The 103,720-nt window shown below is 36.4% G+C and overlaps 2 protein-coding genes across 3 annotated transcripts; one reads left to right on the top strand and one right to left on the bottom strand.

Annotated features, from left to right (window-relative positions):
- The first annotated feature begins 13,034 nt into the window (after positions 1-13,034).
- On the top strand, positions 13,035-69,231 carry LOC149820355 (putative serine/threonine-protein kinase SIS8). Of its 2 annotated transcripts, XM_089982904.1 has the most exons (13): positions 13,035-13,661; positions 15,397-15,837; positions 19,799-19,902; positions 21,754-22,769; positions 26,092-26,132; positions 65,017-65,085; positions 65,303-65,403; positions 65,513-65,591; positions 65,681-65,779; positions 67,466-67,534; positions 68,004-68,053; positions 68,156-68,332; positions 68,570-69,231. In XM_089982904.1, exons 1-13 carry the CDS (start codon positions 13,257-13,259, stop codon positions 68,673-68,675), a joined length of 2,757 nt encoding a protein of 918 aa, XP_089839030.1. In that variant the 5' UTR covers positions 13,035-13,256; the 3' UTR covers positions 68,676-69,231. The 2 variants fall into 2 exon arrangements, with proteins under 2 accessions (XP_089839030.1, XP_089839031.1); XM_089982905.1 differs by lacking the exon at positions 67,466-67,534.
- Positions 69,232-97,912: 28,681 nt separating this feature from the next.
- Positions 97,913-99,784, bottom strand: LOC149820354 (GATA transcription factor 21-like). The gene is made up of 3 exons (XM_089982903.1): positions 99,521-99,784; positions 98,989-99,288; positions 97,913-98,431 (listed from the first exon to the last, which is right to left on the bottom strand). Exons 1-3 carry the CDS (start codon positions 99,773-99,775, stop codon positions 98,039-98,041), a joined length of 948 nt encoding a protein of 315 aa, XP_089839029.1. The 5' UTR covers positions 99,776-99,784; the 3' UTR covers positions 97,913-98,038.
- Positions 99,785-103,720: the final 3,936 nt, after the last annotated feature.

Raw genomic sequence — 103,720 nt, 5'->3', positions numbered from 1 at the left:
TCTGTATTCGGAAAATCTTCCTAATCAAATCCGTTTGGCATATTCTTCTTCCGTACTTTTAAAAGTTGATCCTTCTGCATTGCCAAGTAGAAACGTGGATGATAGAGATGATTACTTTCAAACTTGTGCAATACTAAATCAAGTATCATGATAAATGAATATAATATATGACTTGCTATTTTCTTTTTGAGAAAGGTAAAATTCATTAAAAGAGTAAAGCATAAACAGAGTAGCCTCCTGACCATAGTGACAAATATCGTGAGATTTATGAAAATATAGCAATAATCTCGTGAGAAATTGCCTGTAAGTTTAAAATGGCAATTTCTCGTGAGATTTTCAAAATATCATGAGATTTATGAAAATACATAAATACTGCAATTTAAACATGATATTTATGTTTTAAACTGCTACAGATTTTGCCAAAAAAACACAAGATTTATGAAAAAATTTCATATTCTCACGAGTTTTTGAAAAATAAGATTTTGCCGTTTTTAACATTCGTCACTATGATCCTAACGAAGAGGTTTCATCAAGACAGCAGTAACAAACAGAAAATGAGATAAGTTACAACCAAATCTGAGTCCAATTTAAAGTCCAATAGGATCTGATACAATATACTTATATGTGATGCAATCTTGCACAAAGGTGTCAACTACTGCTTTCTTTATTTGTAAAGCTATATTTAATATTTTTCGGAATACTTTCTCAATGGCAGAAAAAGCTATTGCTGTATTTTGAAATTAAGAAATTTTTAGGAAAGACTTACTTTTTGCCTGTGGCAAGTCAAAGTTTACAACTCGTTGGTTCAAAACGGGCAAGACATTGCTCTTAAAGGAAAAGAAGGAAAACCTTCATACTATTTCAATCTCAAAAATTTTGGATGCAATGCATATTCTTTGATTCCAGAAAATCAAAGATCAAAGCTTGACTAAAAGTCAAGAAAATGCATCAAATATGAAATCTTGTCTCACTACCCAAAGGAAAGAAGACAATTTGTTGCAAATGAGTATATAGGAAGAAAGAAAGTTCTAGTGATGATGAAGTTAAATACAAGGTGCAACTTGAATAGAGACCCACTCTTGGATCATGTCTTTTAGACGTATATGTTGGACTTTTCATAGGCTGAAAAATCAATGTCCAACAATGTACCTAATTTTAACCCTTAAAAAAAATCCTTCCAATTATTAAAATATTTAGAAAGGGAAAGGCATCCATTCTAACATAGCTCGTTTCTCATATCTCCAACCTCTGAAAATAAGATAAGTGTTTTAATGAAAATTCGATCTTTGATGGCTCTAATCCACTTAGCCAGCTATTCTTTTCTTTTTATTGATGAAGTATCGTGATTACGCTCATACTATGATCTGCATTTGTTGGAAGGAAACAAGGGAGTTGCTGAAAAAATTGGATAGGAACAGTAATGCAATCTCAATTTCTTGGCTTCATCATTAAAATCGGTTTCCAATTGCATGTGTTGTTGGCTAGTAGTGGATAAAAGGAGTCTAGCAAAACCTTGGAATAGTTTTTCGGTGGTTGGTGAATAAGCATATCTTTTAAAGCCAATTTTCTATCTGAAGACATCCTTTTGGATCATGAGTAAATTAGATCTTGGATGAGATTTCTTAAACACAGTGTTTCAGGACAAAAAATAAGACATTTGATTTCAAACATGGATTTGACCTCAAAAACATCTCTTTTTTTTTGTTTCCTCCCAAATGGTCAAATGTTTCAGAATGTGTTATCTTACAAAAGACAAATTTAAACTGAATTTAACACTTGAAGAAGGATTTATGGCTAAAACAAGCAAATCTATATGTGATAGACCATGATTTTCAGCTAGAGCCCACTTCAGATGCATTTTAACCTAGAAAAATGATGTTTTGGGTCTTAAACATAAAAGGAAAATGAAATAATTTTTTTATATTTTAAATGAAAAATCTCACATTAATTGAATTTATAAATTGAGAGCTATGATTAAAACAAGCAAACCTATTTAAAACCGGCTATTTTGGACCTGTTTTGCTTAGAGAAAGGTGTTTTGACCCAAACCAACTTACCCAAACCGTGGATTTGTGTGAATCTCCCTCCTAATCCTATTACACTAACCTTCTAAGCCTTTTTTCTTAACCTCTAATTAACCGGATAGGGCAATCAGGTGCCACCTCAGATTAGTAGCAAATCATATCTAAGTAACTGCACATTTTAGCTCAGATTCCATAAGTTGAAAGTCCAAAACTATCAGAAAATCATAAATAAGGGTCTAAGCCCCCCTATTCTATTATCTAAAATCTTGAATCCTACACCTTTGAAGCTCTGACAAAATTCTATCCGGTCTAGGTCTAAATCTCTTTCCCACTCACACCTTGTTAAACTTAGCCCTTTAAAGCCTCAACCTAGTTGAAGCTATGCTAAATTTATTTCATACTGGTCATTGTTCTAAAAGGGCTACTTAAACCTGAGGTGAGATGCAATTCCTTTCTATTTGCTTGTGCTTTTATTTATTTTGATCTGTTAAGTGTAATTTTTCTTGACATTTGTGATACTTCTCTTGCTTTCATATTTTTTGAGTCTCGGTGGTGACTTCACCATCAAATTCACATTCTTTTTGGAGATTTGAATCCTCGAACGAGGAAGCCGTGATGGGACAACAAAATGTATCGCCAAAGCGAGATTCAGGTTTAACCCTTGACCTGAGTGGGGGGAACCGTACGGAATCCTCGGATGAAGAAACCGTGGTGGGACTAGAAAGGATATCTAGTCGAAACGAGACTCAGGTTTAACCCTAACCTGAATGAAAAATACGTCGTGGAGCGAGGTTCAAGGTTAACCCTTAACCTAAAATGGGCAACCATACGGAATCCTCAAGTGAAGAAACTTGTAGTCAGATACTCACAATTGTAATTTTTTAACCTTATTTATCATTTTGAAATTGATTTGGCACAAATTTCCTATCTACATTGTCCATCTGACTTATCTCGCACTTCTTCTTTGATTAAAGGGGTCTTCCAGTCCTTAAGGGGAGAGAATGTCGGCAAGTGTAGGATGTCCCTAAAGACTGATGGAGTTAGTCCTAATTAACACTAAATTACATTACTTTTGTTTTTTTAAAATGAAATTTTGGTTTGAATGGTTTTTAAGGTCTTGTAATTTAATAAGGTGATAAAAGCTCTTGAAATAAAATTTTCTACTATTTCTACCAAAAAAGTGTAAAGATATCTAATTAAGAGTTTTGGGTTCCATTTTAATTGTGCTTTTGGTTGAAGTTGTTAATATTTGGTTAATTACAACAAACACCCATTCTAGCAGAAGGCACCTATTTTTTTCTTTTTTATTTTACATTTTTTATAGATGAGAATCCATATATAAAATATTGTAGAGACCCCAATTTTGATCAAAATGGACTCCAACATAAATCCTTTTTCAAAAGCATGACTGATTCAATTAAGCTTTTGACCATTCAAACGATATCTTCAAGAGTTTTGTGAAAAAGAGAGTTTAAACTAAAGAGTTGTAGCTTTCGATCATGACAAAAATCAAGTCAATCTGACACTTAAATAGAAAGATTTATTTAATTAAAACATACTTTTTGAGGTAGGGCATACTTTGAGTGTAATTTTAACCTCCAAAATAGTGGAACTAGTTTTGTATTTAAGACAAAAATCAAGTCAAGTTGACACTCAAATAAAAAGTTATTTGTTTAATTAAAAGCTACATTTTGAGGTAGGGCATACTTTGAGTGTAATTATAACCTCCAAAATAGTGAAACTAGTTTTGTATTAAGGCTCTCTCTCTAAAAACTAGTGGTTGGGACGGGAGTTAATGCAACTGGTAAAGGTTTAGTCAAACTGCATTGGTGGTAGATATTTGGAAACTGGTAGCTGGGGTGGGTGAGGACCTGTCTCCTTTGTGTTTGCCCTAAAGAATGAAATTACTGGCTATGACCGCTTAGAGGTGGTAGCTGCCAAATCTAGGATTTGTCAGCTCCATTTTTTTTCGAATGCATAATCTACGTCCGGCTACCAGTTTCTAAATGGAGCCTAAGGAGGAATTAAAGTAGAGGATGTTAGGTTTCCAACATATCAAACTATGTTTCAATTTGACATCTGGATTTAGAAATATGGCCAAAGTAGGTTAAACGGTTAGTACCGACGGTTTCTTTTCTAGTGACAAGTGATTGGATTATTGCTAAGATTTCAACTTGTTTCATTAGAAAAATGATGAATTATCATTAGAATTAGTTGGATTGACATTAATTAGAAAGGTCTGAAAATAGCATCTTTCATTATAACCTTTTAACAAAAAGCTATCACTTGTTAGGGTTGCACACGAGTAATATTTGAGATTTGGTATGCCATCAAGTTATTTATTTAGGAGCATTCAATGAATGTGAAGTTGTTGTGAAAAAAAGCTAAAATTCATAGATCGCAGGTTCATGTCATGGTCGATCCCTGCTTCTTGAAGAAGGAAAGGCGTACAACTTGAAAATGAGGCCATATAGCTTTTAAACCAGTTTCTACTTTAAATCTATTTTCAAAATCCCCTCTTAATTCTCTTAAAAAATTTCGAACCCACTATCTGCATGGTTTAGAAAAAAAATGTTTCAACTCATATGATTGTAATATGCATGCAAGTTTTTCAAGAGTTTCATAAAAACTAGAACCTTAGTGCACCAAAATTTTACGATATAAAAAGCTGCATATGATCCAAAGCTTGAACCCTAACATATAAACTATATTAAATACATGTATGCAGTTAAATTTAGTGGATGAAGCTTGCACATATGATTTTCTATTTCCAACTAGATAGGAGGTTGTGGATTCTATCAAAGAGGTATATTACCTTTATTGCACATGTTATGTATATGTTTTATCTTTTACTTTGAAATTTTATTATAGACAGTATAATGGCTTCGCAAGTTGCTCTGTCCATAGTGAAGGCACTGTGAGTAGTTTCACTTCTTTCATTTATTCAAAATTGTTTTTGAAAGGCAAGGTTGGGTTTGGCGGACCCCTATTAATTAGTTATACAACTATACCATTGAGTTTTGAACCTGCAACGTCCCAACACAAAGTGACGTGCACCAGCTGCTTCTATGTTTCTTATTAAGCCAAGAGAAGGTGCTGACCTCTTCATCCTATGTTCGAATCTCACCAGGTGCGCGGGTTTCTCGAGTGTCAGTGAGCCCACCTAGGGATTACCTTGCAGGGGTTTAGACCCATTAAGTGACCCAGTTCTCAGCGAGAGTTACTCGTCATCCAAAAGAAGAAAAAAAAAAGGAAGGTCAGCACAACTCAATAGCTGTAGCATCATAGCAAAAGGGCAGATCAGGTAAAACGTTTTTTTGTAAAACAATCAACACAGAAGTGGCAACTTTTCTTTATAGTGGCACCCGCTAGCTCCTTGTGTGTGTCACATCTCGCGTTGGTGTTTTTTACAATAACCAAGTAAAACGCCGTTTTACCTTATCTGTTCTCTAAAAACCCTTGGGTGGGTTTCATTCAATCTTTTAGTAAAAACAAAGCACTGAGCTGGTTCTATGCAACTTGATGTCATTCACACAGTACCACTCACTAAAGCCAAAGTCATCAGGAAACCAAGTTACACTAACAAAGTCCAACCACTATTAAAGTGATGGATTGATACGCTTTCATGCTTCCTTTACTACGGGGATGTGAGAATCTATATTCTCCAGTTTTAAGGAGAGCAGATCAGGTGATCCCTTAAGAAAGTGATTCGACTTCTTCACCGTTCATTGCTTCATCCTACGAGGACCCCACGGCCTTTATGAAATTTGTGGACGGTTACGATGCCAAATCAAGTGATTTGGCAGATCACCTGATCTGCTCTCAGTTTTAGGGCTCTCCTTCCCAAACATCCCATATGTTGTGTAATCTTTTCTCACTGCATATTCTTGTACACGGTGAAGACATGAAGGGCGATATGCCAACTACTCTTAGTACGTTTAACAATGCAAGTGTGCAACCTTACCATTAAGAGGGCTGCCACAAGGACGGTTGGATCAGTGGGGATCGTACAACCTTTGCCAGGGGTCTTAATTCCCAATGTTGCCAATGAGCTAGACACGCCACCAATGTTGAATGTACGTCGGTGGCACGATAGGATATGTTATTTTCATAAAAACTAATTATATATATGAAAATATTTAAGAAGATCTCGATTCAAAATAAAGAAAACTTGCATCCTTGTATGACTATCGATGTTATGTCATAGGGGTGGCAATCGTGTCGGGTTGGCGGGTCAGCATACCTCAACCCGAACCTGACCCGTTTATTAAACTGGTCGGCTGTGGCAAACACGAACCCGGCCAGTTTAATAAACGGGTAACCCGACACGACCCGCCAACCCATTTAATAAATGGGTTGGGTCGGGTAAACGGGCTCTCAGGTTCGCGGGTCAGGTTGTCGGGTCGGGTCGACGGGTTGGCAGGTCGGGTTGGCGGGTTGACCCGCCCACCTAACCCGTTTATTAAACGGGTCAGCCGGGTTGGCGGGTTGGCATACCCCCAACCCGAACCCGAACCGTTTAATAAACGGGTTATGTGGATCAACCCGTTTATTAAACAGGTTGGCTTAAGCCCAACCTGAACCCGCCTAAGAGGCGGGTTGGCGGGTCGTGTCAAGTTTTGCCACCCCTAGTCAAAACAGCAGTCGGACAGGTTATCACACATTGACATGATTCTGACATGCATAGGGTTGCCAACGGGACAAATTTGGTTAGGACCCATGTGAAACCAGACCCAAACCTCACTTGAGATGATGGTACCAAGTTCAAATCCAGGTCTAATCGCAGCCGCCATGAGAGAAATCATACCCCAATCCTATACGGATTACATGAACCACACTCGAACCATACCCAATAAAATAGCAATTTTTATCATTTTTGCATTGAAAAGTAAGGATCTTAATCGAAACTCGGGTCGGGCCTGGGTCTCTTATGAAATTTGACTAGCCATACCCACACAAACATACACCTGACCCTTCATGTCTGACCCATATTCTAATTGGGTCTTCTTATTTATCACCAAACCTTGACCCTATAGGGTTTGGTAAGGGTCAGGACCGAGTCAAACCCAATCAATTAACACCTCTAGACATGCATGAACATTATTTTAATATTCTAAAATATTTTGGTATTTTGAATGATATTTAATAAAATAATTACTGATCAAATAATTAAAAAATCGGTAGCATCATGTCCTATTGCTCAAAAAAAGTTCTTGCACATACATGTTAAGCTCGAGAATCTTGTTTGAGTCGTACCCATATTTTTGTGACATAGGCCACAACTGCTCGACGAATCATCTACAAAATAACCTTGTAACGACCCTAACTCGTACCCCATGCAAATGCAGATTTTTTTTTAAACCAATTATGAAAATATTTCCAGAGACCTAGGGCTTTTACAGTTGGATAACCAAACACACAACAGTGGATCTTACATTTATCATTCAAACCAATAGCAATTCACCATTTATTAATTCAAAAAGCATTAAAGTTTATGCGACAAATGTAATAGATATATCAGAGTAATTAAATGACATGAAAAGAAGAGAAAAGCAGAGCCACACTATCCATCGGTAAAGTTGTCTAGCAAACGTATAGCATTCGTAACTCTTTCAAAAGTGAGTCACTTCACTGATCTTTTGCGGCTGCGAACACCAAAAAAATAGAGGTGTCAAAAATTTGAGGAATTATGCGTACGAATTCTTCTAATAAAACACGTAAGCATAAAGAATACATATAAGGTTTTATGCAATAAATTAGAAGAATATTATTACAATAAGAACATGGTTCAGATAAATATTTAGAACATTCAACATGCAACATGATATAACATTATGCATTCAACCATACAGGACAAGTAGAGAGACAAATAAATATGCATGATCTAATTCATAACAGGAAAATGCATAATATATGTGCACATGCATGAATACTTTATTATCTTTGATCAGGTTCTCTTATTATATGCATGCCCTTATTAAATGCACACAAATTTAAGTTTCTTTTTTATTACCGTTGCTCACGGATACACCAAACAAGTAAAAATTTTCGATGTCAAGTAATGTTCCTAGGTAACTTAGCACATGAGTTATTTTTTATTACTGAGTTTCAAACTTAGCCCTTGACCGAATCATCTTCAAAACATTAGACCTCCACATCTAATGTCGAAACAGTAAGGACCTCAATATCCAATAATGTGACTTTCTTGGTATAGCAAAATAACAGTTGTATTTACACACCATCCCCAGATCAAGTGACAGACTCTCCCTAAAATCATGGTTAGGAGAAAGAACCTCAATATCAGGTTCAGTGGTAATCATTAAAGCACACAAAGTTTTTGTATCCTCGTAGTTCTTCAAAACTGTAACTCTAAGATTCTTATTCTAACGACGGGAGATCTTAGAATATATATTACATTATTTTTTTTCTTTATCTTGTTATTAAAAACCAATTATTTAGTTTGCAATTCAGTATGCAAAAGCAAAGGCACAAGCTCGCATATTCTCTTGCGAGAACCATCAGGGGACTATCGCCCATGGAAAAGCATAGAACAACGCAACAACATTAATGTGATTTTTATAATACATTATAAACAAGTAAAAAAAAAAAAGCAAAACAACGCTCAAGGCTCTCTAGGTCTGCGATGATTCATTTGGACCATCGATGCACCATATGCAAAAACCTTATCAACATGCCATATATGAAATAAATCACATGCTTTCTAAATGCACCTTCATATATGCATAATTTTATTATACGTATAAAACAAGAATATTGATAAGCATGTCTTATTTCATTTCATATGCTAGTGACAAATACAAGCTTTCATTTTAATGTTCATCTCCAAGTCGGCAGCATATTTTTATATATTATGCATACTCATGTCAATTGCATACTTGCATTGCGTACACATGATCATATCAAGGCATAATTTTTCTAAGTGTACATACACCTGTCAATGCATGCTACCTTTTGAATATGCATATACATGTCAATGCATATTTTCTTTAAGTGTATACATAACTGTCAATGCATTGTTTCTCTTTAAAATAAACACATGCACTGTATCTCTTTAGAATAAACACATACACATAAATGCATATTTTTATCAAGTGTATACTTAGCTGTAAATACACTGTTTCTCTTTGGAATCAATGCATAATTTTTTTCCCAGTGTATACATAACAATAAATATAATACTTCTCTTTGGAATAACATACACACTCAGGCCAACACCTACATTGTTTTTTTTAATATATGTGACTCAGTCAACCCAATCGGCTGGGTTTAACATGCAGCCAAACCGACCCAGTTGACTTAGTCGGCTGGGTCGGTTTCTCAGCCGAGCCGACTCAGTCGACTGGGGCTGTCCCCACATGGCTCAACCGACTGCAGTTCGGCTGGGGCCCAACAGTTTTTTTTTTGAAAGGATAGGTCAGCACTTGACAGGGTGGCACACAACCCAAACTGGGCTTGTGCACCGCCTATCACATGCTGCCAAAGCCTGGCAGTCAGCTGAGACCCACTCGGCTGACTGCCAACCATAAATTTTTTTTTTTGCTGCTGAACCTGAGCCAGCTCAACCGAGTCACTCGGCAGAGCCCTGAGACTCAGTAGGCCCTGCCAGACCTGGTGGACACAGTCCAATTGGGCCTGGAAAACGTGTCAAAATAGTGAGAAGTTTGGCCCCAGTTCGGCCAAACTGTGAGGTCCCAAAAAGATTTTATGGGTCCTCTAATGGCCTGATTGCTTCAAATTTAAAACTGTGCATGAACTATATATACAACTCTGGATGAACAACGTATATGAAAACATTAATTAGATGTGTACATGCATGCATCAATGGATTTATAGCCCAAACACACAGATTTAATATGATCACATTCACATGTGATAATAATAAGATCAATCTGTGGGCATGCTTAAAAAAATTAACATAAACAATAAAGCTTACTTATGAATACTTATTCAATGATGCATATTTATTCGATGTCTTCCATTAATACACCATTACACACACGTATTCTGAAAAATATATACATACAACATGATTTCAATGCATATTTGCATGTATATACATAATTCATATCAAAATCCACCATTGAAAATCGATATCTAGTAAAGGGGTTCCTAAAGGAACTACTCCCACCCTGAATAAAAATTCCGTTATACAAGTACAAAATTTTTATTTCATAAAAATGTTAAAATACACAAAATACAACCATGGAAGACGATCCATAGATCATCCTCCAAGTGATCTTAAGAAACACATACTTTACACATTTTTCTCATGGATTTTCCAACCAAAATATTGCATAGAATCGAACCGACATTCGATTTCTCACTTGGATTCAAGAGAGGAGACCCGTACCTTTGCGTGAATCAAGAAAAAGAACCAAAATCAATGATAGAAAATATCGAACGGCTTGAGAAGATGGCTCCTCCTTCTTCCTCTCTTCCTCCCCCTCTTTCTCTTTTCCTTCTTTCCTTTCCCCTCTTTTTTTTTTATAAAGAGAGTGAGAGGGGGTGACTCCCCCCCCTTCTTCATCCCTCTTTAAAAGGGTTGGAGAAGGAGAGTTTCCTAAATGTGAAACTCTCTCTCTAGTTTTCAAAATGTTAAAAATTTCCATGTTATTTTTTTTTTTACTTTTCAATTCTTTTAGAACTCCCTCTTAATGCTTCTTAAGCCTTCTTAGGTAAGTAGGAGGACTCTTTTAAGAAGTCTTACTCAACCCTAAACAAATTTTTTGAAATTAATAAATTTTAATTTAATAATTAATTAATTAATAATTAATTAAATAAATTCGAATTTTCAAAGTTAGTTTAATTAATCTAGGAGTCTTTTTAACCCCAACTAACTTTATTTTAAAGCCTTAAAATGAATTTAAAGTTAAATTATTTTTTTGGACATGAATTTGGATTCAAATTCGGATCAAAAAATCTAAATCCATATCTAAAACGAAATTGAATCGAAATCTGGCTCAGACCTAGATTAAAGTGGGCCTTGAATCAGATCTAAACCCATATTAATTCAGACCATATGCATCGGATCCAACCTGATCCAACTCCGGCTTCAGTTCAATAAATTGCTTAATTTTTGAAAAACTGTGATTTCTAAGTCAACCGAAACTCGAATTCGAAAAACTAAAATATTGTTGCGCTTAGAATTTTGAGACGCATTCAACGACATATTACACGAATATCAAATTCTGAATTTTTGCCCAAAAGTAACTTAAATTTTGCTTGAATTTAAAAGTAAAAAAAAAAAACTCTTTATCTTGCTTCGATTGGCTTGTTACGACCTTGTCGATGGAACCTAGAACCAAGCCGTGACTTGAAGACCTTAATCTAAAAACCAAGCCTCAAACGGTTTTTCTCTCAAACTTAAACAAATTTTTGACAAAATTTAAAAATAACTAAATATGAAAACACATGATATTATTACAGACCTAAAACCACGAGACTAATAAATAAGGAATGAATATGCCTATAGTTCACAAGATTTTGGACAAAAACAAAATGGTAGAAAATGTTTGATGAACTTGAGGCAACAGTACCATTCTATCCTACCCTAGATGGAAAAAAACAGACGTGTTTCCATGTTGGTTTTTTTTTTAGAGAGAAATTTGAAAAGGTAAATTTAATTTTATAATATAGAAAGGCAAGAGGCCTAGGACGATGAGAGATCGATCCCCAGCTTAACCAGAAGGAAAAGGTGTGAAAATGGAGCGGGCCCAAGAGGCATCAGCCCCTGGAAGTAAACAGGATTTTATTTAATCAAAATAAAGAAAGAGCTGTTGGATATGTGGCAACAACAGAATTAGAAGGACAAGGGTGGAAGCCAAATATGAAATGTGAAATGAAGTCATCTCTCTCTCTCTCTCTCATGTATGCCAAAATATGTTTGCATGTAAGTGCCGTAGGGCATATGAATATAAAATTATGACCAAGTTAATAAAAGATGCCCCCCACGAGCAATACAATAATGTTTTTCCCAATGCGTAAGACAAAATGTAATCCTATCCAGAGTTTACTTGGTTTGAGTCTCCCTTCGTGTAATGCAAATGCACCTTAGATCTTATAATGTTGCCCTGAGATCATGAATGGTAGCCATGTTTGTGGTCAAGGGGCTACATGGTTGCAAGTAGATCACATAAAAACACTTATGGACCTGCATTAAAAATAAGAACAAGCTACTTTATGACATAGTTTAAGAGGTGATGGGTCTAATTCGGATTCTTTGAGGATCTAGTCAATACCAACCTCTACAAGCTGGAGTTAGTGACCTCAATAGAGCCCTAGTGTTCACAGACATGGACATGGGAGTAATTGCATACCTAATAACAGACCAACCCTTTTAATGACAGGGTTAAACACAACAAGAGATAACTGGACCCTCCTAGTGGTCCAATATATGCTTGGCTAGCTTAACATGGCAAAGGGAGCTAGTCCAACTTGACCCAAACCTCGTCCAGATGTTTTCAGCTTAGACCAAGCTTCAAGGTCCATCACAGGTTGGATAAGATTTACAAAACATTTGTGTGAAAAAAGGGGGGGGCTACATTTCATTGTATCAGGGCTGGATCAAGCTTGACTAGATCCAGATCATATAAGGTAAACCCCATCCAGTTGAGGTTCTTCTCTAATCATGGAGCAATTCATGATATTATCAGGCAGGGTCGGGGTTTGTTAAAGATCGGGTCCGGTAGAGATCCGATCGATTGAATCCCTAGACCTTCAACAAATCAATTTAATGTCCAACTTGGTTCGTGGATCACATGCCCAAATCTATTTTTTTTAAAACAAAGTTACTAATACATTTGCGTAGGCATCGAGGATGAAAACCGGAAAAGAAAAATGAGGAATTTTTGCTTATGGGAGTTTTGTGGGAGGGAAATGGAAAAGGAAAAAAACATGGATTATTTACAGCCAATCTCATGACCGTTGATTGTGATCTTTGATTGTGATTGGTAAGGTCAAAATGGTTGGCTTCAACACAAAGCTATCAATCTTTCTAGTGAGAGAAATCCTAGAGAAAGTGCCAGTGGAGAGAGAGAGAGAGAGAGAGAGAGAGAGAGAGAGAGAGAGAGAGAGAGAGAGAGGAATTCCTTGGAGCCTTGGAGGGGTCACACAGAGAACGGAAGCATATGTATAAATAATGGGTGGTGGTGGCCTCTGAGAAACTCTCGGGAGGAATTCTGGATCACCACCTTCACCTCCACCAACACCACCATGTCTAGGATGAAGCATCTCCTGAGGAAACTCCATATTGGGGGCAATTGTGAAGCCAACAATGGCCGGCACGCCTCCTTTTCCTCTGCTTCTGCCGATCATGAGAGATCACAGGACCCGCCACCCAGAGTGGGGGAGCGCCGGAACTCGGCTACCTCCCCGTCTTCGTCTTTGGGGCCGGCGAGATCCGGGGATGATGGGGCTGACCGAAGGGATGATGCCCTAAATTTCAATCTTTTGGAGGAGGAATACCAGGTACAGCTCGCGTTGGCGATCAGTGCGTCCGATCCCAACACCAATGAGGACCCTGAATCGATTCAGATTAAGGCCGTCAAGCGAATCAGTTTGGGGTGTTCGCCGTCCCCGGGGAAGACGCTCGTCGAATTCCTATCGCTTCGATACTGGGTAGGTCTTGAATTTATTTTAACTGTTCCGTTTTGGGGATGCTTCATACTTACGGAATTCTCATGAATTTTGGGGTTTTGGTAAATTTCTTGTTTGGATGTCATGACAACAAAATATGCTATTTTTCTGCTTCACTGCTTTTCTTAATATTATTTTTGTAGAATTGTCAGTTAATCAGATGTGCTGCTTTTATTTATTTATTTTTTTGCGTGAAACTTTTAATGTTTATGTTTTTTTTTTCCTTGAATTGAGAATGTCTCAAGCGAAGTTTGATCGTAGTTTAGATTTTTCCTGATGTAGAATGCGTAAATGGCAGTATTTTGAAAGACTAATGAAATTTCTACTGAATTTCCACATTTGCAAACCCTTCAATGGTTTTATTCATGGATGTTGAGCAGCTGGACTGTGATGCCTGTCTCGGTTATAAGGATTTTGGACTTGAATAAAAGCATAAGATTCTTATGATTAGTTTACTTTATTTTTTCTTATCTGCTTCTATACTATGTTCTTTTTTGGAAGTAATATTGGTTGACTATTTTATTCACTCTTTAGGGAATTGTGTAATTTTAAAGAAATTAGATGCTTGAATGTTATGGATGTCTAGTATGCTCTTTCTCATTTGTTTTCATTAACTTTAAAAAGATTGAAATCTGTTCCAGATATTATCTTGTGAAGCTGATGCAAGGCAAAATAAGCTACCGAGCCTTGCTTGATGAGAGTGCAGATCCAAGACTGTAAATGAGTCCTGAATCTATCATTTTGAGAGTTGGAAATAACACAAAGAGACCCCATGCCTTAATTTAGAAAAAGGCAGGCAATAAAAAGGATAGAAACACCAAGACAGTGAATTTCAAGCTAAAGACTTCTAAATTGGTAGAAATAACAAAATGATCTCTTAATATTGGAAAACCGTAATCTTGCTTTTTTCTTTAGGATAATTTTAATGCATATGCATTCCTATCACAACTAATGAAGTGACAGATTATAGGGTAAGACTGGACTACATTAAAATGTACGTTGGTTCATTTTTATCTTCTCATTTCTTCTCTTGACCCTTTTATGATACGAGAGCCTGTTGTGTCGACAGACAACCTTAAAAGATATCAAGCATGATACATCAGAATATCCCTTATCAACAAGTCAATTCCAAGCCATCTTGTGCATCAGAATATCCCTTATCAAGAAGTCAACTCCAAACCATCTTGTACTTACTAGTTTGCTGGTTTTCTGCTGTCCTACACCATTACTTCTTCTGATGACAAATAGTTACCATCTTGATTTATCAACTGATAAAGGACCGATTAAGACATCCTTTGTTGGACTAATACCATTTTGTCAATGTTACTTGGCTTAAATGGTCATCCCGTATACACTAGATTGATTCCTGTTCAATTCTGTTTTGGAATATCTGCATCTCTTCTTCGTACTCTTTTATATAGTTTGTGCACAGACTTCCATTCTGAATTGTGATAACATGCATCCATGATGAATTATAAGAATGTTACACCATTGTACCTTTTAATTTTTTAAATTCCGTATTGCATCCTTGTGAAAGTCCACATGACTAATAATGGTACTAAGAAATTAAGGCTGGCACATCATTGCAACTCATTTTTCTTGATAAACATTGATGCTGGTGCTTTGTGTGCCTCACAGTTTCAACTTTAGGTCTTTCTGTTTTTGAATTATCATTTTTGCCCCTAGTTAAACAAATCTGTTTCCCTTTTTTCGGCAGAAGTATAATGTTGTTAATTATGACGAGAAGGTGTCAGATGGATTCTATGATGTATTTGGTGTCATCCATGATCCAACCTTGCAAGGGAAGATTCCATCACTTATGGAACTTCAAGCAAAACCATTTGTAGATGATATGAACTATGAAGTAGTTTTAGTAAATCGGATGATTGATCCTGACTTGGCAAGGCTCGAGGAAAGAGCAGCTTGTATTGCAGTCGAGTGCCAAGCATTGGAGCTTGGTCCCGTGCTTAGTGGTCTAGTTCAAAAGATTGCTGACCTTGTCGTTGATAACATGGGTGGGCCAGTTAATGATGCAGATGATATGGCAAAAAGATGGATGGATATAAGTTATCAGCTAAAAACCTCCTTGAATTCTATTGTTCTTCCCCTTGGCTGCTTGGGAGTTGGACTTTCGCGTCATCGGGCATTACTTTTTAAGGTAAGAATATTTTTATATGCAACATTGTGGTTGTTCATACTTCATATTTCATTCACAGCACATACAACAGTACATAAGAAAATAAACCATAGATCAAATATTTCTTGAGTTACGAATGTGTGATTTCATTTGCATTGGAAATATCTATCCAAACTTACTTTCACCTGTATTCAATGAGCTGATCACATAGTCTAAGAATAGGTTAAAAGTAAGTAAATGATCTCTCTAACTCTCACTTTAATGTGTTTACACTCGTAAAAAACACCAAAATACCCTTTATTCCTGAAAAGGAATAAATGACACTATGAAAACAAGGTTTATGTACATCTTTTACACTTTTTACAAAGCAACTCAAATTTGCACTAGACTACCCTTACCTAAACATTAATGTGTTAAATGGGAAGGTGTTTCCTTATAGTAGGACGTGATCTATGAATTCTGACATTGAATTATGCACCTCTGACAAACAGTGCTACTGTTGTTTTGTCTCCTCCTCCTGTTCATATCATGTGATGTACATGTTTAAGTTTAAATTACACAACCATATTTACATAAATTTCTTCTTTGAATTGCTATTTCCGAGTACATTATGATCCTTGATTTATGAGTGTTGGACTTCAGCTAATCTAGCATTGAGAGAACTACCATATCAAGAAGGATTTAGAATTTCTGCCCATTGCAAGATGAGTTTCATGGCTCATGATTGTTACCTGAAGTTCTAGTTGTTGAAATGTATATGATTGTAAACTAGCCAACAGTTATATGCAGGGCAGGGAGTTGGAGAGGGACTGAAATGGATTGCCAGATGTTTCTGCTGCAAACTCCAAAGTCCAACTGCAGATACTTTTCTTGGAATTAAATAGGAAAAGGGATAGTGAAAACGAAAAAGTTCTAAAGATGAATTGAGTGAAAAGGATCTCCCATAAGTAAAGGAAAGCAATGGCAAAACTATAGTATTGTTTGCATCATAATACAAATCCTGCAAATTCAGTTCAATTCATGCATGACAGTTAGTCAGTCAACCACTTGGCGAAGGCATCCATGTATACATTATTCTGCAACCAAAATCCCATCTTTTGCATAATCAATGATTACTTTTTGTGTAGTCCCAAAAACCTTTGCTAGCTCAATGAGAATGGTTACATTATTTAAGTGCATACAGATGAATGTGGAAAAAGAAAATTCATGACTGATTAAAGTACAAAAGTTCAAATTATAGATGTCAACGAGAAAAGATCTAGTGGCCGTTACTTTGGCTTGCAGTCGATTAATAAGAGTTGGTGAGTAGGAAAGCAACTTTGTGGAAATTATTTCATGGGTTAGTCAATTAAAAGAATCTCATCATCATTATCATTATCATGGTCAATTGCCTTTCCTGTCTATATGTTGGTCAGATCTGCAGCCAGTTACTTCATTACTTTCAACTACAGCTAGAACAATAGTTACTGATATCATTTACTTCTTTTTTCATGGTTTCATTCATTCATCACAGTCACTGATATTTTCAAAATGTTGTGATAATATTGGTATTTTAGGGTAAGCTGAAACTATCGGCAATATATCATGATGTTTTCAAAATATCATCAGAATTCAGAATGTCATGATAATATCACGATAATATCACAATATTTTTGGAGGAATTCTTTTTTTAATATTTTAATCATATTTTTTCTATTTTTTTCTATTTTAAAACCTTTTAAAACTTATTTCTTTATATTTTTGCAAGAAAAATAATGCAAACCTTACTATTTTTTTATCCTTTCTATTATTATTTATATGTTTTCAATTTTTTCAAGTTTTCATGAATTCTCCAAAAAAAACACTTATTGGAAAAACTTTCAAGAAAAACCCTTGGCGAGAAATTGCCTTGAACAATACAGGGAAAAAGAAGGCATATTTTGTGAAAATAGCTTCATACTTGGTATATGATACATCTATTGAGATGTATTTACCCTCACAATATTATGCAATTGGAACTTCACGCAAGTGTGTATAAAATTACAACAAATCCTTAATAACTACTGGACATCTTCCAAACTAAATGAAAAATATATCCTTGATGGTCTTACCCTTGGACATCATTTACTATCAGCCTCCCTCAACCTATGTATGAAATGGATAGCTTGTTCTTGAGGAACCTATCTCTCTCCATTGGTAACTCTTTTCATGAATATATGAATCATTTAATTCTCAAAACCAATAAATCTTGCATTTACTTCTTTATCCTATCATTTTTCTAATGAAATGTTGATCAAGTTGAACATGTTTCATTTTTTATGATATAATGGGTTAAGTGCTATCTTCATTGCACTTTGATTGTTGTAGTAAATAATGGATATTTCCATACTCTGACTCATGGAGCTGAGTAAATGGTGTATTTTACATGATTTTAGCTGCTAAAGATGCCATAGATCAATACATTGCTTGTATACTAGATCTAGCTACAGTCATGTTTTTTGCTAGTCTGGGATATGATATTTCTTCTTTTGAATGCACAGTAACCTTGATATAGACCTTCTCAAGTCTGGATCTCCAACCCAATCTACATAATAGAAACTTACTATGACCAGAAGTTTTTTCTTTTCTTTTTCTTGTTATCAATATATAGTCCTTTTGATACAGCACAAAATATGTGTCATTGCTTCTATATATATCTGACACAAGGATCATGCATGACATCTGATACTTGGTCTACCACATAGCGGCTTGCACTTATCCATTAGAAAGTAGCTAAGGAGGGGAATATTCAGTCATGTAAATGCCAAGTGCTATAGTGCCCCAACAACACTTCTATAACTCTTAAGATTTATACATTTATCTCCTATATTCTATAATTCTTTATCAATAGGAAAAACATGCTGATTGCATTTGCAATGTTATACGTATTTTTAAATATATCCATTGTATATTACCTAGAGACTTCTAGATGTCTACAATATCATTGTTGGACATGGCTGGACATTGGCATTGAGACGGACATTGCTGAATGTGTTATCAACACACCGGCATTTGAGGTACAAGTGTCCAGACTCCAGACAATGTTGCATCTTGCGTGTCCGACGTAGGTCTTTTGGATACGAAGTGTCCAATTTAGGACACTTTTAGGAGTCTTGGACATAAAGTGCCCAGTTTAGGACATGAAGGTCTAGTTTGTATAGCTACATCTTCATATTTCATGTAAATTACCAGTTGTCAAAATTTAATGAAAAATTATGTGTATTTTGATAATTGATTTAATACTCTTTTTTTTCTATAGTTCTTTGCTTCTCTCTTTTTCTCCTCACACAAACACAAACACAAACACAAACACAAACACAAACACAAACACAAACACAAACACAAACACAAACACAAACACAAACACACACATATATATATAAATATAAAAAAATATATATAAATATATAATGGGCTTGACGTTCTGAATAACTCAGGTATCTTCAGCATTGAAGAGGATACCATCACTGATGCTTCCCTTGGACAAGGAAATATGTTGGGAGAGCTTGTTGCTTTCTAGGGAAGTACCAATTCTTACAAATAAAGCAATACTTTCTTGATGTTGTTCTGATAAATGCTTTTGAATTGGGAGATATCTTGAAAATATTGTGCTGTTCCTGCAAAGTCTTGATAAATATCTTGATAGTTTTGAAAATTTTGAGATGTTTACAGTGGCAAGAAGATCAATGTACACCCTTATGCTTTATCATGAAGTTCAATCCTTATTTGATTCTAATTATGCTACTATAACATATTCAATAGTATGCCACTATAAAATCTTCTTAAAATGGCACGTTGGTCCTCAAGGATTCTGTAGCCATTCATTCTGCTATTTGTTCCTGAAGTTTTCTGAATTCGCTGTGCTCATGTTCTATTTCTATATAAAAGGCTATTGCTAGTTCAAATACAAAAGTTCTTTGAGATGCATAAGTGCTGAAAATGCTTTCTCAAATTTCGGTTATAGGTGCTTGCAGACAGGATCAACCTTCCTTGTAGGTTGGTAAAAGGGAGCTATTACACTGGTACTGATGAAGGGGCTGTGAATATGATCAAAATAGATCACCAAAGGTGATTGGATCTGATTATTGCTAAGTCATAGTTGCTATGCATGCATTTTTACTTTGACCTTTGTGGTGGCTGGATCTCTGCAAATACTCATGTATATTCTTGTCAACTTATGATGGAATTCCGGTGAATTAATTTGTTTGTGGTATTCATTCTTTCTCTCTTTATATACATGGTATTGTCAAGCAATCTCAATTGCATGCCTTACTGGCATGCATTCCTGCTTATTCCTTCATGAAATCTTATTTGATTCTCATGATACATGCATTTCTTTTTGAAACCATATGTTCATGGATGGCTCTAGATACTTGCCCTTTCCTTGATAGTTCGCTCATGAGGTTTAACATGATTATATGCACCCTTGTGCATGTCAGTGAGGTGCAAAGGCCTTTGAGACATGTTCCTCATGGGCCTTGAGGTGCATGCCTCAGTCAAAGCCCTCATTTGATGAAAATAATCTTTTTTGCATGTGTGTGTCTGCACATGTGTGCGTGTGCACGTGTCGTGTGTGCATGCACACATGTGTGCGTGTGCATACGTGTGCGTGTCTCTGGGTGAAATAATAGAATTACCCTTATATTGGTAATGTTTAGCATGACCTCGAAATTGTACATCATGTTCAAACATGTATAACGTGTCATTGAGAAATCAATATCTTATTTGTATAATTGGTGTGTGTGTGTGTGTGTGTGTGTGTGTGTGTGTGTGTGTGTGTGTGTGTGTGTGTGTGTGAAATTCTAGAACTTTCCTTCTATTGATAATGTTTAGCACAACCTTGAAGTTGTACATGTTCTAACATGTATAACTTGACATTAAGAAATCAATATCTTATTTTTGGTGCGTGTGTGTGCACACATGCGTGTGCATGCATGCATGTGTGTGTGCACGTGTGTCTGGGTTAAATTATACAACTGTTCCTATATTGATAATGTTTAACATGGCCCTGAAGTTGTACATATTCAAACATGTATAACCTGCCATTGAGAAATCAATATCTTATTGCATAATTGGTGTGTGTGCGTGTTTATGCATGTGTGGGGTGTGTGTGCATGCTCACTTGCACGAGTGTGTGCATGTGTGTAGGTGAAATTGTAGAACTGCTTACTTTCAATAAAATATTAAATATCATAAATAAAGTATTTAAATGAAACATAGGTTTAGATAGAATCAAGAAATAAAACAAAAATAATCTAGTTACATTAAATTTTAAAATTCTCAATTTCATCCAATACATCATATTCTTTTAATATTAAAAATATATACAAAATTTAGTTTTTTTAAATAAGTAATTAAAATTTTGAATATCTCATACATCTCAACTTTTTATTGTAAAAAGAAATTTCTTATTTAAGGGAAACTCACACAAAATGTATGGAAAACAAGTTTCCCAAATGAGGAAAATAAGTTTCCCATTCATTTTTAAAAGTTTCCCACAAGTTTCGGAAATACTAGGTTTCTGGTTTCGGAAACAGTTTCCAAGGAAACGAGTTTCCCACATGTAAGTGGAGTTTCCGGTACCCTGCTATAAACATCCTGATTCTCTCCCTATAAATTTGTGTTAAATTTCTTTAAATATTATTTTTTGACAAACTAAAAATGTTTTGGTATATCATGAAAGGCTGGATGCAAATCTAGCACCAAAGTACACCTATTTTCACAGTAAGCTGTTGACCTTCACATTTTCATTCCTACGATATTCAATAAACCATGTACGTGCTATTATTTTAATATGATTCCTGTTTTAGCTGATTTATAATAATCAAATCGTTGCATTGTTGACTTTCCTTATCATTGTGCATTTTCAGTCTTTTTCCATATTTGCATAAAAGCTGATACACAATTTTATTTTGTCAGTGAGTTTATTATTGATCTAATGGGAGCCCCAGGGACATTAATTCCAGCAGAAATCCCCAGTAGCGATTCTCAAATATTTCAATCAGATATGATGTGCTCAGATACAATTTCACAAACCATTAGGTATTTATGTTTGGCTCTTGACACCAATGGTTGTCATTCAGGAAAGAAAAATGAAACACTCAAGACAAGCTCAATTGATTCAAATTTCTCCCCACCAGCAACAAATTCAGGTCCCTCTGAAGGTGCAAATGTTTCCATTGAATCTGTGGGTAGAGATGCAGATCTTGCTGAAACCAATCAAGCTGAGAGATTTGAACGTGAATTTGGGAAGCTTCTTCCTTACTTAAATGATTCTTGTAAAAGCTTAGCCAGAACGGAGGCAGAAACTCCTGCTCAACAGATGAAAGTTAAAGATGTTTCAAAGTATGTGATTAGTGCTGCTCAAAATCCTCAATTTGCACAAAAATTGCATGCTGTATTATTGGAGAGTGGGGCATCTCCTCCTCAAGATCTATTTTCTGATGTAAATCCATCTCAACTAGTGGGGCAAGAAGTACATCTTGAACATAGTAGGTCAACAGAAGAAAGAATACAAGATTCACATCCTTTTGCGGGATTGGATCACAATATGCTTGTTCCAGCTGTAGGCATAAAATCAGACACAGATGGCCATGGAAATGATCAAAATCAATATTTTGATGGGATGAACCCGATGATACCTCATATGGCTGATTCAAGAGCTGTTGTTCCTGCTTCCAACTTATGTCAAAGAAATACTGAAAATAACGTTACAACTGAAGACAGTGCACAAATGGGTAAAAATGATGAAACAGAAAGACATGCTTGCCTGCAAGGTAGTCTTGAAAACATAAAAGACCATATTGTGAATGGCAGAGAAATAATCAAAGGTGATCAGCGTGATGGTACCAGTTATAATCGCAAAATAAGCCCAGCATTTGCAGAATGTGAGATCCCATGGGAAAGTCTTCAGATTGGTGAAAGAATTGGGCTTGGTAAGTAATTGATAAATCCTCAAAGTTCATGATATAGTTTGCAAAACACTGGACCTTTATCTTTGGTTTGTGTAACTGTTGGTTTGTTGCAAAGCTGTCAAAACAATCTTCACCTATTTCTTTCTTGTACTTGAATTGCCTTTGTTTGTATATTATAATTACTGACCCATTGTCTGGCCCTTGCCTTTATTTTGAACTTTGATTTTCTTCAATTATCAATTTATTCATACTTGCGCAGAATCCTTGTTGGAGTTGCTTGAATAATTATTTAAAAAATGCTTTTCATTAAAGGCTTGGTTTCTTTTCTACTTCTGTTCTCTGTCTTGAATGATGGCTCTATTGCAGCATGATCTCTCATCATGGTATCATGTGAGGAACTTCTTATAACATGGTTATGATACATTTTTCACTTTTACAAACTGGTAAATTTCAGGGTAAATTAACTTTTGCACATGAGGATATTTGGTGGTGCAGAAATCCCTTTGATGGCTAATGCCACCAGGGAAGGAACTGCTGTGGAATGCGAGTCCGACGTTCCCTATCCTTTCTCCACTTAAATAGAGTAGCAGTGGTGATTGGAACCAATTGCTCTCATTTTTATGTCGAACCCACCATTGACGTGTACTCCATCTCATCTTCCATTGTAATTCTCGTTACTGTATTAGAGCAGCCATGGTCCATTCAGGCAAGCCAGTATCTGTCACTCCATTGTTTTCCATCTTTTTCCTTTTCTGTTCCTTGTCTTACCCTAATATCTCCTTTTCCTTTGCTGTTGGGTTCCTATTCTTTTTCATTTCTTATTATATAATCCTTTTCAACAGGAAAAAAAATATAGTGGTAAGGAAAAGATATTCATCAACATTTCTCTCATGCCTCATTCATCTGCATGTGTTCAACCTTACAAGTTCTATTTCTGTGTCTATGTGTGTCAAGCCACATTTTGTCATCTTTCTACTTGTTTCACACAGAGTCTTTGTTGATCTAAGCCTGCTGTTCTTTCATTTTCTCATATAATACGCCTATTTCATTTTACATGGCACTCTTACCCTTTTTCTTTATTGGTGCTATGCGTAAGCTTCCTTCATTTCTGCTCCTATCATTTTTGTAACTCCAGATATATGCCTAGGCACGTGTTCTCTTTCGCTGTATTTCTGTTGTCCAATACTTGACATCATATAACTGGGCTTGTCTTCTTGCAGCTCTATAAGAATGTACCTTCAATTGGATGAGGACCTATTCGTCATAGGATACGCCTCTACCTTGCCTCTACATCACAAAAATCCTTGTTATATATCAATCTCACACTTCTATTTTATATCCAACATATGATGTATAAGGATTAATTGTATTTGGGGGTTATAAGATTTTGTATTTACTGTAAAATTGTTTTTCACTATTTTTTCCATCCATATATTCTGGTTTAATTCTACTAACAATTAAGCCTTTATTCTTCAAAGTTTTCTTTATAAATTATAGTTCTTCTCATGGATCTTCTCTAGAATGGCCAATAAGTATTACACAACTTCCAACAGCATGCACCATGGGACCTCTTTTCGTGTACGTGTCTCTTCATTCATAATATGTTCTAACAAATATGAGCTTGAATAGAAACACATTAATATCCTATGGACAGTTATTAAACTAGATTCGACCCCATTATATATCTTTGTTAATTTTGGATGCCTCCTTAGTTTTGATGAAAAATAAAAAAACATTTAAGAGATTTTCTTTCTCTTGTTGCCTTAATTAAAAAAATTTCTGTTATTGACCTTCTTGGTATGAATCATTTGATTATCTTTCAAGATGTTACTCCATGATTCTCTTCCAGATTTTCACAGAATGACTATTGAGTTTAATGCTTAGTATGTTACACATGGATAAAGGTATTCTGGTAATCTTGTCCAAGCCTTAACACCATTTTGTATTAGTTACAAAGTGAGAGGTGTTGCATCGTATTGGAAATCTCCTTAGCTGCAAGGACTTATTTCTTGATTTATTGGTGAGATTTTTGTATCATAGGCCTTCTGTGTGCAAGGACCTGATTTATTGGAGAAGACTTACTTTTCAGAAGACGTATTGTGTAGCTGGTTTAAGGCAGGAACAGTTGCACTGCATTTCATTCTAATGTAATGTATCCTAGTTGTTTTGCTTGCTTGAGAGATTTGATAGTGCAGAGGGAGATATGGGACATATATGAACTTTTGTTAAAATTCTTAATTACAATTGTGAAGTCTCCTTTAGACATCCACATTGTACATTGTATACTATAATCTTTTTTCGTCATGTTAATTCAGTAGGAGATGGGAGATCTTGGGAAGACAAGCTTCTTGATTGGAACAGGCGTTATACTCAACCTTTTGTTTGATTAATGAAAGAAGGTGGCTTAATCTCCCCTACTTGACTATCAAAAAAAGAAGAAGAGACAAATGCATCAATGCTACACAGAGAATTCAACAGACCTAGACACCCTTAAACAGATGAAAAGATCATAAAAGTACATCATGAAAAAAGAATGTTGCAGTCCTGCATGATTTTAAGCAATTCTTAACTAGGTTCAGGCAAAGTGCAAAGTGTTAAAAAATAAGATACAACCCTGTTACCTCTGCTCTCAAAATCTTTAATGGCTGACTTTAGATTGTTGGGACCTAAAACATTTTATGAATGTCTTTAAATTGGTTTATTTCCTTTCATTGGAGTTATGGTTATGGTTGGAGTTTTAAGGTTGCTTCATCTTAGCTGATGGTCTAGGGTCTGAATCCCACATGGGTATAACTCTACTGTTATGTATATAGGGGCACGACCATATTTACAATGAGGGGCAGTTTTTCCCCATGGTTGGCGAAAATTTCCTTTTGTAGTAAGGATTTTTTTTAAACTATGATAAGCATGTGATGCCACAAGTTTTCCCCTTCAGTTTCCAAATTATTTTTACTATGATAAGCATGTAGTGCCATTGCCCATCTAGTTTCCAAACTATCTTTACTATGATTCTCTTAGATATTTTTTGATCTATTTGATTTCTAAAGCCTTTCTAGTTTCAGATGCACCTGATGTGGCATAGATTTATATAAGATCCAAGCCTTTGAGTACCCTTTGCGTTATCCAGCTTTACCCACATTTTGGAAATGTAACCCAGGGGAAAACTGTCTGTGGAAGTGTCTTCTGTTGCTTTTACTTTAGATTTGCCATCTCTTCATAAGTATCACTGCATTCTACTAATTGATTTCACTGGCTTTACAAAATTGCATTGCTTCCGCTTGATTCTGCTTATAGCGTGAATTGTTTATTTGATTATAGTTAATGTGATTTCCTGTGCATTCAGGTTCTTATGGAGAGGTTTATCATGCAGAGTGGAATGGCACTGTGAGTGATTTTCTCTATGTAGTTAAAATTTATATTTCCCACCCAAGTGTTTGTTCTGCTATCATGTGCATGCGTCTTTTTACTTCCTCTTGTTGTTTCTGATTTTGTTTTCACGAATTGCACTGTTCGTATTCGTGTAATTTTTGAAGTCTCTTTGTTTCGACATATTAACAAGCTGATGAAGTATAATTTTTCACTGCATCAATTGCTCCAATTTCTGGTATGTCTGAGGACAGAGCTTTAATTTATTATAATTGATTGAACTTCCAGCTCCAATTAGTTGATTGTATTTATGTTTGAAAACAATATCACATCGATATGCAGTACATATGGGGATATAACCATTTTGGTGAAGTTTTTCAATACAGGTATCATATAAGAGGACAATATGAGAGTAGAAATGGTGCATCCATGCGACATTGCAAACAAAAATTACATATCATTAGTAGTTTGATCTTAAATTCGAAAACTACTTCTGAATAAATTTAAATAAAATCGTTGAATGCATGCAAGATATGGAGAAAATACTTTTCATTGATCATGTATTCCTCATGCATAGCAAGCTGCACATCTTGTATGAATAGATTTCTCTTTTAACATTGTTGTGTTTTCTTTTCTCAAGGCTTCTCACTTCATTTGTTAGTCTGATTTTGTAATATCCAATGTTGTTAAAAACGCGCTTCAAGGCGCAAAAAGCACGCCTCGCCTCGAGGCAAGGGCCTTTTCGCCTTGAGGCACACTTAAAAAGCGTAAAATCATAAAAGCGTACGCCTCATGCGCCTTAAGGCGAGGCGCACCTCAAAGTGATGCGCACATTAAGAAATCGGATGGCAAGGACCCGAGTTCGACCCGGATCCGGGCCCGTATTCTCGAAAGATCGAGAACCTGTGTCTTTAAAAAAGACACAGGTGCTTCGGGGCGAGGGAAAGCCCTCGCCCCTTCTCTCTCCACTCCGTCCCCTCTCGTCCCCCGCCACTACTGTCGCCGACCACCACTCGCCGTCGGCCACCACTTGCCGCCGGCCACCACTTGCCGCCGACCACCACCCGTCACCGGTCATCGCCTCTTCCACCTTCTTCTTTCCTCTGCTGAGAAGGCATCGGCGACCCGCCAGCCACCACCGTCTTCTTTTCTTTGTTACGAGGGTGCCAGCGACTCACCGCCACCGTCGTCCATTCTGGCGACCTCTGTGTTTTCCGGTGACAGGTAAACTTCTTTGCTTCTTCTTCTCCGTGATGGGTCGACCGACAGGGGGCAAAGCCCACTGTCGTCGCCTCTCTTCGGCAGGGGGTTACCCCCACTGGCGGAGCCAGGGGTGGGCAGTCGCCCACTCCAGAATTAGAAACTAGAAAAAAATGTCTTCTGACGATGTTAAAGAAAAAATATGCCTCCATGTGTGTTTTCTTCTGACGATGGTAGTGCTAATCTTTTCTCTTAATTTTTTTCACCTCATTGAATTGTGTAAAAACCGCATAAGAGACAAGTTATTAGTTCGTGGGAGTTGGAGTTCTCTCGTGAATATTCAACGAAGATCTATGTGTTTTTCCCCAGCTTCTTCTTTTGTCATTTGTTCTTTGTGAAACCGTGTAACCTATGTTTATGGGGAACCCGACTCCACTCATCCCTATATCATCCTCTGTGGTCATAACTCCCTCTGGGATCTCATTGGTACTAAGTTGTTTTGATCAATCTGGCCCTATCGATGGGTTCAACACGGTTGATTTAATAGAAATCAATCTTTTGATAGTGTTCTTTAACAAAAAAAAACATGATTTTCAATTTATTTTGACAGTGTTCTTTAACAAAAAAACCATGTTTTTATTAATGGTTATTGATTTTTGAATCAGCAAAAAGTCTTGCACATAAGTCGGATTCTGTCTATTCAAATGTCGATCTTCACTAAATGGATGATGTAGATCACATACACAGGGTCCAATTTGATGAAAACAACTTGCATCAGTGAGGTCCTAATGACAGGAATGGCTGACTGGAACCTAAATGTGGTTATGGGTGCCATGCAAAACACTATGCTTGCTTCACTAAATGGAGGAAAAGAGGGATTGAAAGTGTGTTGTTATAGCCTGGCCACGAGCAGGCCGATGCCATGAAGGCCCTCAGAATGATGAAACCACGAGCAGGCCGATGCCATCGGCTTTTTGGATGTTAAAGAAACAAAAAATCTGTGTATGTTTTTATCTGTGAATTAGTATAAGTCTGAATTCTCTCTTCATGTTATGAATTTTCAGTTTGTAGCTAAAAATTTAAAAGTTTGTTTCTTTGATTATTGTATGACAAGCAATATACTTCTGCCATACTTGTTATGAATTGGATGTCTCTGAACTTCCAGGTGACAGATAATATTAGGGCCTTAGGGGATTTGAAGTTAAGTCGATTTTTCATCTGCTTAGCTTTTTGCTTTGTTTTACTGTTCCCCATCTTCTTCTTTCTTCTTTTTTCTTTTTTTTCTTGAAAGATTGTTTTACTCTTCCCATCACTCTTTGGTTCTCTACTATGAAAGGTTATTATGTCAACTATTTAGACCACTAGACGCACTCGGCCTAATTTAAATTAAAAAGTAGGTTCATTATATGAATATTTTACTGTTGGCTTCTGTTCCTGTTGTCTTATTAATGACTTTTTTGCAATGCTGTCACTCATGTTTTTCTTGTCACCTTTTAGCCTTGTTTGTATTTATGTATTAGTTTAGTGACTACGGATTCAAAATATTTTGGATGTTATTCCTTGCCTCTTCAAATATAGAAATACTCTAGTTAGAAATACTCTAGTCTCTGGACATGCACAAGTAGCCATCTTTTCACTTTCTTTCAACTAAAAAAACTAAAGAGATCACAATCATGGGTTTGGTTTACAAAACCTGCAACGGACCAAACCTGGTTAAGATGGCCAAAATACTTAAAGAACCTTTCAACTCATATTATATTTTGATAGATTTGCAACTTCCTGACTACTATGCCTTCAATTAGCATGTTGTATATTAGTCTGTTACATTACAGAAGAGTTATGTATGCCGTCATTGTTTTGTTTCTATTACTTTGGCATACATGAGCAACGTAGCTCCTGTTGCTCAATTATGTTTTTTCCTAGGATTCCTATATAGCTTATACACCAAGATTGTCTATTTTGCATTTGTTTTCATGTAATGTGGTCAACAGAATACATGATGTTAATATATATTTTGTGTTATGTATTTTCGCAGTTGAACAATGGCAAATGATGTAGGATGGGATCATGGAGTTAAAGTTCCAAATCCTACTAAAGATCCCAAACTCGTAGGACATGTAATTTGCAATTACTGTCATAAAGAGACTACAAGAGGCATTTATAGGCTAAAACATCACTTAGCTGACACAAAGCATGGTGTAAGCATGTGCGAAGCGGTTCCACCTGACATGAAAAGATTTTTTCAGAATCATCTAAAGGATCATAGGCTAAAGAAAGAAGAGTTAGAACAAAACAAGTTGGATATCGGGAGAAGTGTTTATTTTGGATCATCAACTAGCGAAAATGTGAATAAAGAAACTAGTGGATCAGGTAGTGATGCAAAAACAAGTACAGCTGGTCCAATGGACCTTTTTGTGAACAAAAGAAGCACGACAAACCATAATAAACACTGCTTTCAAAATGGATGAAAGAAAAAATGCATGTCGTGCCATTGGTAGATTTTTTTATGCAAATGCCTTATCATTTAATCTTTGCAACAATCCATATTTTGGTGTAATGGTAGAAGCTATTGCAAATTATGGGCGAGGGTTCAAACCGCCTTCTTATCATGAAATCAGAACGTGGATTTTGAAGGACGAGGTAGATTGTACTCATGAAATTTTGAAAGAGTTAAAAAAAGAGTGGCCAAAGGTTGGTTGCAGTATTATGGCAGATGGTTGGATATATGGAAAAGGAAGAAACTTAATTAATTTTCTTGTGAACAACTCATCTGGGACAATATTTTTGAAATCCGTTGACATCAGCGACATGGAAAAAACTGGTGCAAATTTGTGTAAGTTATTTGAAGAAGTTGTTAAAGAACTTGGTGAAAGTAACGTGGTGCAATTCATTACAGATAATGCACCAAATTATGTGGCAGCTGAAAATATGTTAACAACAGGAAAAACATGTTTTTGGACACCATGTGCAGCCCCCTGCTTGGATCTTATGTTAGAAGATATTGGAAAGATATCAATTTTTAAAGATACAGTGAAAAAGGCAAAAAAAATTACAAGATACATTTATAGTCATGCATGTGTATTAAATTTAATGAGAAAATTCACAAAGAAGAAAACTTCTGCGTCCAGCCGTCACTCGTTTTGCCACAACATATCTTACACTTCATAGTATTGGGTGTTATAAGAAAGAGTTAAAGTCGATGTTCTTATCTTTAAATTTTAGAACATCTAATTACTATAAGAAATCTGATGCTAAGAACATTTCTTATATTGTTCTTAATGATCATAAGTTTTGAGCTGCCATATCATATGCAATTAAAGCTACACTACTTCTCGTGAAAGTGTTGCGACTCGTTGATGCAAACGAACCTACTATGAGATTTTTGTATGAGGCAATTGATAGAGCGAAGGAGGAAATTGCTTCAAACCTTGACAATGTCGAAAGAAAATATAAATCTGTTTGGGATATCATTGATAGACGATGGGACTTGCAACTTCATAAGCCTTTGCATGCAACTGCCTATTATTTAAATCCACATTTTCATTATGCTGACAACTTCAACCCTGATGGAGAAGTTATGGGTGGCTTTTATGATTGTGTTGAAAAATTAGTTTCTGATGCAAATATTCAGTTGAAAATTACAACACAAATCGATGCATTTAAAAAGGCAAAGGACTTGTTTGGCAGAGAGACAACTGTTACAACAAGAAAATTAAAAAGTCCTGGTAAGTTTGCAATTATGTTGTTATTTGTCAATATTTTTTTATGTTTTTGTTAATTATGACATTCTTAATGTTTTTATCAATTTTTTATTTGAATGCAGCTGATTGATGTTCATTTGGGCACGAAAATCTTGAGTTGATGAATTTTGCAATTCGAATTTTAAGTTTGACATGCAGTGCATCAGGCTGTGAGAGGAATTAGAGTACTTTCTCATTGGTTTGTGACTTTGTATTTTATTTTTGAAATACATTTTTATATGTTTAATTATCTTATATTTGATTATCAATGATTTGAAATTATAGGTGCATACAAAACGAAGGAATAGACTTGAACAAGAGAAGATGAATGCATTGGTTTTTGTAATGTACAATATGAAATTAAGATAGAGAAATATGAAGAGGAGGGCTACCAAAGACCCTATATGTCTAGATCATATAGACTCAGACGATGAGTGGTTTGTGGAGAAGGAAGATCAAGTGTTGCCAAGTGATCCCAATTGGTTGGATCCGAACTTCGACATAAATGCCATTGAGCATGTGCCTATTGAAAAAGTCACTTCACCTCATGTTTCACAAAGTGGTTCTAGGCAAGACATGTCTTCAAGAGATCGAGGTAAAGTTATATTTCTTTTACCTAGCTATGAATATAAATATAATTTTTTAATTACATAACATAAGTATTTAATACATGATTTTTTATTGAAGGAAAAAGAAAAGCAAAAGAAGTAATTGAGGACGTGGATGAAGAAAGTGTAGATGATGAAGAGTCAGAGAATGAAGATGAAGAAAAACCTATTTATATGGATTCTTCAGATGATGATATTAAAGACTTAAATATTGATGATGACGAGACACAACAAGAGCCTAGGCCCTAATTCATATTATAGAGCTATTGGCCATTTATATGTTTTTTGGGACTTTTAGTTGTAATTGTGAATGTTAACACTCTCATTTTGAAGAATTCTGGACAAATACATTAACATTTGGTTGTTAATGTTAACATGCATTTTTTAATTATGACATGATGTTGTTAGTGCTAATATGCATTTTGTTGTTAATGTTAGTTTTTTATTGAATGAATGCTCATATTTATGCAATTAGATACTTATATAGATCAAGTTGTTGCATTAATGTTACTTTTACATGTTAATCTCATTTTTTTTCGTATTTATTTGAGATTTTTTATTTCGTGTTGGTTGGCGCTTCATCAGTAAAGCATTTCTTATTTATTTATAATTTTAGATAATTTTTATAGTTTTTTTTAAGTTTAATTTTTTTTTGAGGCTTACGCTTTGCGCCTCGAGGCTTACGCCTCGCCTCAGATTTTGGTGGAGCGCCTCGCTACGCCTCAACGCTTTTAACAACACTGGTAATATCACATATTTTCACACTTAGCTAAATTTGAGATTTTTGAAAATTTGGCTAAGTATAGAAGAAAAATCGTTTGATTCTCGATTTTAGGCCGATGCTTTGGAGTCTGGGTTTGGCTGTCTAGGCGAGCCAATCGAAGCGTAAGAAAGAGTTTTATTTTCGACCTTTATTTTTAAGCGAAATTCAAGCGAAATTTGGATTATTTTCAGGCGAAATTCGGAATTTGATATTTTTGTAATATGTCGTTGGATGCATCTCGGAATTTTGAGTGCAACAATATTTTATGTTTTTGAATTCGAGTTTCGGTTGACCCAAAAATCACATTTTTTCAAAAATTGAGCACTTTGTCGGTTCGAGTCCGGATTCAGATCAGACCGGATCTGATGGATTTGATCTAAATTAATATGGATTTGATCCAACTCAAGACCCATTTGGATTTTTGAAATAGATTTGGATCTTGGACCAGGATCCAAATCCAAATCCATGCCCAATGATTTTTCCAACTTTAAATTCATCACATACCTTTAAATTATGGTTTATTAATGTTAAGAAGCCTCCTAAATTAATTTGGTAATTTTTGGAAGCTTCTGAAAATTTATTTAATATTTAGTATTAAATAAATAAATAATTAATTAATTTAATGTAATTCTGAAATTTTATTTTGAGGTTTGCTCAAGACTCTAAGTAGAGCCCTTAAACCCATATAAAATCACTTTAGAAGTGTTCTAGTTCAATAATATAATTTTTTGGAAGCTTCTAGGTATTTATTTATTAATAAATAATAAAAAATTAATTAATTAATTAATTTTAATTAATTCTAATTAATTCCGAGATTTATTTTAAGAGTGTTTAGGACTCCTTATAAGGCCCTTGTTCATGCCTTAGAAGCTTTAAGAAAGACTTTTAAAAACACTCAAATTAGAAAAGTCAACACTTAAGAGTTTCAAAAAATTCAGGAAAGTGGGTGAGAGAGAAGAGAGTTCCAGCTGGTGCTGCAGTCTCTTCTCCAGCCCATCTAGAGCTCTATAAATAGATAAAAAAAAGTGAAAGAAAGAGAAAGGGAAAAAAAAGAGGAGAGAGGAGAGGAAAAAGGGAGAAAAAGAGGAGGAATAAGAAACTATTTTATCCGATCCATCCACGTTTTTCACCATCCACCACTGTTTTTGGCTGATCTACATCTATGGTGTTGAGAATAGGTGGTTTTAAGTTAAGTGTTTTTATATTAGAGGCTATTTGAAATTTTGTTTTCATAATGGGCTTAGATGTAATTATTATTTTTAGCCTCTCTCTATTTAACATAGAGAGAAGCCCTAATAACAGTTAATGAGTTTTCTAGTGCAGCCAACTCTCTCTCTCTCTCTACACACACAGGTGGCTGTGCATCACATCTTCCTTCTACATGGTATCAGAGCCCTCATCTCGGGAGCATGATCAATAGGGATTGATCTTCACCAACGAAAAAAAAACCCCATGACTTCTTGAAATCAGGTTTGCTGTTGTTTGTTGTGGAAGATCTGATAACAGATTTGGGATGTTACCCAGATCTGTCGTCAGATCTAAGGAGCAGATGTGGAGCCGTAACCCTTTCCTAAGTTTGGAGTTTTTTTTTCTGCCGTGATTGCCTGGACCTCCTGCCGTGACCTTTTGTTGCCGAGTTTTGTTCCTGTCGTGATGTGAGTTTTGTGTTTGTTGCCGAGTTGTGTTCCTGCTGTTTGGGAGCAGCAGAAATCTTCATTTCCTGTGCTGCCGTAATTGCCGAGGTCTTTCCTGTGCTGATTGCATGTGATCAAAATTCTGCTGTGATTGCCGAGTTTTTTCCTGTGCTGATTGCGTGTGATCAAATTTCATTTAATGTGTTGTTGCTTGTGATCGAGATATGATTGATCTGTTTAACTGTGCCCTGAAGGCTTATTGGCTGTCGTGCCTTATATGTTTGGAGAACAACAGGTGTCATGATTATTTTTTTTATTTCTCTGCGACTGCATATTATCGTTGGTCGTGATGTGTTTGGATGCAGCAGTCGTGATTCCTTGCTGTGTCGAGTTTTTTTTTTCTCTCGTGCTGTGAAAGAAGCATGTTAGCTTAAGTTATCCTTCTGTCGTGAAAAACAGCAGGCGTGATTTCCTGCTGTGTTGGATATTTCCCTGTTTGTGGGCTGTTGTTTTTTGTGGAAACAGCAAGTGTGATTCCCTGCTGTGTTGAAAATTCTTCTTGAGCACTTGCTGTTCAAGTGAGGTAATCTGATTTTTTTTTGAATTACATCTTCAATATGGCTGAAACTTCGAAATGTGATTCCAAAATGGAACATATTGGGGAGTATAAGGCTTTTACCAACCCCTTCTCGTATGGCTCTTCCGTAAGGTTGAATGAAACCAACTATGCCAGGTGGTCCAGAACTTTTATGATGTCGGTATCTGGACATCGTTGAAAACATATTTTGTTGGAAGACGAACCCATTGAGAAATTGGGAAAATATGTTACTTGGGATGAAGATAATGACATAGTTATGTCATGGATCATGAATAGTGTCGAACCCCATATTGCAGATGGATTGATCTATTATAATACAACCAAACTGATGTGGGGCAATCTTCGTGATACATACTCACAAGAAACGAATGTGAGTCGTATCTTGCAAGTCGAACAGGAGATATATAATTTGTAACAGGGAGAACAAACCTTGGCTCAATACTATGCCTCTGTTAAAGTTGCGTTTGAAAGACTTAATGCTCACAGGCCTCTTTGTTGCTCGAAGCAAAATGATCATCAAGAACAAACCATGGTTGCTCGCTTTCTTACAGGTCTCTCTTCAGAATTTTTTGTTGCAAAAGTTCAAATGTTGACTGGATCAGATGTTCCTACTCTTGCTGATGCATACAATCGTCTGAGTAAACTTGCGATCTCTCTTCCACAATCTCAGTCTGTGACTCAGTCATCTGCTCTTATTGTCTCATCTGGTTATGGGCGTGGAAATATTCAGAATATCAGAAGACGAGGTCGTGGACGTGGTATGGGAGGTAGAGGAAAGCTTCAATGTATATTCTGTGGAAAATCTGGACATTTAGAAGATCGTTGCTGGGATAAGCATGGTCGACACCCTCTTCTTCATCAAAGTCATATGCTCCTAAAGCAAATGTTACTACTATCGAGGCAACAAATGTACATGATAATATCTCTGCAAGTGACAGTAGTATCACCCTCAGTCGTGCTGAATATGATGAGTTGATAGCTCTTCGTCCTTTGAGTTCCACCCCTCTTGTAGCTGGTGTTGCCTATTCAACCAAAAATCATCTTCATCCGACTGACAGTAAGTGGATTATTGACTTTGGTGCATCCAGACATTTGTGTGGAAATTCACTTGTTTTTTCAGATATAAAGGATATTAATGCTCATCGAGGAGTCTCATTAGCCGATGGGAGTTCCTCCCCGGTTGTTGGTCAGGGAAATATTTCTATATCCTCCTCATTACAGTTGAAAAATGTTCTTCATGCTCCAAACTTTCCTCAAAGTTTACTCTCTGTTAGTTGCCTTATAAGAGAACAAAATTGTAGAGTAATATTTGATCCGATGGGTTGTCATTTTCAGGATTTGCTGACGGGGAAGAAGATTGGTGGAGGCTATGAAGAAAATGGAGTTTACTACCTATATCATCTAATGAGTAATGTTCATGATGCAGTGGAACACTTATTCAGTCCTGTTCAGTGGCATCGTTGTCTTGGTCATCCTTCATTGTCAAAGCTTCGTTCGGTCTTTCCTCAAATTCCTTCCACCACATCATTTCAGTGTGAAGCATGTCAGTTGGGAAAGCATCATCGAAGTTCGTTCCCTTCGAGTCAGAGTCAGTCTAGTAATAAAGTTTTTGAAATTCTTCCTGCAGATGTATGGGGTCCTAGTAAGATTCCTACTAGGACTCAGTGTCGTTACTATCTTGTTATTGTTGATGATCTCTCTAAGTTATCATGGGTGTTTTTAATAAATGAACAATCTGAAGTTTCAAGTATTATCAAATCCTTAATTCTTGAAATAAAAACTCAGTTTGAATCTATTGTCAAGATTGTTCGCACTGATAATGCTCTCGAGTTTAAATCAAAAGGCCTGTTACAATTTTATCAAGATAATAGCATCCAACCCCAAACTTCCTGTGCCTATTTATCTCAACAAAATGGGGTGGCTGAGCGAAAATATCGACACCTGTTTGATGTTGCTAGGACCATTATGATTCAATCTAATGTTTCTGCGTTATACTGGGGTGATGCGATTACCACTGCTTGCTATCTGATTAACCGCATGCCTTCGTCTTCTGTGGGTGATCAAATTCCATTACATATCCTAAAACCCAATACCCCACTCTTCTCCTTCTCGCCCAAAATATTTGGATGTGTTTGTTTTGTACACAAACTTGGCCCTGACCGTGATAAATTAGCTGCTCAAGCTACAAAATGCATATTTATAGGTTATCCCAAAAATCAAAAGGGATATCGATGTTATGATCCTATTTCTCGCCGAGAGTATGTTAGTGCGGATGTATCTTTCTTGGAATCCACTCCATATTACTCTAGTACCGGTTCCCCGCTGCAGGTTGATCCAACTGAGTCTTCCATTACCTATACCTCCTTTTCCTTTGGAATCCGTGCCCTCATTACCGAACCAAACTTCATCCTCTTCCAGATTTCATAATCCTCCATTGATATATGTGCGTAGAGCCTCTACCTCCGCAAGTGCCTTCATCTTCTTCTTCCCCTGAGGTAAGTTCTACTGACAATAGTGATCTTCATGCTGATGATAACAGGCCTATTGCTCTATGAAAGGGGACACGACAATGTACCTTATATCCTATATCTCATTTTGTCTCCGATGCCAGAATTGGAAATCATATGAAGTCTTTTATTTCAGCCTTATCTGCTGAAACTATTCCTCTGAACTATCAGCCGACAGAGCTTGATAATCGTTGGAAGCTGGCTATGCAAGAAGAAATGAATGCTTTAGTATCTCAGCATACATGGGATCTCGTTGATTCCCCAGCCGATGCTGATATTGTTGGATGTAAATGGGTATATACAATAAAGTACAAATCTGATGGTTCTATTGAAAGGTACAACGCCAAATTAGTAGCAAAAGGGTATACTCAGACATATGGTATTGATTTCTTTAAAACCTTTTCTCCTGTTGCACGGATGAGTACCATTCGTCTTGTTCTCTCAGTAGCTGTTCAACATGGTTGGAGCTTGTACCAATTAGATGTGAAAAATGCATTTTTATATGGGGATTTATCCGAGACCGTTTACATGCAATAACCTCCAGGATTCGAGGTTGAGGGGGAGTGTCAGAAGGTGTGCAGATTGAGAAAGACGATTTATGGCCTGAAACAAAGTCCTCGTGCATGGTTTCAAAAGTTGTTTGAAGTGATGTCACGCTTTGGCTTTAATAGGTCAACAACAGATCATACACTATTTATAAAGAAAACTAGCTCTGACATAGTTGTTATGGTGGTATATGTGGATGACATCATTCTTACAGGAGATGATGTGAAAGCTATTGAAGCCACAAAGGCTCATCTTCAAAAACACTTTGTTACAAAAGACCTTGGTTCACTCAGGTATTTTATGGGTATAGAAGTTGCCAGGAGCCGTGAAGGGATGGTTTTGTTTCAACGGAAGTATGTTCTTGACTTATTAAGGGAAACATGAATGTTGAAAGCTAATCCAGCAAATATTCCCATGGACCATAAAGTAGTTGTTTAAAGAAGGGTCAAAACCGATTGATAGCAAAAGCTATCGCTCCCTAGTAGGGAAGCTACTGTATGTAACTGTGACCAGGCCGAATATTGCTTTAGCAGTAAGCAAAGTTAGCCAGTTTATGGACAAACCAACTGAGGTACACTGGAATGCAACTATTATGATTCTCAAATATCTAAAATCTTCTCCTGGAAAGGGGTTATTGTTCAGGAAATGTGGAACTCTGGAGATAGTGGCCTATTCTGATGCTGACTATGCAGGATCTGTAGTGGATAGAAAATCTACCACAGGATTCTGTGTGTTTCTGGGAGACAACTTGATTTCTTGGAGAAGTAAGAAACAAAATGTGGTTTCTAGGTCGAGTGTAGAATCAGAATATCGGGCTATGGCCCAAACAGCTGCTGAATTGATGTGGGTTCATACTGTTCTTCATGATCTTCAGGTGAAGGTTTCCTCTCCCATGACCATGATGTGCGATAACAAAGCTGCAACATATATAGCGAACAATCCTATATTTCATGAGAGAACAAAGCACATTGAGGTTGATTGCCACTATGTAAGATATATGGTTCAAGCTGGTCATATCACTACCAAATGTTTAAAGTCGGAAGACCAAGTTGCAAATATGTTTACAAAACCTCTTACTAGACCAAATTTCTCAAATTTCTCAAAATGTTGTGACAAGCTGAGCATGATTGATATCTATGATCCAGCTTGAGGGGGAGTGTTGAGAATAGGTGGTTTTAAGTTAAGTATTTTTATATTAGAGGCTATTTGAAATTTTGTTTTCATAATGGGCTTAGATGTAATTATTCTTTTTAGCCTCTCTGTATTTAACATAGAGAGAAGCCCTAATAACAGTTAACGAGTTTTCTATTGTGCAACCAACTCTCTCTCTCTGTACACACAGGTGGCTGTGCATCACATCTTCCTTCTACATATGGTATGTGTTTTCTCTCTTGAATCAAGTGAGAAATTGATTATAGATTGGATTTTCATGCAATATTTTAATGAAAATCCATGAAAATAGAGTAAATAATGGTGTTTACTCAAGAATACATGGAAGATGATCCATGGATCTTCCTACGTGGATGTATTTTAGATTCTTTTCATTTTTTCAAAGAAATAAATTTCTGTACATGGTATCTTTTTGCTAAAACAGAATTTTATTTCATGTTAAAGATGGCTCTTAAGCACTTGTTTCGTAGTAGATTTTATTCTTACGATTTCCCAAAATGTACAAGTTGTTGGATGCATGTAGGCATGTGAAAGAAATTATGTTTATGCATACATGTCATGTTAAGGGATCTGAATATGTATACTTAAATAAAAAATAGGTATGAGTATGTTTGTAGCATACTTGTTTTGATCATGCATGAGAACGTATACCTCACACGTTGCATGATAACGTGCCTATGAAAGCACACTCGATGTACGAAATCTGTCATGCCTAAATTTGAGATTGTTCGTACATGCATACACATGCATACTTTTATTAAATTTATATATGAAAGCATTGTGTATGGACATATTCATACGATTGTTTACTTTGAATGAAAAAAAACTGTATATGTATACATTGCTTCATGTAAAGAGGAATAAATCTGCATATGTGAAGTGTGAAGTTGCATATACATGCTGTCTTAAGTTATAAAAGCTGAATATGTTTATTCGGTACCGTTTGAGGGGCAATTTGACCTATTTGAAGGGTTTTAAAACTATATTTTTGTGTAAGCATTCACTGTTTTTGACTGGGCAGTGACCTATATATATATATTGCGGTTGAAGGGAAAGTTTTATAGGATGACTATTAGACCCGCTTTACTATTTAGTACGGAATGTTGGGCTGCCAAGAGACATCATATTCAAAAAAATGAGTGTAGCTGAGATGCGTATGCTGAGATGAATGTGTGGAAATACAATAAAAGATAAGATTAAGAACGAGGAGATACATAAGAAGGTAGGCGTTGCACCCATTGAAAATAAGATGAGAGAGAATCGTTTACGGTGGTTTGGACATATTCGGCGAAGGCCTAATGATGCTCCAGTTAGAAGGATGGAGAAATGGGAAAATATATTAGTTAAAAGAGGTCGGGGTAGGCCTAGGAAGACATGGATGGAGGTGATAGGAAAGGATATGAATGCTTTGAACCTCACCGAGGACATGGCATTGGATAGAAATGAATGGAGGAGAAGGATTCATGTGGAAGACCAAGAATGATTTTCTTTGTTGGTTCATATCGCCGACCCCAATTGTTTTGGGATGAAGACGTTGTTGTTGTTGTATATATATATATATATTCGATTAGTTTGCAGTCTGGCCAACTTGAGCCAGACTGAGACTCGAGGTTGCAGGCTCTGTTGGGCCTACCAGTCTGGCAGAACCGAGCTCAGCCGGTTGGTTCTGCCAGACTTGTTGGGCAGCAGGTTAATAAAATGGCCCCGCCCTGTCAAGGCAGCCGGCCCAGCTGAGTCAGGTCAGCTAGCCCGGTCTGCCAAGCTTTTCTGGAGCCTCGGCTGGGCATGATTTATATAAAAAAAAAGTTTGTAAACAAAAAGTTTCTTTTCATATGTTAGTAAATAATAATTCAGATGAGCTTTTTATGTCCCCAATTATCCAGGGAGGGTCAGGTGGAATAAACCTATTTTGAAGGTGATCACTTTGCATTCCGAGTTGAGTCCATGCTTATGAACGATGGTCATTACCTTGTTTGTTTTTGCCTGGGTGAGGCTTTCAGGAACACACCTTAAACTAATAACCTTATGTGGGTCCCAAATTATCATGAAAAGTGGACCCCACAATAGCACTTAGTATGTCAAGTTTTGTGGTTCATGGTTAACCCAGACCAAGTAAAAGCAAGGAGTGGATTGGGTCCAGAATGTCTCAAATGGTTTGGATCAGTGACATCACACAGTCAGGCTGATCAACACCACGTGCCACTTGCAGCCTTAATTAGAATTGGTGTCGGCTCCACGTGGGGGCAGTTGGTGTGGATCATGAAAAACACAAATCTGGATCTGATCTATGCGTACAAATCATAGTTGGTGCAATAGGAATGAACTGGCCAGGATGACTAAACTGAATTTGGATCTCGACCTACCCAAACGCCCTTTCATTATGATCTCATAGTAAATGGTCCGTAAAGATGCAGGTCAAAATGAAATGCAGGATGCTTTTTTTTTTCTTCCAAATTCTGTTGTACACTTGTCCTCTATTTATTCAGAGTCTCCTCTCTCTTCTGTGTGCTGTAAAGATAGCTTCCAAGAGTTTTTTTTGTTTGCTGTCAAGGTCCATTGGATACCACTATCTTTATTTAGTTCATGTATTCATTCACATGTCTGTATGGAATTGTATTTTATGCGTGGGACTTGTCCTGAGGAACTGGTATGGGTACTCTTTTACTACCTAGACTTTTTTAGTATAAGTGCCCTTAAATGTTAAAATTGAATGAATACACAAGTTGAATGCCAAAGCCTGGATAGTTACTAATTATATGCCATTTTAAGTAATGGCCATCTTTGCATAATTTAGCTACTTGGGGCTTCTTAAAATGCTATTGTCTCTTTTGAATTTAGAAAAGGAATGCTTGGGGTGTTGAACTGCTGCACCCAGTTGATTGGGTTCAACTGGGTTGGGTTTGAACCCTAGCCGACGGGGTCGGCTAGGCTCGATTGGCCTGCCTTAAAAGGAAATTTTAACACCCTTGTGTGATTAAATATAGATTTCAAGGTTCATAATGTAAGTTTTTTGATTTTTCTAAGTATGAGTATTTTTATCCTAATATATGCTAATGAATGGAATTTTTCATATGCATTGACTTGATGTGACATATTAAAGCAATATGTTATTACAAAGTTTGTTTTAAGTGCACATGCATACATGAAATTGATGTATGCTTCACATGTATGTAAATGCATGAATGTTCACATTATCAAATTTGAGATGATTCATGAATGAAGGCATGCATGCACACAAATAGTGTCAACACATGCATATGAATGTTGTAGTTCATGCACATTGTTAAATCGACATTTATGAATGTGCATTGAAAAGCATGTTGACATTATTGCATATATGACATGTTATGATTTTTGGATATGATGCATCGATGATCAAAATGGATCATCGTGGGTCTGGTGAGCCTTGAGCTTGGATTGCTCCTTTACTTGTTTTTATATATCGCAAAAATCACATTTGACATTCTTTTCTACATTGCATTGTTCTGCATTTTTCTATGGGCTGGAGTCCCGTGATGAGCCTCACAATTGGAAATGCGATTTTGTGGTATTAATTTGGCATGCGTGGTTGTAGATAAAAAAACATGTGATATATAATGAATGCATTGACGTGTTCCTAATGATTTTTGCATATGAATGCATGGGTGATCAAAGTGGGTCATCATGGAGTGTGAGATGCCTTGAGCCAGTGTGCTCCTTGCTTTACTTGTTTATGCATTGCAAATATCATATTTGATATTGTGCTTTTAATTGCACTGTTCTATTGTTGCCACAGGTGGTAGACTGTGAAGAGTTGCACATGTTGACTTGCGAGCTTATGTTTGCATATTAATTTGCAAATTTATAGAATTGATTTTAATAACAAGATAAGAAAAAGAATAGTGTAATTAACGATCCCTTGATGTTCCTTCTATAGAAAGGTAATCTTGGGTTTAGCGGCTTGGGGACCGTGAAGATACAAAAACTTCGTGTGCGTTGTTGTTGCCCTTGAACTCGATATTGAGGTTCTTCTCCTGGTCACTGTTTTAGGGAGAATCTGCCACTTTGACTGGAGGTGGTGTGTAGACACAACTGTTATTTTGGTATACCAAGAAAAATGACACTTGCGGATGGGTGGCCCCTGGTGTCCCCGACATTAGATGAGTAGTCTAATGTTTCGAAGGCTGTTTCGGTTCATGGCTAAGTTTGAAACTCAGTAATAAAATATAAATTGTGTGCTAAGCTACCCTGAGAATCTAACTTGACCTCATGAATTTTACCCGTTTGGTGTATCTGCGGGCAACGGTAATTAAAAAAAAAAACTTAAATTGTGTGCATTTAATAGAGACATGAATATAGAAAAAAAACTTGACTAAAGATAATAATATATTCATACATGTGCATTGAAATCATGCATATTCCTGCTATCCATTAGATGATCCATATTTACTTGTTTTCTTAATTGTGATATATTGATGGATGCATGATGTTTCTTCCCTACTGTATGCTAAATGTCTATATTTCTTAACTTGTGGTCCCTGTTGATTACTAAATTGTCCCTCATGCTTAACAGTTGTTTCCTATTGCATAAATGATTAATTGAATTATGAAATTTTCATAAATGCATCATTCTAAATTATTGCATGAATCTTATCTGTATTCTTTATGCTTATTTGTTTCGCTAGAGAGATTTGTATGCAGAATTATTTGGATTCTGACATCCTACTTTTTGTGTTTTTCGCAGCCTCAGATGCCTAGTAGAGAGAACTTGCTTTTGAGAGGAGTCACGAGGGGACTACATGACTGCTTGGCAAATTCTTTTGGACGGCGTGACTCTTCTTTTGTTCTTTTTGCTTTATTTATATTTTATTTGCTTATGTCTCAGACTCTATGCATTTGAATAAATAAAGTTTAGTTTGGTTTGGTTTGATATAAAAGATAAGTATAAGATCACTTGTGGTGGTAATTGTATTTTAACTGTAAGGCCCCAGGTCTCTGGGAATGTTTCCGCACTTGTTTTAAAAAAAAATTGACACTTTTTCATGGGTATGAGTTGGGATTGTTACAAATTTACTATTTGAGTTATCATGTCCTGGTGAAATTTGTTCATTAATAATTATATTTGCTGATAATATACAAAAGATATGCCTGGTTAGATGTGTATGTTGTACCTGAGTCAATATAGATGTAGATTTGGTCCGTAAAGGGTAGCCAAATGTATACCATATTTTAATCTAGCTATAACCTGGTCTGCTTTTATGTATTTATTTAATAAAATTAAATTAAACTATATGAAACATTGATGTGTGGTATAAAGAATAAGTATGAAGATACAAGTTTCTTTTGTTTGGAACATAGAATTTCCTAAGAGTTAATTGTGTTATTCTTGTTAAATTGTATATACATATAATGTATATATATATGTGTGTGTATGTATGTATGTATATATATTTATAATATTTTTTGTGAGTGGACCCTTAGTGGCTGCTTTTGTGCTTGTCTCGCAACACCCCAAAATTCTTAACTCGAAAACTTAGCCAAAATTTTAGCCATTTTTTTAAAGCAATTAATGCGAGATCTTATTTATGACATTGATCTAATTGAACTATGCTCTAGAGAGTCAGTTTGTGCACAAGCGCTGGCGTTTAATAGCTCACTAGAACCAAGTTCGAGAAAAAGACAACCAAGAACAAATCCTAATTATAACATTGCTCTACTGGACTAAGCTCTATAGATAGGGGTGGCAATCGTGTCGGGTTGGCGGGTCAGCATACCTCAACCCGAACCGTTTATTAAACGGGTCGGTTGTGGCAAACACGAACCCGACCCGTTTAATAAACGGGTAACCCGACACGACCCGCCAACTCATTTAATAAATGGGTTGGGTTGGGTAAACGGGTTCTCAGGTTTGCGGGTCGGGTTGACGAGTTGACGGGTCGGGTTGGCGGGTTGACGGGTCGGGTTGGCGGGTTGGCAGACGGGTTGGCGGGTTGACCCGCCCGCCTAACCCGTTTATTAAACGGGTCAGCCGGGTTGGCATACCCCCAACCTGAACCCGACCCGTTTAATAAACAGGTTAGGCGGGTCAACCCGTTTATTAAACGGGTTGGCTTAAGCCCAACCCGAACCCGCCTAAGAGGCGGGTTGGCGGGTCGTGTCAGGTTTTGCCACCCCTATCTATAGAGTCAGATTGTGCGCAAGCGCTAGCATTTAATAGCCACATAGAACTTAATTTAAGAAAGAGAGAACTCAAATAAAAAACATTTTATGAAGAAACTAGAATACAACAAAATAATTCTTTTTGGCGTTTGGTTAAAAATCTTGGGCAGATTACAGGTAATTGAACACAACGTGGGATTAGATCCAAATCCCTTGGACTTGGGTCCACATCCAATTTCGTAATTTAGTTTTAATGAACAAGTTCGAATTCAAAACATACTAAATATTATATGGTCCACAAGGCATAATTCAAACCATTCAACTTAAGCAAACATAATGTCTAACTTTCAAATTAAAATATAATAGTCCTACTGCAAGACAGTAAAAATTTAAGTCAAGTCTTCGGGATCCTAAAGAAAGTGTGGTACCGTCGTTACATCCCACCATCACATTCATCACAACTATTCATCACCTGAATGATTTATATAGGGTCAGACTCATCGACTCTGACAGGTACAATAATATTGCATGTTTATACAAGTCTAATTATACATAAAATCCTCATTCATTTAGGACATATGCATTTTATTATAATAAGCTTAGTGTATGAAATTGCCAACTAACACATAACCATGATATACTTTATCAATTGCATGCTTTCAACATCCAAATTCAAAACATAAGCATGATACAATAGTTTTAATCAAAACTAATCTATAATCTCACAAATGACTTTCTCAGCAATATAGGGCATGTTTTCAATACATGTTTAACATAAAGTAAATGTGATCAATTATAAGGTCTTTGTTTCTCTTGCTTAACACAATTCGAGGTAGTTGTATAATTTTATTTACTCAATGAGTATCCTACCCATACATATTCCTCTGAGGTAGTTACATAATTTCATATAATTTATGTGTATCCTACTTTCGCTTACTGCTCTGAGGTAGTTACATAATTCTAGTTACTCATTTATGTGTATCCTACCTCCGCTTATCGCTCCGAGGTAGTTATACAATTTCAGTTGTTCATTTATGTGTATCCTATCTTCACTTACTGCTCTGAGGTAGTTACACAGTTTCAGTTTCTCATTTATGTGTATCCTATCTCCGCTTACTGTTCTGAGGTAGTTACACAGTTTCAGTTGCTTATTTATGTGTATCCTATCTCTGCTTACCGTTCTGAGGTAGTTACACAATTTCAGTTGCTCATTTATGTGAATCCTACACTCGCTTACCGCTCTACGTTTATTACACAGTTTTAGCTGCTCATCAATGATCATCCTACCCCCGTTTACCGCTTTGAGGTAGTTTTTAGAATACCCTTGCTTATCGCTCCAGGATATTGCCTTTCATGGCATGATCATCCTACCTCCGCTTGCCGTTCTGAGGTAGTTTTTAGTATACCCTCGCTTATTGTTCTAGGGTATTGCCTCTCAAGGTATGAACATCCTACCTCCACTTACCGCTCTGAGGTTCTTATTAGTATACCCTTGCTTATTGCTTCGAGGTAACTTTACATTATGTGTATATATATTCCTTTCACAATTGGATGCACTTTTAACACCCAATGTGTTCTCTCAACCCCTTGCTCATTCAAGAGTGATACCATGTATATGCATACTTTTTCATTCCTTACAATACAATATAATCACATGCCACATATACATATGTGCACTATAAGAGCATTGGTTCCTTAAACCCAAGTTCATTAATGAGCATCATAGGTACATGCATGCATTTTATGATTTATAGCACTACATAACAATTTATAATATCATGCTGCATACCAACATCATGTTACATCTCAACATATCATGCTGCATATAAACATCATGAATCCTTCTACTATCATGAGAACATATAATGGCATGCTTAACCATTGTTCATCAAAAACATGATATTTAAACATATTCTTTATGTATATAATCATAGCATCAACATATGCATCAAATATGACTTTCTATGCACATACACATGACATAAATCATATACAATAAATATGATTTTTTGTGCATATAAGCATTGCATATTCAGATACATCAAATCTGATTTTATGTGCACATAAGCATTGCATAATTCAGATACATAAAAATTGATTTTCTGTGTACATAAGCATGACATAGTCACATAAATCAAGTCTAATTTTCTGTGCACATAAGCATTACACATTCACATACATCAAATCTGATTTTCTGTGCATATCAGTAGCACACAATTCACATACATCAAAACTGATTTTCTGTGCTTGTAAGCATGACACAATTCACATACATCAAAACCTATGTCACAGGGATTCAACCAGACATGTGCCGCACCCGCGTCGACGCGACGCGACGCGGGTGCGAGTGCTGCACCCGGTGCGGTCAACCCGACCCTGGGTGCGGTCAACACACCCAGGGTCATTTTGGTCTATTTTTTGATTTTTTTTTAAAATTTTGCCCTGTGAAATGGGCTGCAAAATTTATTTTTTTTCTTAACAGAACCAATGGGCACGACTCTTCATCAAGCTTCTCAATCGAATGCAGATACGTCAACATAAATCTGACACCCTAATAAGTGCATGGGAAACCCCAAGGAGTTTTATAATAATGGTTTCTGCAGAGGTGTCAGCCCCCCGTCACATGGGAACTGAAAGCCCCTTCAAAATAGCGATCCTGTTCACGTGACCATTTAATCGAGGGCCTTTCGTGAAGGGCTCTATGTTGGCGAGGAGGAGGTGGGACGGATGAGGGATTTGACTTGAACGGTCCGAGACCCAAGGGCGCATTCATGATTGACGGGCATCCCAAGCACATTGTAAGGTCGCTTTCGCCTCCACAACTTGATGCAGACTGTCGTAAAAACATGCAAAACAGCCCTTAGGCCTTAGCCCTTAGCCCTCTCCTGTAGTTATAGAAAGACCAACATTAACCTTTTATGTATAAAGTATTACAAGGAAAAAGAATATAATAATAGTAGTACGGTAAAGCAGTAGGGGTGGGGAGGAGATTACATCAGTAAAGTATTCTTCGACAAAGAATTATTGTTTGGTGGGGGAATGTGGGAAGAGTGCGGGTGCCCTATGAAATGGACGCGCGCCGGGGGAACCCCCAGACCCCTTGATATATATATATATATATATATATATATATATATATATATATATATATATATATATTACATTTTTGCCCTTGCCGCACCCCCGCACTTGGGTTTTTTGGAAGTGCCGAATCCCCGCACCCGCACCCATGTGACATAGATCAAAACTAAATCTCTTGGCATATAAGCATGATACTATCATATATGATTTTTTGTGCACGTAAGCATTGCACATTCATATACATCAAATCTAATTTTCTATGCATATAAACATTGCAGAATTCACATACATCAAATTTGATTTCCTATGCACATAAGCATGACACAATTCGCATATATTAAAACTGATTTTCTATGCATATAAGCATGATTCAATCACATACATCAACTCTGATTGTTTGTGCACATAAACATGGCACAATCACGTGCATCAAATCTGATTTTCTCTGTACATAATCATGACACAATTATATACATCAAATCTAATTTTCTGGGATCCAAACATCCGAATGTATTAACTCAAGCGGTCGTGTAGAGACAAAGTTTCTTTCTTGAAATGGCAATCTCTTTATTTTTCCAAAAATACAATCTTCACATGTAAAATTTTCAAGATTACATTTTTTTTTTCATATTTGAAAAATGCTGAATTTTGGATACATTAGGATGACCAAGTCTTTTATACCATAAATCAAAATTTAGTTTCTAAACATTATAACAAAAGGTATTCTTGGGTATTTTCAAATAATTCATGTAGTATAAAGGTCCTTTTCTATAGCTTTTCTCAATCAATTTCTCTTAATAGCGATCTTGCACTTGCCAGAGAAGAAAACATTATACCCATGGTCAGATAATTGAGAGACATAAAAGATTTAGATTTAATTTGAGAATATATCTAATTTTGGAAATAGAAAACCTTTTTGAGTTTTGAGAAATATTTTTGAAATTTTCTATTCCTTTTATCTCAAGAGATGTCCCATCAACAATAAATATATTTGACTTGGTTGAGTTATGACATTCGAATAAAATATTACCATTTGGCCTCATATGAAATGAGGCACCTGAGTCGAGAAGTCAAAGAGATTTACCGAGATAAGAGATGCCAACAAAAGAGACCACGACTCTGATTGATGTAGTTCTTTTGAGTAAGGGTTGAAGTGCTTCAACAAGTTGAGTCAAGGACATCTTGTCAATGGTTGACTCTTGCGTAGTTTGGAATTCACTTGAGTCTTATCTAATCGAGGCGACCTTCTTCTCATAAGGTCTCTTCAACTTAGGCTAATAAGTTTTGACCTATGTCATAGGGACTCGACATAGAGGCCGCCACACTGGCATCAACACGATGCGGGTGTGGGTGTCAGTGAGGGACCCGACGCGGTCAACCTGCACCCAGGATTATTTAAAAATATTTAAAATTTTGTCCTAGCGTCTGTAATAAAATGGATAGAATCCAAAACACATGCAAGAACTCTCCTTCAATCAAGTGAAATGCTTGATTGAATCACCGAACCACCCACACAAGATTACATGGTCACTAGTGGCCTATTTATACATTAATCACCACAGGGGGGGGGGAGCCCAAAGTGGTTGTTGGGCTGCTCCCAACGGTTAGAATTATAACTGTTGGGAGCAACTCCAACAACTACTTTGGAGCTGCTCCCAAAAAGCAGAAAAAACTAACAGTAAAAAGCTGAAAAAAGAAACAGTAAAAAAAGACAGAAAAACAGGTTGTCAGCCCCTAGTGGGCTGACGCCTATTACATTAAAAAGACCAAAATACCCTCTATGGGTATTTCAGTTTATAGATATTTATATATATATATATATATATACATATACGTATATGTACATATACGTACATCTTAACACCCCCCTCAAACTCATGGTCCAACAACCGAGAGTTTGCCAAGTAAGAAGTGGAATCTGGGTGATGGTAGTGCTTTGGTGAAGAAATCCACTAGTTGATATTCAGATGAAACATAAGGCAAGGTGATAGTCTTTCGAAAGAATTCTTCACGAACGTAGTGGCAATCCATCTCAATGTGTTTTGTCCTCTCGTGAAATGTATGATTGCTTGCAATGCATACAACACTCTTGTTGTCACAACACAATTTTGAAGGTCCTTCAATGTGAATCCTCATGTCTTCAAGAAGTTGTCTCAACCATACTAATTTAGACGTAGTAGTTGCCATGACACGATACTTAGTTTCAGTGGAGGAGAGTGACACCTTATGCTGCTTTTTGCATCGCCATGAAATTAGAGAGTCACCTACAAATGCACATAACCCAGTGGTTGAACGTCTATCATTGGCATCCCCTCCCCAATCAGAATCAGAATAGGCAATGACTTCTAATGAAGAGGAGGATGATAAAAACACGCTAAGATTAATAGATTTTTTAATATATCTAACAATTCTCATTGCAACACTCATATGCACTGTAGTGGGAGCATGTTGAAATTGACTAGCAGAATGAATAGCATGAGATATATCAGGACGAGTAATGGAAAGATGAGACAAAGCCCCAATCATCTGTCTGTAGGGTGTTGGATCTTGCAAGGGTTCTTGATCATCTATCTTCATTTTGGCATATATGACTTCCACAATATCGACCAATTTTTCATCTGAGAGTCCTGATCTTTCAATGATCTCCGCTGCATATTTAGTCTGTGACAAAAAATAACTACGATGTGATTTAACAAATTCTATTCCAAGAAAATATCGTAAAAAACCAAGAGCTGTCATATCAAAGTTGGCTTTAAGCACATCTTTGATATGGTTAACTCTCTGCTTATCATCTCCTGTGATTATCATATCGTCTACGTATGGTAGTAAAATCACCATTCCTGCATTAGAAGACTTAACAAACAATGCAGTATTAGTAAAACAAGATTTAAAATGAAGTTGTGTCATCACATCATTGAACCTATTATACCAAGCTTTTGGAGCTTGCTTTAGGCCATACAAGGCCTTACGTAATCAAAGAGTTTTTCCATGTGCTAAAGACAAACCAGGAGGGGGATCCATGTATACTTCTTCATCTAGGTTGCCATTTAAAAAAGGCATTCTTAACGTCCATTTGAAATATAGGCCATTTCCTAATCGATGCTATATCAATGAGAGTTCTAACAGTAGTCATGCGAGCGACTGAAGCAAATGTCTCATCATAGTCAATCTCATATTCTTGTAGCCTTATATCTTTTTAATGTTCCGTCGTACTTGGTTTTTACCTTGTAAACCCATCTGCATCCTATAGTTTTTTTTCCTTTAGGTAATGTTTGGATGCCCCAAGTTTTTGCTCTTTCTAATGCTTTCAACTCGTCATTCATGGCCTTAATCCATTCATGACGGTGTTTAGCCTCATGGTATGATTGAAGTTCGGAATACGAGTGAATGACCATTAGGCAAGATCTAAACCTTGGTTCAAAGGAATCACATGATACAAATCTACTAGGAGCTTTTGAAATTTCTAAGGATTTTCTAAGGCTAGAAGGATCTTCTTCTTGGTTTTGGGAGTATCTTTATAGAGCACATGGTGGGTGACCTTCAATACGTCGAGCATAGGTTGGTAAATTATCGTAAGATAGGTCTATATTGACAAGACTTCTACTCACATTCTCATTTTTATCGTGTATGTCTTGGTTTTCATGAATATTTTCACTCTTATCATTGACTAGGTCAAAGAGGAACGAATAATCACAATTCTCTTGGATATTATCTTTGGTAAACCCGTTTTCTTTTTCAAGAAACGTAACATTTCTAGAAACATATAATTTGTTTCTTTTAATGTCATAACACCTATATCTTTTTTGCTTTTCGGCATAACCCCAAAACACACAAGGAATAGCTTTAGGGAAGAGTTTATCATTTTTGTTGGTAGGAACAAATATATGCTCCCGAAAACCCTCAACCTTTTGTAATCGGGAGACATTTTACAAAATTTTTCAATAGGAGAAATGTTTTCAATATTTTTTGAAGACATTCTATTTATCAAATAGATTGCCGTAAGGGCGGCTTCGGCCCAAAAATGTTTAGGAACATTTTTAGATACTAGAAGTGTTCTAGTGGTTTCAATAATGTGTCCATGCTTTCTTTGCGCAAGACCATTTTGTTGAGTGGTATATGGACATGACTTTTGATGTACAATCCCATTTAAGTCAAGATAATTTTTAAATTCTTTTGACAAAAATTCTCCTCTAAAATTAGTTCTAAAAATTTGAATATTGGTCTTAAATTGATTTTGAATATAACTGTGAAATTTTTTAAAACAATCAAATACTTCCACAAACACAACATAATAAGAAATGTCTCCTTTGGATATGACTGGTGCGTATCCCCATACATCTGAATGCATTAGTTCAAATGGATTCTTAGTTATAAGATGTTTTGTACCAAAAGGTAAATACTTCATTTTGCCAAGAATGCAATCTTCATATACAAAATTTTTCCTTTTACAATTTAAAAGAACTGAAGATAATTGTAATTTGGTCACACTAGGATGTCCTAGTCTTTTGTGCCAAATTTCTACATTTTTCTTTTTCACAAAATTACAAAATGCTTGTTTTGACAATTCAAGATTGTCCATAACATAGAGGTCCCCTCTTCTATGGCCTTGCCCAATCGGCTTTCCGGACTGGAGATCCTGTATTAAACAATTATTATATGAGAAAACTATTTTGCAACCATAGTCCGCAATTTGAGAAACCGATAGGAGGTTTAAATTTAATTTTGGTACTACTCTAATATTTGGTATGTGAAATATAGGAGGTTTTTGATAAACACAAGAACTTTTGAATTTCAAAGAGGTGTCATCGGCAGTTGAGACAAAGATTATTTGAGTTAAACTTGCATTCGGACAATATGGACTCATTAGGGGTCATATGAAATGAAACACCAGAATCTAAGATCCAAGAGGTCTCACCATAGTTGTCGCTTGTCGATATGGCCGCTCCCGAATAAGAAGATTGAGCTTTAAACATAGGTTGCAATGCCTCCATTAATTGAGCTAAAGAGAGCGAACCGATGCATTTGGAGTCGTCCATTTCACTCATTTCAACCGAAGCCACTCTTTTGTCTTCCTTATAATCATCCTTCTTTCTTTTGAGACAAAAATGTTTGGTATCCTGGTTCATAGCAATGGTAGCAAATAATTTTTCACCTTTTTTTGGCTCATGATCACCCCCCTTCTTTTCATAGTTGTTGGGGTTTTTACCATTACCCATCCTTCATTCCTTCCATCTTTTCTCATATTCAGAAACGACTTAAGCCATTTCCTCTCCTTGAAGTGCAATTTCTTTTCCATTCTCTAACTTTGTAAGAATGAGTTTAGGCTCCTTGTCGGTGCCGTCAACCAATCCCCAGAGCCCTTTTTCTCATATTTTATGTTTTACTATGGATGCCCACGTGACATAGTTGGTGTCATTTAGGCGTACGAGAACAGAGACAATCACTTCCCTCTCATTCTCCATTTACAACAAGAGGAAGTAAAAAATAAAAGAAGACAAGAAACCTTCAATCAAGTAAAATGCTTGATTGAATCACCGAACCACCCATACAAGGGTCTTAACAAATGTTGTTATTGCATATAATCACTCATAAGAGTGTTAAAGAATACATGGCCACTAGTGGCCTATTTATACAATAATCACCACAAGGGGGGGCATCCCAAAGTGGCTGTTGGGCTGCTCCCAACTGTTAGAATTATAACCATTGGGAGCAGCTCCAACAGCTACTTTGGAGATGCTCCCAAAAAGCAAAAAAAAAAGCTACAGTAAATTACATTAAAAAGACTGAAATACCCTCTATGGGTATTTCAATTTACAAATATTTATATATACATATATGTATATGTATATATATACATATACATATATGTATATGTACATATAAGTACATCTTAACGGCGTCAGTCGTGTATTTTACAAAGTTTTTGAAACGCTGTGCATTAAATGCTTTAAGCCACGTACATTCTTTTATTGCTTTTACAAGGCTTTGTCATAAAGCGCTGAGCCATGTACATTCTTTTATACTTTTTACAGAGAGTCATAAAAGATGCTTCACTTTAAAAATATTTAAAGTTTTGTCCTAACATCAGCCGAAAATGTGCATTAAATACTCAGTCATGTATATTCTTTTACTGTTTTTTTACACTTTGTTATAAAAAGTTACTTTTATATTTTTTTATAGAACTTTGTCATAAAAAGTAAAACTTGCATTGGAATGGATTTCTGCATTAGATGGGGAGATATTTGCTCTAATTTCAAGCACTTATTTTATTGTTGAATGGCTGAATCCACTGGTAACCCGATTAGGCTACATACTCGACTAACTAATCGGATCCTGATTTTGTATGAATTTTCTGCATCTGAATTTGGATCTTAATTTTTATTATTTCTAGTGAAAAACTGTTTTTTTTATTGGGAGCTTGCTTTATGTATAAGTTATATATATTAAAATATTAAAAAAATTTATATATACCCTCCCGCACTCGCACACGCACCCGCACACACACATATTGACATAGGTATTAACATGTCCTAGTTTGCGACAATAATAACAAATAATTTTTTCTTCTCAAACTCATTGCCTTGTTTTCCATAGTGATCATTGTTTGGTCTTCTATAGTGTGGTTGTTTATAAGTATGAACATGGTTTTTTGGCTTAGATACAGCTAGAACCGAGTCATCAGCATTCTTGAATGTCTTCTTTTTAAGCCTATTTTCCTCTATACTTAGCTCTTTAATATAGGTTACTGGTGTGGATTTTATGAAATAGATTTTAAAGATATATTTTTGATAAAACGTTTTGTGAAAGCCCTACACCAAATAATAAAAACCGGCTCACACTAGGGTGAGATCCGGGTCGAACACAGAGAACGGAATGAACAACTTTGTATTCCACAGAATTGCAGTTTTTATTGACTTAAAATAAAAATAATTAACTAATTAAAATGAGTTACCCTCTACAGTAGGTTCAAAAATAATAAACAGGCTTAATAATAAACAGGCTTTATTACAAATTAGCTTAAAAGTAAATGGCCCTAAAACTAAAAGAAAAGAAAAAATTAAACAAAGGGTCTTCTGTATGCAGTGGAACAAGGGTCTTCTGTTTCAAATGAATCCAAGAGCTAGTGATATTTGATGTTTAAATGTCTTGCATTAATTGCTTTATATTTTTGAGGGACCTCTGAGGGACCTTCAGTGGACTTTTGAGGGACTTGGTGGGCCTTTTGAAAGGCCTTTCTTCACTTGCAAAGCTTTTCTGAAAAACACAAAAAGACAAAAAACACAAAACAACCAAAGACACTATTCCTAAAACGAAGGTTAATCACATAAAAACAAGAATCAAACTAACTGTTCTAACCAACTTGTAACAAATATTTAACAAACTAACTACTAACAATCTAACAACTTGAAACAAACTTGAACAAACTAACTCAATTTAAGAAAAACGTTGAACCTAAAAGTAACTAATTTAGCAAAGTAATTGAATCTAACTAATTTGCAAAATAAGCTGAGATATATTCTAACTAAAATAAAACAGTAATTTAGACTGAACTAATTAAACCGTGGAACAAAAAGAATAGAACACATCCACTCTAATTAGTTAAAAAAAAAGAAACTATTCTAATGTTGATGCTGAATTATAAAACTAAATCTAGAAAAAACGTGACTAACTTATGAACTAGTGAAGAGACTAAAATTCTTACTCAAGTCTAATAAAAAAAATGTTAACAGTAAAGCAACGTAGCTACTTAACACGAATTAAAATAAATCAAAGGAGATCACGCAGACCAGTGAACGGATTAACGTCAATCACTCTGGAAAATAAAGTGGTGGACGTTAGTTTCAAAAGAAGGAACAGATCTAGCACACACGTGATTTGATTCACGTAGACCACTAAAAATAAAAATGTGTGCTGAACCAGAACATCGTGATTAAAAAGATCACAAAAATCAGATTAACGTTCGTTCAGCACGCACACTAGATCTCGAAGAAACACTGACCTGCATGTATGCGGGCCGTGCGATTCCCTTGATCCAAGGCAACACACTTTGCGCCTGACTTTTGGCACACGCTAGAAAATAGCGTGGTCTGCCAGTCACGCAGTGCAGCGTGTTTCCAGATCAAGTTATTTTTCGGGTTTATTAGTGCAGATCACGAGTAGTGCAGATCACAAAAAAAATTCGATTCTATGGCCTTAAGAATAAAACTCCACTATGCTGCGTTTTCTACAAGAAACAGATTATTATTCTAACAGAAATAAAATAAAATAACCAGCAAGACTACTCTATGATGCATTATATTCTAATCTATTATTGCAGAAAGCAAGAATCAAGAATCGACTATTCTAGAGAAAGCGATGTTGCTGAAATTAAACTACCTAATATACAATGTTAAAAACAAATCTAAACTACGTGTAAATCAACTAAAAAGGTAGGGGAGAAGAAGCAAACCTCACAGCCCCCTTCCGATGGAGGGGTTGAGAAAAAGAACGGTCGCTCCCATGGTTGAACGTGCACTCCGACGATAGGGAAGAAACACCGGCGAGAGCAGGGATTCGAAGTAAGATGAAATAAAGATCAAAGGAGGGAAGAAGTGAGGGAGAACCGGTGATCGAACGAAACTCAAGATGGAAGAATGAAGAGGAGAGGGAGAGAAAGAGCATGCATTTTTTTCAAGGGAGGACGCCCCCTCTGTCTTGAAAAATACTATTTATACTAAAAAATCTAGGTTAAAACAAAAATTTCTAAAAACTCTTATTTAATTTTCAAAAATTCTAAAAACTACCTTGCTAAAAACTGTTTTTCAGAAATGCTCAATCCTAAACTAATTAAAATATGACTCAAAAACTCCTAAACTAATTAAAACACACAATGTTGAAATTGATGTTTTTTTTTTCATTTTCGAATTTAAAGCAGTTTCCCGAAACGTTGACAAGAATGAGTTCTTAATTCATTTTTTGATAGATCTTTCATAAAAATATGTATCTAAAATGCTGAAATTATGCATGATCAGTAACTTTTCCTCTATGAAGAAGAGTCGATTTTGTAGACTCAAACTCCGGTCTCAGGCAATTGATGAATTGATAGAAATGCTTCGCATCAAATTGTCTTTGACGGAGCTCTATATCTTCGAGACAATGTCATCTAAGCTCAAGAAGAGCCAACTCCTTCCAATGATCGGACAACTCACTAAAGTATTCTTTAATACTTCTTTTTTAGTCATAGTACATATTTTGTCTTGTAAATTACATATGTATGCAATATCTTTAAGAGAATACATCATCTTAAGATAATCCCATGCCTTATTTGCATGTTCAAATTTGACAAGACTAGAGCATTTCTTGATATCAACACTACTAATGAGCCAAGACATAATCTTCGCGTGCCCCATTCTCCATTCTTTTCATTTTTTCTCATAGGTGACCATAGCACTGGTCTTTTCAACCTTCGTAAGAGGTACTTCTTTTTCACGTTCAACTTAGTAAAAATTAATTTGGGTTTCGAATAAGACCCATCCACTAATCCCCACAACCCTTTTACCCATGTGAGGTGCTTCATGATTGAGGCTTATGTTACATAATTTATGTCATTGAGCTAGATGAGTTTTGTGGTGACATTTTCATTATCATAAAGGGCTAAAGAGAATATAACAAAAGATAGCGATGAGGGATAAAAACAGAGTTACCGGAAGCGCCTAAGCAAAAGGGGAAGGGCACTTCGGAAGCGCGAAACGCCACGCTTCCGAAGCGTGAGGGGAAGCGTCCCCCTTTTTTGGGAAGCACGCTTCCCTTTTATGAGAAGCACACTTCCCCCACGCTTCCCCCTCGCTTCCCCATTTTTTCCATTTTTTTCGCTTCCCCCTCGCTTCCGGTTCGCTTCCTAGGTCGCTTCCTGTTCGCTTTCGAGACGGTTCAGAATTTTCTTCTAAGTGGTCCCCCGCTTCCCCGCTTCCTAAATTTTTGAAAGTGCCTCGCTTCCTGCTCCCGCTTCCCGCTCCTGCTTCCTCGACTTGTAACTCTGGATAAAAATAAGAGTGAGAAAGGAAAAACAAAGAGAGGATCACGAACACTCTACCACCAATAAAAAGCATGAATACTATCACGATCTCACAAGCACTTGAATGAATTTTGCAAAAGAGACTTCAACTCTTTCGAATCTTGAGTAGCATGCTTCCCAATGAACCAAAAAATAAAATCAGCTTGATCACCAAGCTCTGATACCATGTAAGAAAACAAGTTCCTCTAAAGATGTTCACCAAATCATCAAAGTGGACATTCAAAAGAGTTCCACCAAAGCACCAAAAGAATACACAAAAGCCACAAAATGGGCTCACACACCAAGTCTACCAAAGGTGGTTACCACAACAATTAAAAAATAATATTTTATTGATAATGATTCAATGCAAAAAGCATTATTAGGTGGGGGTTTTCCCCTATTTATACGCAAAGATGGAGTCCAAGAAAGAGTCATTGGGAGTCTAACAACTCTAAATAGGTCCATTGGACCTCCAACGACTCTCAAAGTTGACTAGTCCCATCTCAACAAAAAAAGAACTCTAACCTAACTAGACTAGCCCTAGTTACTAATCTAGTTACACACACACACATACACACACACACACACACATATATATATATATATATATATATATATATATATATATATATATTTACATTTTTAGCACCAATGACTCTCAAGGGCCTTGGTTGTGTATAAATAGGGGTATTCCCTTCTTGTAAAGTTAATGCTTTCTCAAATATTTTGTTATACAAAAATCCTATATTTTAAGTGTGTTCTTGGCCCTTGTGTGGCCTATATGTATGTGCTTTTGTGTTGACCCATAAATGGTCTTGGTGTGATTTGGTATTGTGTTCTTGGAAGCCCATGGGAGGCATTCTCATGCATTTTATTTCTTATTTCATCACATGGTATCAGAGCCATCAATTAAGGAACTTGTTCATGTAGTCATGAGAGCGTGGATCGTGTGCTCGTGGTGTCCAAAGAGTACTTCACTTCTATTCTACCTCTTCTCTTTCTATTTTTCTTTCTCTTTTCTTCTATTCTTTATTTATAAAAATGGAAGATGATAGAGAAGTCATCTTCATTCCCGTGAGACTCAATGATATAAACTATGTGATGTGGGCATCCATATTAAAACACAAAATATGAGAAAAAGGTCTATGGGGTTTGGTTGATGGCACCTAAAGAAAACCAAAACTCATGCTTACTAAGATCGAAAATGGCAAGTAGCACTCCAAGGACAAGATATGCCTAAAGCCATTGCTGAATATGAGAAAAAATGAAAAGAATGGAGGATAGGTCATTCCAAGATCATTGGATGACTAATCAATAGTGTTGACATAAAGAAGTGTTCGAGTTTGGTAAAATTTGATTTTGTTAGTGATGCATATAAGTATATCAAAGATATATATTGTCTAAAAGACATAGCTCATATATGTAATGTGCAAAATAAAGTTAGAACCATGACCCAAGGAGAAATAAGCATTAGAGAATATTACAAATTTCTTTCTCTTCTTTGGGATGAATTGACTCTTTTAGAGACTAAGTGACATGGCCCTTAAGATGTACTAACTCCGTGAAAATCAAATTAAAACAGAGCATTTCTACCAATTTGTTAATGAGCTTAGACCCAAATTTGAAGGGACCAAATCAACCCTTCTTCGTAGACGAGGAGTACCATTCATAATTGAAACACTTGAAGAATTAACTATGAAGGAAAATAGATTGAAAAAACCTTCCTCTACTAAAGACGAAGAATCCGTGCTTGCTATGTAAAGGTCCGAAAACCACACAAGGGCTTACAAGCCTCCTCACTTTGGGAGAAACTCCAATGATTATGGAAGATGCTCAAATAATTATGAGAGAATCTCAAATGATCATAGAAGAAATGATTATGAATACAAGAAGAGTTGTAAATTAATATGCCACTTCTTTAATGAGTCGGGTCACATCAAACCTTTTTGCCTAAAAAAGAGAAGAGAAGATCGAAGAGATGAAAAGAAAGCGGCTTCCTTGGGGCCATCTTTTGAAAGGAATGGTGTAGATGAAAGCTCTAAAGAGTTGGCTCAATGTCTCTAGCACAACTCATGAAGGAACTACAACTAATATTAAAAAATCTAGCCTCTTCTCTCTTCGGTGCGGCTGTATCCACATGTATTGATCTCGGTAAGACTTCTTGGATTCTTGATTCTGGAGCTTCTTTTTATATGATTCCAAATGAGTCCATACTATCCGAATGTCATATTAACCCAAATGATTCTTATGTTTCAACCACTGATGAAACTTCTTTAAAATTCAAAAGTTTTGAAACTTTGCAAAAACATCAAACTTTTCATATATCAAATGATAGAATAGTGCCAAAATTAAATTTAAATCTCCTATCCGTTTCTCAAATTGCGGATCATGAGTGCAAAATTTCTTTCTTATCTAATGATTGCTTGACACATGATCTCTAGTTTTGGAAGCCGATTGGGCGAGGCCATAGAAGATGGAATTTTTATGTTATGGACAATCTTGAATTATCAATACATATTTTTGTAATTTTATAAAAAAAAAGATATAAAAAATTGGCACAAAAAAATTAGGACTCCTAGCATGTCAAAATTAAATTTGTTTATATTTCTTACAAATTATAAAGAAAAAGATTTGGTTTATGAAGATTGTATTCTTGGTAAAATGAAGTCCTTGCCATAAGGACCTAGTCATTTTATATCTAAAAAACCGTTTCAGTTAGTGCATTCAGAAGTATGGGGACTGGATCCAGTTGTGTCTAAAGGAGGAGTATCATACTATGTTATTTTTGTGGATAATTATAGTACTTGGATATATTTTCTTAAGTACAAATATGAAGTATTTGATTGTTTTCAAAAATTTCATCATTACACAAGAACTCAATTCAAAGCCAACATTAAAATTTTAGATCTGATTTCGGAGGAGATTTTTTATCAAATTTAAAAAATTATCTTAATTTACATGAAATTATTCATAAAAAATCTCGTCCTTATACTCAACAAAATGGACTAGCAAAAAAAAAAACATTGACATATTATTGTGACTACTAGAACACTTCTTATATCAAGAAATGTTCTTAAAAGTTTTTGGGCCGAAGCCGCTCTTACGACGGTTTATTTGATAAACAGAACACCTTTAAATACTATTGAAAAATTTTCCCTATTAAAAAATTATTTAAAACTCCTCCCGATTATAAAAGGTTAAGAAATTTTTTGTTGTAAATGCCTTGTTCTTACCAACAAGAATGCCAAACTTTTCACTAAATCCATTCCTTGTGTTTTCTAGTGATATGCCAAAAATCAAAACAGGGTATAGATGTTATGAAATTAGAAAGGACAAGCTATATGTTTCAAGAAATGTCACTTTCCTTGAAAACAAAAATGGATTTAATAAAAACAAATTCAAAGAGCATTGTGAATATTATTTTCTTTTTTTTCTTGCTAATAAGCATGATAAAGTTATTGATTATGATAGTAATGACATTCATGATGTGCATGAGAGTGACAATGAGGACACTCATGATGCACATGAGAATGAGAATGAAAGTCTTGATGACATAGACCAATCACATAATGAAGTTCAAACTTATACTCGACATACCGAAAATAATCTTCCATGTGCCTTAAAAAGATATTCTCAAAATCATGACATAGATTCATCAAGTATTAGAAAATCCATGAGGATTTTCAAAGCTCTTAGTAGATTTGTGTCCTATGACTCCTTTGAACCCAAGTATAGAGCATGTCAGATCGCTATTCACTCATATGTGAAACCATTCTCTTATAATGATGCTAAGAATCACCAAGAATGAATTAAAGTCATGAATGATGAATGAAAAGCTTTAGAAAAGGCAAAAACTTGGAAAATTCAAACATTACCTAAATGAAAGAAATCCATAAGGTATAGATGGATTTATAAAATTAAAACAAAAAATGATAAGACATTGAAAAGATATAAAACTAGACTTGTAGCCAAAGGATATAGTCAAGAGTACGAAATAAACTATGATGAAACATTTGCTCCAATTTCTATAGCCTCGATTAGAAAATGACCATCTTTTAAATGGAAGTTAAAAATATTTTTTTGCGTGGTCATCTTAATGAGAAAGTTTACATGAAACCTCCCCCAAGATTAGGGTTGGCACATGAAAATGTATTTCATTTATGAAAGGCTTTGTATGGTCTAAAACAAGCCCCTAAGGCTTGGTATAATCGATTCGGTAGAGTGATGACACAACTTGGTTTCAAATCTTGTTATACTGATACTGCATTGTTTCTTAAGTCTTTTAATGCATGTATGGTGATATTACTTCTCTATGTTGATGACATGATATCACAGAAGGTGATAAACAAAGAGTTAGTCATATCAAAGATGTTCTCAAAGCTAACTTTGATACGACATATCTTGGTTTTTTACGGTATTTTCTTGAAATTTAAGTGACTTACTCACCTCGTGGTTATTATTTATCGCAAGCTAAGTATCTAATGATCATAGAATGACCAGGGCTTTCGGATGAAAAATGAATTGATACTCTAGAGGTCATCAATGCTAAGATGAAGAAGGATGACAGAGAACCTCTGAAGAATCTAACTCCATACAAACAAATGACTGAAACTTTAATTTATCTATCTATTACTCGCCTTGATATTGATCATGCTATTGACTCTACTAAATTTCAGCATGCTCCTACTACAATACATATGAGTGCTATAACGAAGATTATTAGATATATCAAAAATACTATTAATTATGATTTATTTTTGTCATCTTCTTCATTAGAAGTTATTACATGTTCACTCTGATTAGAGATGAGATGTGAATGATCATCATCAACTACGGGTTTTTGTGTTTTTGTAGGAGATTCATTGATTTCGTGAAAATGCAAAAAAATGTGTCCTTGTCTTCTACAGAAGCAGAGTATTGAGATATGACAACCATTACTTCTGAGTTGGTATGGTTGAAACAATTATTGAAAGACTTGAGAGTTCGCGTAGCAGAACCCTCAAGATTATGTTGTAACAAAAGTGCAATTTATATCGCCGACAATCACATATTTTATGAGCGGACCAAACACATCGAAATTGACTGTCTTTATGTCAGAGAAGAATTTTTGAAGAGCATTACATATCAATTGACAAACTTCTTCACCAAAACACTTCCGTCACCAAGATTACAATTTCTCCTTGGCAAACTCTCGGTTGTGGCACCGTGAGTTTGAGGGTGAGTGTTAGGATATGCATATACATGTATGTATATAAATATATATATGTATAATGTCTATATACATTATATACATATACTTTATCATTGTAATAGGTAAATACTCAATAAGGGTATTTTTGTCTTTTCAGAACTTTGTAATGGGTTGTGCCTATTAGGGGCACAACAATCTTTTCATTTTCATTTTTATAAACTAGGTATTTAGTTTAATGTTGAGGGCATAATTGTAATCAGCCCATAGGGTAGTTGGGTCCTCCCCAACGGCTAGCTAGAAATAGAGCCGTTGGGGAGTGTCCCATTGGCTCTCAAGGGCCTTGGATGGGTATAAATAGAGGTATTCCCCTCTTGTAAAGTTAATGCTTTCTCAAGCATTTTGTTTTACAAAATTCCTATATTTTAAGTGTGTTCTTGGCCCTTGTGTGGCCTATGTCTGTGCTTTTGTGTTGACCCATAAGTGGTCTTGGTGTTATTTGATATTGTGTTCTTAAAAGCCCATAAGAGGCATTTTCTTGCATTCTATTTTTCATTTCATTACACCGACTAGTCCTTTTTGGGATCTTCCGCCTAGGCTCTGACTAGCGCTTTTGACAACTAAGAGCTCAATGAAACAATAGCTTGGGTATGTGGAATTGGTGGATTAAAACTCTAGAAGAATTTAAGGACAAAAGTGTTATCAAATTAGGCAATGGTGGTAAGGTGCAAATTGTTGGTTTGATAAAAGTGTTTTGTCCAAAATGAGAATTCGATCATTGGAGAGTTTATCTTTTTAGGCATATACTTCTGGTTCCCTGGTTAAAGAGGAAGGGTAAGAGGTGGAATCAGGTCTGGAAATGATGGTTTTTATTGCATGATGGAAAGGAACAGAAGATCTGAAGACAAGAAGATAAATGGTTCATGTTTCAGAGAATTATGTTGTATCGTCTTGTTTGCTTGGGACAAGTGGGATTAGCTGAATTGTTAGTATTTATATTAGGGCAGTAAGACATCCTTCTTTGATCTTTTTGTTCCCTTTCTGCTATATTTGCTTCGATGACCTCTCATCACATTTCTTTCAATGAAAGTTTCACATTCATTTCTGGGAAAAAAAGGAATGACCTACCTAGTTGTGGATTCACAAATGAGTTTCATCAGTTTTGTCATTAGTAAGTTTCCTGTATTTTAACCAACCTCATCTTAGGATCAATCTAAGACCAAACTTGTGTCCGACCATGTTCAATCATTGATGCATGTGGAAGAAACCTCGAAAAAATGGGAGACAAAGATTTGGAGGGAATCACTAGGTGGATATATGAAAGATTATGCTGTGATTTACTGTCTAGTGCAATTAGATGCATGTGTGTTTGTGTGCACACACGCCCATTCGGAGACATTGTGTTTGCAAACTTTGCCAGAAGATTGGTTCCCTTAACTGATTTCAGCTTCTCTCGGTAAAATTTTAAACAAATTATAGTTCTTTTTTTTACTTCCTGTTGTGCATAGTTTAAAATTCTGCTCTCCTACTTGTGGACTTTACTTTCCCTTTTTTATCCAGATTTCTGGACCCTTGCACTGTTCTTTATCGTAGTTATCCCAAGAATTAGTTCTTACTCCTTTGTGTTGCATATTATGTACTTTTGATCAGTTGGAAATTGGAACTTTCTAAGTTTGATGTAATATGACTGTCACAGGAGGTTGCTGTTAAGAAATTCCTGGACCAAGATTTGTCAGGAGATGCAATTCAGCAATTTAAATGCGAAGTAAGGTTCCAATGGAACAATAATTCATTTGCTTTATCTGACATTATACTTATGCAACACATCAATATGATGTTCTTGTTTAATGGCTAATTATAAAAAAAGAGGCAAGACAATTAGTGCTGCAACATGGTCTATTGGTGCTGTCTTACCTTTTGATACAGCAAAAGATGCATGTGCTTCCATCTTGAGCCTTATAAGTGCAACTGGTATTTTGCAGGTGGAAATCATGCTAAGGCTGAGGCATCCAAATGTTGTACTTTTTATGGGGGCAGTAACTCATCCTCCAAATTTATCAATATTAACTGAATTTCTACCAAGGTATTTACTTTGTCTTTTGATCTGCATCAATTTTTTTGCCTTATTTTAAAATAGAGAAGTTTGAATTAATAGATTGCTTAACCATGAAAATTATGCCATTTTAATGCAGGGGGAGCTTGTTCAGGCTTTTACACCGTCCAAATGTTCAAATTGATGAGAAACGCCGGTTGAAAATGGCTCTTGATGTGGTATAATAGAGTTGTAGGATTTAGTACTTCTGATTGATTCATAGGATTATTTTAACCTCATGCCTGACTTTTAGGTATTCTTTTTGCAGGCCAAGGGAATGAATTACTTGCACACAAGCCATCCTACAATTGTGCATCGGGATCTGAAGTCACCAAATCTTCTTGTTGATAAGAATTGGGTGGTTAAAGTGGGTCCCTACCTAGGCATTGGAAGCTAAAAATTGACCTCATGTTGTACAATGATCAATATCCTATTTTATCCTTTACAATTCACAGAATGTCTTGTCTAACAGTGTTATGTATACTTAGTGTGAAATCTACAGTTTTAAGTCCCAAACTTTACTCCTAATGAATATCTTCCAAACTTTTCTGACTTTTCTAATACCTCACAAACTTTAGCCTGGGTTGAACACATATCCCCATAGAGTAACTTCCATAAATCTTTATATCGAAAGATAAAAATAAATAATATACCCATTTCAAAGTCTATCTTTTTATACGACCCTATTTTGACTTCCTGATCGTGGAGTAAACCATCAGCAAGTAAATACCTTCACCTCTATGATGCCCTTTGACACTAGGGAACAATGAAATATCAGTATGTTTTAGTGTAGAAAAATAATTTCATGTTGATATATGCAACTCTGTTGCAAAGTTAGCTTCTGTATGTTTCACATGTTAATTTTGAATGCGTTCAATCCTGAGCTTCATAATTGCCTGTTACAGAACATATATATGACAAGGGACAATTCAGCACTGGTGCTTGGATCTCTTTCGTGGTTCACACCAGGCAACTAACCAGTTATTTTTATGAAAATCTTTTGCTAGGGACACCTCATCTTGGACCCATCTGACTCAAACCCAATCTCTGGAGGGTTGTAGGCTGGTAAAAAATAAACAAGAAACATCAGGATGTTGCATGCTATATCCGGTAGTCTTATTCCATGGATAAACAAGAAACTAAATTGCCATAGATATGTCCAAACCACTAGCAGAAGGTGTAGATTGTGTGGACAACTTATCTTCAAGTCTGCATGCCAATATGGATTTCATAGAGATATCTTCTGTTTGAATGCTCTCTTGAAACGATATGTTTTCCAATTCTTGATTTTCACCTTTTTGTTTGAATTTATTTTTGATCCAACTTTAAATTTACACATTGAATCAGCTTCAAGTCACAGTTGCACTTCTTTATCAAAACAGAATGTCTGTTAGTTTTTTACCTGCAAGTCGTTTTATATCCATGTTATTTCCTGTTCATCAGTTGGTATAGATCAAACTGATGCCTTCCTAATCCATCTAGCAATTGTTCCTTGCTTTCTGCTGCACATGAATCCTAATGAGAACCTATGTCACAGGGATTCGGCTAGCAGGGTGCCGCACCCGCGTTGACTCGACTCGACGCCGATGCGGCACCGGGTGCGGTCAACGCACCCAGGGTCATTTTGGTCCAATTCTCAGACTTAAAAAAAAAATTTGCCAAGAAATTTTTTTTTGCCCTATATGTCACAGGGATTCTCCAACTAAGTGCCGCACCCGCACCCGATGCGGTCAACCTGACCCTGGGTGCAGTCAACGCACCCAGGGTCATTTATGTCCAACTTTTGGACTTTATATATATATATATATATATATATATATATATATATATATATATATATAATTTTTTATATTTTTGCCGCACCTCCGCACCCCCGCACCCAGGTTTTTTGAAAGTGCCGCATCCCCGCACCCGCACCCATGTGACATAGATGAGAACCAAGATACACATGATATCAATCAAATTGATTTGTGGAATCTAAAAGTTCGATTTTGGTGGCTGATACATTCTATGAATAACTTTATTTTCTGTTCAAATTTTTGAACATGTGCAGGTATGTGACTTTGGCTTGTCACGTCTAAAGCACCATACGTTTCTGTCCTCAAAATCTACAGCTGGAACAGTACGTGTTTCTTCAAACATTAGCATCATTTTTACTTTGATCTTCAGTATGCTCTTTGTTAGGCATCGTACTAAATTTCTGATGCTCTATGGATTAAATTTGTGCCTATTGGAGAACGATACATGGTCTGTCACCACGGTTGATTTGTTTGAATCTGTCATGGTATATAATTTTGGTTGGAAGACTAGGTTAACCATTTAATTTTGGATAGATATTTTTTTTGTTCTAAGTATCACGAGTCCTAGTCATTCAGTGCTGTATTTGTGAATGTTAACATGAACTAGATTATTCAGCGTTTTCTCACTGCAACTGTTGGAATATGAACATAAGAAACTGCACTGAGCTTTTTTTTGTGCATCTGCTTTTCTTCTCCTGCAAGTCTGCTTTATTCATTTTTAATATATTAGGATTTAACTTTTCCATAAACTTAACAATACTGGAAGTTAAATTCTTCACTGTTAAACTGCAGCCTGAGTGGATGGCACCAGAGGTGTTACGGAATGAACCATCCAATGAAAAGTGAGTGAAACAACCAGGATGATATTAAGAAATTAATTTGCTTGAGTTTGAGATTATATTTTTCTTTTTAAGGGCCATGATTGAGCCTTTCTGTCTTCTCAGATGTGATGTCTATAGCTTCGGTGTGATACTATGGGAGTTGGCTACATTACGCATTCCATGGAGTGGGATGAACCCAATGCAAGTTGTTGGTGCTGTTGGATTTCAAAACAGACGACTCAGTATTCCAGAAGATGTCCACCCAATGGTTGCGAACATAATACATGATTGTTGGCAAAGGTAGGTTAGGTTTGTGTAGATGGAATATATCACTGCCTGAATATATATATATATATATATATATATATATATATATATATATATATATATATATATATATATATATATATATATATATATATATATATATATATAGTAGAGAGAGAGAGAGTTGTGGCAATCTTTGTAAATTATTTTCAATGCTTGATCCTTTAATGGGTGTGTGATCTGTTAAATAATTTAATTCTGTTTTTGTAGTGATCCAAGTTTGCGCCCTTCCTTTGCCGAGCTTCTGGCTCCTCTTAAGCATCTCCAACGGGTAGTTGTAGAAATTAGTTTGCTGTGCACAGTGCAGTTGCCTTAGAGAAGGGGCGTGTTGCCGCTTGACTTTGCATGGATTTTGATGCAGTAAAGAATCCAAATAATCTCAGGAGGTTTTAACAGATCACATAGGAGCTGATGCTTGAAAAGCTTGTCTGCATCACCATCAAGATTCAACTGTTGCTGATGGTTCTGTTTTTTTCAGCCACTGTGCGAAGCATGGTGGAACAATGAAAAATGATTGCTAGAGTGATGTAAAAAGTGGTGGACGCAACACTAACAAAAAAAATAATAATAAATAAAATATAGTGGTGGGAGGAAAAGAGACATGGATCAAAGAAATTGAGGAAAAAAAAAACAAAGAAAAAAGTGATGGAGCCAGAGAGCTTCAAAGTGTATACAGCTCAATCGTGGGTATTGTTTTTCTTGAAAATTAGCATAGGAATGCATAAGTAGCATCCTTATGCTTCAAATATTTATGCATGTAAGGTATCAGATCACAATATGTACAGCTCAAATGTGATTATTGTTTTCATGAAAAATAGCATAGGAATGCATAAGTAGCAGTCCTATGTTATAGATATTTATTCTGTGTGTAACTCTCTCTCTCTCTCTCTCAGTCCTATGTTGCTTTCAGCATGGTGGGTCATATGGACCGAAAGAAACGACATCTTTTTCAGGGGCATCAAATTCGATTTCGGAAGGCTTCGGCAACGGGTCATGTCTGATGTGTATCTGGCTCTTAAGTTACATAGTACGGGGGAGGGGCTGATCGGCTTGTACTCTGATCTATGCACAATCACCATCTAGATTGTGGTTGTTTTGCTCTTATGTTTCTCTTTTGTCTCTCCCATCCAATATTATGTTGGATGTATTTTGGTAATGTTGAATGGTGAATGTTCTCTCTCTCTCTTTGTGACAGGAATTTCATCCAGAAAAAAAATGCATTATAATTGATGGTTGCTGGATACTTATTACATCTCAGAAGCTCACTTCTTAGAAACTTTGTTTGGGAAGCATGAAACTATGCATTTGGAAGGTTTATGAGAGGCTCTTTATAAAAAAATGAATACCTTGCTTTTTCCTGAATGAAAATTAACTCCTGATATTAAAAATGTTTTCTCACGTTAAGGAATTGTATTTTTATTTTTGTTTGAATTAATATTTTTCTAATGTTATTTTTTGAAAAAATCTTTAAATTCATTGAAGTTTCTATTGTTATTTAAAAAAAGTTTAATATTCATATAAGTAAAATTATTGAGAGAAATAGAGAGAGGAACAAAGATTTGCATATGGTTTTTATTGATTTGGAGAAGGCTTACGATAGAGTACCTAGGGACGTTCTCTGGTGGACAATAATGAAGAAAGGTGTTTCTCTCAAGTACATTAGTATAATTAAAGATATGTATGAAGGAGTAGTAACCAATGTCTGCACTTGTGGAGGGGTGACAACCAATTTTCCTATAACGGTTGGGTTACATCAAGGATCTGCTTTAAGCCCTTTCCTATTTGCTATAGTGATGGATGAACTTACGAGATCAATTCAAGAAAATGTGCCGTGGTGTATGTTGTTTGCTGATGATATTGTTTTGATTGATGAGTCTAGAGCTGGGGTTAATGCTAAGTTAGAATTATGGAGACAAACATTGGAAGCAAGAGGTTTTAAGTTGAGTAAGAGTAAGACAGAATACATGGAATGTCGATTTAGTAAGCAACGAAGTAGTGATGGGAGTGTAGTGAAGTATGGAGAAATTGATGGAGATGTAAATCATAGGATAAAGGTTGGGTGAGCACGAAATACCGGTGGATGATTCTTTCAAATATTTGGGATCTATCATTCAAAAGTATGGAGAAATTGATGGAGATGTAAATCATAGGATAAAGGTTGGGTGGATGAAATGGAAGAGTGCAAATAGAGTGTTGTGCGATCGTAGAATGCCATTGCGGTTGAAGGGAAAGTTTTATAGAACGACTATTAGGCCCGCTTTACTATATAGTACGAAATGTTGGGCTGCCAAGAGACATCATATTCAAAAAATGAGTGTAGCTGAGATGCGTATGCTGAGATGGATGTGTGGAAATACAATAAAAGATAAGATTCAGAACGAGGAAATACATAAGAGGTAGGCGTTGCACTCATTGAAAATAAGATGAGAGAGAATCGTTTACGGTGGTTTGAACATATTCGACGAAGGCCTAATGATGCTCCAGTTAGAAGGATGGAGAAATGGGAAAATATATTAGTTAAAAGAGGTCGGGGTAGGCCTAGGAAGACATAGATGGAGGTGATAAGAAAGAATATGAATGCTTTGAACCTCACCGAGGACATGGCATTGGATAGAAATGAACGGAGGAGAAGGATTCATGTGGAAGACCCATAATGATTTTCTTTGTTGGTTCATATCGCCGACCCCAATTGTTTTGGGATGAAGGCGTAGTAGTTGTTGTTGTTGTTGTCAGAATTTCTTCTAATGATTTGATCCAAATTTTTATTTATTTCAGATCTACTGTTTAAGAGTTCTATGTCAACTTTTGCATGCTGCTGTATTTTGCATAAAAATAATCATGTTTTAACTGAACTGTGCCATTTGCAGGAAGAATCTACAAATCGCTATAGCGATTTACGGAAGACACTACAAATCGCTAGCGATTTGCGGAAGACACTACAAATCACTATAGCGATTTACGGAAGACACTACAAATCGCTATAGCGATTTGCGATTTGTAGTGTCTTTCGCAAATCGCTATAGCAATTTGTAGGAAAGCCCGATAAAGTAAGCAAATCGTTGTTGGAAGGCCAAAAAAAAAATTGGTCCGGAGGGCGCTGCCCCCCGAGCCTCCCGCCAGAGGCGCCCCCCCTCGACCCTCGCCCGCTGATCGCGAAGCGGGATCCGCGTTGGGGGGGGGGGACCCCCCGGACCCCCCTTCTGTAAGGGCAAAAACTCTAAATCAGGCACAAAAGTAGAGAAAGAAAGGAGAGAGAGAGTAAGAGGGTTGATGTTCATGGCCTTCTCCAGGGGGAACTCTTTACCTCCCTTGATTTCTTCTCTAGAGAGAGAGAGAGAGAGGGTTTTACAGTGTTTTACGGAGAAGGAAGAAGAAGAAGATGGCGATGGAGCAATGTAGGATCGTCTGTTGGATGTGCACAGAAGTAGAGAGTGAGAGGGTTGATGTTCATGGCCTTCTCCAGGGAGAACTCTTTGCCTCGCTTGATTTCTTCTCTAGAGAGAGAGAGAGGGTTTTACAGTGTTTTACGGAGAAGGAAGAACAAGAAGATGGTGATGGTGATGGAGCAATGTAGGATCGTCTGTTGGATGTGCACACAAGTAGAGAGAGAAGGGAGAGAGAGTGAGAGGGTTAATGTTCATGGCCTTCTCTAGGGAGAACTCTTTGCCTCCCTTGATTTCTTCTCTAGAGAGAGAGAGGGTTTTACAGTGTTTTACGGAGAAAGAAGAAGACTTTGAAGAGTCAACATCATCCTCGACTTTCTGGATGGAGGACATGTTTGTCCTTTTTTTGAATGGAGAAAAAAGAAGAAGACTTTGAAGAGTCAACATCATCCTCGACTTTCTGGATGGAGGACATGTTTGTCCTTTTTTTGAACTGTTTGTTTTTTCTTTTTTGAATGAAGGGCATTTTTGTCATTTTCTCAAACCATCACTTTATGAGAAGAATAGCAAGAAAGGGTACTTAAGTCTTTGCAACAACACCAGAGTCTGATGCAAAGTTATGTCAACATACACGGCAATACGAGCCCCATGTGCTTGTATACGTGGTGCTCATTCAAAGCCCCGAACACAGACGTGAGATTCAGTGAATCATCGGGGGCGAACATACACCACCCTCTCCTTGATGTTCTCATGAAGAGTACAAGAGGGGTTTATATAGGATTTCTCATGACTAAAAAAAAAAGAAATAAAGGAGAGGAGGCACAAGCTTTCAAGAGCCTCTCACGTTTCTCTAAGGCCCCTCTAACTATAGAAAGATGATACAAACTAGAGCCAAATTAGAATGCTAAAAATAAAATAGAAGGATTCCAAAGAGTGCTCCTACTAGATCCTTCTTTCACCACAACCAAGGCATTTATCATGGCTACAAGAAGAACCGACTAACATGAGGCACCCCTATTTGGATTATGGATCCGAATATGGTCCGAATCTAATTACAAATTAATATTTCAACATCTCCCATTAATTTGTAATTTCCAAAAAAGATCTGAAATTCTCAAACTTATTTGCATGCAATGGTTTGGTGAACATATCTGCTGCTTGTTCATTGCTTGGCACAAACTTTGGAAAAATTTCTTTTTTCTCAACCAATTCTCTAATGAAATAGTGGCGAATCTCAATGTGCTTCTATCAGATGTGAAAGACTGGATTCTTTGTTATTGCAATAGTAGACTTGTTGTCACAATTGATAATGGTTTCTCCTTCTAGCTTCTGATGCAAGTCCAAAAGAATTCTCTTAGCCATACTGCTTAACTTGTTGATAATACAACAATATTCTACTTTTTTGATGACCAAGAGATTGTTTTTGTTTCCAAGCAAAAAACATAGCCTAAAGTGTTTTTTCTGTCATTGATCGATCCTGCCTAATCACTATTGGTATATCCAAGCAGCTTTAAATTGCTTTTAGCAACATACTTGATTCCAATACTTTTTGTGCCCTGCAAATATATAAAACTCACTCAACAGTGAATATTTGTGTGAACTCTATATACTTTCTCTTTGAAAAGTAATACCGACCGAACCTGAACTCTAGAGGTCCTATATCAGGGTGTTACAAAGTGATATCAAAGTCAGGTTTACATAGAAGGTACATCATTTATAACAAGTTCAATGACATATAATATAATATAAGTCTTTGCTCGCTAAAAATACAATAGTGACTAGGTTGTTTTGTGATTGCAAACGGCTAGTGAGCTTAATAACCATGTAGACCCTAGGACGCAAGGACCTCCTGAGCCGCCAGTCCTAAGAAGAGGAGAATTTATCGTCACAATGACATTTACTACTGGAGTCATGACAAGCATGGCTCAAATCATACGAGAGTTGACACCATGACCCCCCTGTTGATCTATATCATAGTCGGAGAAAAAAATGTGTACCGATAGAACGACCCTCTGGTATATCACTCTGACAATACTCAGGGGTGATAGCTATAGTCCTACAGGTGAGGGACTCACTCATCTTATTGTCAGAGAGCTCAGTAAGTACATGGGCAAATAGTGAGAGACTAGATGGTGGCTAAGGAGTTGTAATGAGAGCATTCTCCACTTCGTCCTCTGCATCCCGAGGAAGTTCCAAGATGACTAGTGCACGGAGATGACATGTTCCGAACTAGCTATGCAGCTACCATGAGCGCAACCAATAGAGAAGCTTCAACCCCAACCATGGAGTTTCTTGCTAAGAAGACAAGGAAGGTAGAAATTGAGGCTGCAAAGGCAGGATGGAACACTACACAAGTTAATGGAGGCGATCCGGGGCTGGCTCAAGGACATGCAACCTATGGGAGTTCGTGGGAGGAAGGTGAGGATGAAGATACTACTGTTATCCTCGCCTCACCCACCTACACTCTAGCTTCGCCCTCATACAATATAAGTGCCCCTCCTACACCACACCCTTAGTAGATGCGAAGGGATTCAGGAAGAGAAGCAAGCTTTAGATGGATTGAGGAGTGATACAATATTTTTGCATCTCTAGATGTTTAGTCATGTCTTGTTTTGCTCTGTTTCATTCTTATTTTGTATGATTTTTTTGTCTTTATGTGTACTCGAATTCTATTAATGAAATAAAATGCTTTTGATTGAATGAGTATCATAAATGCATGTATATGGTAGAATTTAGTGTGAAAATAACCTAACTGACTCAAATAATAATAAATCAATTATGTGATGATTTCAACGCAGTACATATAGCTACACGAAGAGGAATGTCATATCTGTCTAAAGATACCTTAGCTGCCAGACACAAGATGGGACAACTAAATGCAATGAATGGGGATGATGAGCGCCTTGGCAGACCATCCTAGAGGGCGCCTTGGAGGACCATCCTAGAGGGCACCTTCATCGTTTCACACATCGAGAGGTGCACCTGCTCAGAGAGTGCCTTCATCTTTCTATACTCTGGGGAAGCATGCTCTATACAGTGGTAGAGAAGAGAGTATAGAGATCCCATAAGGTTCACCAATGAGAAGCTCAGGAGAAGAAAGCACAGGAATACCTCTTGTATATACTATAAAGCGTATCATGTACGAGCTCTTGCAGATCACTCGAGCCCAACAAGGACAACCTCAAATAGTCATTTCAGGCATCATCTCTTAGGTTGAAATGTTCAAGAATATGCAGCCTCCACTTTTTATGGCACTTCTAATGTTGTCGTAGCAGAAAATTGACTTATGTAGGTGGAAAAAATGTTAGATGCTATTCAGTGTCCTGAAGATTAGAGGGTATGGATGTTAGTGCCGGACTTGACAAGCGATGCATAATAATGGTGGAGGACCATATGAGACACTCTAGAGCAGGACACTTATTTGCACTGGTCCACCATTGTGAGGAGGTTTTATAGGCAATTCTTTCTGAAGTGCTTGAGGGTCGAGAAAGATGAAGATTTATGAAGCTGAAATAAGGGAAGATGATTGTAGCCCAATGTACTGCATGATTTAACTCTTTCTCCCGTTTTGCCAAGTCCTTGGTGGTGAATGAGAAAGAGAAGTACAAATGCTTTGAAAGGGGTTTGAGACCCGATATTTTGAGGTTGGTAGGGCCACTACAAATAAAGAAGTAGAGTTGACTCATGGACCATGCTTCAAGGTATAAATTTGAGGAATTAAGGATGAAGGAAAAACTTCAGGAAAAGGAAAAGCTCAGGACAGAAGAGAAGGCCAAACCCACCGATAATGATGTGGCTGAGTCTTCTCGAAGGAAGTTTCAGTATAAGAGGAGGTTCCAACGAGAGCATAAGAAGCACTACGGAGGTTAGACCAATAATTCGACCCAAGACAAGCAAGTGAAGAATTTAGGAGGCCATGAAGTTAAAAGGCAAAAGACTCAGATGTTGGCCCACTTCAATAATTCGTGTAGGAGGTCATCTGATACAACCCATCTATACTTGTCCATTACATTAGAATTGTCAATGTGTGCTTGTCTTTAACCTAACAATAATTTGAGTGAAACTCAAAATACACCTCATTGTCTTGACAAAACTTATTCAGAGACAAAAGTTTATGGATCATTTGTGGCATATATAAGGTTTATCAAGAATAAGATTTCTATTAGAGGTACTAAAGAAAGAAGAACCAATACTATTTATATGCAAACCTGTCCCATTGTCGATCCTAATAGAATCGTTCCCATCATATGTCGAGTGGATGCTCAAGGTGCTTAGGTCGTTTATCACATGATGTGTTGCCCTTGAGTTTGAGAACCAGTTGGCGTCTTTCATATGATATGGCGCAACATGATAGGCTTGTTGTTGATTAGATCCTCCTCATTAGAATTGTTTTTTTTTTTTGTAATATGAAAACAATTCTTAGCCACATGACCTGGTTTGTCATAATATTGACATATAACCCGATTGTCTCATCTTTCATATCCTCGCCCACGATTTCTACCTCTTCCCCTTCCTTGATTAAGGAACCAGTTATTGAAATTTTTATCTTTGTTCCATGTGACTGAGTTTGAGAGAAGTTAGCAGACGGTAAAATATGTCCATCATTATCTTCTTGGTCTTTCAGTTGGGATTCTTGAATGAGGAGTAATCCATGAAGTTTGGCTAGAGTTATAGGCTCAACTCTAGTGGATATCAAGGTTTTGAAGGCTCTGTATGCACTTGGCAATCCTCTAAGAATGTGCATGACAAGATCACCATCTTCCACAGGTTTTCCAGCCATAGACAACTGATGGGCAAGCATACAAGCCCTTTGAAAATAATCATTCATGAACAAATTTTCCTTCTTCAAACTTTGAAGTTGTTCTTTCAGTTGCTAAATTTTTTATCTAGAATGAGCAGCATAAATATTTTTCAACGTGGTCCAGACCATAAATGAAGTTTTCAAACCAACAACTTGAGCGTGGATAGGTTCAGATAAGGAAGAAATTAACCAACTTAAAAGCAACTGATCCTATCAAATCCAAGAAGAGAATCCTGGATTCAGCTTTTGTATTTTTCCATTATCAGCAGTAACATATTGTGATGGACAACATTTTGTTCGATCTATAAACCCATATAGATCGCAGGATAGAAGTAAAGGGGTAAACTGAGATTCCCAAAGCAAATAGGTGTCTGTGGACAACTTTATATTTAAGAAATGTTGTAGATTAGTTGGAGCTTGAAGAAGAAGATTCAAAGTACTTATCTGTCATGTCGGGTTCTGCGATCCTGAGATCTCAGAAGCCATCAGTGAGGAGCCAATGAAGATCGTACTGCTCAATAAATAAAGACTCAGGAAAATTGTAGCGATAGCAGGTATAACAACGACCAATAATCAAGAGGCGTTTGGGACCTGAGACAATAAAGAAGTCTGGCACCACCAACTGATGTAGGCAGGTGCAATAGAATGCACCAATAGTTGGAGAAGGGTGAGCACACATCAGCTTCAGTTGTAGCTTGAGCAGGGTGTGGAGAACAACAATCTCGTGACAGTCTAAATGGCAGACTGAGCAAACAACAATGTTGCCCAAATGTCAGCAAGATGAAATAGCCTTCAGAAATACTTGCTGAATGGATAAATCCATGCATAGAAACAAATCAAAAACTAAGAAGTATTAGCTCTGATACCATGATAAAAAAAAGAATAAATAGGAACAAAACACTTTAACGTGGTTCAGAGGAAAACTCCTACGTCCACGACCCTCACCCATTCAATATTGACATGAGGAGGTTCCAATCAACATATATATAATCAAGTTATAGCTGATATCAAGGAGGGATAATCACGCCTCCTTGATACAAGGAGATTACAACAAAATATATTTTTATCAGTTTGTTTTCCCTTACTGTGCTAGCTTTCCTTATTAATAGCAACAACCTTCTCATTTTGAAAATGATCTCCCTTATCTTTATCACGAACTCCCTTATTTTTATCATGCATTGATTCAGGTAATTGTCTAACATCCTCCTCCGATGACGAGGGATCAACCTAACTAGAAACTCTCGATCGTTGTATCTAGAGTGGCGGCATTGCGAAAATTCATACCATTTTGCAAATCTAATATAAAAAGTGAGTTTGGTGGTAGAAACCACCAAAACTCAAAAATAACACAAGGCAAACAAAATATGAAACATTAGATTATCCAAAAGATCGTCAAATGCATTAAATAACTAAAAATAAACACTAAAACAAGAATCAAATCTTACCTTAGGCTTAGCTAGCCGTTGTTATGGTTAACGAGCACGGGAAAGTGCACACAACACTTCGACTAGGCACATGCTCCGAAAGATAGGTGAGATAAGGATCTGAGTCCTAAGCTAGATAGTCGGCTAGGCCAGTTGGGCTAGGCTAGGTTAGGTTCTATCAAAATTCTAGCAGAGTAATAATGCTAAGGGATTTGAAGACCAGATGCTGAAATAAGGGAGAAGGCTTCTCTATTTATTATTTTTTAGGCGGATCTGAATACGTTTTCTGTGTATCTAGGATACATCTAGATGAAAAGTTGTTGGATGGATAGGTTTGAATGAAAGGTTGAGATTCATCTAAGATTTATTGCCTTGGATGAGTGTTTTATCAAAGAATAAGGGGGGTGAGGATGGGCTTTCCATTCTAGTTTAGTCAGGCTGAGAAGGCAAATCCCACTCAAGAGGTACATTAAAAAGGGCGGCAGAGCGTTAATGAAAACTAGAGTTAATGACAACCAACAATAACGATAACTTAGCGCTAACAAAAATTTGTGTTGTTGTTAGCGGTAGGTGCTAATGACAACTCCAGGCTGGGCAAACAATGGTGACAATTGAATGGGTGCTGACGATAATTCCGGTTATCATTAGGGGATAGATAACGTCACCTTCTCAAATGAGGGAGTCTCCTCTGACAACAACTCAAGGTAGATAGTGACAACTGAAAAGTATTAACGATAAATCTTGAGATTTGATGATAATTCTTGAAGGATTGGGGATAACTCAGGTTGTCGTTAGGGAGAGTAAATGGTATTTTGGTCATAACTTTTCACTTTAATGTCAAATTGAAGTGATTTTTGTTGTGTTTCGAAGCTAAGAATGTCCTCTACAACTTTTATGTTGGTAAATTTTTTGAAAAAGGTAATTTTGGAGGAACAAAATCATATTAAAGATGGTAAGACATTTAGTTTTATGAGAAAAACAACTTGATAAAAAATTGGGTGTCTACAGATTCCCCTATTTGTTATTGAGCATGCAAAGCTTGATTGATAACAAAAAAAGTTGACATGCTAGTGCTTGAAGAGAGCGAATGTTGACAATGACAAAACATTTTTGAAAAGAGATATTTGACAAAAGTCATATAGACAACTTGATGATTGACACGATCTAAAGATGCATACGCAGCTTAACACGAAGGACCACCTATTAAACCTATCTGTATAGGCAGAGAGGTCCGACAAATATGTTGGACTGCTTAGTATCTTCTTTCACATGAGGGCTCTCTCTTGAACTCGGTGTTGTGAGCAGGAGGTCTTGGTGAATGAGGTCAGACAAAGACAAAACAAGTATCTTATCACTCAGAATCGCACAAAGACAACTAGGGCAAATATTGCTCAAAAATTTATTAAAAAAATATAATATAATATAATAGAATTTTTATCAGAATAAATCAAAGTACCAGTGATCTATTCTGTTCTACCTCAAAACATCAAAAATAAAAGTAGGTTTTTCTATCAAATTCTTATAATTTTTATATTAGACATGTTTATGATACATGCATGATTATTTAAAATTTTATTCATGATCATACACATATTTTAGCATCTACATGAATAAATGTTTGTTCAAAATGATAAGATTAAAAGTTAGTCAAATTTTATGGGGTTTGAATGAAAATTGTCCAATTTTTTTATAAATATTATGGCCAAGCAGTGGCCAAGGCTTAAATAATTTTTAAATTTTGTTAAAAAAAACAATTATTGTGTACCATGTTATTTCTTAAAAATTTTGTTATACAAGTTTTCTATACCCAAATGGTGAAAATAAGGCACCAATTTTACTTTATTAGTCATGTCTACACATAAACTTATATAGTTCTGCCTTCACAGGCGAGTGCTCATTTTTACAAAGCAATACTGGAAGGGCTGGGTATATATGAACCTAGTGTTTATCTTGAGTGAGTATTTGGTCAATTGAGCCTACTTTTAAAAATATTAAGTTCTATAAAAGAACCTTTCGAGCCTATTCAGGATTAAGCCTACCTTGAAAGGGATAGTGGTACAACCAGGAGTAACATTATTGTATTAATTTTGACAGAGATATATTCTCGTGGGCCTCCTAGCACTTGAGTTGAGGAGGCTGAGGTTATCGACATGTCTTAGGTGATAGACCTTAAACTGTTGCAGACAGTGGATGCATATGTTTTCTTTTTAAATCCATCGCAAGAATCTTTTTGGTCATTGACCACTTGCTCTGAGAGTCCGGTTCAGTGAGGTATCCGCGTAAAACACACTAGAATAATATACCCCTACAATGCTTCATTTGAATGCGAATATCATCCCATATGTACCAGGATGTGATGGTAAATATCGAAACAAAGACCTCTTTCATACATATTGATATGAAAATATACCCTGTTAGTATCACACATAATCAAGTTTTAAATTGCATAATGGTTTATTGAAGCTTGCGTTTTTACTTGAAATTGAATTACTAGAATCATGCTTAATATTTGAATTGTCTGATTATGATAATTGCTTACTTGACTGTCATGAGTCTGACCCTGTTTTATGGGGATTACATATTTAAGTATGAAATAAATTATATAGCATTGGATGTTGAGCCAGAGCGGCATTGAAGAATCCAGATTTTCAAGATCCTAGGATTAATTTAGGATTTATTTTAAATTTTAATCCTAAATGTTTCAATTTTCTGGACCTTGTGTAAAGGACTGTGCATATAATGTTTGTTTAGATATAATTCTGTCTTTATCTATGTTATGGTTTATGAAATGTAACCCGCCCGAGGTTTTAAACCGAAGCTTCAAAATCGTTTTCACTACTTATTTTAAAAAGATTTTTTTTTTAATTCTTACATATTTTTAAAGGTTTTTAAATCTCAGAGCGTTATACCCATTTGGTCAGACCCTTTTAACCACCCACTCCTCTCGGTTAGCGTAGTACCACCACCAGTAGAGGTGCTGCTCAGACCAACCCCACCTCTATTGCCCTACACCCAGTCTCAACACCCCCTCACTAACCCAATTATGTCTACTGGTGGGCATGCCCGAACAAAGCCTAGTCCAGTTTGACCTAGTTACTGACTTTGGTTCCTCGCACTTCCTGATTTGGTCACTATCATCACCATCACACGTCAATTTTTTTTGGAAGAAAATTCTCTCGCCACACTCTACTTTCATCGTTATGCATCCTACTTTCTATTCTGGCTTAGCGATGATTCTCACTTTGGGTCCGCTATAGTTAGGTACCCGGGATTAAAATATCTAAGAATAATACACCACCGAAATGCCTCAATTGTCTGCGATGGTCTTTCCTGACGTATCAGGGTGGATGGTTAATTATCCAAACAAAGAGCCTTTTTAATCAAAATGAAAATATGCTCTAATTATGCAAACAGTTCTGTTAAGTATTTTGTCTTACTTTTTAGTAAAAATGCTTTATCTGAATTGACTGAATATGTTTAATATTCTGAATTACCAGAATTAGTATAGACTTACCAAACTATCAAAAGTCTGACCCTTTAATGGGTTTTGTTCAGGTACAGGGCATTGAATGTCACAAGGCAAGAGCGATATCAAGGACTAGCACTCTTCGAAGGATCCAGTGCCCAGCTTGGCGGTTCTTGATATTTTGTTCTCAAGTTTTGAACCTTATGTACTTTTGTCAAATGTGATGTAAATGATATTTTGGTTTTCACTCGGATGATAACTTTGGGTTATTTCATCCCTGTGGCTCACTCGAACTTATCAAATCCAAGCCCAATATTAAATCTTTTTCTGCTATCAATATTTAAAAACAAAAAATCGAATTTTTAGTAAATTTTTGAGTTTTAAATTTTGGGGCATCACATTATCTCCCATGTTTTTGCACAATTTATTGTCAAGGCTATCAATATCTAACAATATGCAACGTTATTTATTCATGTGCATAAATGCACTGGCTCCTCACCAAGTTCATATCAAGGAAACATCAACTCCTTTCGTGATTAATTATGATCTTAATGAAACCTTTTTTTTAGTAAATGCGTGCTCTTCATGTTATTATACTAGTGTATGTAAAACACGAATCAAACTCGTTATATATATATATATATATATATATATATATATATATATATATATATATATATATATATATATATATATATATATATATATATATATATATATATCATAAACTTGTATTACATGAAAAATCCTTTCTCTATCTCTGATGATACGGTAGGGTGGCTCGCGCATGACCATCACCAAGTTGATGGGATGCCACGAGTTTGAAATCCACGGGACATTCTTTGCCGCAAGGAAAGCTGAATGTACTCCATAGTGAGCAAGGAGGACCTGAGATTTTACCCTAATGATCTTGGATAGCGAGGTGGTTTTTTTCTGGTTATCCAAAAAAATATCCCTTCTCTATTCTCTGAATTACTATAAATTCTTTATTTTTTTCTTAACACCTAGCTCCCCATTAACATATAATAGATATTTGCTCCATGCCAACATGTCACCATGGCAATAAGGCCAAGGGCAACATACAAATAGAAGGGTTCTGCACTAAATACATTGGCATGTAAGGATATTGGCAATGGCAGCCACCATTCATGCCATCATCCATATGCACATATTGTGGAATCCTGCATGCCTTATTTTACATTTTCCTCTAATTTTTACCATGTTGACTTGTTCAGCTTTTCCATGTACAAACACCATAACCCACATGCTTATGCTGATCAGATTATCACTTTGTCAATACGTCCAAAGGAAGACAGTACTGCCAACAGCTCTGCGGCTAAGGTTTACTTTTCATCATGCATGCCATGATGCCAATCCTCTCTCATCCTGAACACCACGCATAATGGATAATATCTCATTCAAGTGACACATCATGAATGAAATCCGTGATTGGTCGACTTTCATCATCAACATGTCATGTGCATGCAGCAGCTAGTAGCTAAAGCTCGTGGTTGGTTCATGTCCGTCATGTCGACATGCCACACATCACATACATAACATGCACTACATTCAGGATGAGCACACTTTGCTAGGTGGATTGGCTTAAAGTGTTCAAGTCGAAGGACATCAAGAGTTCAATACCCGAGGTGTGCATACCTTGCCTTAAGGCCCAAGCAGCAGGTTCCATGGTGGTTTAGGGGCCATTGTCCTAGGGGTTTTAACCAATGTTGTCAGTATATTGGTATCGGCCCTGGATAGTTTGGCCAACGATTCAGGTGAATCTGCCGAATACTGATTCTCAAGTGAATCGTTCTGAATCGGGCTAAAAATATTTGGTGTCAATCAGAACGTAATAAATGTTAAGACTGTTAAAAATAATATTTAAAAATTAATTTTGAGTATTTTTTTTACATTCATTAGAAAATAGCTGATTCAGGTTAGTATGGTGTAGATTTTTACGTGCCGGATTGATTTTTAACCACTTGGGTATATGCTATGTGTCCGCGGATTGGTTTCCACCAGGCCCCACCACCAGAACCAGTGGTTTCTCATCGATAAATATCAAAAGAAAACATGCACCGCATTTCTGTGGTGGCTGCACTTTCCTGCTAAGAGGTGACAGTAAAAGAAGAATGTGACGCTCAAACCGCTACCGATATGTCTCTACTGCTTTATCATATAAATTGCATTATATTTCCATCAATGATATGTTATTTTTTGTGATGATGAGGATGGCTACGTAGATGCCTCGTGCATCATTTGTACCCTTTCCTTGGAAAGAAATCAAGAAAGGGACGTGGTCACATATGACATGTGCATCCCCAATCATACCAATATGAGTCCAACCGAACAATAGTTGTCAAAATGTTGGTAAAACGATCTACAAGGGCCACAAGATTAAGTAGATGAAAGTTACTTCACCTCTAAACCCTCCTCCAGGGACCTGCTGCCGGACTAGAAAAGAAACTAGCCTGCTACAATATATAATTGATCTCGGTCTACCCAGGTCGGTTGCATATTAGTGGTGCATGGCTCACCTTGACTCAGGCTCGTACCGATGGATTTAGGTTGACTTACACTATGTCCCTTCTTTTTCCTCAACTGCCCTACACGGACGGTTTCCTTCTTTTATAGGCAAGAATATATATGGGATCTTGGTCGTCTCCAAAAACTGGATCCTTTATCCCCACGGTTGGCAGAGACAAAAGTGTTGGCTATGTACCTAACACTGCTTCATCTTCTGATGGGTCAGGGGTGAGTCCTATCAAGAAAGCGCTGGTCCTAATTTATCATTGGAAAGCAAACCTTTTTTTTTTTTTTTAAGTATGGGGTTCGAATAAGATAGCTGCTGGACGGTTCGGTTGCACCATGATAACCAAGGGGGTCGATCTCAAGTTCGAATCTTGTGGAGGATACTGCCCCACCTTGCAAAAAGCAAAAAATAAAATAAAAATATGGTGTTGTACTGGTGACATCATGGAGGAAAGAACCCACATATCTTCCAAGTTATCTTTAGTATCATCCTCATGCATGGCTATGGAACAAAGGATTACTATCTGGACCAAGATCCTTGTATTCATTCTCAAATATTGTAGAACAGAACGTGGTACGATGAGATAGAACCAAAACACAAAGAAAGAAAAAGAATGAGTTCACTACTCAAAGCAAGCCCCCTTCATTGATTCCCCCCCCCCGAGTAGGATTGTAACACACCAATTGCATATGAATCGTATGGGGTTAAATATCAAAGAGCCATTTATTTATGTGCTTAGCCATCCCCAAGTTATTTATCTTAGAGATGGACGGCATCTAGCCTTTTGTTATTTATTGTGGTAGATTGGATTTTCTTCCACCTCTATTAACGGAATAATTAAGGGATAGCCAATGAATTATAGGTCCTTGTCTCTGGACGTGATCATACCTAATAAATTCTGTGTATTTAAATCCTTTTGCATTTTATTATAGATAATATATTAATATTCGAATTATCCAAAATATTACTAGTAAAAAAATTACCCCTCAATGCAAAAGATAAGTTTAGAATAAACATGCCTTCCAAAAAAAAAGAGTTTACAATAAACATCCTCAGTTACGGTTCCCCGTACAACGGCATGGGATTGTACTGTGACGTTGGCCAAGAGTGTTTTTATGAGTGAAATTGAGAAATATCAATGTCTTTTCAATCTTGAGAAAACTCCAATAAAATAATTTACCAAAATGGCCTAGATTGGTAAAGTACTACTCAAAAGTTTGGCTTCATAAGTGTTTGTCTTATTGGAAACCGTAGCCAGTTTGCAGTTACTATTAGGGCTGGTAAATGAGCCGAACTAAGGGCATGCTCTATACGAGCTCTCTCGAGACGAGCTGAGTTGAACACCCTGTGTTTGGGCTCGATTCGTTTAAGCTAAATGAGCTGCTTGTGGCTGGGTTCACCGTATATATGAACCGATCATGAATGAGTTTGCAACGAGTCTAACCAAGCTGAGACACGAGCTGCTCGGTTCGTTTACTAGCCCTAGTTACCATGAAGGATATGCAGAAATGATACACTGTACAATGTAGTTTCAGTTGATGGTAGCATCCCAAGTGGCTTGACCCCCTTTTGAGGCCGGCACTTACCTTATTCTCAGAAGTGCTAGGCTTTCTCCCAATTATTTACATTCGAATCAGACACATAAGCATAACATACAACCCGATCTTGTGTAAAAAATTCTGTCCTTTTAGAAGACACGACTCTCTCTCTCTCTCTCATGGTTGTGCACATTCATAGATACATTTTGTATCAATGTTTGGATTTCTGAGTGTTCAGCTAGCATCAAATTACCATACCACACTTTAAATGTTGACATCTTTACTTTTTTTTTTTTGAGGTTGAAAGTCCATCTTTACTTTTTTATGAACCTAGACAATGCTGGGTATAATCCTTGGTGTGCTAGGCGGTTTTTCTTTGGTTATCTAAAAAAAACTTAAAATTACCAAAAGTACCTTTTTTTTCCTTACTGAAAAAAGTCTTTTTTCACCATGAGTTACATGCATAAAATTTTACTAAAGATGCCATTATGTTAAAGGGTTAGATACGTCATTTTTTTCAAAGCAATGACAGTGACACAGACCTATTTCTTCAATAAGCCAGTGCAGCGTAACAGTCTTTCCTTACCACCGCAAGCTTTTCAGTTACTCACTTGCAACTAATTTGTCATAGACATAAAATGCTTCGCAAAACCACGATGCACCAAACTGTCCAATCTAGCCAGCCTAACGGCCAAAGGCCGCGTACCAACACTTTTTCATGTGTTGAATCATTTCATTGGTCTTGCACACCACCTCGTGCGCAGCTGCTTAGTGGAAGCTGATCAAGCACATCTCTAGATGTGTATTCCATCTAGTCCATGCCACTTAGTGTATATCTGTCTCATACCAGCTATCACTTTCAAAAAAAGCACAAACTTTGCCTTAGCCTTGCGTGCTATGAAGCGTATTGCGACTCCATGTGCACGCTATAGAAAAACCTTGCCACTGAAAGAACACGACCTTGCGGCCCTCAGTCCAAAGACCAGTTGATGATTGAAGATCATAGTGAAGAGAACCACCCAAACTCATTTGTTGGTGCCTAGGCATTCACTCGCCTAGTCCCGAGTCACCATACTCGATTGGAATCACCTAATGTGATCCTTGCGAGAATTAGCCCTAACCCACACACACCCCCATGCATCCAACTGCTACGCGTGGGAAACTCCTATAATCCGAGAGGTCCTTAACCAAATCTCTAAAGGCAACATCCTCTGATCTGCTGGCACTGCTTAACCAAACAACGCTCTATGTCTATGCCGCCATATAGCGATGCACTAACGACAATACTGTTGCCTATCACGTGCCATGCTACCATTGCACATCACTGATCAATCCAACAATACTGCACGTTCCTACACTTGCTGCATTTGTCACTCAGTAGAGCTTCATACTGCATGCGCCCCATTCCGAAAGCTCGATATGATACATTCTCCTCCACTCAAACCATTGTCGTTCTCGACAATGTTGGTGTAGGTAATAACACAATATTCACTGATATGCCAATTTTTCTTTGTACTTATCTTTGGTTTACTTCTTTTCTTCACCCTACTCAACTTGTTCTAGTTTTCATCCACCATCACTGCAACCTTTAACACGCCAAGTCTCATTCCTTAACGCACCTCCGATCACTTAGACAATGGTCTTCTGCTTTATCAACATCGAGCATTCTTTGCTCGTCATACCCCAGTACAGTCTCATACATAAGCAGGTCATCCTCGCCCTCACGACAAACTTGTTATTTTTATGTTCATGGCTGGAATGCCTTTCGACCCTAGTAAGGGTAATTCCAAGCCCTTTGTGGTCCTTGCAGAGAAGAACGACCATCAACACATGCCATAGGGATATCAACTACCTTAAGCACCAACTTGCGGTTTTCCAATGGTCCAAAATAGTCCTTAAGTGGGGAGACGCCTTCTTGGGTATCACCCCAAAGCGATCCTTTAAAGTGTCTTCCTGGGCACTCATCATCATAAGGGCACCTTGGCCCATTGTTGCAACTCTCATCCAGAGCCAGTACGTTGTAACTCTCTTCCGGAGTTAGCAAAACGTTTCAGCCGGAACCAAACCGACTAGTCACGAACAATAACTTTTTTCACATATATAATCCATAGAGGAACTACCAATTCAAGGGACCAAAATAATGAGTATTCTGCTCAACATGGGCACTCCGCTAACCCACAATCTTGAAAAAGAATAAAAAAGTTTAGTTGAGTCTCTCATATCCAAATGTGCAAATCCATCCAGCCGAATCCAACGTGTATTCTCTGTATGCACAAAGCAAATGTCATGCTCCACCTGTGAGCCTAACACACAACTGGTAAGAATATTTGGCTTATCTACGTTCTTTTAGCCATCTGAACAGCAACAATGCACTTCTGCTTACCATGGTCAAAATATCCCATACCATTCTGCCAACATCTTGCTTTTATGCTTGGTCAACAATATTTCAGTTGCGCAAATTTGCATAACCAAGATAAACCATCTTTGTCCTCTTCAGTGTTGCATACAATGAACAACAAGGTTTCTGTGAATCTTTCTGATCTGATGCCAATTTGTTACGAGCATATTCTTCAATAAGCCAATGCGATACGGCGATTCTTCCTTACCGCTGCAAGCCTTTCAGTCACTCACTTGCAACTAATTTGTCACGGACATAGAATGCTTCGCAAATCCATGATGCACCAAACTGCTCAATCTGACCAACCTAACAACCAAAGGCCACGTACTAACACATAAAACCTTTCCATATGTTGAATCATTTCATTGGCTCTGCACACCACCCCATGTATCGGGCCCCTCTCTCTCCATCTTCATGTACTTTGCTTTCAAGTATCTATAAAAGAAGCTTTATGCAACCTTGCCTCCTTGCTAACTTTGTGTTTGTGCATGCACGTACTCTTGCTTTCGCTCCTGCGTGTATATTGTGAGTTGTTTGTGCACTTAAAAAGCCTGCTTTTGGTGTTTGTGATTAACCGAAGCTACGTCGCGGGGGCATTTGCTTCTAAGCCCATGACAAATAGAATATATGTTCTTTGCATAGTATCATAATGGATTCCTATATACTAGTGACGTAAAGTAATTTTGTCTCTCTTTGTCTCAAAAGATCAGTCTTAAATCATTATTTTTAAATGCATTGATCTAACATTGGAATATAGATAAAAAACTGAACCCATATTTGGAAATTTCTCTTCATTTGACATATTTGGATTTTTTAAAGCACTAGCATTATTCAATTTAAGGGGATATCATACTTTGTCGTATGACGATTTTTTTTTCCAAATAAATGTGATTGTTTTCTGTTTGCTTGAGATTTGGGTTAGGGCGGTTGGTATTTCTCATTGGAGGCAAATTGGTTTTTGGAATAACAAATATAATCATAGCAATGATATGGGTGGTGATGATGGAGAAATGGATCTCAATGATGATGATGAAGATAAGGATGACTTTCATGAATCCAGGACAAAATGATTAGAGAAGAAATGAGGATATTTATCTTATAGTCTTCCTTACACAAAATGGCACAAGTACTACCACAAGTAAATCATGTTTACACACACACACACACACACACACACACACACACACACACACACACACACACATATATATATATATATATATATATATAGGTGTAACAGTGGATGCCCTTTCCTTCGGATGGGCATGCGATCACATGTTGATTTTGCACAAAAATGGGACTCCGCTAAAGCCCCTTTTTGTGTAAATTTTGTTTTTGCCTAGATCTAAGTAATAGTGGATGAAATACTCATCTACTGTTACTCCCATCCACATATATATATATATATATATATATATATATATAGCGAGAGAGAGAGAGAGACGGGGGGGGGGATTGTGCTGGCTTTTTTGTTACATCACTATTAGGACTCTCAAAAAATCATAGTTTTAGGCTTTTATGCTAGATCTCAACCATTAGATGTGTTTATCATATTTTATCATTAAATTTTAGTGCAATACTAACCATTTCAAATTGATCTAAACCATTAAAGTGTGTGTATGATCAACGGTGCTTGCTCGTTTGATGAAAAAAATGGTTGGTATTGCACTAAAATTTGATGAAAATATTCTTATTTTTACATCAAATCAATATGAAATGAAACTTTTTTAATAAATAAGCAATGATAAACACATCTAATGGTTTTTATCTAACATAAAACACCTAAAACTATAAATTTTTTAGGGTCACAATGGTGACCTAACAAAAAAAGGACAGCACAATTCTCTCTCTCTATATGTGATGCTTAGTGAAGGCATGGAAGTATTGAGTAGAAATCACCTTCTTTTTATACTTTATATTTTTTCATGGATTGAAAGCTATAGATGTGATCAACAAGGTTTGTTTAATAGAAAATAGGTCTTGAATCATGCATGACAAGGATAAAGGGCTTTAGATCTTGGGATTGGACCTTGGATCTTGATCTTAACCCTTGACCTTTGACATTTGACTTTGAACTTCAGACTTTAACTTAGATTTGGATTCGGATCCGGCCCAGCCCAACCTGTTTCATTTTGATCTGGTTTGGTTTGGCTTGGCTTGGTTTTGACTTATGTTCTTAGTACTTGGGACAGATTTAATCCCAAAGTTTAAAACTGACTTTGGCCCACCCATTAATTGACTTTGACTTTTTAATTAGTCCTTATCAATTTTTTATAGACCTTATCTAGATTCGTTAGACCATTCCCAATGTTTTATTGCATGAGCTTTAATAGTATTAATGGTCTAGAAACTGCCTATTATCCTTAGCAGGTTTGACCTCTGACTGTTGAGCTAATCTTGGTCAAACTTGACACTTCTAGGGTCATTTTGGATCATGTTTGATTCCCTTTTATGGCCAAACGTTTGAGCCTTTATAGCATTATTGATGGTCATTTGAGCCTCTTTAAGGCCTTTATAGGGGCTTGGGGGCTGGAGGCCTATATAATCCCACCCCCCTCCAATTTCTATCATCCCTCTCTCAAGCTCTCGACACCTCCTCCTCCTCCTCTCTCTCTCTCTCTCTCTTGAGTTCTCTCTTTTCTACAAGTTTGCCTCTTTATTGTTGTGAGAACCAGATTTGATTGAATTTTTAATTTAGATCCAAATTCAATTACAATTTAGATCTAGATCTAATTGTTGTTCAGATTCATATCCAATTGCAATTCTAATCCATATCTAGTTAAAGTTTGGATTCATATCCAAATGTAGTTTGAATCTATGCTCACTTGTATTCAGAATCCATACCCATACCCAAGATTCATACCCAATTTGAGCCTAGATCTTCCTATCCTAATTGAAAGGTTGTCCAAGGTGGTTCGTGTCGAGGTTATTGGTCTCACCCAATGTAGGGCATGGGCTGATTTTTTGTGAGTAGGCGAAAGCTCGATTGTATACTGGGAACATAGTTGAACGAGTACTCATTGCACCGAGGACTTGATCCTAAGTGGCACAACTATTGCTTGAAAGATAGTGCATGTATACACGTGTCTCCGAGTATACCTAGTTCAAGCTAAGTTGCCTGACCACAAAGTTAAGCAGAAATTTCAACACCGTGTTGTGCACTTCCATAGCATCAAACTATGAAAAAATGTAAAAGATATGAAAAGAAAATGATTTCTTCTCAATACTTTCATACATTTGCTAGAACCCAATATTTTTACCTATATGGGTTTATATTTAGTACTAATGAAGGTATAAAACTATTAAGCTGTAGAAAATCATAGGCTCAAGTTGTATCAACTCAAACTGACATGTAGATGTTTTTAGTATGATTTGTTCACTAAAAACCAAACTTTGTATCATGTTATTTTGATGCAAAATATGATTTCTTGAGTTGTGAAATTTCGACACATTGTGGGCTGTTGAATTTTTAAGCCATGAAAAACCCTACTTACATGTTGCAATCATATAACAACAAGATTTTTACTAATAGCAACCACAAATGTTAAAAAACTAGATAGCTTTATAATTAGAGTAATTTAAAAGTTTTTTTTTGTTTATCATTGAAGTAATTTAAAAGTTATCATGTCGTTTGACCTAAGGGACAAATATGTTTTTTTTAAAACAAACCCGAGTGATGAATCAGAACTTTTATTTGTTTCTTGTTAGTATGTAGGTCTAATTGGATTTTTGGGCCATTATGTAATCCATTATCCTAGATCTTAGAAAGCAGTTTATTTGATTATAGAGAAAAAATAGTTTAAAAACTTGATAGATATACTTAGTGATGTTGGACAGATGTGATATGGGTGCTTCAGAGGCTTGACACACGTGTGTTGATGCGGTGCGAAACAGGTGTGGCAGCCAGTGCAATCAGCTGGGGTCAGCTATGGCCAACATGCACCTGGCCCTTGTTCATCAATCTTTTTTACTTGGCCAATGAAGATCGAATCCATTTCCATCAAATTTTTGTCATAATAGAAAAGGGGGTTGAGGGTCCCATTTTTTCTTCATATCCATTTCCTCTAGTGGTCTAGCAATGCTTGACTTTTGGAGAGCCCCTCCCTTGTGGATGGTCGGCCTTCTGGCGAACCCCTTCCTATTAGTGGGGACCTCTCTCACTCTCTTTATGCAATCTCTCATGCCACTTTTAGCAACCTTGTTTCCAGAAGGAGGGCAACCCCAGTCACATCACTCTCCCTCTTTCTCAGTGGGTTCATGAACCTCAGATTGGGGTCTCTCTCTCTCATGAGGCCCAGACCCTGGTTTGTTTGGACATGAGTCTTTTGTCCAAGGTTCAGGGTCTCATCAGATTTCTATCTGATTGTGGTTTATATATATATATATATATATATATATATATATATATATATATATATATATATATATAGAGAGAGAGAGAGAGAGAGAGAGAGAGAGAGAGAGAGAAACCCTGGTTTGTTAAGTCTGATCAGACTTCTGTCTGATCATGGTTACACACACACACACACACACACACACCTGCACCCATCATTTTAAAATTTTTTGTGTTATACCCAATGCTGCCCTTAAGGGCCTTGCCCTTTAAGGCACCACCCGTATATATAAGGATAAGAGGTTTTTCAAAATCCTTCAATATGGGACTAAACTTTTGTAGAGAACCCACTACTTATAAACTTAGAAAAAAAAAGAGGAAAAACTTAGAGATAGTTTTGAGCTAAAATCCAATAATCCCCTACGTGGATCAAAACTATTGAAAATGACTACAAATGTTGTTCACAAAGATTCAATGCATAAGTGAAGGTACCTTTTAGTTTTGAGTCCCATGTTAGTGTTACTCAGTCTGGGACCTCAATATTGTTATCTTTGAATTGAGAATACTAATTGACCTTCCAGACACTATAATATACACTTTCATTTTGGGTGGTCATAGTGTGTCTACGAATATATAGATGTTGCACATTAAGGGTCTTATGTTGTATCTCAGTTTTATGAGTGCTCTAGAGACAAAGTCTAAGTCTCATAGAAGGTGACTCCACCTTCATACTCACATAGGTAAGTCCATCAAGGGTATAAACCTATTTGAAATACCCCAGCTATAAGGCTTATTGATTTTATTAAGAGTTCAATTTGAATTCAACCTCTTTATACAAGTTTTGAGCACTTGACATCAGGAATGAAAAAAAATATTAAGTGTTCAATCCAATCACATATATTCTTGTTCTTCCTATTAAATCACTCGATATGATTTGACTCTTATAAAAAATTTTATGAAAGAGAACCCGTTGTACTTGAAGGATATAGTTATGCAAACTAGAATTCTGATTCCAATTAATCATTATTCACAAGTGGTTGGATATTTACTCTTATATTTGGAGCAATTGCTTGAGAATCCAAGAAGAAAATTGTAATAACTCAGTTTACAATGAAAGCATAATTGATAGCACTAACATAGGTAGTATAGAAGCTAAGTAGCTAAAGAATCTCTTAATGAAGATACCATTAGGAGATAAGTTAGTATTCCTACGATAGTTAAGCAGCTATATACAAAGTGAAAGGTAATATTTATGGTAAAAAATATAGATATATCAGTCTAAAGCAGCAACACCTCAAAATTTAATTTGTAGAAGAATTCTAAACTCTGAAAAATATAAAAGAATAAAATCAATGATGAAGGTCAAAACTCAAATGAGACAATTGGGTGACAGTGAGGTGGAAGATCACTCAAATAATGGATTGAAAGTCTCCAAAAACTCCAAAAACACATCTCACTTCATGATCAAGAAAAATTGTTGATCAATATAAACATTTCAATAACTATGTGCTTGTTATGTATGTGTACATTTTCATATATGTTCATAACTTTATGTATGTACATTTTCATAACTGTTATTATAGTTTTTAGTTTTTTTGCACAGAACTGAGTTTTTCAATTCAGTTCTTTCTATACATATTATAGGTACATTTCAGTTATGCTTATATATGTTACAAGTTCTTTTTAATTTTTTTGCAAAAAACTGAATTCACTATTCTTTGAATGAGTTTTGCAGGTCTATGTTTTGTGTATACAAATAGTTTTTTGCTCAAAACGGAATTTCATACTGTTGCATACTTTTGTTGGTTACAATTGAATGTAAAAACAAAGTTTTAATTTTTATATGTAAAGGTGAAACTAGTATCGCTAAAAGTAGAATTTTGCTAGTTTATGGTAGCAAAAACCATTGTATGTACTTTCATCGGAAGATTGTCACCATGAAAATCTTGACTTCCGTTGTTTCAGTCATCAGGCAAATCTCATTTACGCTTTTAGTTGAACTTTTGCGGGAAATCTTTGGAGGCAAAAGCCACATTTTTTTTTGTTTCTATCAAAAGGGTAAAATCATAAAAAATACCCTCAAATTCATGGAAAATCAAGCAGGTGGGTATTCAGAGAATATTATGATATCTTGTGGCTATGTTGTGAATAGCATTATTGTAAGGGGTAGTGTGGTCATTTTTCACAAAATTGACTCTAACATTCATATTTTAGGTTTTTTTTAAACCATCCCTATCTTCTTATATTATGAGCCATTCATTTTTTGCCATCTTAGAAATTGAATCATATGGTATATTAAATGTGATAAAACCTCCTAGCCTAATATATAAATCATGATAAATATATTTGTATGTTTAAATCTAACATTTGGTAACTAGATCCACACAAACAATATTGTATACCACCACATGCATCGTGGTTCATAATTACTAATCTCTCTCTCCATAGAGTCATTAGAATATGAGAACTGAAATATGGCATTTCCAACTTTTTTTCCAAACCCAACCATGTAAATGTGCTTGGCATGAATTATTTGCTAGGGATCAACCATTGGATCGTGTATTTTTAACAAAAAAAAATATGATTTTTTAATGCTTGAATATTTATGAAGATTATGAGCCATTGATTTGTCGTGGTGTATGTTGTTTGCTGATGATATTGTTTTGATTGATGAGTCTAGAGTTGGGGTTAATGCTAAGTTAGAATTATGGAGACAGACATTGGAAGCAAGAGGTTTTAAGTTGAGTAAGAGTAAGACAAAATATATGGAATGTCGGTTTAGTAAGCAACAAAGTAGTGATGGGAGCGTAGTGAAGCTTGGTGAGCAAGAAATACCGGTGGATGATTGTTTCAAATATTTGAGATTTATCATTCAAAAGTATAAAGAAATTGATGGAGATGTAAATCATAGGATAAAGGTTGGGTGGATGAAATGAAAAAGTGCAACTAGAGTGTTGTGCGATCGTAGAATGCCATTGCGGTTGAAGGAAAAGTTTTATAGGATGACTATTAGGCCCGCTTTACTATATGGTATAGAATGTTGGGCTGCCAAGAGACATCATATTCAAAAAATGAGTGTAGCTGAGATGCGTATGCTTAGATGGATGTGTGAAAATACAATAAAAGATAAGATTCAGAACGAGGAGATACGTAAGAAGATAGGCGTTGCACCCATTAAAAATAAGATGAGAGAGAATCGTTTACAGTGGTTTGAACATATTCGGCGAAGGCCTAATGATGCTTCAGTTAGAAGGATGGAGAAATGGGAAAACATATTAGTTAAAAGAGGTCAGGGTAGGCCTAGGAAGACTTGGATGGAGATGATAGGAAAGGATATGAATGCTTTGAACCTCACCAAGGACATGGCATTGGATAAAAATGATTGGAAGAGAAGGATTCATGTGGAAGACCTAGAATGATTTTCTTTGTTGGTTCATATCGCCGACCCCAATTGTTTTGGGATGAAGGCATAGTTGTTGTTGTTGTTGTATGAGCCATTGATTTTAAAGCCTTAAAAAAATCTCATTTATGCATTAAAATGGATGATTTAAGAGTGGGTTCTTATAAAGCCAAACATGTAAATCACATCCGCACAAATAGATTCTAGAGAAAAGAACAAAAAAACTATGAAAATTGTGGTTCACATATTAGTTTTCATATTCTCGTGACTTATATATATATATATATGAAAAGTGGTAACTGCCCTACCATGAGCAAATGGACATTTTTCAGTGTTTTTCGCAAATCTGACCCTGTAGACATGTTTGGCATGGTCGATTTGCTAGAGAATGACACTTGGATCATGTTTTTTAGGATAAAAACATGTTTTTTAAGCTTTGAATATTTATAAAAAATTTAGACCATCAATATTTAAATCTTATCAAAACCTATCTGCATGTTGGAATTGAAAGATCGAAGTGTCAATTCCTAGAAAATCAAGCATGTAGAATATATATATAGTTAGATTTAAGAAAAACATGAAAAAAAACCTTTGAAATCCTTGTAGGCTGGCAGTAAGTTAGAAAAGTGGAGGCAGCTACCACCTCTCTCTCTATCTATCTCTCTATATATATAAGAGTGTATCATCAAACACACAAAGTGTTTGATGATAACAAACACGTTTTTGCCACTGATTGCGCAATATCAGTGGCAGAAACATCATTAATTTATTTTAAAGAATGACCTTTAGCAGCTCGACCACCAATAAAGGTCAAAATACTGCAAAAAAAAAAAAAATCAAACACGCCAAGCCCATCAGACTAATTTAGGATGAAATTCTCTCTCTCTCTCTCTCTCTCTATATATATATATATATATATGGGTACGTGCTAAATGAAACATGTAAATGGGTTTTTCTGCTCTCTCTTTTTTTTTTGCAGTTCTGACCCCATAAATGTGTTGGACATGGTCGATTTACGAGAAATCCACACTTGGATCATGTGTTTTCAATGAAAAAATTGTTATATATTGCCTAAAAAATTTACAATGATTTTGGACGGTTGTTTTTTTGAACGAAATAAAAACCCAGTCATGTGTCAGAATCTAACACTTCAAGAGATGATGCCTATAAAATCATGTACATAGATCACATCTGTACGGTTAGAATTTAAAAATAAAATGAAAAAGACTTGAAAAATTCATTAAGCACATATCATTTAGGATATTTTATTTAGGACGTGTCATTTAGGATATTTTATTTAGCACGGACCCATTACTCATATATATTACTCTCTCTCTCTCTCTCTCTCTCTCTATATATATATATATATATATATATATATATATATATATATATATATATATATATAAAGAGAGAGATAGAGAAGGGGGATGAAGAACTGCATGAAGATTTTCACATCATGTGACCTATTTAAACAGTAAAGAAAGGGCTTTAACAGGACTAAACCCCCAAAATTGCCAACCAGGCCCAATACAATCCTCTTGTTATCGTTCTAGTTAACCACAAATCAGAGCACACAGGATACAACCGGTTGACTCAAAACTGCCGCTTTTTGACCCCTTTATTGGTCCAACTCGAGGAATGAAAACTATCACATAATTTAAGAAAATCAACTACAACTAGTTACACTCGTACGTTGGGCTTAACCAACTTTTAGGGTAGAATTCTAAGGCATTCATGATCCAGTTTGAGGAGTCCAAACTATAATTGGGACCAGACTGGGCGCAATACTCGGTTCATGCCTTTAGGTTTGGCGTTAGTAGAAAGGTATACCATGAAAACTATTGTTGCAATCAGTAAAATATTTTAGTATGTGTCCATGCAGTGTACTGTACTATTTGTATCATATTCGAACCTTTACATAAACAGCAGATGGATCTTATATAAAATGGTTGACACGGTACACGTCCATTCATGGACCACACTAGCTCTATCAGTTATCCGCTATCTCTCTCTCTCTCTCTCACACACACACACACACACACACATTTTAAGAAAACAATGGCAATTCAACCAAGAACCTCATTATACTAATAGTACTCTATATGACAATTCAACCAATAACCTCATTAGTCTAATAGTACATAGTAATTAAAATGAAGATTCACCGATTGTATGATGGTTTTACCGCACTTTCATCTCTCTCTCTCTTTCATACTAAGAAAACAATCACAATTCAAACCAGAACCTCATTATACCTACAGTACATAGAAACTAAAATGAAGATTGACTGGTTTTATTGATGGTTTTACCGCGCTTTCATATAGAAGAACCTCATTATACTAATAGTACATAGTAAACCAAACTGGTTCCCACTATCAACCGACATCAATGGAGAAGGATTCAGCCATGAACAAGACCACAGGAAAGAGCCATTAACAAAATTGCGGCTTGTTCTATATCTTCAGGGAACACTCTCGTGAAAGGCTTGGTCTTTCTCAATTCCACTGAGAAATCAAGGCTGTTGGTTGCTGTAGGATACTTCAAGTTCTCATCTTCAAGTTCACAGTTCAAGTCTAGCTCAAAGCATAGGTTTTTCCTCCTACGTGGAGTGGTGAATATCTTGCTTTTTCTCTTGTAATGTGTGGTTGATTTAGGATCAGATCTCTTCTGCTTCTTCAGCTTACTTGTTACGGGTGATGGATCGCAATTTTCACCCGTTTGAGATTCCGCTGCTGCTGCTGCTTTAGCTCTCCTTGCCTTGTGGTGCCTGATCCCACAAGCATTGCATAGGGACTGCATTTGATTTGGAAGATAGAAGAGTGATAAGTTAAAGCTGTATGTATATTCCTTCTGTACATTATGACTTTCATTTAACTGAACGGACACTTCAAACCAAGTATCACTTCGTGACTCTAAAAGAAAAAAAAAACTTCTTATTGAACTAACTGATTCGACTCAACATAATAAGGCAATTTGGCCATGATCCTAAATGGTGGGAAAGTTGATCATGACCGATTGTAGCTCCTACTAGGTTGTGATCAAGAAATAGTAATAGGATGGTGACCTCTAGTAGCTAGACTTCTAAATTAATGCACCCGTACATTTTCATCAAACAAAACTAGGGCCGTCGCAAACCTGGGTGTTTCAAGGAGAGAAAAAGAAAGTCCTTCGAAAAGCTGAGCTCATGTAGCATGGCTGGCTAGTGACAAGTGAAGATGTGCCTGTGTACCGTGTCAATGGTAAGCGAAACCATGTAAAGTGCGGGCTGGACGAATCCCGAGGCCGTGGTAGAAGGCAACTAAATAAATAAACCATTAGATCATTATCTATCAAGGGATTGCAGGTGTTACCTTGGGTCCAAGAGGGCCACTCCTCCATAGAGGTGTCTTGGTTGTGTTGCAGTCTGCACATGTTCTTACTGGATTGTTGGAGTTGTTGTAGCCGCTAGATGACCTTTGTTGATGATCATGATGGTTATGGTGATGCCGATCATAATGATGAGGATGATCATGCCCTCTGTGGATATGAACATTATGATGGTCATGACCATTTGTCATATTGGGGTTGCTTATCAATGGATCATCCAAGATCATGCCATGATCATATGGTGTTGGATCACTCAATCCATTTGAGGTGTGTTGCACTGCAACCTGCACTCACCAAGCTAATCATGATCAAAGAAACATATATAACAAGTAGAACAAGAAAAAGAAAATATCTTTATCAAAGTGGAAAAGTCGCTCCTAATATTTTCTTTGAAGGCTCCTAAAGCCCATAGTAAGAGCCAATGCAACCTAGTAGCCGCTGGCTATGATCTTTGATGTATTGGCCCTTATATATATATATATATAAATGTTCTTAACTTAAATCTACCATACATACCTTATATTGATCATGGCTTTCATGTTGGCTGAAGAAAATGGGACTTGGGCATTGAGAATGTGGGGTGGGATCAAAGAGAAGAAGCTGCTTGTGTATGAAATGATCAGGGGTTGTCATAAAACCTCTGCCATCCCCCCACACCAAATCACCAGACGGCAACATGGTTTCCCCTTCTCCTGATCCGCCTTCCTTTACATTTTCATGACGTTCATGGTTTGCACGAGAGCTTATAAGGTGGGGATAAATTGAAGACATGAACCACCTGTGACTGTAGACGATAAGTGAGGTAGAAGAATTTTTCTAAGATGCTGAAATGGGTGAAAAACCTGTAGCCACTAAATAACACAAGGTAGATACAAGAAGACAGCCCTAGATTTTTATTCATTCTTTTTTTGGGTAATTTACATATAGGTGCCTAACCTATGGCAATTTTATGTTTACGCATCTCAGGTTTGAAATACTTGGGATAGATAATCTTTTAAATGTTTTTTCAGAAAACTGCCGCAGTTTCTTTTTCTCTCTGAAATTACTTTGTTTACTTTTTAAGCATAGCTACAAAAGTAAAGGTCTATAAAAGTGACATTCAATGATTTAAAGAAAAAAAGGTTAAAATTATCTTCTCAAAACTAAGCTAGAGTTAGGTGAATAAAAAAGCAAATCAGGCAGTCATCTGAGCAATTATTAAAAAAGTTACTTCGTCTATTTTAAATATGCAAAACCTGTGACCCCGAAACTACTATTTTTTTATCCTTTCTCTCTCTAGAAAGGAAAGTGAAAAGAAAGAAAGAAAATGCGGAAAAAAAAAGAGAAGATAAAAGAAAAGTAGAGGCTGACATTCACGTGACACTGCAAAGAGATCCAAGAGACAAGTGTTGTTCTGGTGTGAAGATTAGGCGAGAGTGCTACATGACATTCCAAAATGACAAAATAGCGTAGGGAGGTCACTGCACAACATTAAATCCTCAAGTTTCTTAAAAAAAACATTAAATCCCTCAAGTTGGTGCCCAATTATGGTGGTATTGGAGTTCTAGGGCCTCCCCATTAAAAAAAAAAATGATTTGTTATGCTTTGGGCCCCTCAGTCTTGCCAAGGATGCATCGATTGCTTTTGTGCAGACCAAACTGACAGCAGCATCCCGTTGTACCTTTTTGCAACCCCTCAGGCCTCAGGACCCGGACTTTGTCCATTTCCTCGGGATTTTTTCGACGCAGCCCTTTCATTTACCTTTTTCCCAAGCTGATCAGATTTTGCGTCGATCATCTCTTCAGCAAACGCCATGTCTATGAGAACACTCTACCTTCATTCGTCCACAAAAGTTACCCTAGCTACGGTTCCTCCTCCCTTTGACTTTTGCAAATTGCATAGCTCCGGCCTTAACTAATTATGGGTACCTTTTTTAGATACGTATCCCTGTGCAGGCACAGGGATGATATTTTGTAGTTTCCTGTGTTTTTACCCTGTTTATGTCCCTGTTTTATGTATACGAGTACTTCTGTGGTGGTAATGTACCACATAACTTTACAGAGATCTAAGCTGCAAAAGCAAATTCTAATCATTGGAATCATGTTTATCGTATTCTATTTAGTGTTTTCATGTGTTAAAGTTGACTCAAATACGATGTTTTATTTTATTTTTAAATCACCCTTATTTTCATGAATTGCTAGCCATTGATATTTTACTGGTGTATTAAACATGTACTAAATAAGCCATGCTAAACATATCTGCACTGTGTGGTTAGATTTAGCACTTGATAGCTAGATGTATGCAAACAATTAGTATATACTATACAGTATGGTATCATGGTACAGAACCACCATATATTTTCCGTATATATAAATTTTTAAAGGATAACATATACACATGGCTATTCACATCACACACAGATCATTTTTTATGCAGCAGTGCTGAATGCTTCTGCTGCAGTCTCAATACTTCTCCATATGGACACCACACCCATCTTGAGAAATGCCAAGATAGGTGACTATCAAGCAGGTTGCGGCAGGCCCACCACTCAGCTACGCTGCATAAAATATGAAGTCTATCATAAATCACACACTTGCTGATTTGCCCTCTTACTAAGTACGCGTATGTTTCGCATTTCACCAAGTATTGAACTCCTGCATTGGGACGCTCTTATTGTGAGTTTATGTTTTTTCTTTTTTTCTTGTAAGTCTATCATAAATCAAACTTGCTGATTTGCCCTCTTACTAAGTACGCGTATGTTTCGCATTTCACCGAGTATTGAACTCCTACATTGGGACACTCTTATTGTGAGTTTATGTTTTTTCTTTTTTTCTTGTATGAGAGAGAGAGAGAGAGAGAGACTTCCAAGTTTCATTCACGAAGATCAATCAAAAGAGTTATGGTGGGGCACGCCTGCCATCATCATGAGTAGAATTAGTTTCATGTTAATCAGATATCCATATGGATAGCATCAGTTTTCTGCAGTTACCTTACAACAACAACAACAACAACAACAACTAAGCCTTCATCCCAAAACAATTGGGGTCGGCCATATGAACCAAAAAAGAAAATCATTCTTGGTCTTCCACATGAATCCTTCTCCTCCAATCATTTCTATCTAATGTCATGTCCTCGGTGAGGTTCAAAGCATTCATATCCTTTCCTATCATCTCCATCCATGTCTTCCTAGGCCTACCCCGACCTCTTTTAACTAATATATTTTCTCATTTCTCCATCCTTTTAACTGGTGCATCATTAGGCCTTCGCCGAATATGTCCAAACCACCGTAAACGATTCTCTCTCATCTTATTTTCAATGGGTACCTTCTTACGTATCTCCTCGTTCTAAATCTTATCTTTTATTGTATTTCTACACATCCATCTAAGCATATGCATCTCAGCTACACTCATTTTTTGAATATGATGTCTCTTGACAGCCCAACATTCTGTACCATATAGTAAAGCAGGCCTAATAGCCATCCTATAAAACTTTCCCTTCAACCGCAATGACATTCTACAATCGCACAACACACCAGTTGCACTTTTTCATTTCATTCACCCAACCTTTATCCTATGATTTACATCTCCATCAATTTTCTGCAGTTAGCTTGATTAAAAAAAATTCTGCTGCTGTCGCTGCTACTATTGCACTACTGCATGCCACTACTACTATTGTCATATATAGTAGCCAAACTATTCCACAGCAATTTCTCGGGAAGTCTCCTCATCGACAAATCACGATTAATCGGTAAAAGAATCAGCCAACCTCGGCATTCATAGTCCTCGGCAGATAGCGATTAATTGGCATATGACAAAAAACATGATTAATCAGCACAAAAAATCGTCATTCATATTTTAACAACAAAAAATCTAGAACTAATATCACACATTTCAAGATAATTTATTAAAACTTTTTAAAATTGGTGGTTCTGACGTGAAAAGTTTCACATTTTGGGTGCCCGAGAGAGGAACATAATGTTGTAGTAAATTTCTCTTCTTTTTTCTGTCTCCCCAAATCGCGTATGGAACTTTTCTAATAACTCTTTGCATTCAAATGCTTTTCTGCTGCATGATGTTAAATGAGGAAAGTGGGAGAGCTGGAATGCAAGCTTCTGTAAGACATGGGGATGACGTTTTCTGTTGAGAATAGTTTCTACAATGGATTTTTTTTCTTTCAGTAGTTGCAATTTTTTTTTATTATGCTGCCTTACAGCCTGGCAATACTTTCCTAGCAGGCTGGATTTGAGTGTGGCCTAAGTATCGCAGAAGTTTACATGTTTCTCTATTTTAGACTACACTCTTGATTTGAGTTTAGCTCATTTATTCATTCTTTCTCAAGCTGAGTTTGGCTTACTTGATGCATTATGAGCCTAATTCTTGTCCAAAAAAATAAGGTTAGAACATGGTTAGAGTAACATGTGTTGAACCATTTGGTTAAAGGAATTATTCTATTTATCGACTTCAAACATGGAATAACATGTTTCCTAAAATAGTAGTTGGACATAGGGTATAAGAAAATTCAAGACAATTTCGTAAAAGTATAATGTAACACCCCAATCCGGGACTTTTGGAGTCCGAGTTCATGGGCATCACTTTTCAGAGGGAAATACCAAACTACCGCACCAAAAACATGGCACCAACTTTTTTTTCTTTAAATAACAACATTAATTAAATTCAAATAAAGCAAATCTCACGAAATCCATAAAGGCTACATCATCCAAACAATAAACAAAGAAAA

Source organism: Nuphar pumila, chromosome 12 (genome assembly GCF_984573655.1).
Source record: "Nuphar pumila chromosome 12, dmNupPumi1.hap1.1, whole genome shotgun sequence".
Lineage (NCBI taxonomy): Eukaryota > Viridiplantae > Streptophyta > Magnoliopsida > Nymphaeales > Nymphaeaceae > Nuphar > Nuphar pumila.
The sequence above is the reverse complement of the archived record's forward strand: the minus strand, read 5'-3'. Positions and strand labels throughout refer to the sequence as shown.

Coding starts and splice junctions, on each gene's coding strand:
- LOC149820355 (XM_089982904.1), top strand. CDS start 13,257: ATGTCTAGGATGAAGCATCTCCTGAGGAAACTCCATATTGGGGGCAAT. Junction 68,054..68,155: donor AATGAACCATCCAATGAAAA/GTGAGTGAAACA, acceptor CTGTCTTCTCAG/ATGTGATGTCTATAGCTTCG. Junction 68,333..68,569: donor ATACATGATTGTTGGCAAAG/GTAGGTTAGGTT, acceptor CTGTTTTTGTAG/TGATCCAAGTTTGCGCCCTT.
- LOC149820354 (XM_089982903.1), bottom strand. CDS start 99,775: ATGTCTTCAATTTATCCCCACCTTATAAGCTCTCGTGCAAACCATGAA. Junction 99,289..99,520: donor AAAGCCATGATCAATATAAG/GTATGTATGGTA, acceptor TGGTGAGTGCAG/GTTGCAGTGCAACACACCTC. Junction 98,432..98,988: donor GTGGCCCTCTTGGACCCAAG/GTAACACCTGCA, acceptor AATCAAATGCAG/TCCCTATGCAATGCTTGTGG.